Source organism: Drosophila albomicans, chromosome X (assembly GCF_009650485.2).
Source record: "Drosophila albomicans strain 15112-1751.03 chromosome X, ASM965048v2, whole genome shotgun sequence".
In the NCBI taxonomy this organism is placed as follows: Eukaryota; Metazoa; Arthropoda; class Insecta; order Diptera; family Drosophilidae; genus Drosophila; species Drosophila albomicans.
This window is the reverse complement of record NC_047627.2, coordinates 9,703,977-9,848,155: the sequence shown is the minus strand read 5'-3', so window position 1 is coordinate 9,848,155 and position 144,179 is coordinate 9,703,977. Positions and strand designations below refer to the sequence as shown.

General features: G+C 35.0%; 10 protein-coding genes and 1 non-coding gene across 44 annotated transcripts; 6 read left to right on the top strand and 5 right to left on the bottom strand.

Annotated features, from left to right (window-relative positions):
* Positions 1-6,007: 6,007 nt before the first annotated feature.
* On the top strand, positions 6,008-62,978 carry LOC117577852 (carbonic anhydrase-related protein 10). Of its 5 annotated transcripts, none has more exons than XM_052006347.1 (11): positions 6,008-6,089; positions 6,284-6,386; positions 18,366-18,442; positions 38,468-38,518; positions 44,981-45,117; positions 46,565-46,777; positions 57,724-57,819; positions 57,891-58,112; positions 61,667-61,850; positions 62,693-62,752; positions 62,835-62,978. In XM_052006347.1, exons 3-10 carry the CDS (start codon positions 18,385-18,387, stop codon positions 62,713-62,715), a joined length of 984 nt encoding a protein of 327 aa, XP_051862307.1. In that variant the 5' UTR covers positions 6,008-6,089; positions 6,284-6,386; positions 18,366-18,384; the 3' UTR covers positions 62,716-62,752; positions 62,835-62,978. The 5 variants fall into 5 exon arrangements, with proteins under 5 accessions (XP_051862307.1, XP_034118687.1, XP_034118686.1 ...); XM_034262796.2 differs by having other exon boundaries at positions 62,805-62,978; XM_034262795.2 differs by having other exon boundaries at positions 62,693-62,978.
* Positions 62,979-74,152: 11,174 nt separating this feature from the next.
* Positions 74,153-83,895, top strand: LOC127565534 (translation initiation factor IF-2-like). Of its 29 annotated transcripts, none has more exons than XM_052004422.1 (6): positions 74,153-74,253; positions 74,315-74,480; positions 74,562-74,675; positions 74,728-74,878; positions 83,080-83,131; positions 83,275-83,886. In XM_052004422.1, exons 1-6 carry the CDS (start codon positions 74,155-74,157, stop codon positions 83,572-83,574), a joined length of 882 nt encoding a protein of 293 aa, XP_051860382.1. In that variant the 5' UTR covers positions 74,153-74,154; the 3' UTR covers positions 83,575-83,886. The 29 variants fall into 29 exon arrangements, with proteins under 29 accessions (XP_051860382.1, XP_051860412.1, XP_051860424.1 ...); XM_052004452.1 differs by lacking the exon at positions 83,080-83,131 and having other exon boundaries at positions 83,214-83,355; positions 83,417-83,537; XM_052004464.1 differs by lacking the exon at positions 83,080-83,131 and adding an exon at positions 83,214-83,274 and having other exon boundaries at positions 74,728-74,817; positions 83,327-83,528.
* Positions 83,896-100,451: 16,556 nt separating this feature from the next.
* Positions 100,452-103,625, top strand: LOC117573764 (serine protease easter). Its single transcript, XM_034257160.2, has 3 exons — positions 100,452-100,721; positions 100,789-100,934; positions 101,692-103,625. The coding sequence occupies exons 1-3, from the start codon at positions 100,628-100,630 to the stop codon at positions 102,691-102,693; spliced, it is 1,242 nt and encodes a 413-aa protein (XP_034113051.1). The 5' UTR covers positions 100,452-100,627; the 3' UTR covers positions 102,694-103,625.
* Positions 103,626-103,659: 34 nt separating this feature from the next.
* LOC117567735 (uncharacterized) lies at positions 103,660-104,221 on the bottom strand. The gene has a single exon (XM_034247905.2). The coding sequence runs from the start codon at positions 103,959-103,961 to the stop codon at positions 103,731-103,733; it is 231 nt and encodes a 76-aa protein (XP_034103796.1). The 5' UTR covers positions 103,962-104,221; the 3' UTR covers positions 103,660-103,730.
* A 3,816-nt stretch (positions 104,222-108,037) lies between these two features.
* On the bottom strand, positions 108,038-109,573 carry LOC117573777 (uncharacterized). Its single transcript, XM_034257181.2, has 2 exons — positions 108,822-109,573; positions 108,038-108,739 (listed from the first exon to the last, which is right to left on the bottom strand). The coding sequence occupies exons 1-2, from the start codon at positions 109,051-109,053 to the stop codon at positions 108,723-108,725; spliced, it is 249 nt and encodes an 82-aa protein (XP_034113072.1). The 5' UTR covers positions 109,054-109,573; the 3' UTR covers positions 108,038-108,722.
* A 1,979-nt stretch (positions 109,574-111,552) lies between these two features.
* Positions 111,553-111,897, bottom strand: LOC117569445 (uncharacterized). The gene is made up of 2 exons (XR_007954462.1): positions 111,805-111,897; positions 111,553-111,725 (listed from the first exon to the last, which is right to left on the bottom strand). It is a non-coding gene; the product is annotated as an uncharacterized LOC117569445 (transcript).
* Positions 111,898-113,996: 2,099 nt separating this feature from the next.
* LOC117577868 (uncharacterized) lies at positions 113,997-117,220 on the bottom strand. The gene is made up of 2 exons (XM_034262824.2): positions 115,260-117,220; positions 113,997-114,257 (listed from the first exon to the last, which is right to left on the bottom strand). The coding sequence occupies exons 1-2, from the start codon at positions 116,401-116,403 to the stop codon at positions 114,193-114,195; spliced, it is 1,209 nt and encodes a 402-aa protein (XP_034118715.1). The 5' UTR covers positions 116,404-117,220; the 3' UTR covers positions 113,997-114,192.
* A 1,701-nt stretch (positions 117,221-118,921) lies between these two features.
* Positions 118,922-134,486, top strand: LOC117577921 (DNA ligase 1). 2 transcript variants are annotated; one of them, XR_007954453.1, is made up of 3 exons: positions 118,922-119,282; positions 119,346-119,811; positions 134,477-134,486. XR_007954453.1 is itself a non-coding variant. In XM_034262917.2 (2 exons), the coding sequence occupies exons 1-2, from the start codon at positions 118,985-118,987 to the stop codon at positions 119,750-119,752; spliced, it is 705 nt and encodes a 234-aa protein (XP_034118808.1). In that variant the 5' UTR covers positions 118,922-118,984; the 3' UTR covers positions 119,753-119,841. The 2 variants fall into 2 exon arrangements, 1 of the variants encoding a protein (XP_034118808.1); XM_034262917.2 differs by lacking the exon at positions 134,477-134,486 and having other exon boundaries at positions 119,346-119,841.
* LOC117577956 (uncharacterized) lies at positions 121,357-122,133 on the top strand. The gene has a single exon (XM_034263001.2). The coding sequence runs from the start codon at positions 121,475-121,477 to the stop codon at positions 121,967-121,969; it is 495 nt and encodes a 164-aa protein (XP_034118892.1). The 5' UTR covers positions 121,357-121,474; the 3' UTR covers positions 121,970-122,133.
* On the top strand, positions 124,174-124,886 carry LOC117577582 (uncharacterized). Its single transcript, XM_034262425.2, has 2 exons — positions 124,174-124,696; positions 124,765-124,886. Exons 1-2 carry the CDS (start codon positions 124,315-124,317, stop codon positions 124,770-124,772), a joined length of 390 nt encoding a protein of 129 aa, XP_034118316.1. The 5' UTR covers positions 124,174-124,314; the 3' UTR covers positions 124,773-124,886.
* LOC117577580 (uncharacterized) lies at positions 129,097-140,704 on the bottom strand. The gene is made up of 5 exons (XM_034262424.2): positions 140,651-140,704; positions 130,157-130,365; positions 129,975-130,091; positions 129,485-129,631; positions 129,097-129,419 (listed from the first exon to the last, which is right to left on the bottom strand). Exons 2-5 carry the CDS (start codon positions 130,349-130,351, stop codon positions 129,315-129,317), a joined length of 564 nt encoding a protein of 187 aa, XP_034118315.2. The 5' UTR covers positions 130,352-130,365; positions 140,651-140,704; the 3' UTR covers positions 129,097-129,314.
* Positions 140,705-144,179: the final 3,475 nt, after the last annotated feature.

The window sequence follows — 144,179 nt, the reverse complement described above, 5'->3', positions numbered from 1 at the left end:
ACGCTTTCCAATGCAGGTGTTTAATGTCTTATGTTAAATTTTCGATCTTACATATACATACATATATATATATATATACCTTTATGTATATTTAACAATGAATCGGTAAACTTCGAACAACTGTTGAAAAACTTCAGCTACTTAGGACGGGACGTTGATAGTTGAATCAGAAGAAAACAAGAAAGTTATAGTCAAGTGAGATTGACTAGCAATAAAACACTTATGGATATATCTTCGTGTTATTAAAATTCATTAATAAATAATAGTTGTCAGTTCACCGCAACTAATTTTCAACTGGGAATCGGTTAAGCTACGAATCATAAATATATTAGCTGTGTTTGTGGCTTGTGTGACAATTAACACTGGAATAGTTGTTCTTTAAAAAACCAAATGATTGGGAATAGAAACAATTATATTTTTCAACTAAAATGTATAATTTTGCATAAACTTTGTTCATTTAAAAGTACCACATAAAACTCAGATGACTTTTAAAAAAATAACACGAGGAACCATACAAATGTTTTTCAATTATTATCAAATTAAAATCGAGTTTATTTTTTAGGCCTCTTAACAGCTGACTGTTGCTTATTTAAATTTCTTTCAATAAGGTAAAAGTAATGAATATTATATATTGCCAAACAAAGCTGAACATTTTCTGATCGTGTCATAGCAGAGTAAATGTTTGTCTGTTTTTGAGATTTTGCTGGTATGCAAAAAGTCTGTTCGCCTCTGTCTGACTTGCTGCTGGGCTTCTGCTGTTCTAAAAATTTTATAGTATTATGGCTTCGATTTGAAATGTAGATGTGTCGCAGCTGCCGTTTGAATAAAGTAATCAACAAAGTTTTACTTTGTTACCAGCAGCCATCGTCACCAGTCAAGCTGAAGCTCAATTAATGTTTAGCAACATGGCCACATGACCAGTTAACCAAATGCCAGTAACTTGTTTACAGAGTTTAATAAATCTAGTAAAAAAAATACGTTTTTTAATTTTAGTTTCTTATATTGCCAAACTATTAAATTTTTGGTAAATTTAAGTAAACACTAACACTTTTAAGTAGTTTAGTGAAGGGTTTTATATCTTTGTAGCGGACAAACTATAGTTAAGTAGCTCTTACCATTAACAACTTAAAAATGTTTTTATTCCCGTTATAGGGTATATAACTAAAAATAAACTTCGGTATATTTTAGTATTTTTGTGGTATATTTGTTTGGAGTCATTTGAGAAATTTAGCTCTCAATAATAATGGATCGCAGGTATCTCACAGTTGAGCATACTTGAGTGTAGCTTTCCAACTTAGTTTTTTCTACTTCTATGGCTCAAACTAAATATTAGGTTATATTACATAAACCTTGTAAATGGAGCGTTTTTAATTGTTTATATAAATATTATATAATTCGAATTAAATGTTTGATTTGAGTGCTAGGGATACTGAATTAAATTGTCTGTTGATGCGGTTGAACAATATAGATATGCACTTTATTTGATCAAAAACGCCATCAAATACCCGTCTCTGTCTTTTTTTGTCGTTGCATTTATTTAATATGTAAAAATGCACCGCTGTAATAACGTATAATGAACAGGAAATTGTGTGAGGGCGATGGTTTGTATGTTGGAGTTTGTGTCACAAAGAGAGACAAAACAGTCGCAAATTTTACGCGTTTTGTTTATTCCCTTTTGCACATTCATTCTGCTCACAATTGTTTACTCTGTTCGTATCTTCACCCAGTATGTTTGACCAAAAAAAAAAAAAGAAAACGGACAAACAACTTTAGCGACAAATTAAAAAAATATTTGTTGCCCCCTCAGGAGTCTGCTTGGACGCCATATCATACCGCGTGCCACCTCTGATACCTATGCACGTAGAATATACATACATATATACAAACTGAAAAACTGAAAAAACTATTACCGCAGTGGCAACACTAAAATTTTGGGCAGTATTTTCAAGCTTGGTTTCCCAAGCTAATGTTTGGTGAAATTCGCAAAATGAAGAATCAAACAAATCGCTCTCTGTCTAGAAAATGTAGATTGTGTATCAACAAGAATCAATCTTGCTTTTGGCACATCAAAAACAATACCTTGCAGGAACACAAATAAACATGTAAACGGCTAACCACTTAATAATAAGTTATTTATTTTAGTTAGCTTAACCGTCCGAAGAAGAATTAAAGTACGATTATTATTAATCTGTTATTTAACTATTTTTAACTACTGTTGTTTAATTGAATTCGATAAAATTATATATTTTGTCTTTTGTTTTTTTTTAAGTCCATATGTATGTAAATATTGCAACTGTCTCGTCACTAGTCCATTTGCGAGCAGTTCAACTCTGAGTGTCATAATTTCGCAATTAAACTACTTTGCCTTTTTTTTCTGCTACTCAATGAATATTTTCAATAAATACTTTCTAAATTTTACAAAACTTTCAACTGATTTCTCTTTACCAGTTAAATTAATAATTATTTCTTTTTGTTCTTTCATCGATAACTTCTCGTTAAAGTGATTAAAAGAGTGATGTATTATGTATATGTGTGTAAAGAATTCATAAATTTGTTGCTCAATTCACACAAATTTTATATTCATTGGATCTAGTCGCCAGTTTTCCCATTCGGGTTCGATTTCCTGCAGGATATTTTTTGTTTTTCTCTTTCGTCATTTGTATTTTTAATTGCGTTTGCCCATTAGAGCTATCAATTTAGCTATTTTCCCTCTATATCTATCGTTTACATAAAAGTTGTTTGCTAAGTTAATTAATAATAGAATATCTTATTAATTTCTATGAAATTCGTAATGAAAAACATATTCTTAAATATCCTTTTTTGAATCATCAGCAAAAAACTGCAAAATTTGAATACTAATTAAAAATGAATAAGACACTTTTTATATTTTGTTGTTCATAAAACAACTAATGCTCATGGTGGAAAATGTATCAAAACTTATTCTTTTATATGCTTGCTTGTTTCCTAATGTATAACTTTTTAAATTTTTTTTTAGCGGGATTCACCTGTACGTTTCAAAATAAATCAGAATCTTGTTTGATCACCAATTTCAGTCTGTTTTGACTATAAAATAGCGAAATAGGCATCACTGACTATATTATTTACAAGTTTAGAATAAGTTAAGAGCTACGTAATGATGAAGACGTGTCTGTTTATATGCTCTTTGTTTTTATATTTCTGTGAGTCTTCACCACAGATGGCAAATATAAATTTTTTTATATATTTTTATATTACTTTTTATTACTGTATCCCTATTATAATTTTGTACAAAGAGCGAATTTTATATAGTTAAATCCATAAATTAGTTTTAAATATTTCCCGCAATTTGGAAAATTCTAATTTATCAATAACATAAAACTTCAAATCTATATATACACGATGTTACCCACTTTTGTTTGTTAAATAAATATTTGGTTTGCACTAAGTTATAATGCTTTTTCAGTTCATAAGTGGCTGGTATAAAAACTTTAGTTCCACACTCAACAGTATTAATCTTATTGCATTAAACTATAGCCCAAGTAAAACTGCAGACAGAGTTAGAGTCTATATTAGTAGGGTACTACTTTTTAATATTATTCGCACGTAATTCGATGAAATTTTAATAATCTAGGTTCGTAAGTAATAAAGAACTTTTGGGCATATGTCTGAATGCTGAGAATATCATGTGTTCACGTGTGTCTCTCTCTGTGTGTGTGTGTCCGGAATAGCATAGTATATGTGTGTGTGTGTGTGTGTGAATGTGTGTGGATGATTGTTGACTGTTGGATATGAGCCTGACACCTCAATGCCGGAGGATTCAGTTCTTTGTACAAGTTGATTGTTTTCCACATTTTCGTTTTATTTTTTTTTTGTTTGTTGAGTTTGTTGTTGTTGTTTTTTTTGTGCATTGTAGTTTTAATTTGTGAATTGATTTCGATTTGATTACAAATGCACTTTTAGTCGCACCCATCAGCAAATTAATTAAAATTACTTACTGCCTGTCTGTGGTACAAAACGTGCAACGAGCCATAGACATTCTCTATACCCCTAATGATTTTTGCAGTTTGTATGCAGTTGATTTGCATTTAATGGCACCCCACATGAAGTAAGAAATGCTAAAAATTTAATTAAAATTGCGTCGAGGAAATGGCCAACAAACAACCAAAACTAACATGCTCAGACCATGGGCTAGTCAAATCATTAAAATAAAGAAGGAAAACTCGTTGCATGTATATCATTCCAAATATTTGATTCGCTTTTTGCAATTGCTAGCTAATTGGCATCAACACGAGTGCTTTGCAAACATATGACCCAGGTACTACATATTATATTCATTGCAAATGTCCAAAATGAATTTCGTTTGGCAATTGAAACTGCGTTGAAAGGTCAAGATGCAGCACGCAGCATATATAATATGTAGGTGGGAAATGATAGTTCCTAACATTTTTTTTTTGCTCAAATTTGTACAATATTTTATTTAACTCACAAGTGATTTTTATACTCGCTACCCATAGGGTAGAAGGGTATTATAATTTTGTGCCGGCAGGAAATGTATGTAACAGGTAGAAGGAGGCATCTCCGACCCTATAAAGTATATATATTCTTGATCAGCGTCAACAGTCGAGACGATTTAGCCTGTCCGATCCGTCTGTCTGTCTGTCTGTCCGTCTGTCCGTATGAACACCTAGATCTCAGAGACTATAAGAGATAGAGCTATAATTTTTTTCGAAAGCATTGGTTATGTGTGCACGCAAATAAAGTTTGTTTCAAAATTTTGCCACGTCCACTTACGCTCCCGCAAATCAACAAAAATCGAATAGAGCTAGAGCTGCGAATTTTGGTATATACAATAACAGCTATAGTATTTGTAAATTATGTTGCCGAAGTTATTAAAGAAATACTTTTGTATGGGCAAAAGCGCCTGCTATGCTTTCGTTGAGATGTATGCGTCTATGTATCTACATGCTCGCCTATATTGGTATGCGTATGCATGTGTAGTTTTGCAACGAAGATGAACACAGATAAATGCTTGAGATCAGAGTAAATATCAACACACAATAAATAAAAGGAATTCATTGACGAATTTTTTTTTACTTATTTATTTGCTCTACATAAAGTTGCCATATGCCTTTCATTGTCATTTAATTATTTGACTGGGATATAAGACATGCTGGCAGCAACGAAGACGAGAAATCATTTCTCACAGTGTAGAGGTGTCGACAACCCAACAACAAATGGCATGTAGATTAGCGAAGTTACGGCAAAGCCTCTCCAAGTGTTGTTGTTGCTCGACGAATAGGCAGAGAAAAACTAAACATATTTGCATTGAAGTGAGCAGCATACATATATACAAATACATGTATATGACGTTTGCTCTTCGAATAGCAAAGAGCAATTAATTAAACAAAACATTTCAATTACAAATCATTCCTATTTACAAGATATGCAAAAATTTTCTTTTGACATTGAATACAAATAAAAATAACAGAATAATTTGTATGCATGTGTTAGACTGTAATAGCTGAGAGTACACTTTTTTCATATACTGCACTTGTTGCGTCTGCTTCCAGCCCGGACTGGAATGTAAACAGAAATTGTAAACAAATCAAGGGACAGGCTGAATAGCCGGCAAACAAAAACAAAACTCTCCACGTGGTGAAGAGCAAGTCATGCCGAAGGAGAGCAGCGCGGGGGCAGAAGCACACACAACAACAACAGCAACAGCAGAAGCTAAAGCAGGAGTTTCACAGTTAAACTTCGGCAGATTTGTTAGCACATCCGAATGGCAGAAACTGTTACGTACAACTGGATGCCGACAGCAATGTTTTGAAGCCGAACGCTTGCAAGTGAGGCTCTCAAAATTGGAGCACAGCCAACGGCAGTCCATCGTGTGTTAACGAACGTGCTTCGTGCGCACACGAAGGATCGGCACGAAGTGCTTGAACTCACACTCGGCAATGGAGTCGTGTCGTTTCGAATTGCCCGTCTCGATGTGTTTGGTAGACTTACCAAGCAACAGTTTTGTTTAAAACGTTAACATATGCGGTCGTCATGACTCTGTGCGTTGTAATCTTTTTGTGGCAAAATTTACGTCGCGGGTGAATTTCTACGTGAGTTTCGTTTGATGCTAAACGACAATTGTTGTTGGACGACGTGTGATATTCCATTCTAATATTAGACGAATTCTAAGCACTTTGTGCTAATTATATGGTTTCTATTAATACAATGTCTGTCTGTTTTTTTTTTTTTTTTTTTTTTTTTTTTTTTTTTTGTGATCTACAATCCAATTGCAATCGACCAACAGCGGCATAAATACTTGTAAACAACTTACAATATAAACAAAATCCCGCAAAAGTAAAACTGCAGGCGCACAAATAACGCAGCATATCAATTAGTCTAATTAAAAGGTAAATTCAATGCAATTTTAAACTGGGGCGAAATCAAGAAACGAAATACTTGTATAGTATGTGTTGGCAATCCTAATTCGTTGTTATGGCGTTCCGTTACTGCAGTTGAAATGAAATTCGCGTCTTCTTTAATCGGAATGTCTGGAAATCAAAGAAAACTCAATAGCCTAAATTAGCGTAATTTGCGCTCATTACAATCAAAAAGGCAAAACTCAAACACACACACACACCCACGCACATACACACACACACACCCATGATCGAGACGTGACACACAAAAGAAATAACAATACATTTACACACTCACCGCTTGTAGAGCTCAGTCATTTTCATTCAGAGCCTTTAACGATTCTCTCAACAAGTTCAACAAAATACAGTAACAGTAACAATAACAATAACAACAGAAGCAACAACAACAACAGCGACAACAGCAAAAACAAGAGACGTCAGCCTCGCCGTCAACGTCAACATCAACATCAACATCAACGAAAACGACAACAAATGAGAGGCGACGAGTTGAATTTTTGACTAATCGTTTCTCGATTGCATTTTAAATGCCAACGTCAAACGCCGGAAACGGAAGTGCATTCAACGTGTTGCTATCCATTAAAAAAAAAAAACAAAAAAGGAAAATACAACAAAAAATGGAGGAAGACAAACAGACTGATGCATGTTCAAATTAAATAATAGTTAAACATTTTGAACTCAAAGTGCTTTCAATTTTACGATTGTGATATTCCAAAAACAAGCACGACACGAATTTAACTTTGCAACCTAACTTTTGTGCAACTCGTTTGCTTACTTTAGTTGCTGTTAAAAATAAAACTCGCAGAAATATGATAACAAGTACTCCACGAAATCTGCTAGCTACTTTTAAATTTTAAGTGTGACCAAATCAATGCAACTAGAGTGCTGTAATTTTCTACTTCTCAGAACTGATCATGAAAAAGTCCTTCAAAAAACCTTCTTTATGAACTCTAACAGTGTTTATCATTGTGTTTGAGAACTATTTTTGCCCCAAAGTATGCTACATTTTTTACAATACATTTAACAAGTATTCTAAAGCTGCTAACTTCTTTTAGAATTTAATTGTGTCCAAATCAATGCAACTAGAGTGCTGTAATTTTCTACTTCTCTAAGCTGATCAAAAAAAAGTCCTTCGAAAAACGCTATGACTTGTTTGTTCTTTATAAACTCTAAAAGTGTTTCTTATTATGTTTTGAGAACTATTTTTTTTTGCTCCAAAGCATGCTAGATTTTTTACAAAAATAATGATGTCATTTTCGAATTTACTGAGCTGATTTGCCACCAATCAAGAAAAAGTCAACCAATATGAACTTTTTAAGAACTTTCGAATTAATCTCTCACTTCTCTTAGTTTCCATCATTGCAATGCATTGTGTTGTGAGAATTTTTTTTGTTTGCTCCAAAGTATGCTACAATTTTTACATTTGTAAATGTTGTGACTATTATCTTCATTTGGACTGAGAGTAATTCGTGAAATATTGATCTTTGCTATATGATTTCACTATAAGACCGAATATAATTCCATCTGACTTCGCCAATTTTTATTTTTCTTTTATGTATTTATTTTTTTGATTTATTAAGCAATTGAACCAGAATATTTATTATTCTCTTATTTAGAGAAAGCCTGAGGTCATAATATTTATTTTTTAATTGCAATAGTGGAAAATTTTAATACCATTTTATGTAATGGATAACAGATATGATAAAAATCACAGATCTTTGATCTATACTTATTTGCTTGTCTCGGTTCAGAAATCTAAAACCCAAATCAAGTTTATTAAAACGCATATTAAAAATTAAAATTTTTGGTCTGAAGACCTTAGTCACTTTGGCTCAATACATTGCAATGAGGAATTGTATTCGTTTTTTCAATAAAATAATAATAATTAAAATTAAAAAAAAAAAACAAGAAAGTAGCCATACAAGTGTTATGTGGTTGTTGTTAGATTATTTCAGCTGCTAACTGTTAATGCTGTCAAAGAATATGTATAATTAAAATGTTTAATGACACTAAAACAAGTATATAGAGAAGATTTCATAGAAATGATTAGACTGATAGTTGTACTTGAAAAATGTCCCTTTATAGGATAAACTACATCTGCATGGTTTCTAAATTTTATGAATGGTCCCAGCTTTGCGTGTTCATGACGCAACATTTGCGGCTGTTTTTCTGATTATGAGGTCTCATATCGTGGTTAGCCAATTGTTATGCGCATTTTGTTTTATTGCATACCCGCACATTTCATTTTCAAGGGTTGCTCCTGCTGCTGTCGTTGTTGTTGTTCTTGTTGTTGCTAGTTGCGGTGACATTTTACGTTTATTTAGCCGTCGTCATAGCCATAGCCAAACGCCATCTCTAACGCCATCGCCATCGCCATCGTCATTGCCTTTCACCATCGCCATCGCCATCGCCCATAGGTGTTAATATTTCAATTAGCAGTCGTTTATGTTTACGTAGTAAAAAATTCGTATGTAATGCTTCACGCAACTGTTACGTTAATGCCAAACCAAGCGATAATGGCTCCGTCTGTGCGTGTGTGTTGCCGAGTGTTACCATATGTGTTGTGCCTGAGTGTGTGTGTGTTTAATGTTTGTCCCGGGTTGTTAAGAAATAAGTCTGATTGCGTCCCAACATGCTCAGATTTTAACGCGCTTTATGACCGATTTTACCATCAGACTAGGTTTAACTTTAAAGCGCATTGCGCACAAAAAAAAACAAAAAAAAAAATACTAAATCAAAACTTACTTAAGCTCTTTGGCCAACTAATGCTTTTTGCTGAGAGTCAAGTTCAGTAACTTTTTTACTTGACCTTTTTAACACGTATTTATTTTGTGTGTCCAAAATAATTACGTTTCAATTATGTGCAGTCAAAAAGCAATGTGGACACTGTATTTCATTGCAAGTATCAAAAGGCAGTTTTAAAGTTTCTCGGTATTAAAATAGTATTCAAATTGGGAATGTATTTAAATATGAAACGCAAATTACAAAAGACATCAAATATAGATATTCATATTAATTGACTGATTAGAATTATTATTCAATTTCATAAAGGAATGGTATTTAATAAAATTTTTGAATTCATATTTAGTATCAGTCATTTATATATTTTATATGTATATACCATATGTGCAATTTTCTGTCCCCACTTAGATTTTGCGTAGATTAGATGAATATCTCTAAAATTGTCTTTGTAAACTTACAATTGAACTTTATTATGCGTGAGATGACTTGAAGATAACACTTATATGAAATTATATGTTACGTACTGAAAGCGTTTTTATTGTAAATATTTTTAAAATTAATTTTCAAGTTCCAAATTATTCAAGGTCTTATTCAAATTGAGATGTATTTTCTTGTAATCAATTATTATGTTTTAATTTGAACATCCATGTTAATGCAAAATTATGTAATATATTATTTAATGTTAAGCATAAGTGATAAGATTCATTGCTCATATCTTGGCTGGCTGATAGCATATCGGTAATTACTTTTTGAAAATATATTTTATCTATGGCTATTTTTTAATTTTAAAATTATGGCTTTTAATCTATATGTGAACGGCACCTGTTGGCAACAGTTAGCAAATTTATTAAGAAGCTTTTTGGCAAGCTCAAAAAGAAAACCCTTTTTTTTTTTAATGTCTGAAGGAGTTGTGGAATTCTTTACTGTTGGATGTTCTTGTTGTATATTCTATATTTTAGCTAGCTCTTGGTGCCTTTTAGAATTATGTGATATTTTAAATTTCTAAAGATTTTTTAGTTTGCTAAAAGAGTAAAAATATTAATATGAATTTCCAGGAATTTGCGGAATTTAAAAATGTTTAAAGCTTCTTTTATTTTGGTGCTGCCAATCACTACACCAAAAGATTAAACATATCTATATATTATATAAGTATACCGCAATCGATTAGGCATATAATATTTTATGCTTATTTTCATAAAAAAATATTCGAGTTTGACTTATATGAGTGTGTGTCTTCGCATAGTCACGGAAAATAGAAAAGTGTCTACGGCATGAACTGAAAGGCATTGCACACAAATTTGTTCTTGGCACGCGCCATCAGGTGCCAGAATTATTAAGTTACGGTAATAACTCTTGAGCAGAGGCCACATAAAATTTGTCCATAAAAGAATCAATACTCATTCAGGCCTATTTGAGCCATCCTTAATGTCAGCTCGCACGATTCATATTTATTTTGCTATTACAAAGCTATCAACTAAGGAAACTTAAACTTTTCCCTATTCGTCTATCTTTATTATAAAAATAATAAATACCTAAAATATTTAATTAAAAGACGACGCTTTCAGAGTTTCTTTATGCTAGATATGCTATATATATCCAATAAAGTTAAAATAAAAACTCTTCTTTTATATGCTTAGAAAGTAAATTTACATTTTTAAGCTGGTTATTTAAATATATACTAAATATTCTATATGAACTGTATTTTGGTACTCTTATAAAGTAAATGCATTACGTTGTGTATTCAATTAATTTTTAATTTTTTTAAATGATACTGAAAGCGAGCTTATTGACACAGATAAATTAATTGAATTGTAATTGTGATGCCAAGATGTTTTTTACAAAAGCTAGAAATGTAACTTACTTAATTTTTTATAGGCTGTCAACTTTTGTGGTTCTTTCGACATTTTATTGTGTACTTTGTCAATTATAGTTTACTGCTGTTAACACTTAGTAAAAGCATTGCAGTAGCTTGCTTTACTTATAGTTTGGTGTGGCATATTTAATTTGAATTTTGTATATTAATGGAATTGAAAGTGGAGACGAATTGACAATTAATTTAAGGCAAATGCGTATGTAATAATATAAAATGATTAAATAAAAACTGCAATGTAAAAAACATTTTTTTAAATGCAAAGACAATGACATGATAGAAGATACAATATAGTGCAATATCACCTGTTAATTCGGACGTTTTTTATAAATATAAATATACAATTATTCTTTATATTGAAATTTGTCAATACAATCTTTTCGTTAATGACCTTCTTTATACACAATATTTAATAAAATATATACGATAATTTATAGGCAAAAAGGATGAAAGTTATCTTCGCATTTAAAGTGGTAAATGAATCAGTCACTCTGATAAGGCAGACCTAGCTTAGATCAGATATTGTGAAGAAAAGATTGATAGCTTTTTTTTTTATATTTGATTAAAAATTAATAAAGATTCAAGACGTTTCACTTTTATTATTGAAACAGATACTTATAATACATTTAACATACATAAGTAGTAAGCAGATAAGCAAAAGTAACTCTTTGGTACTTGAGTCTTATAGATTTTCTCAATTGCTGCTATTCACTGTCAGATCAGAACACTAACTAACTTCAGAAGAATGCGTATGGAACCGAATCTCTTAACTTTAAAGTCGATATCAAATGCGATATACTTTTAATCGATATTTATATGTTGAATTGTGAATTTTGCTATGCAATTTCCAACACTTATCTTAACGGTATTCGACTATTAGGCCAGAAAGCTGGAAAATATTTCTAGCAAGCAAAGGAATTTCAATTAAATAATATTTCTGTTAATATGTATCCATTTATGACAAAATAAATATTTCATTTGTTATTTTATTTACTTATTTATTTCTAACATTATTTGACAAAATGTGACTGTTATTCACTCAAGTAAAATCATATTACATGTTATTTGTTTGCTTGAAACACCGTATCAAGATATGGTCAATGGGCAGGGAAAAATATTCATACCTCGATGGAATGCATGCAAAAGGGCAAATAGCTGCAATTGGCCATCGTTTTCTTAATTTGTTTTAAATAAATACTGTTGGCTTGCTGCATCTGCAGCATCTTTTACAAGGTTTTGTCGACCATTGCCCAACTGAGTGACCAACCCAAACCAACCCAACTCAATCCGAACCAAACCGAATCGAGCAGCCGGTCAGCCCTTCGCTTTCTCCTACATCTCGAAACTAAATGACAATTATTGTCAGTTTTTGGATCAGAACAATGCGGATGCAGCTGCAAAAATCTGTCGGTGGCAAAATGCCTTTCCATATTTTTCATGCGCAATTTCTGGATGTGGATGCGAATGTGGATTGGGGTGAATGGTGAAAGAGGGGAATGGTGAATGGAGAATGGAGAATGGATTGAGGGTCAGAGAGAACGAATGGGCAATGGAAATGGAAGCTCGTTTCCATCCATTGCATTGGTCTCGCGGTCTCTGTTCGCTTCATATACATTTTACTTGTGTGTATTTATTTATTTACGTGGCCAGGGCTAGTCGATAGGCCAGGTCCAGTTCGTTGAAGTTGGCCGGCCGCCTGGGAAAAGAAGAATATTGCAATGGCTGACAAATTTATTTCGTTGCCGTTGGCGGTTTTTTCTTTTTGGCTGCCGCATTTTTTTTTTGCTACTTTTTGCATTATTTTTATTTTTTTTTTGCCATGTGACAGTCCTGCCATGCATATTAAAATGTTAAAAATGCACATTTACTTTTGCATATTCATTATTGAAAACTTTTTCGGTGCAATTTATAAATGTTGTAAGCACAAAAAATAAATAAAATTTAAATTTGTGCAGCTAGTTTAATCAGCAAATAGTATTAAGTCATTCATTTCACACCCAAACGTTACGTTACATTTTATTAAACAAACTGACGAAATGCAATGTGCAAAAAAGAACTTTAGACGAAAACAATTGCTTGATGATGGCATCCAAAAAGAGCATTATAGATTTTAGTGAATACATAAAAAGACTTTCGACACGAACTAATTCTTTTTATGTGTTAAAATTGTATCACAATTTGTTTTTCGGAAATACTGGAACACTTTTAATATGAATTGTTTTGCTCTTCACAATTTACATTTTATTTTTTTTAGCAAGTGATTGAATTTATGTGAATGATTCAAAAATTGTATAATGTTAAATATATTTAATGAAGAATTTGTTTGGCTCAACTCCAAACATTATATAAAAAAGTTACAATTTTTAAATTAAAATTTTTTTTTTATTTTTAGTTGCATTAAAAGTAAATTACTTTAAATTTTTATGTATATTTGTTGTATTAATCAGAGAAGAACTTTAATTGATTTTAAACTCAATTTATGTCAATATATTATATTATATTATAATAAAAACTTAATTTATATTAATCTGAGAAGGAATTTTATTGATTGCAGAATAAATTATATATAACAAAAGTTAAAATTTGTAAACACAATATTTGTCTATGATTTATTTAAATTTAAAAGGTCCAAACGATGTGTGCATTAATCTGAAAAGGACTTACTACTAACTGTAGTATTAAATTTATATTACAAAACTTTAAAATTTTATTTTCCAAATTATTTTTTTAATTTTTTAAAGTTTGAATAACATAAAAACATTAGAACAAATAACTTAAAAAAAACGATATTTATATTATAAATCTGACAGAGACTTAAATTTCGTGGGGTTCTGATTTTTTTAAGTAATTGTTTATTGTTGAAATGTCAATGGGAATTTGAAGCTAACCAGCGCCCATTTGTCCGCAAATTTACTCTTCTATAACGATAACTCACAAGTGCAGTCATCCGCAATTGCAGTTGCCAAATTGTATGAGCTATTATTTGAGAGACGACTTTTATTTCCTCTCGGCTTCTTCTCAAGATTAAACAAGCGCACTCTAGGCAGTAGGGTTAGAGGGCAAAACACTCATGCTCTCAACAATCATGTACAAACATTACAGAATTATTCTATGCATGTAAATTAAACTGCAATTTTAATTTACTTTTATGCAAAGATTAGATTTTAAAAAGCCTAATCTAAATATGACAACAAAATTATAATTAAAAAAGAATATATAAAGAAATATTGTGCAAATTAAGTAATGGAATTATTTAATAAACAACAGCCAATGATTACAAATTAATCATTTCGAGCACTTCTCGCCATGTCCTTGCTCGTGTTTGGCTTTTGCATATTTGCCTTTCTTCGGACTATGAATGCAACACACAAGTTAGCAGCAGTTTGAAGTCGATAGAATGGAAAGGAGAAAGGCAGCTCATCACCAAAGTGGCAGCGAGGACATGTGCCTGTGCCGTTGCCTGCGCACATGTCCTTTGACAACTGTATGGCCACACATACACATATATACAGGATAATAAGGCACTTAACATGCACTCTTCACCATCGCCACCATCGTAACTGCTGCTGGCTGCTTGCTGTTGCTGTCCAGCACAATAATAATATCTAATAGGCCAGGACGACGACAACAATCTACAAATAGTAGAATCCTTGGCCGTTGGACTGCACGGGAGGGGGAAAGTCAAAGGGGGCGACAACATCGACGTCGACGTCGATGAGAATGTGGATGAGAATGACGAAGAAGACGTAACAAGGACAAAAGCCGCACAGGAGTTGAGCAAAGTTACATAAAGTCGCTACCACAGAGGCATGCCACAGTCACACTTGACGGAGACTCGATTTGTGGTTCACAAATTTGTTGCTGCTCTCCGGCTCGACTCGACTTAGCTTGTGAATGCTGCTTCTGCCTTTGCCTTGGAGCGTTATGTCACCTACCACACACCTACCTTGAATAACGTTAAATGTCCTGCTATCAGCTTAAGGCCAAGCAACATTGCAATAATACATCATTGTTATGAAATGTACTTGAATCGAATAGCAGCAATGTAACAAGTCAATATGAGTTACAAACAAACTATATTCTATTTACCTCTAATAATAGTTAGGTTACAATTTGTCGAGTTGTCGAAGTTTCAAATGAAATACTAAGCAAGTAAGAAAGTAAACTATATTTATATAGTACTATATTCAAAATATACCAAAGAGTACAAAATATACCAGATTGTCAACAAAGATAATTAAGACACGATAGCATTCGTCATTTTTTGCCATACAAAAGGTTTTTTAAAATGACTTCTTCAATTTTTATGTGATCGCATCAGGAATCACAAATACGAGGGTTGCTATTTATATTTCTGGCCTAATAATGAAAATGCGAATATTTATAAAAAAAAAATGGATTTATTGTTTGTCACAGTATTCTCCAGCAAGATTTATATACTTTTGAATGCCCTCAAATCAATTGTCGAAGCACTTTTTCCACTCTGATTGAGGCACCTCCAAAACATGGTTTTTGAACGCTTTAACAGCATCTTCAGACATCGAAAATCGATGACCACGCCTTTTTTCGATGATGTGCGGGTATAAAAAGAAGTCATTGGGTGCCAAGTCAGGGCTGTACGGCGGATGACCCATGAATTCCACGTTTTGACCACAAAAAAAGGCGCGGGTTTGAGATGGTGTGTGAGAGTTCGCGTTGTCATGGTGCGGAATGATCCATCTTTTCTTGTTCGTTTTTCGAATTTCTACAAGGACTTCAGGCTTACAAATTATGGTGTAACACTCAGAATTGACCGTCCTACATTGCTCAAGCGAAACAGTCGCCACATGACCAGTTTTACCGAAGAAACAGGCGACCTTTTGCTGAATAGTGCTTCCTCCACGAACAAGGCTCGTTGGATTTGGCTCGTCTTCAAAGATCCACACGGTCGATTGCTGTTTTGTTTTGGGCTCATAACCATAGATCCATGATTCATCACCTGTGACTATCTTATAAATGTCTTTTGAAGCACAGGGAATGTATTTTTCCAAAATTTCTTTGAACCAATCCACATAAGCCTTTTTTGAGCAATTGTCAAATTGTGCGGGATCCAACGAGAACAATTATTTTTTACGACCAGGTGTTTATGCAATATCGAATGTATTCTGGTGGAAGAAATGTCAAAGGATGCCTCTATCTAACGATATGTCACATGACGATCTAGCATTATCAGTTCACGCACGGCATCAATGTTTTCTGGCACAACGTCTGTTTTTTGACGACCTTCACAACCTTCGTCTTCCAGCGAGCATCGGCCACGATAGAATCCATTAAACCAGTATTTCACAGGGCTATAGGATGGCACTTCATCGCCTTATAAAGATTTAAGTTCATCGGTGCACTCTTGTCGTAATAATCCAAGTCGAAAGTTGTGAAAAATTATTGCTCGAAAGTGTTCACGAGTTAATTCGATTTTTCTGCCGAGGTAAGTTTTTGATTAATCGTTTATCGATATCAAACGTGGTCGCACATGAAAAAGTTGTATGGAGCTTTTATCGGTAAAAGTCCAAACTTTTTTTGGGAAATAGCCAATTGGTCCTAATATGGCTAAAAGTGACCTAGGCCAGAAACTTAAATAGCAACCCTCGTATTGGATTTGCATGTATAATCATGTAAAATAATAACTCTATCTTCAAAATGTCACCAGGTATTCGATTTTTTCGATTATTTGGGCGGCAAAATAATTATATCTCATTCTCTTATACCCTCTGAGATCTTGGCGTTCATACTAACAGACGGACATGATAGTATCGTCTCGCCTGTTGACGCTGATCAAGAATAAATTATTGAGTCGAAGATGCCTTCTTCTGCCTGTTACATACATTTCCTGCATGTATATAGTTATAATATATATGTATATATTTATAATATGTATATAGTTATAATACCATTCTACACTATGGACAGCGAATATAAATAGGGATTTGTTTAAGTTATTTATTGACGCATTTTTGATAATAATTCTATTTTTCCATGATCCGATTTCAATTCGAACTTTTGAAAACGACAAAAGTGGGATTGTTACTCCGTAAAAGTAGCTACGAGCGCTCTCATTGCTATGTGTTGATAGTAGTTAATCAGTCAGTTAAGATAATTTACTAATTTCGAATGATATGTAAAAGATTCCTTACACTCTAGGTTATAAACATGTGTAAAAGATTCCTTATACTCTAGGTTATAAATATAATTCATCAGAAGCTGGACGAAAAATAAATAGAGATCGAAAAATACAAATATTTATAAATGTGAATCCTATCTATATCTTTGTAGGGCTTAGGTAAGACAAATATAAACAGAGCTGCAAGAAATTGACATAGTAAGCTATTGGCAATCATTTGGTAATTGATTGGCTTAAAAAATGCATGCCAAAAATTTGTCTGAAGGTGAAAAACTTGCATGTCAAGGTGTGAGACTAGGCGGCGGACCGAGATATTTGTGAAGGCGGGTGTGGTAAGTGGGCGTGGTCAAGCAGGAGAGCTTCAGAAAGATTGCCAAGCGTACATCAGATACTTATGATCAACTGTTGCTCAACAGTTGTGACTATTATTAAATAGTTTCAAAGAACCTCAATGCATTCAAAGTAATCGCTTGGTAAACGATCGTGTTCAAAAATGGCTTGCCAAAAATTTGAGTGTATGTGTGCCAAATGTGTGTGTGTGTGTTTGACTAGGCGGCGGACCGAGATATTTGTGAAGGCGGATCCGCACAGTGGGCGTGGTCAGCCAGGATAGCTTCATAATGATTTCCCAACTCTCACATATACATATGTATGTGTGCATGTGTTTAAGAAATACTTACTAATATGCGTAAGTATTTTCTATAGTGCAATCGCAAAAGTTTATTAGAAACACACACACACACATTCAGACATACATGTATATGTATTCAGCTTGCATACATATACTTACGCATATTAGTAAGTATTTCTTAAAGTGCAATCTTAATGCAGCTCTTCTGCTTGGCCACGCCCATTAAGCGGATCCGCCTTTACAAATGAATGATGATGATGTTTTCTTCTGGTGAAATACATACTTTCAAATAGAGAATTTTCTTTGGAAAAGTTTTATTAAAAGTCAGTTATTTTATGTTCCTATTAACTTCGTTGTATAACATAAAATTTTACAATGAATTATTGATATATTTATGGCACAAATGTACTTCATGTTGAGATTCAAGTATTGCTGAGTTGGGGCTCTTTTAACTTAATCCTCTGACGTTTTGTTAAAACTACTTAAAGTGCTAATATAATTGATAATTTGGTTAACATTAACGAACAAATATTCAAATTCTTTCATTTACAGCTCCCTAACATATCGAATTATGGAGCTGTTACAATTAATCTGCTACACTTTTATTTTTCTGCTTTCAAGGATGCTAGGTAAGTTATAATAAGTTAGATACATATTATTCGGAATGCTGTGCTTAAAAAATAATTTTAAATTGAAGTACACATACTTATTTACTTTATTGATTTCCTTGTTTTGTTATTTAAAGATTAGCAACTATTTTTGTCCCATTTTAGATATGTACATATTTGTATATACATATCACTAGAAAACATATTTATAAAATAGAAAAATGTAAGGGTAAGTAAAATGAAAAAAAAATGCTTAAAATAAAATGCGTGCTTACCAATTTGCATTCAAAACACATTCAAAAATACACACAGTCAAACATTTATTTGTTAAATTCAAATCGAACTAATCCCTTCGCATGGACACATAATATATAGAGTACTGGAAATCTGCTCCGGCAGATGAAAATATGAGTGCCGACCAGAACTAAGAGCACACTAACAGTTGATATGGTGATTTTTAGCTATTTAGCTGAACTATTGCAAGTGAGCCCGATTTAAATGACGGATTATACAACATTGTGGCTATGCTGCTACCATATCAATGCTATATCCTTGTTATGATGAGCTGTACACGAGCTAATGATGGACAATACGCGTGACCATGCTTAAATCCTCTCGATTAAATAGGTTGCAAAGTTTCGAGTGTACTCTATTAAATAAAAAGTAGTGAAATTTATAAGATGAAAGAAGACTATTTTTTTTTGCTAAATAAATTAAAAACGCACTATTTCCGTCCATGCAAATGATGCAAGATAACAAACAGCTGAGCGTGCTCGACTGTAAGATACGGGGTAAGAATAAAACCTTAAGGACTTCTTTGTGTACCTATTTACATTTTTTATTTCTATTTATTTCTATCATGTTGGAAGTTATTAAGATTTATTTTTAGTTTAATTTTTTATTATTGAAATTTATATAAAATGGAGTTCATATTTTTGCTTTTTATTTATTATACAATTTATATATAGTTATACTTTTATTTTTAGCAATTTCTAAGTTTTTAGTTTTATTTTCCATTTCTTTAGTTAGATTAGATATACCATTATTTAATATATTTATAATATTTAGTTATACCTTTTTTTAAGTAGATTCGAAGATTTTAGTTTTGTTTTTTTAAATTTCCTCCTTGACATTTATTGAAATTTTGGCGTTTTTTTCAATTTCTTTTGCTTAAGAAATAATTTACATAATTTTATGTGATGTATGTATTTTTTTTATCTTGACGATTATGACTTTCTATTTCAGCAAGACGTATATACATACATATGTTGATTTTTGACTATGCCACATCGGTCATATTCACAACACTCTTTAGTATCTTATAAAGTCGGAGATGCCTGCTTATTCCGCTCATATACCTTTGCACAAAGCTATAATGCCTTCATTTCTACTTCTATGTTTTTTTTTCTGTGCTCATTTTGAATGTGCAGAGGGTATAAAAACTGCAATAAATTCACGTCAAAAATTGTGCAATAGTTGCGTCTCTGTCTGGATGTACGATTTGCCGTCTCGTAGAAGCGCCTGGATATAAAGCAAGCAACAACGACGAGGTCGGCAAGGTGCAAGCTATATATGTATATATGTATGTATATATATATATATTAGTTGTGCAGTTGTAGTGCACACTCATCACTCCACGCCCTCTGCACAATTCTGCATCTTTAATTCTACATTGGCTCTGGAAAAAGTTAACTTGGCGCCAAGGCGCCTCTTGAGGATAGTGACTTCTCTGTCTCTCTCTCTCTCTCTCTCTTTCTGCTTCTCTTGGTCTGTCTTTCGTCTCGTTGGTTCTTGTGAGAGACCCTTTATTCTTGCTGATAAGCATTGCCTCGCCCTTGCCTTGTTTGTGGCCCACTTAAAGTGCGCCTTTCGATTAAACTAAACATAAATTTTATGGACGATAAATCAGTCGAAAGTGTCGAGAGCTGCCCAACAGCAGGTGCGAGTGCAAACTCCAGCAGCCGAATCTCTCCAAATGCAGCAGCCGCAGCAGAAGCTGAGCTAAAACAGAAGCTGGAGAAACTGAGCTGGGCGCCTAAAATTTTGCAGTCATGTGAGCAAATCAAGCTGCCCCAAAATCTTCCATCCCGTCTTTAAAGTCATATATGTATGTTAGTTTGTATCTAAATATAGTAAATAAAAATACTATTTAACAAAAATATTGTATACAAAATACTATTTAACAAAAATAGTATATACAAAATACTATTTATAACTAAACTACTATGTGCATTCGCATTCAGTAATATATTTTTGAACTGTTTTTATTTTTGGACACACGCTTAGTTGAATTTTTGGAATGAATTTTATTGTGACCGAAAGTGCTTGTTATTGTTGTACTTGTTACTTCCACTCTTGACTTTGTTGCTTGGCCTGCAGGTCATCATCATCATCGTCATCATTGGCCATTTGCCTTTAATTTGCGCTGAGCATTGACAAACAAGCCGATAAGTACTTCATCAACTGACTCTTAGATACTCTTACAGATATCATGAAAAGTGTGTGGAGAGTAATATTTTATACAACAATATTATCACATAGTTTAAGATAACAACTGATTGCTCTTTTTTTTTAAATAATTTAATTTCTTAGCAGATCTTTCAATATTTATGTAACTTTTTTGGTCTATTAATTTTCTAATAGTTCACCAGGCTAAATCAATTTTGGTATGCTATTTATTTATTATAATCAATATCAGTCTGTTGGTGCTTGTCACAAACCTTAACACAAACCTTAAATGCTCCTTTGCCCAGTCTCAATGGGAGCAGTGTATACAAAACCAACAACGCTTAAGTTGCTCGACTCGCGCGCTAATTAAAAACGGCCGTAGAAATATTTCGCTATCGTCGCGACAGAATATGAGGGGTATATCAGGTATGGCAAAGGTGAATAAAAAGTCAAAGTGCATTTGTAAATATTAATATTTATTTATTTGCACAAGAAATTTAATAAAATTAAAATAAATGCGCAGCATTGCCGAGCGAGAAAAAACCGTCACTTTTATGCATTTTATTGAGTAAATTTTTAACCGAAAATGCAACTTTAATTAGAGATTGTTACAGCTTTTTTTTTGTTTCCCTGTTTGCCTATCTTGGAGTCGCTGTAACACAAATATTCTCTAAATAAAAAGAAACCCTAGTTAACTCTTTTGTATTTATTTAATTATAATTTTAATTTTTTATTGTGTTTTTTGTTTAGTACATTTTTAAGCAAAAATTACATTTTAGTAGAAGATTTTAATAGCTTCATTTTTTGTTTATTTCTTGCAACATTTACATTGCTATGTTTTTAGTTTTAATATAAGTATCATTGCTATTTAATGAGTTAATTTTTACAGCGTCGTTTTTATTACTTTGTTCTATTACAATGCTGTAATATCAGTACTTAGTTCGCAGTTATCAAAAATTCTCTAAGTAATGGAATATATTGAAAAATTAGAAAACATAAATAAACATAGATTTTTTGCCGAAATTCAAATTTTAGGGGCAGATTGTTACAGCTTAATTTCCACATCATTTGAAATATTGCAATACTGAAATATTATTTCCAAAATGTTGAATTATTATTCTTTCTATTAAAATACTACAATATCATCGCATAGTTTGTAGTTGACTAAAGCCAATAAATTTCTAATTAAATAAATATATTAAAACATTAGAAAACATAGTTATAGGCCTGTTATCTTCATTTATTTATAATTGAAATTAAAATTGTGTGAATTTTGTAAATTTGGTATCGAAATACGAATTTTAGATTCTTACAGCTTAATTTCGGCAGTGTTTGAATTTGAAATATTGCAATATTATTTTCAAAATCTATAATCATGCAGACCATATTTATCAATTCGTTATTTAAATTGAAATGTTTAAAGCTGTGTAAGTTTTTCTCCATTTTTAGAATTATCGGTTAAAATTGATTAGAAAATTCGATACCGAAGTTGTCTTGTAGCACATTAAACGCTAGGTTTAGAGCTAGTTATAGGGTATATTACAGAAGCGCAGCGTCATTAGTTGTTTTTTGTATTTTTGGGTTCACTGGCACAATGAAAATTAGCCGCTCAAATCAGGAAGTGCAGTTTTCATTTGCACAATGCTTCCAGCACTAACGGAAAACAAAAGATAGCACAAACAAAGACTTGCCGAGGGATCGGAGGACCGAGGAGCGAGGAGTGAGGAGTGAGGAGGGGGCGTCGTCATTGCCTGGTCCAAGTTTATCTTATTTGGACCTTTTCTTTTTTTTATTTTGGGTGAGGAGAGGAGGAGGGGAACAGTGCTTCGATGTGGTCACAAATAATTGGCCAGGCGTTTGACGCTTACATTTTATTGAATGCCAGCTGCAATTGGCAGTTGAGTTCAATTCAGTTCTAAGCTGGCTCAATTGTTGGCTCCACACTGGAAAATAATGGCCAAAACGTCGGTCAACTGGCAGATGAATGAAAGAGGCGGCGGCTTCATGATGACGACGGGGTGGAAGAGTAATGCTGGGGAGGGGGAATGCGAGCGTAATGGTTATACTGTGACTTGGCTTTTTTTTTTTTTTTTTTTTTTTTTTGTGCTCTGCGCAATGCATTTTGCCATTTGGAAACTTTGCTAATAAATGGCACTGGTCGGTCATAATATTTTATTTTCAACTCATATTTTACGCGCGGTGCCCTTTCTCGCTACGTTCTCCACTTAGTTACGCTAACGACATACGAACAAACAAACACATATACATAGAGATGTACTATAAACCATATTTAAAGTTCAGATTCAAATGCGACTCATAGTTCAAGAGTTTTGCACTAATTTTTGTCGAATTTCACTATCCAGCTATCAGACATATACATATGTATGTGTGTGCTTGTGTTTGGCGAATGCAAAGCATTACTTACAGATCATTTGTGGCAAGCAGTGGGCGTGCCGAAATTTGCTTTCTAAGTGTGGCAGCATTTTACGCTTAATTAAGCATTGATGATATTACGCATACGCCACCGATTCGCCATCGATAACGATGGGCTATATCAACGAGCAACGCACACACATACACACACACACGCACGCACAAAGTGCCCAGTGTAAAGGAATGAGGGAGGTCGAACATGAAAACCAATAGCAACACCTGTTGTGTGTTTTCTCTGTTACGAGTAATGGTCGTCCCTAAAAGCGGGCACCACATTTTTTAGCTCACAATACAGCAATAAGCACTTCAGACGCACCCAACAAAAACAACGATAACAACAACAACGACAGCAACAGCGACAACAACAGCGACAACAACGGCGACAGCGACAACAGCAACAGAGGAGCGACAACAATAACACGAACGTCAATAATCATAACGAAATGTGAACGTCAAAAGGTGAGGCAGCACCCAAAATGGCTCAAGAAGTCATAGTGGTTGGGAATGTGTGCAAGCAGCAAAGGCCACAGTGGAGCGGCTGCGTGAAATCAACCACAAAATTAATTTGAAATACTAAAATTGTCTACTAATGTTGTTCAAAGGCAATAAGAGAAAGTATAGTATTTTTCGCTTAAAATACTATATTTCACTAAATAATAAGCAACAACAAAAAAGTGGTGACTTTTGAGCTTTGCATTGGATTTGAAATATTTTCGTGACACAACAATAAGGAAGAATACAAAAAAAAATAATGGTCAACGCAATTAAAAATAGCAACACATTCAAATATGATTCCGCTAAGAAGTCTGCATTAGAAACATTAAAAACAGCCAAATATAATATCCAAACTTATCATTTATTACCTTAAAGTATAAATACATTATGTTTAAGAAATGAACGTTATAATTGAATTGATTTTATATAATTTTGTGACACAACAGCAAGGAAAAAAATTCTATTAAAATTCTTCCATATATCTTGCGATAATAATTAGATTATTTCATAAGATAATCAACAAATACATTCATATGTATATACTTGAACACATTTGTACATTTGTTATAGCTAAGCTCCACTGTTTGTGGCGTATAGACAAAATCCAAAACTGTGTGTGCTACTAAAATTTTATGGTCATGGGCTCCAGAATCCATTTCCTTGCATCACTTGCTGAATGTGCCACACAGGTGACGGCAAATTGATGCTTTTATTGTCAGACGTCTCCATCTCCCCTCCTTAACCATCAGCATCACCATCTCGCAACTCCCAGTTCCCAGCTCCCAGCTCCCATCACCAATACCATTCGCATCTCTATCGCCTTCGCTCTGGTTCGCAGTCAGTGACCTGCTCTCTTCTCCCTCCCCGTCAGATGCCTTTAGTTGGTGTTGCTGATGTCGCTGTTGTTGTTGTTGTTGTTGTTGCTTGGGTGCCAAAATGCCAAACGCTGTCAACTGTCATCACTTCAATTCTGTCGCCTTATACCTCGGCGCCTTATATCCCGAGCTTGCTTGCTTCTCCTGTGCTGTGCTGTGCTGTGCTGTGCCATGCTTGCATTGAGTGGCTGCTGTCATGTCAGGCGGCTATAGACATTGCCGTTCATACATAATGGACTCATTGATATTCGCAGCAAGGCAACAAACAGCAACAAAAGCCAAGTGGCTTTGACTTTTTCGGTTGGCTGACGGCTGCTTGGCTCTTGCTCTTGCCTCTTGGTTCTTACCTCTTGGCTCGGCTCTTGTCCAACCAACCGACTCGACTCGACGCGACGCGACGCGACGCAACGACTCACATTTGACCCGGAGTCGAGCAGAGCTTCAACTGTTTGCTGCCAGCTTATTGTCCTCGCCCTTATTTTGGGGTTATATCAGTAATTGGCAACAAAACGAGTGATTAACCTGACAACACACACACACACACACGCGCATACACGCACACACAAACACAACAATTTACACTCACTGCAACAGTGACCACGATGGCGGGCAACGCCCACATTCCATTGCCACATTTGACCTTGTCCATTGCAGTAGTCATGAGTGTGGGTCGCGACTCAATGATGGGTATGGGTATGGGTGGGTGTAGGTGGATAGGTGGGTCTTCGGTCTGGTCGGCATGGTGTTGCCATTGTTCAATTTGTCGGACATTAAGTGTATGGGCTCGGCTCCCTGCCGGGGTAATTGGCCAATATTCAGTGTCCATTTTCTCCAGCTAAATATAACTAAACCAAGTCAAATTGTATTATTTATTCGCTCAATTTCATTTCACATCCCACACCTAATCGTGCACAGCATTAAATCACAAGAAAACTGTCAAATATGATTTTTGAAGCATATGTCGACAGTCTGTAAGTGGAAGTTGTGTTATTGGTATATTTTATATACTATAAAGTTTTGAAGTTAACATAGAGATAGCCATTCATTTTAATCTAATAGCAAGTATAATTTTGAAGCTAGAGACACGAGTACTTACATATAATCATAAGATCATAATTGTGAAATAACTATAAATGGCAAAAACGGCTTCAGCAGTCGGGTTTTAGTTGCTTTGGTTGACAATCTAGTATATTTTGTGTGCTTCGTTATATTTTGAAAGTAATAGTATACTGATATACCAAATATAGCATTCGATGTATTTAAGTTTTCTTTCGGGTTTTTAAATTTTGTATATTTTAGCTACTTTGGTTGACAATCAGGTATATTTTTAATGTAATAATTTATTGGTATACCAAATATTGCAATCGGTATATTTTAGTATTATTCAGTTTATTAATTTTGTATATTTCCTGATTAATAGTCGAATTCTAGCTGTTTTCGTTGACAATCTGGTATATATATCATATCGGAATATTTTCATTTTTTTTTGTCGGCTTAGTAAAATCGTAAATTTTAAACTGTTTTGCTTGTATTGAAATGGGTAGAATGAGTAGAGCAAATTCGCTTTTTTACTTGTTTAAAGTCAATTAGTATTCGAAATGTAATTTAATTAATTCGTTAGCATATTTGCTTGTTCAACACAAAGAATTTCTAGCTAAAGCAAACCACATTTAAGAATTTGAAACTCCATGAATATAAGCCACATTTTTGTTTGACAAATTTACAAGAAACATTAAATATATTGCATTTAATTTGATTGTGCGAGTTTTGCGTAATATTCATTTCATACATCAGTTTTTATGTTTTATACACCTTTGGCTATCAAATTCGTTTGCTTTTAAGAGGCGAAATATTGCCGCAGACAAGAACACAGACACAGTATATATGGCAGAGTACATAGTGTAACTTGTGTTAAAACTTGCTCGTATAATTTAATTTTGAGGGTGCGGCATAAATTTGTGTTGTCTCACGTCTTCTTTGCCTTCTAACATGCCCACCGACACATTATCGGGGCGCAAAAACCTTCCCACCTTATTTATTTCCGGTACCCAAAGGATACATGGGTGTAATAACTTAGTGTAAATGTGTGTGTGAGTATGTGTGTGTGTGTGTGGAACAAGCGAAAGGAGTTGCCGCCAAAACCTCATAAAGTTTTCTTGATCAACGTCAGCGGCAGAAAAAATACAACTGCTTTTTCCATGTATTTCTTTTAAAGCGCTAATTTGTTTTGGTCAGATTATAAACAGGAGAAATCTCGAATAAACAGCAATTTTCTATTCGAAAAGGAAAATGAGATACAACATGCTCAATCACTTCAATCACTACCTTTAAAAAAAAATTTGAGCAGAAAAGATTCTGTCAATGATGTTTTGAAATGTGCTTATGCTCAAATCTAAAGGATTATTTTATTCAAAAAGTAAAATTATTTGGATTTTTTGTATTTAGCATTTGCATATATAATTATCAAATGGGGCCAAGCCTAATCTCAAATCAAAAGCAGTTTTAAATTAAAGTAGAATGTCATATAAGTTTTTTGATCAAAATATCTAGATACCTTTAATACTTTTTAAACAGGAAAGAGTTGTAAAACACATTTTTGATTGTTTTAATCACTTGAATTTTATTTATGATTAAAAGAAAGAGCAGTGTACACTTTAGAACATATTTCAGACTTTTTAGTAAATTACTAATTAATTTTAAATTTATGCAAAACACATAATTTCAGCATGTACTCATGTCTGTATCTTTAAAATACGTTTTTGTCTTCTTCTTTGCTTGCGACCAATTTTCATAAAAGCAAAACAAATCCAATGAAGTAAATTTCATTTTTGAGTTACAACAACGAAGCAGCCAACAGGCCATCTTGATGCTATCTTACTTTTTGCATTTAACTGTTCCTCAACTCGTGTCTTCAGGACGTGCAACAGTTACCAAAAAAAAAAGAACAAAAAAAAGGGGTTTCCTTTTTGGTTTGGACAAGTTTTGCGGCTTTTCAACAGTCGCAATATCTTTACCTTAGAATGCTGCTGGATGCTAAATTAAAACTGTGCAACTTTGGACTGTGCACATTGACTTTGTTACGATGTTGCAGTTCTTGTTTTCGACTTGATTTCGACGTGCGTCCCCAAAACGCAGACACTTGAGAAAAACAAATTGTAATAATGTTATTTAAGCTGCAATTAATAAATTATTGTTGAATGTCTTGGCTGCTTCAAATCTGTTTGCTTGATTAAGTAAATGGTTAAATTTTTACAGAGTGTGTAATAAGTTGTGTAAAAGAAAATGACTGGAAGAAAATACTCAACTTCCGACACGAACAAGTCGCAACAACGTGCAACATGTTTTTTTTTCTTTGTACCCTTTGAAAAACAAGTATGAAGTATTTCATACCTCTCAAATTATATCTGTTGCTATTTTAGGGTATTAAAGAATCTAGCATACCCTTCGATGTCAGAAGTTGACTTTATTTAAACTTGGCAAACAGTAAGTTTCGCATGCAAAACATGTGTAGACTTGAAGAAACGACATTAGCTGGCCAAAAGCTTTGCTAAAGTGTTTGATTATAGTATTTTCTTATTCTGCCTTAACTCTGGCTAAACGTGCCGATGCAACTGGCCAAATGCTCAGCTCAGCTCAGCTCATGTCTACCACCCAACTATAAACCAGTCTAGGTCCACAGTTCAGTTCGGTTAGATTTTGTTTGGTGCAGTTCAGTTCAGTCATCGGCAACCTGGTTGGTCAGATATGCTTGGTTGCTCAATTTTAATAGCAATGCGACCTTAGTTTGAAATTTGTTTGGCTTTTTCGAGTGTATCGTCAGATTTGCGCACGCAAATTATTTGCAAATATTTGTTTTTATTTTATTTTTCCTTTTTTGTTGTTGTTAATATTGACACGTGTGTGAAAATAACATAAATGCGGCTTAAAGTGCTAACAGATTGATTTTTATTGAAAACAAATTTATAGTCTTTAAAATATATTCATGACAGGGATTTTCGATTTATTTAAAGTCTAAAACCTTGCTAAGTTTCATAAGCGAATATATTATTTGGCTATAAGTTTGACATTTAAGGAAAGTATTTAATCTTTAAAGCCTTTGTATGACTTATAAACATTTTTCTGCGAAATAGTAGAATCACCAAAGGCTTTCCGCAACATCCTCAACGCTTTCGATACCGAAATTTCAATCCGCAAACAAAATTTGATGGCACTTATCTGTTCAATTAAATCCCAAATTGGTCGTTTGGTAAGACAAGCATAAATATATTACTGATAATAATATTGCCATGAAATTTCGCTCCGTTGTCATTAATAGTCCTGCCAACTTATGAAAATAAGAACTACCCAAAATGCTAAGCCCGCGATGTTTAAATTGAACTTTGAAGGGTCTTCTCTTTATGTATTCTTTGCAAATGTTATTTATTTTATTATATTTTCATTTTATTTTTTTTTTATCACGATGAATGATACTTGAAATAAACTGTTCACCTAACTTAAATGAACATATACATTAAAATATTATAATATCTGTTTGAAGTCATAAAATTGTCATGCGAATGGCTCGCTTTTAAATACTTGTTTATGATTTTAGATTTAATACCCATAATTTACGGTCGTATTTAAAAAAAATCAGCTAGAATCGATTTCTTATTTGTCAATGAAACAAAATGAAAATAAATGGTGAAAGCTCATTTATCAAAGCTTCAAACACACACACGCACATACTTGCTTTCTTATTTGCGCGTTTTTATATATATAATATATATATATAAATATATATGTATTCATGTGTGTATGTGTGTTTGTGTTGATACCGATACTCGATACTCGACGCGTAAACCTTTGAATGTTCTGGGCTGTTGCGCCATTATTGTGCTCAACGACAATGTGTGCACACGTTTGCCCTCAATTTATTGGATGGTAGTGAAATTCAAGAGCCTCCTTTGAATTTATTGAGTACGGCCCATTATTTTGCAAATGCATTTTGCATGTTTTCTTCCATTTATAAATCGCTGCGAAATTCCGCACACAAAATTCAAAGCACTATTTCAATTAAATTTCAATTAAGAAGCTATTTCTAGTAAATGAATTCGAAATGAAAAATCCAGCAACTTGTTGACCCTAATGATGCCTTATTAAGTTTTCGTAATAAATGTTGCGTTGCATTGTATAATTTTGTAACTGAAAATATATATACTAAATATGTTTATGGTAAATATATGTGGCTGTGTTAATTCACAACTTCAACATGGTCAATGCGCCAGCAAAATGGCAAACAGCATTTCTAAAGAAAGCGAAAGTAACCATAGCAATAGCAATCGCAATAGCAATGGCAATCGCAATGGCGACAGCAGCGGAGAAGGTAATAATACTTAAGGTTTGTGCACTATTTCCACTTAGACTAATTAACTGCCCCATCACTTGATGTTGTTATCCATGCCGTGGACAGCGCAGCCACTGTCAAATGGCCACCAACTGCACAACTGCACAACTGCAGAGTGCCTTCCAACTGCAGCAAACTGTAAAGCCATTGTTGGCATTTTTCCTGCTGTGCTGTGCTGCTGCTGAGCTGAGCTGTGTAGTGGCTCTTGTTGTTGCGGCCAAGCGATCAGCCGGTCAACCAGTCAACCAGTCTCTTGGCTTGGCAGCAACAACAACAGTGGCAACAACCGACCGCAGACAAACTGGCAGACAGACCCGTAGGTAACGTAACTAAATCTCTAAGCTATCCCCAAAAGGAGGGAAAAATATAAAGCAATGCCATCCCCCAAAATGTGCTCGCTTAACTTTTCACTGTTTGTGATGTTGGTCATTTGACATCAACACACAGCTGCAACACAGTGAGTGCAACAATCACATCAAGCAGCACACCAAGTAGTTGATGTTGGTGTTGGACATTCTAGTGATATAGCAAATGAATAGCGATGTGACTCTCTCTCTCTCCTCTCACTTTCTGACTAAGGCAATTGTCAAATGTGTCCCAGCATCTAACATTAAGTGCTCCCACAATGAACATACCTTCAACATGCAAACACATGCGTGAGAGGTGTTTGTACCTCAACCACAGAGAAATAAGCTTCATTGCTCTTGGTTTTGCTGAAATCTCGCAAACTGTCTAGAGCTGTTAAGCAAGCATCTTTGTAATAACTTAATGTAGAAACAAATTAGTCGATCCCAGATTCGCTTCTAACTTTAAAAGTCTTCTCAGAGAATAGAATATCTAGTATAACTAAAAGTGTTAAATGTATTATCAGAATGCCAGGCTTGATTTCGAGTGAAACTGTCGAAAATAGCAACTCATAGATGATTTCCTGTTGTTGATCAAAATTAAATAACAATACTTTACTTAGTAGATGATTATTTCATCTTTCCAAACATTGATTAGAGTATGATATATTTTAAAATCGAGGAACCGATTATTTTATTTTAAACTTATAATTATTAACAACAAATATTTATCGATTCAATTCTTCTATTTATTGATTCATGCTCATCTGTTCTCTTTTGTGGTTTCTACGCTTTTTTACCCTCTTTAAATTATCGATATCCCATACACTATGGATCTGTCGTACCGTTATCGATATTTTGATAAGAATTGTTGTGGGTATTTTACGAGTAAATCTGCTTTTTCTTATAGTACAACTAAGCGAAATTTTAGATTATAGTTCGGCTCTTTGGTTGAAATTACATCAATCGAAATAAATATTGAAATATTATATATATAATCTTAGATTGTTAGTAGCTTTAAATATTTTAAATTTATAGTTTCTACTATTTTTAAGGGAAAATAGAAAATAAGTGAAATTCGAATAAATCGAAATATTGAAATAATAATATATCGAAGATTTTAAACAGCTAAAAGTTTATGCTCTGCTGGTTCCGATTTGCATTTTGACAATTGTTTTCTTCTACTTGATTGACGCTCAACTTCAATGTTTGCACTTCTGTTGTTTTTTATTCATCGTTACATCTCGATTTTGCAGTATTGCGAGCATCGTCGACGTTTTCTGCACTTTTTTTAAGCTTGCTCGACGTGGCAAACTATTTATTTAGTAATATAATATATTCATATGACAAGTTGCGCTACTTCAATATGCTTGTAAAATATGTTTCAAGCCAGTATTCAATGTTGAACTTCTTAATATTCACATGCACTATTTCACGCTTTCATTTTGTTATTAATTTTAATTAAAAGTAAATTGAATTTTAAAACTTTATTATTATTATTTTAAAATTAAAAGTAAATTAAACTTTCATCTTTGCATAAACTAAAATATTAAAAAATTTAATAAAAGTTTTACGATTTAATATATTTTTATTACATAAATTAAAAAGGCTAAAAAGAGCTAAAAAAATAAATTAACTGATAATAGAAATAATAATTTTAAATGAAGATACGAAAAATCAATTAAATACAAAAATAATTAAACAAAATTAAGATGGAATATTAAAAATTATAAATGAAATGACTAAAATAAGTATAAGATAAAAGGAATTATATAGAAAAATTTAAATTGATCAACTACATCCAACATTTGTTGCAAGAATTGTGGAAAACCTAGTAAAACCCAATATGAAACTTATATAAAATGAATTTGGTTTAGTAAAATATAAGTTTTAATTACTAAATTGAAGACAGGTTGATTAAAAGCAAGTCGTATAGAGTGAGCAAAGTGAATCGATTGCAGCGACTAATTAAAAGAAATTAAAAGTTTTGTTCTGCAGTTAAAATTTCATTTGGATGTGCATTGTAATGTGTCTAGTGTCAACTTTGAAATGCTCATAAAATGTATATATTCTTGATTATCAGTAATAGTACGAGTAGTGGAGCCTAGTTTTGTTGTTGTTGTTGTTTCAATTACTGTCGTCTGCTTGCGTGATTTTCGTTATTGTTGTGCAAATGGAAATCGAAAAGTGAAAACAAAAAGGAAAAACTGCGACGTGCCGTATAAAATTTTAGCTCTTTGAGCGTAATTGAAATGACATTTACCATTAGCTAGTCATGGCTCAGACAGCCACACAGCAACACAGCTGATACTGTGACTCTTAACTCTCTGTCTCTCCCTCTCTCTCTCTTTTGTCGGAGCTGTAAGTGTGACTGTGAATTGAACGCGGTCATTTAAGGTACGGTACTGTAAAGTAAGGTAAGGTAGTTGAGGGTCGAATAGCTTGGTGGACAATTGGTAGGTAGGAAGGTTGGTTTGGTTTGGTTTGGTTTGGTTTTGGTAGTACGAGTAGCTAAACAAAGGCGTGGCCCCGGTATGCAGCCACACGAAACCGAAACTGAATAAAATCAAAGAACAAGGTGTGGCAACGTCCTGGAGCGAGAAAATGGCTGCTGGTCACTTGAAAAAGAGTAGCACCAACAACAACAATAAAAACAACTACAATAAAAAAAGCGAAAAATAAAAAAAAAAGAAAAAGTTAAAAACCAAGTCAGAACGACGAAGGGAATTACAATTGCCAGCCTGATGGGTGGGGAGGGGAGGGTAAAAAGAGCTTGCCTGGTAACCAAGCGACATGATTGAAAGCTTTCACTTGTTTGTGTTTTAAGGCATGACACACTCACTTCGCGCGTATGTCTGTGTGTGTGTGTGTGTATGTGTATGTGTGTGAGTGTATTTGTATTTGTTGAGGCGCGCGCGTCGGTGTGTATGTGTGTGTGTATGAGTGTTAAATAGTCGACATCCCTGGATACCCCTCGTTAATTTGCATATAGTAGCCTCCGATCCAGATTGAAGGTAAACTCGCGTTATGAAAACTATTACTCAGTTTATTATTGGATAAACGAATGGCAAAATGTATTGTTGACCGATGTGTAATATGGAGCGTACCTTCCACATGCTATGATAAGAGTTCAACGCAAAATGCTCGATTTTAAAATACAAATTTACACTATCCAAAGTAGGGAAGGTGGAAATAATCATTTATAAAATAGGGTACTCTTCATTAATATTAATGAACAACATAACAACAGTAGTAGCTTTAGAATATACGGTCTTAAAGGTTGCCAAATCAGTCCACTTACAAATTATTATATTGTAGTCGTTATGGTTTCTCTGTTTCTTTCTTGTTTTATAATGTTAAAGTCTAAAATTGATTTGAGTTTTTAATGTATTGCAATAAAACAAATAATATTTAAAATTAGCCTTAAGGCCCTATTCGCTTAGGCTCATCTCACTACAATAAGAACTTGTATTCTTTACTTTAAAAAAATAATAATAAAATAATATTATAGAAAATAATAATATTTAAAATTATTTTGATATTTTGTAGATCTTAAAAATCATTGATTAACTATTTTATTTTTATTATAGTCCTGTAACTTTCTATATTATAGTATTAAAACCGATTCATCATTATAATAAGTTGTGTAAGCTTTTCTGCATGTTCTTTCATATACTGTAAAGAAAGCGTTGGGCACAGAAAAAGTATCATTCGATGTACCAGCTGATACAAATCATACTTTATTTGTTATTAATGCTTAACGCAGTGAAGAGCTATTAACTAAAGGAACATTCGATTCGTATGATAATCAATTTTGAAAATAATTCTAGCTAAGACTGACTTCGATAAGCAATTTGCATAAGCCAAGCCGAAGATCTTTGCATCGAGTGGTTTAGAAATGCGTTAGTGTTAATTTGATGATTAAAAAAAATATAAATTTGCATAGAGTATCTCGAAGTCGATCATTTTCGTGTAAAGTGTTATTTTGCTGGTCCTCTTATTTGGTATTCTACTATCGACATCGTCATCGCATTTAAAAACACGTAAACATAGCGAAGTCGCATCCAGTGTTCGCTTCGTGTGTTCTGCTCTTAGTCTGAACGCCCTGACGCGCCCTTGTCTGCCACAACTACGACTACAACAGCAACACCAACAACAACAACAACTTGAACAGACAACATACAACACACAGCACACAACAACAAGAACAAGATGAAAAGCATTGACGTGCGCATTCTAGACACGCTGTCGTAAGTTTAGCCTTTTGCCATTTTAGCTGATTGTTTTTTCTGTCGTGGATAAGAATACACATCATGTCACCAACGCCTTTTTGTGTGGGTAATATAATATTTTGTTTATGTTTACCCAATTTGATTATATCTATCACTATCACTAACTAAACCAGCTCAAGTTTTTATAGCACGGCTCGCAGTTTACTTTGGCGGAATATGCAAATTTTTACTCTTCCCTTCTGCTGTCCTTCTGCTGGCCCACAGAACGTCGTAATACCTTTCTTATATGGTATGCTTGCTGTATATTGTGACATACCCAATGCGTTCCTTTATATACTTACACACACTCCTAAGTTTATATATGTTACAACTTGAAGTGTATGTTTGAAGGTGCGAATAAAATATAAAAGTTAATAGTTCATTAATTTTGACTCAGTAGTCAATACATTTCATTCTTAGATTCTGATCATTTTAATTACAATTTAGAGAATATTAGATATGGCTCCCTTTTTGTTTAATATTATCTTATTTGTATTTAAAATGGAAATGACCACTTTGTATATATAAAGACATTTTGTTGAAAGAGAAATCATTACTAAAGGTATTGTCATAGCAATCGCACATTTACTTTTAGTGAAAACATATATTCAGAGGTGGGGTTGCCTAATATTAATAGCAGATTTGCTTATGCTCACTCCTATGAAGTATTTGTACGTGAATAAAATAATTAGCAATGAAATACAAATTTTTAATATATGTACATATAATTTATACGATTACCTTATATTTATTTTCTTATGTGGAATTAGATTTTTAAATTCAAACATAATAGAGAAACATAAAGTATGAAAAATTAAAATCAAACCACTCAAAATGCTTTATACTTAAAGCATCTGCTGAAGTTAATTGATACTCGGAGCATTATATGGAAGCATAACTACACCAAAATACTCACGATCTAATTAAAATTAATAAGAAGATTTTTTAAAATTGTGTAAAACCTAAATTTCAAATTGTGTTAGACCGAATTCGTATTAAATCATTGTACTAAGCATTGTATACGTTGTAACAAACACACATAAAACACATAAAACACAAAACACACATAAAACACACATATTATAGAAATTTCGGGCATTTAGTATATCTCGCTTATGAAATATACGCATTACTTGTTGCTTATAAAGTATACGTAGTATATGTGAAATATGAAGTGTACATAATATATGGAATACGTGAAGTATACGTATTATAAATATAAATGTAGTATCGGAGTATGAAGTATACGTAATTAATGTGACATATGAAGTATACGTATTATTTGCAGTGTATTTAGTATGTATATGAAGAACACGCAGTACATACAGTATTTTATATATGAAGTATGCGTTATAAATTAAGCTTTTAAAGTATACGTATTATTGGCAGGGCATTTAGTGTATCACGTATATGAAGTAGACGCAGTAATTAGTGTACCTAACGTATGTATACCTGTATATGTGGAATATGAGGTATACGTAATATATGTTACATATGAAGTATACGAGTTATATTTAGTATATTCTATATATGAAGTATACACACTAGTTACGCAGTAATTGGTGTATATGAAGTATACGTAACACGTATATAAAACATGTGAAGTATACGTATTATGTGTGGAACATTTGGTATAAGAGATATACTTATTATATGTATGTAGTATATTTTGAATATGAAGTATACGCACTTTATGAAGTATACGAAATAAATGAACCATATTGAGTATACGTATTATTTGCAGTGTAATTAGTATATTACGTTAACATAACACATATATGAAACATGTGAAGTATACGCATTATGCGTGGAACATTTGGTATATGAAGTATACGTATTATATTTAGTATATTTTTAATATGAAGCACTGTATGAAGCTTGGGTATATGTATTATTTACAGTGTAATTAGTATATTACGTATACACAGTAATTGATGTATATGAAGAATACATAATACATTCGGAATATGAAGTATACGTAATATACATATGTAGTATATTTTACATATGAAGCATACGCATTATACCAAACCAGTATATGAAGTATACGAAATGAATGAAGTTTATGAAGTATACGTATTATTTGTGTTGTATTTGTTATATTGCGTGTATGAAGTATACGCAGTTCATATTTCTAAGAAGTATACGTGATGCATATAGTATATAAAGTATACGTAATAAAAAGAGTATATCTTTTGCTTCTTTCATTCGCATTGTGTTTGCTAGAAAAAAATTCTTCCGTTGCCTCAGTATAAGTGCGAGGTGGTATAAATTAGTGTTAAATTCCGTATTTTTTGCTGAATCAAATAAGAAGGACTGCATTGCACTTAGCATTGCACTTTGTGCAACGTTGAACTTACGAAATGAGCAGAGCTTTTTAATGACTCGACATTTCTTGACTTTGATTTGAATACCAGGCAGCAAGGGCTTGCTGGAAGCCAAAGGCGCTGGTTTTGACCCACTTTTTGTCGGTTACCAAAATAACAAAGTGCTTTGGAGACCTCGGGCAACTGAGGCGGTGATTTTAGCAGTGCCAGCGACAACGCCAAAGTCAAAAACTGTCGATGAATGTTAAAGTTAACAAGTGACGGAAGTATAGCGCAGGCGGCACAAGAACACAAAAAAAAACTTAAGAAAAAAAATTATAAAAGCAGTAAGCAAAAATCATTTCAGCATTTAAGTGTACGCTCTCTGTGTGTGCGGGTGTGTGTGCATCAAAATGGAATGGAAAGCACAAAAAGGAAGGACCATACCTTAGAATAAAAGAAATACTTAAGGGTTGTCTTTACATTTTGCCGCAAAACACTTTACAAAGAGCAAAAAGTAAAAGAAAGGAAAAAACAGAATGATTTGAACTTAAACGTATTGCTTCTATGGGTTGTTTTCTATTCGCGTTGCACCGATGGATAAGCATGGCTGAGAAGTTGCTAATCATCATTTTAGCCTTTACTCAAAAGGTTTTTCTAATGCAGTATTAACCAAACTCTTGTATATCGCAAATTTTAAATTTCTTGATTATTTCTCAAGTTGAAATTGCATGTTTCGGCATTCATTCATATTTATAATTTATTTCATTACCGACTCCCACATTCCCCACATTTTTCGCTCTCTCTTTCTCTCTCTCTTTCTGACGTATTCCATGAATACGCCTTGGGCCAAGCGCTTAATCTTATTTTTGCTTCGAGTGCAAAATTGGCACCACTTCCATTCGTGACAATTTCGCCCTGCATTACAACTTGAACAGATTCCTCTGCGAGCTTCAATTGTTGAGATGTCTCTGGCATTTATGTTCTATCGATTTCCAGCTGATTTAACGCATTATCCATTAAAATATTTTCAGAGTCTCCAGTTTTAATATTTAATAATATTTGCTGCTTATTCAATGTAGTAATTAGTTAACACAAACTATATATAGTTAACACATTTACACTTCTACCACTGAAATTGAAATAACTTTCGATGCTATTATTTAATGTTAGATTGTGGTTTATTTTGCTAGTCTTTAATTACTATTGTGATTAGTTTTTCCCACCATTTACAGTCATTTCAATAATAATTAACACATTTTTTAATTACCTTAAAATAGTTTCTATCCATTATGCAGCCATTATACATTTTACAGGGTTAAAATTTAAAGTCAGCTAATGATGATTTGCAACAAATTTGACTTTTAGAGTTTTTGCGTTAAGTGACTAATGATGCAGCGTCTTTTGTTCATTTCTCTCTCTAAATTTTTCATTTGAAAGCATTTCGTCTTACATTTACTTTCACTTCCTCCGTCCTTTTTTTATTTACAGTTCTGCATGCAGTGAGCTGGGAAGAGTGGTGGACCTATGATGGCATATCAGGTAAGCTATCACACATACCATAAACTTTCTAAAGAGTACTCTAAATTGCAACACAAAAAATAGTTGTGAATCTTACGTTTGTTGGCTTTGATGAATTTCGGTAAAAACGTTATCTACTGTAATTATAAACAAGGACCAAAGAGCTCAAGGTATCAAAGCGTTCGAAAGGAAGCAAACATTTTCAATTCTTAGCTTTAGATATTTGTATTGCTATAATTAGCAAATAAACTGTTAAATTGATACAATTTCTGAAGAGTTCTGACACTTTATAGATATCGTTTGTATCACATTTTAATATTAGAGAGTGTTAGATATGCATCTGACAACGTCTTCTGAGTAGTTAGTCATTTTTAAGTAACATGAAAAAATGATTTTAACTTCTTTTAAGTACTTTGTGTTACATCAATAAAAATGTTTGTTAAACATATTACAAGTATTCAGTTGATTGTGGTCAATAAAAACAAAATTATAAAAACAAATATGGAGTTAAATATTAAAAAAAAAATTGAAAAAGGAAAATATACAAATTACAACTATTTGAATGAGATTTATTTAAAGAGAACTAAAATTTGTAACACAATAATTTTGTTCTTCAACACAAAAATAGAAAAATGGATTCTTGAAATATTTGAAGGCGTTTCAAATTGGGTTCATGTTTGTAATGAAAAAATATTGTTTTTGAAATTTAAGAATGTAAATTACATTTTCAATTCGGCAGAATTATTAAACTTGCCGCAGTTAGGAGTTTATAAATAACACTATACTTTTTTGTTTTTGATTATGAAATAATTAGTGTTTAAAATGGAAAATGTTTTAATACCTATTTTTCTTATATACTTTAGTTTTTTCTTTATGTATTGAATCTAAAATTTGGGTGATTAAGATTAACCTTTTTTTTTAATTTGTTTAGCGGGAAAATTGATAGAGGTGTCTGACAGTCGAGCAAATTTGAGTGCTGTTGCCCTTCTTGACTTTAACTGCACTCCCCGACGAACTGCGAGTTCATAAATGCTAACAACAAAGTAAATTTTAATTAAAACTCACGGCGACAACAAAAAGTGCAACAATAGCAACAAAAAGCAAAAACAGAAGCAAAAACATGAACACTGAACACTGAAAACCCGCTCGCGCTTCTCGTTTCTCGATTTTCGCCTCATTCAGCACCCCTACATATTACAAACATACATAAGTATGCATGTATGTATGTACATACATATACATATATGTATGTATGTATGTATGTATATGGATACCCTTTTTATATCGCTCCGTGTATAAGGTATGCGCAACAATGTTCGCATGAAATAACGTAGCATACTTTTAGGCATTAAAAGTGCCGGAACCTGCCGCAGCCGTTTTTATCGTGCCACCAGCTATTGCTGTATATGTTGTCACTGTTCTTGTTGTTCTTCTTGTTTTTGTTGTTCTTTTTGCTGTTGGTGGCAGTGTAAAATACAGAATTAACCAGCAAGTGAAACTGCACCCGGTGAATTGTTCACTCAATTTGAAGGTGCGGGAAACCAGACACTGTGCAGAGGTGTGTGAAATAAAGGCGAAACCGATTTGCAGCTGTCAAGTAGAAGAACAAACAAAGTATGCCGCGTCGCGGTCGCCGCAAGAAACTTTATTTCTTGTCCCTCCTCTCGCTCTGTCTTTCTCTTTCTCTTTCTATGGTTCTTTGTCTTGACTGTGTGACGTTTGCAATCAAACGTAGTGCAGACCTGATGCACCTTTCAGATCTCTCTGGCAACCAACCATCATTTGAAAAGGTTCACAAATAATTTCTATGAATCACAACCGGGACAGAGACCGGGCAATGTGAATGTGTTCTCTGCAGATTATGGCTACATAATGGCAAAAGGATGTCCGACCATCTTCCAGACAAAACTCAAGGATTTTGTCGTTTACTTTAATCGCATTAAACGCTATTTGCACAAAACAAATGCATTAAAAAATTCAAGTGCATTGAATTTGGAATTGAATGCGGAAGCACAAGACGTTAGCTTGCAGCTAAAATCATCTGTATGAAGACTTCGATCTTAAAGACATAACTTTGGACATCAACATTTTATAATAATATTCCTTATCTTCTTGCCAAGATTTGTCTTATACTTTGCTTATTTCAATTCAAATTTTGGCTAACTATTATGAACTTTTAAGCTCGTTCCAAATCATTTATATTATAAAGTGTTTATATTATTAATATCATTTAATAACATATAAATCAGGGAGCAACACAAGTTGCGATATTACTATAAAAGTACGTGTAAATAATGGCTATAAAAAACAACTAGATCGTGACATCTGCTTATTTTTATTAGAGCTCTTGACACGCTAAGCCATGAGATTTTATGTACTTTGTAATAGAAATTTGTTAAATTTACGAGCGTCGCTATAAAATTGAGTCAAGTTAAGTGCTATCAAGTCAAGAGAAGTCAAGCTGTAATCACTGATGAGAGAATGTCGTGAAACTTCACAAGACACGCCTTTGGTCAATCTCTGTTCTCAATACTTGCAAATAAAGTTCCGTGTAATTATGTATATGCACATATTTCGCATTTTTATACTCGCTACCTTTGGGGTAATAAAACGTAGAAAAGAATTTAAACACGCAAAAAATATCTTTGATATCATAAACTATTTATATTCTTCGAGAAAGAAGAAGGCGCACTTCAGATTTATGTTAAATTAAAATTTCATTTTCAACTTATTTTAATATTCATTACATAAAATGTAAATCATCTAAATTTTTCTGAAAAGTGATTTGTCAAACTGAATTTTTAAAAGGAATTGAAAGTTGAATGTAGAAAATATGGATGTGCGAAAATGAAATAATTCGATTCACCGTTTTTAATTTTTACTTTGCTTATATTGCATTAAAATATACTTTGTGGCTAATTAGTTTTGATGACTTTATGTATAATAGTACACATAAACAAGAAATAATTTTGAAGAATTTATGAATTGAACACCACAGCAAAAGCAAAAAAAAAAAAAATTGGAGCTATTTAACTATAAAAATTCATAAATCGTGTCAAATAAAATGAAATTCTATTTTCAGAACAATCGAATAACTCTCGTGAAAAGTTCATTAAAATTGTACAAAATCTTGAAATAAAACTAAATAGATATAAGGTAAACTGATTACGTTTTAGTGTTCCCGATTTGCCCATTCGCCGCTTGATTGCCAACAGCAAGTGCTAAATACAGTCTCTGGAAGCAGCAGAGGCAGCATTAAAATTCTCATTTCCTTTTCGTTGTTAGTTTTGCAATTTGGAGAATTCTGAGCGGACGGAACTATTAGCGGCGTCGTTAAATTTGTGCTTAATGCGCCGCTGAATAAATATGTATATTATGAAACACAAACATGCCAACATAGACCAAAAGAAGCGCAGGGAATTAGATATCCATGCAAAGCGTTCACGTTCTCAAATTTTAGTTTTTCCCCACTATGAAATGTTAGAAGTAAAATCAGAATTCCAGCTTTTTTTCCAGGCAGTTTGTTACAAATATGAAAAGTTTGTTCGCACAGATTTTTCTTTTTACCAAATATTTGCATTCATCAGCTGATTAAATTTACGCCTGTATATTTGTGAGTGGCGGTGGCAACACCGAACGTAGTGGATGCAAAATAGACGAATAAAAATGTGAACTAACAAAAATAAAAACAACAAAAAAAAGCTACCATACAGTTGAGTGTGCTGGACGGTGAGCTACCAGCAGTGAGGTATTATTTATTAAAATATACTAATTTAAATTTATATCATAAGTACTAAAATATACTGAAGGCCATCTTTGGCATATTATCTTGATTTTGAGATACCTGGTGTGAGGCATTATTTTTAATTATAACAAATTAATATACCACAAAAATACTAAAATATACCGAAAGCTATGTTTGAAATAATAATATAGGACTACATTAAAAATATACCATAAAGTACTAAATATACTAAATTGTTAGAGAAAGGCAAATAGGTCCTGATTGTAGAATTGCTTAAACAACTTCGACAACTTTTGTCCGATAGTATCTAAATTTCCAGAACTCATAAATACAGTAGTTATTATTGCATGTACCGAAAATCGCGCTCGATTTTTGTTTTCGTTTTTTTCGGGGGGCAGACGTAGGCATGGCAAAAATTTGAAGCAATCTTGATCTGCGTGCAAAAGGTAACAAGTGCTGTCAAAAATTATAGCTCTTTCTCTTATAATCTCTGAGATCTAGGTGTTCATACAAACAGATATACAGACGAAAAGCCGGTGTTTACGCTGATCGGGAATGTATATACTTTATGGGGTCGAAGATTCCGCCTTCCGTCTGTTACATACATTTCCTGCCGGCACAAAGTTATAATACTCTTTTACACTATGCGTAGCGGGTATAAAAAAAGAAGAGAAAAAGCAGACAAGAAATATTTGAGCATAGTCGAAAAACGATATAGACGGCGTGGCGGCGGCAACTGTAACATGTGTTGTCGACAAATTGCAACCAAATCCGGCCAAACTTAGTGTGTCTTTGGCTTAAATAAATTTGCATAAGAATTGCATACATATGTAAGTGCTGTCGGGGCCAGCAAGCCAGCCAGCTACAAACTCGTACACAGCTAGCTAGCTATCTAGCACTCAGTCACTCACTACTCAAAGTATCTACGGGATGCCGATATTCGAGTGCGTTTTTGCCATTGCATGACTATTTGCATTAGCTTCAAAATTTTGGTGCTTGGCTGAGAGATGCGAGCATGAATTTAAGAAGCTGACTTGGCGCACGATTAAAGCTCAGCAAATGCGACTGAAAGTCCGGTTAATCCCCTGAGTATGGGAACGACTTGTTGGTTGGTGTTTTAACATGAGCAACCAGCCAAATAAAAACAAGTTGAAGCGTGGAAGCAACCAATGATTGACTATAAGATAGCCTTGGCTTGATATACATTTAATATTACATCTATTTATTGTGAATATTTGAAGCCAAAAGTTTATTTTTATTTCCCAATCTCTTGACATAATCATTTACATTAAATCGATTAAGCATTTGTTACGCATTAAATAGCCACTAAGTAGACATTGGCTCGAAAGTTTCCAATCGCAATCCTTTCTGCTTGCGAGGGTATAACGAGTCGAAGTAAACGTGGCGAACGACGAAACGAAAACGAGCCAAGCGTGCTGCATACCTCAAGGCGCACAGACGTTGCCCTCAACCCCCTTGCCTCTGCCCCCTCTACCGATTCCCCCATCCACTAATGTTGTTAATGGCTGCTAAAATTGTTTTTGCAATTGCCTCATTGACTAGACTGTTGCCTGCAGTTTAATGGACTCACGTTGCAGTCTCGCCTTCCGTTTGCCACCCTGCGCTATGTGCTACGCTGCGCTGTGCTGCGCTTGCCTCTCCTCTGTGGTGCTCCATGCTTTAGGTCAACAATCGCTTAAAAGCGCGTACGTGGCATATTTATGATTGAAGATTTTGATTGTGGCTACGATATGCCGGCTAAAACGTGTTGATTTTATCCTTGCCGTCTACCAATAAACCATTCTTCCTTCCTATGATGTTAAGCGACAGATAGAAATCGAAGGATACAACACAACACAACATTATAACACATTTTTTGCTTTGCTTTAATTTAGCGTTTATTTTGAACTCAACTAACTCATTTAATGACATTCGAGATGTTGTGCAAAATAAAATCTCATAATCATAACATTAAAATTCTAGGCACACAGTTCATATTGAGATATGTTATTTATATTAAACATTACTTATTTAATAACATTGAGATAGTGTTGTTTGATGAGATTCTCATCAAATATGTAGACGCTTTTGTTGTTTTCCATCTGAAACATCGATGTTTACTTTAATTCGTATTATGTTCTAACTGGCACAAAATCATCGTTAATTAAAAACAAATCAGGCAGTGTGAAGGACATGAGTAAACTGCGACTGTCGTTGACCTCATCCTGATCGTCGCGTGTCCTTGATGGGCACATTCACTGAATCCAATATATATTATTGTCATCAGTGAGCAGCAAGTCATCGTCGGTGTTGTTTTTTTTTTTTTTTTTTTGTTTGCTCGACGACGACGTCGACGACACATGCAGGTGTCAAAATGCTAAAAATAATGGCGTGCGCTTAGCGAGTCATTGTGTGTGCCCGCCCTTGATTTAGGAGACGAGTATTTATATTGTCTTTCTTTGCGAACTCTCTCCCTCTCTTTGTCTGCAACTCATGTTCGCTTGTGTGTGTGTGTGAGCGGATATAACACATGTGAAATCGGGTGACATCAAGTGGGAGTTAATTCAATTCCAGCGAATACACATTTTTAATAATAATTGTATTTCCATGTCAATTTGAATTGCATTATGTACTCGTATCATAATATACACAAATATGTATAGCAGGTGTATCACATTCATTCTTGTTTACTCTCCCTCACTCTCTGTCTCTCTCTCTCTCTCTCGCGATTCGAACAGGTCCAGCATTTTGGGGCCTCATTAATCCAGAGTGGTCGCTCTGCAACAAAGGACGTCGCCAGTCACCGGTGAATCTGGAGCCGCAACGGTTGCTCTTCGATCCGAACCTGCGTCCCATGCACATTGACAAACACAGGGTAAGCGCAAATGTTAAATAATTAATATAAATTACTCAGCTATACAAATAAGTGCAAATGTTAAATATATAAATTTAAATTACGAAATGATAATAACACTTAATATGGATGGCTACAAATTATTATTTCAAAAAATACATTTTATTTAAAATGTTCCCAAAATTTCAATTAAATCTAGAATCTATCTTGTTTTAATTGCAATAATTATTTATAATTGCTGCAAACGCTGCGAAATCCATGTCTTAATTATTTATTATATATGGATATTTCTTTGGCGAAAAATGTTGCGTGCGATAGTATATAAATTATTTATGACAAAACAAATACCATTATTTTTATTTTGAATAAAGATGAATGTAATATTTCTTAATTAGAAGTTTATTTACAGCTAGACAAGATTTTGATTTTATTTTTGTGCTTCAAAATAATTGGAAAAATGAACGAATTCATATAAAAAAAAAAACAAAAAATGAAAAAAGATTTCAAATTTATGTAACAGTAAAAGTTCGTCAAATCAATCTGAGCTCTAAATATAGTAATAATCCAGAGCTATAAGAATACCTTTAACTGATTTAAAATTGTTTCAGTAATTTTTGTCAGACAATAAACCATATATATGAATTTTCATATTATATAGAATACAACCTCAATAATTTTTTTAAGTTCTCAAATATAGTACGGTTTCCAAAAGATTAAAACAATTAAATTGTACTGAATAAAAAATCATTGCCAGAAATCGTAATTTTGTAAAGTTTTTTTTAAGTCCAACTGACTTAAGATATTCAGTTGATAATTATTAAACTGCTATGCGTCGTTTGTCCTGATTTTAATTGGAATTTTAACTAAACGTCAACTAACTTTATCTTCGTGTGATCAGATTTTAGTTGTTTTTTTTTTTGTAATTTTGACAAAAAGTTGATAGTTTGATAGTTCAGTCAGTTGATTTAAGATAAACAATTTAAAATACTGGACAATAGCTACAAATGTTAGAAGTGCACGAGTAATAAGTAAGTTATTAGCCTCTGTAAAATACTTTCTATGTGCAGTGCAATATGTTTGTTATTCAAAGCTATTCAATGCTAAAAAGTATCGCTAGTGCAACCCACAGAGACAAGTTTCGGCAACAAGAGCAACGCGTCAGTTAAGCCTGAATAAATTCGAGCATCAACAAATTACGTTCAGAGTGCATCGTCTGGGTTCGCGACCTTTTTTCGGTCGCATGTCACGAGTCGCAGCATTTTTAATTTCGTTTGTTGTTTGCTTGAATTTTGAATAGCGAAACTTGATACCCATCAACGTATAGTACTTCTCACTCTCGCATATTGTAGGAGAGATTATTTGTGATTAACATACAATGTTTTAACAACAAATTTATGCAGACTAATTACAAAGGAATATATCAGTATTTGTAGTTCGATTAATGTGTTCTCTCTTCCGTCGTTGACAGATAAGCGGCATCATCAGCAATACGGGGCACAGTGTTATCTTCACGGCTGGCAATGATACGGTGGCCAATTACGATGGCATGCAGACACCTGTGAATATATCGGGTGGCCCTTTGTCGTACCGTTATCGATTCCGTGAGATACACATCCACTATGGACTCAATGATCAATTTGGCTCAGAGCACAGCGTCGAGGGCTACACATTCCCAGCTGAGGTAAGTGACAGACACACGAGACATAGACATGCTGATTGCCCCCACGCCAAATGCCAAATGCTGTCTATTTAACTTAATAGTGGCATTTTCGGTTTGAATTGCGAGTGGGGACCAACTCAACCCGACCCTTTGACGTCTTCCCAATTGCACGTTGACGAATTTTTTGCGACTATTTCAAATATGTCTTTAGGTCTGTGTATACCTTTTATTCTATACTCTTCTTCTATGAAATATAAAAAGTGTTTTACGCTATTGTGTATAGGTAAGTAACAGCTGCAAAACGAAATCTACGAAAGAACTTTAGTCTTGGTTGTGTAATGTTATAGATAAAATTGATAATGACGAAAGTAAGACATGTGATGACTAAGAAATTTATTTATGTACTTGATAAATATTCGATATGTATAGAAATATAGTTGTATGAAATTAAACGAACTGATAAAATTTTGTAGTAATCTATTTTGTGTCTCAATTTCAATCATAAATCGAGATGTATTTTAATGTTTTCGTAAGGCACTCTATACTTTTGCACTCTATACTTTTTTCTTTATTTGCTTATAATATTTATTAAAATTATATTTTATTTTGTATACAAAATAGATTTAATATCGTTTATTGTCATACAATTGAGTGGTTCCGTAAGTCACGAGCAGAGTCACGGCTTTTGGTTTTGATGGCGAGTAACGAGTTCCTTACGCTATCTCTCTCTTCTTCCCCTCTCTCTCTTGCTTTCTCTGTCACCTTCACCTTCAGCAGTCTTCTGTGTGTGTGTGTGTGTGTGTTGTGTTGCGTTTGCTTCTGCTTGATTTCTTTTCGTTTCGTTTCGTTTGGTTACGTTCTACTATGTTGTATTACGCTTGAGTCATATCCATTGTTGTACTTGTCGTAACTTGTTAGCTCCCCTGCTTAAATACTTACACAGACAAACGAGCAGAGAAGTGTATTTGATCAGCAGCGTATCAAATGTTGATTTGTCGCTGCCAGCACATGCCAAGTGGGGGAGAGGAAGGTTGAGAAATAAGTTGCGCATTTGCTTACTCCAGAGGCTGTTAAAGAGCACAGCTCCTGTCTGTCTCTCCGTCCTTCCGTCCTTCCGTTCATCCGTCTGTCTGTCTGTCTGTTCGCCTCCTCGGGACCCCTGTGAGTTTAAGCAGTTTAAGTTTGCCCTTTGTGCTCTCAGTTCTCTTTTTTTGTCTTCACTTTTATTTTATTTTTATTATATCAAATATTATTCACACTGAGTGCGTTTCCAAAAGTTGTTGAATAGAGACATCAGTATGCTCTCTGTTGCTGCTTACAGTGGTAAAGAGTTTCACAAATAAAATATAATTGCTTAAATTGCAAAGTGTTAATACTTCTGATTGCAATTAAGATTACTATAAAAATAAAGGACATACAATTTGTAATAAATAACGAATAGTATTTGCAAACAACGACAAGCAAAATCATTGTGTTTTATTGCATTTCTCGGTTATCGCTCAATCAAATACATTCATCGCCCCAAAAAAAATATATTTTAATGCAATATTTTTACATTGTTTCAGCATCAAGGCGAGAGCAAACATTTCTGTGTCAGAATTTTTGCCATTCCCATACTGATTCCCATTCCCATTCCCATTTCCATTCTCATTGTCATTGCCATCTACTTGCACATATTCAGACAGGGACTCGAATGCGAGTGGGTTGGAAGAGAGCCAATTCAGTCAGCTTCTTCTGCTTCTGCTCTCTGTTTCTGTCTTGTATCTCTGGCTGCCTGATTTATTTAGTCTGGCACAATGTACACATGTGAGATTTTTCTGCCTGCTTGACTGTCTGTTTGACTGCCTGGAGGGAGTCGCTGCTGCTTGTTGCTTGTTGCTCATTGCTTCTTGTTTGGCACAAAATATGATTTTGGCCCCCTTTTTCATTTTGATGTCAAGTTCAGAGGCTTACAAACAAACATATGTACACACACACACACACGCACGCATGTGTGTATGCGCGCTCAATTGCTTTGCTTCGCTCAGTTGATTTGCGAGCAGTTTATTAAAAACAAAAAAAAAAAGAAGAAATGTGTGTAAACAAACGAGACACATTGCGGCGAAAAGGGCAATGTCAAGAGCGAAGAGCAAACACAGAAGCAAAAGCAGACGCGGAGTGGAGGTTGAAGATTAAAATGTCCTGCCACTTGAGACGCGCTCTTCGTGGCCTGCTAATTTGTTGAAGCGTATGCCAAAAGCGTGGGGGGAGAGTGGGGGAGAAACACCCACGTGCTTCCGCCGACTCTGACATAAGACCATCAGTTGTGGCGATTTGTTCAAACAGATGCCACTGATTGCCACTCCCCACCGCTCCGCTCCGCTCAGCTCAGTTGTGTTAAATGATAATCATTGATTTTACTTTCCAGCCCATAACTGGCAATAGCTGTCAGCTGATTGCCTAACAACTCCAAAAAGCGGACATCGCCTCCCCCGCAATAAATGACAGCAAATTTCTCTCAGTCACACTCTGTTTATTTTTCACTCAGTGTGCTGCTGTCTGCCGTTTGCCGGCTGCTTTAGACAGCCACAGCACAGAAGACGAGTGTCTTTAACCGAGTAAACCGAGCTGAGAGAGCTCAGAATTCCGGTCAAGTCTTTTGCGGACATAATGTGCAGGTGTTGCCAATTTCTAAGTCGATGCATTCGCTTCAGTGTCTGCTTCTGGTTCAGCATCAGCATCAGCATCAGCTTATGGGCATAATTGATAAATGCCAATGGTAATCAAGTCATGCAAAGCAACAGCAGCCATCGAAGCTGGCCAACTAACAACTCAAGTCACATCCACAAAATAGCAAATCCTTAAGAATTCATCATGAAATGTGTAATTCCAAAACTGGAACAGAATATATTATTTTGCTATATGCATTGACATCTGCAAATACAAGATAACAGTTGAAGGATACAACTGAAGTTTTTGGCAACCAAGTAAAAAGCCACAGAAATTTATGTTTCATACAACTCTTACGTTTTTTTTAACAATCCTAACACCTATCCGAAACATTGTTTTTGTAGGAAAAACATTCACCTTGAGGTTCATTCTACTTACTTGTTAAAACTCAGAAAAGTATGCTATTAATTTTCGCAAATTATTTTAATGAGAGACAATTTTACTTTTAACATTAAGTTTGAGTCTTAATTTTGATTTTATTTTCCCATCATGTCTTTTTTTATTTGAAATTTTGCTTAGTATAATTCGTTTCGTGACACAACAATAAATATTTGAATATACAGAAATACCAAAGATATAATTAAAACTTAAAATATTGACGTATGACTTCGGGCCATAAATATTAAAATGTTATATTACAAAACTATGCGGTATGTTTGTAAAAATATATATAAAAGTAATATACCGCAAAAATACTTCAATATACAAAAGACTGCATAAACAGTAAAAAATATACCTGATTGACAGTAATAAAATATGCCGAAATATGTTATATTATTAAAAATATCAAACTGCAAATACAAAGCAACTAAGACTCGATTGCAGCAGACGTGTTTATTAATTTTTAATCTGGCAGAAAAAGAAATGAGTTGTATAAAGTATGCTTTGAGATATATTAGGCTTAAATTCGAGTGGAAAAATAAAAACTAACATACTTCGTTTTTTTTTGTTTGTTTCCTAAAAAGAGTTAAAGTATTAAAATGTACGAAAAACAGAACTTTAATTCTTAAAGTCACCACTTTATAGAAAATTTGAAATGATGTCGGGTATGAATGATGTACACAAGACAACAAAAGCTCATTTGAGATGCGCTAATTGTTAGTCAAATGCAAACAAGGAAGAGCACAAAATAATATCACAACAACAGCAGCGAACACACAGCGAACGCTGGTGAATTGGAGAAAAACGAGAAGTCGACTATTCAGCTTCTTATAAGACTAATTCCGTATGTATGTATGTATATATGAGTATTTAAGTATGTGTGTGTTTGTGTGAGTGTCTAGTATCTGTGTTAGATCATATGAGAAACAAAGCCGCGCGAGAATACAATAGAACAACAATGAGAATAGACTGAGTGAGGCACAGAAGAAGGCAAATTAGAACAGAAAAGGAGTCAAAAAAAAAAAAAAAAAAAAACAATCGCTGCTGTGGAGTGTGTTAGACGGCGAGATACTCGTCAACAATTAGAGTTCAACCTTGATAGATTTTTGCACTGAATTAATGGAGAAATGGATCATAGAGAATTTTAAATTAATATTATAATTAATATTAATATTATAATTAATTATAAAATCAAGAATATATACATATTTCTGTTCTGGGTCTGGTTCTGAACAAAGGACATGTCTGTCTTGTCTGTCTTGTCTGTCTGTCTGTCTGTCCGTGTATGTCGTGTTTGTGGGCTTGTAACCTAAATCTATAATTTTTATGTTATTTTAAGAATTTGGCATTTTTCCCAAATCTTATTAATATTAAAAAATGAATCTTAAAATGTTCTTTAGGAACAATTGTTCTTGATGTTAGAAAATGGTCTCTTTTCAGTGTAGGTCTTAATCAAGATGTTTTTACAGACGAACAGAGAGACTGAACATGGGTTTATCTTCTGGGTTGATGAATATAAATATACTTTAAGGGAGTGTAAAAGATGTCTTATTCGGCAGGTCAGAAAGATGTAAGAATCAAATAATAATTGTTAGAGCTTTAGAACTTAAAACTTTTGTATATATATATATAATATATTTATTTATTTATATATCTATATATTTATTTTGCAGTTTCTTGAATACTTAAAACAACCAAAGCTTTGTAACTTTTAATAAGCAAATTTACTAGTCAAGCTGTGTGTTTTCGAATGAGACACTCAAATTAGTTATATTATATTATTATTATTATAGTAAGTTTATAATTACGATTGAACATACATATGCATTTTATTCTTGAAAGTTAATCGAAAATTTGTCTTACTTGACTTGCAAGCTGGTCTGGTCTGGGTCTGTTTTGGGTCTGTTCTGTGTCTGGTCTGTCCGGTCTTGGTCTGGTCTGGTCTTGTAATTCAAGATTATAATCTTGTTTCAAGAATAAAGAAATCTCAAAATTGAACAAAGAAGCTAATATCTTTAATAAATCAGGCTCTAACGAGCGTTCTAAGATTTAGATAGTTTAAAAGAAAACAGCAAAATTTGTGTTGTTTTGTTTCTGCTTATATATATATATATTTATAGACATATTTATCTAAATTTTCATTTTAAAACCCATAAATTAATGTTAAAAATGAAAACATATTAAATTATTTAGCAATATCATAAAATGTTTCAAACAAAGAAATACTCGTACACGAGAAAACACTTAGACCAAAAATGTTGCCTGAACACTGTTTAAATATTCAATTGGCGTCTGTTAATTTTAGTAAAATTATTTTACTTGTTCAATTGTAATAGCCAATTCTGGGGTAAATGATGTGTAAAACATTCCATCTATTACATAATGCATGCGCATTTTGTGGTTTAAATACTGAAATGTGTTTTATATACTGAAATAAATTTTGTAATATTCAATTTTTGGTTGAATGATTAGACTCTAATCAACAGTTAGAGCCAAACGCATAAGCTAATAATTAACCTTTTCAAAAACGCATTAAATTGTAAAAATATTACGCTATCTAAGCAAATAACTAAAGTATAGTTTTGCAGCATGCATCGAAAATAAATTTGAAGCTCGAACAAGGAGAATTACTATCTAATTAATCATGTGCCGGTTGAACCAATTGGACAATTGGCTTCCTTCCTTATATGTATGTGCTCCTTAATGAATTCCTAATTGGCAATTTTAATTAATCTCAAGAAAATCCCGCACAAGATTGTTGGCGGACATGTCCAAGATTAGCCAAATGTTATTGAATGCGCTCCTGCTGTGAGCACGACGACATTATTTCAATGTTTACTGGACAACTTTTGTTTGCTTGAATTATTTGATTAGTCTTTGTTGTGGCAATTTAGTATTTGTATTTAATCAGTTGACACGCTCAAATCGAGGCCAACAGCAGCAGCCTTTGCTCAATTGACTTTACGCACATTTGCATCTCCTCGACTCTGCCTCATCGCGTGGCAACAAGGCCAAACCCAAAGCTACCAACGTGACCGTCGACGCGTCGGTCTAACCATTAATTTACGCGCTAATCATGAGATACTTACATGTTTTTCGGCTTTTCAATTGTATCCGCATCCCTGTGAGTTGCATACACAAACACAAACACATTTGCACATAAACACAAAAACCAACAAGAGCGTGTGCGAGTGCCAACAACAACGACAACAACATTTTGATGGTAATGAGAACGTTTGTAAATTTTTGGCCGGATTATAGGGTAAATGCAAAGCGGGTCACCATAAAAGTCAATGTTGCCGTTGGATTAAAAATTTGTTTGCCAACACTTTGCTTTTGGCTTTTCCATTGCATCATTTTATGAATAACCGCAATATTTAGAAGCTGCTATTTCTGTCGTTATTTTCAACTCACCTTCGATTATGGTCCAAATACTTTTGTATTTCGGGCAACCCCACTGAGTAAAACTTTCTAATGCTTGACTTGGAATTACCCTAAGCTAAGAATGTTGCATACACATTTACTTATTAGTTTATTTAACACAACATTTTATTCGTGTAATACAATATAAATTTATGAACTTTCCGTTGTGCTCTCCGGAAGTTTCTAGTGATTAGTATTCGAATTAAAAAATATAATATAGCCTTCGGTATGTTTGACTACTTTTCAAGTAAATTTTTGGAATACTTCTACAATATGGGTTCATTTAAAAGGGGTGGCGGGTATCTCATAGTCGAGCACTCTCGACTGTACCTTTCTTACGTGTTTTGTAGTACTTTTTGCAAAGATGTTTATATTCACTATTCCACTAATTTACGAACCATACAAAAAGTTTAATTCAAACCACATTTCATTTTTTAAGAGATCTGCCAAAAATAGCAAGTCCAAAAATAATCTAAAAAATGGAAAATAGTTATATTGACAACTGAATGCTAAATTGTACATTGTTTTTCATAAAAGTTATATATTTCTTAAACTTGCAATACGAAAAGTACTGGAGCATATAGCAAAGATTGTTCTCAAGTAATTTGCAATTCACATCAAAATTTTAATAGTCTGCGATGTCAGGAAATTCTACTCCATGCTAGTATAAAGTCGATAGCAATATATAGTATTTATGTGCACACTTTGTGAAATCCACTTTACTCATATCTGTTCGTTCTAATTTACTAACACAATGTGCAAACGATCAAAAAACAATAATAAATATGCAAAATAACCGTCATATAATTTCGTTTCTGTAATACTGCTATTTTAAAGTTCACAGCTGCATATGTTTTAATGAATCATTGCAGCTTCGTGCTTTTGTCTGTGTTGTCGACTCTCGTTAGAATCTATAACACCTAGCTCAAGTTGCTCATGCCGTTGTCTATTTGTTGACTTCTGCCAAGTGCTCGGGGTTTTAGAAAGGCAACAAAACTGATCATTTAGCGTTGGGGGTCTTTAATGTTGTTGCTTCAGTTGAAGTGGCTGTTTGTCGAAGGCATAATTAGTAGCAACTGCTAGTGCTACAAGTACATATCGTAGGCATAAGCACACACACTCACACACACGCAGGCAAAAGGACACAGGACACAGGACACGCTGGGCTGCGAGAACGAAGGATAAAGGATAGAGGAGAAGGCAGCTGCGTTGACTAAAGTGCTGCAATCTAATGTATGCTGTTGTATCTGTGTCTGTGTGAGACTGTGTTCGTATATATGTGTGTGTTTGCTTGTGTGTATGTGTGTGTGTGTTGGTTTGTGGGCCTACTAGTTACATAGGCCGTGTGTGTTTGTGCTGGCATTAGACAATGTCCCTTGTGCGTTGTTAAACTAATTTGCTTCATTTGTCTAGAAAACTGACTGACAAATTTCTTATACACACCCATGGACAAACACGTCAACAGGACTCGGCAAAGGAGTATCGGAACAGCAGGCGGAACAGCGTTAAATTGAAGCCGTGTTCTGAGTGTTTCGTGTCTAGTCATTGGAATTGACCGAGGCCAGCTCGAACGAACTCGTTGCATGGATTAGCTTTGGGTAAACACAGTGGCGATTCAACACAATGGGTTTTCATAATATTTTATTTACTAAGCAAATATGTCTACGTCCCTGTGTGAGTGTGTGTGTGTGTGTAGGTTTTTGGTTTTTGTTTTTGTTTGCTAATATCTCTGTTGAATTTTAAAATAATTAAACTATTATCAGGGACAAACAAAAGGGAATTTCTACACTCAGCACATGTGAATGTCAATATTCAATGATCGCGCGCAGCATACAAAAACTATATCTAGAGTGCGATGATTTTATCTGGATTGTCTTTTGGCTTTCACTGTTGGATTATTCTGGTCAACGCAGCGGTTGTGTCTGCGCCACAGCAAAGTTTGTGCAATGTGCAACGCTTTGGTTTTTGGTTGCTCTCTTGTTGGTCGACTACTTGCTCCACTCACCGTGCTGTCTCGATTCACACCCGCACACTCTCCCCCAACTCTTGTTCTCTTGGCAGTGGAATCCATGCTCTGAAAACATGTGTAATTGATCTGATTAAGTTGCCTTTTCACTGCGCCTCTTTGTCTACCATATACTCGTCTGTATGTTTAGATTGTATTAGTGTCTGAGCGGGTAAGAGATATATGGCGAGGTATGTCCCTTTGCCTTTTCCTTCCCCTCACTCTTCCACTACCATTCTGCTGGCCATTCTCCTCAAACAAACAAGCAAACAAACTGCTGTTTTCTGGCTTGTGCTACTGCTACTGTTGCTGCTGGTGGCATGTGGTCTGAGGAGCTTGTGGCTGGTCGGAGGACCTTCTCCTCCTCGCCCTCCTCCACACTTGTCCTGGCCGTCGTTGTAGCTGTTGCTATGTATTGTTGTGACTGACCATGTTTATTTGCCACGGCCGCAGGTTTTGCTGTTTAATGAAACGGAAATCTAACATTTTAGTTTGTGGTAAATATTGTACAACTTTTCACGCACATATTGCCATCAGCGCAGACGGCAAATCGGTGTCTCGTGACTTTTTCTTTATTTTCATTCGTCGTCAATTAAAATACATGTTCATTTATATAGCATGTTGTAAATCGATGAGCAACGCATATTACAGTCGAGGTTGTTTGCTAGTTAAACAACCTTTAAGTTTATCTTTTTTCTTCACTTGCTTGAAGTTTTTACTAATATTCTTAACAATTAGTCTAGAAACTTTTGAACTGTTGGTTTTATTATCCAATTGTTGTATAACTTGTAGAACTTTTCGCAGTAATCCGCATTTACTGTGTCGCCAGGTCTTTAATGTCAATACTTACATTTTAAATATAATTTTTTTGAAAAGAAAATTTTTGAGTGTAAAAATAATTGAATAGTTTCATGACACAAGCAAGTGCATTTTCCGTTACATGTTAACATACCATTTTGTAGCTATTGAGTTTGAGATATTTCAATATTTAATCGCACAATTGACAAACAACAAAGATGATAGCTACAGTGTAAAATAAATATTTTTAATTCAAAAATACAGTTTCAAACTTGGTAAAGCACTTTATAAATGCAAATTTATGTTTAAGCTAAAAACTACACATTTTACATTGCTTTAGAGTATCAAAACCTCCCACACAAAATTAAATTATTATCGCAAGAAAGATTAGTATAAATAAAGTATACATAAAAAAGAATAAAAAAGTAATTATTATATTGCCATTATTGTCAGCAAACATAAATTTAAACGATATTTCCTATTATCTAAGCTTTTCCATAAAAATAAATACTTGCCTTGAAAAACAAAAAAAAATAAATAAATAAATAAAATTTGAGAGCCTTTCGGTCTTACAACAAGATTTTCTAATTTCAAAAACGATGATGGAAGATTGGAATCTAGTTTCAAGAAATTTTAAGTCTGCAACTCTAGTTTTGAAGATGTTTTTTTTTTAAATCAACAAGTTTTTAAGTAAAGTTCTTCCTCTGTGTATATATTTTCTTATGTTTTTCAGTTTCAAGAATTTTGTAATCATGATTTCAATCAATAATTCTTTTAATTAATATTTCGAACAAAACTCTTTACTTTCCATATTTTATAATATTAAATTGGAATGACTTCCACCTATATATTTATAGCTTTTTTGCCATCAGTTGTGTTTTGTTTCAGTAATGCTTGCGTAGTCTGCTTTTGTTTTCGTAAAACCAAAGTGTAAATGCATATTTATTGCGAGTCAGTCTGTGATAAGGTGAAACACCTTTTCGATCAGTTTTAAGCTTTTAGGCACCTGCTGCTTTAACCTTTTGCTAGTGTTGGTCAGAGCATCCGTCTGCAGTGTATAGAATATACACAGATATACACATAACATATGTTGGTTTAAGTAAAAATATCTGACACCTACTTCTACTTCTACTTCTACTGCTCTATGTATCTGCCAGAGTTCGTCTGGTCTTATGGAGATATTCGTGTAAACATGCTTATGTACAAAACGTATCTATGCGTGTGTGTATGTGCTGCCTTGTCTGTGTTCTGTTGATAGTCGGGATTATATTGTGGCAATTTATGCGAAACAATATATGCTTTAGCCACGAACAGCATCAGCTTCGCCAACCCCAACCCCAACCCCAACCCCAACCTCAGGCCAAAGAGTGTCGCCAAAGCTCGGTCGAAGACCAAGCACAATTCTCTCCCCTTGACACCTAGCAGTTGTGCAAACAAAACAAATACAAGTACGTTGACTACGTTCTAAATATATACGATAGACATATATACATATGTATATATTTTTGGGCTTGAATTGAGCAAGCATAAAGTTGACCATGAGAACAAATAGAATTCTGGAGAGGATATTATATGCCCAAACTCTACCTATGAATATCTTTATCAGCTCCATCTCTTTAATTTCTGTTTACTGCCATCTCGTATTTTGCAGATACAAATATTCGGATATAATTCACAGTTATATGCAAACTTCTCCGATGCCTTGAATCGTGCCCAGGGCATCGTTGGCATCTCCATATTGTTGCAGGTAATAAATATTTATAATAATTACATATGATTATATTTCCTATCATATCGTATTCGTATTCAAATTCCCAGTTGGGCGATCTTTCCAATCCGGAGCTGCGTATGCTTACCGATCAATTGGATCGCATACGTTATGGCGGCGATGAGGCATTCGTCAAACGTCTCTCGATTCGCGGACTTCTCCCCGATACGGACCATTACATGACCTACGATGGCTCAACAACGGCGCCGGCTTGCCACGAAACTGTCACCTGGGTGGTCCTCAACAAACCAATCTACATAACAAAGCAACAGGTAAGAGATACATCTTTCTTATCAAACTGCTTTTAATAATATAATCATAATCGGCGCACATGTTTGTTGTAAAATCTTTATTAATTGCTACTATATACACCTTAAAGGAACAAATATTTCAATAACCAGATATTTTTAGTTTTTATTATTTTTTATTTAAAAATAAAATATGGGTAATTTTCTGGTAAATGTCGCTTGCGAACAGTTTTACAGTGACAAAAAAGAACATAAACTAAAACAATTTTAAAATTAATCAGAGAATTACCCATATATAATTATGTTTATTGAAAATATTAAAAAAAAATAAGCTATTCTAAAGGAGTTATTCATATTAAATAATTTGATTATACAAGTAGATATGACTAGGCCTCTCAGCACATTAAATGCTGACATATATTATATATTTGCTTGCACTATGGTACTGTTCAAGTATTTTTCTTTTATATTAAAAATGTTAGATGAAATATAGTAGTTTCTTACATTTCATGTAGCCTTATAGTACTATGCTTAGAAAGCTCTTCTAGAGGTAATTTATTTATATACTTATGCTGAATGTTACACGAATAAAGGGAGATGAAGATATGTAACAGAGGTGGAGGCTAGGCGATAGACCATATCGGTATCGATTGACATTTGCAAGCCAATAGGCACGAAATTATTAGTACCGTCCTTAATTTGCTGTTTCTGAAGTCTTCATTCATATAAGTATTCACAAAAGATATATGTAAATATACAAGTAAATAAGCGAGTTTATCCTCAGGAACTGATGCACATAGGCGTATGTATATGAACCAAATTGCAAACTATTTTTAAAAGTAGTAATTCTTAACAAATTTTATTGAGAAATAAAATTGACATTTTGTTTATATATTATATGCCTATTTTTTTTTACAATTTTATTAACAAGTTTGTTAAACTGAAGTGCAGCATGTCAATTTAAAATGACAGATGTTAACGATTAGATAAAACGCATTTGCTATAAACAAATTTAATTGGCTTGTAAAACAGTGCCCACAATATTGCTTTTTAGTACACTTTTGAAACACGTAACTACTTTAGAAAAACATTTACTAAATATCTTTGTTGCTACTAACAAGAAAGCTCGAAATATTAAAAATGTATTCAGTTGCTGATTACCGTTACCTCAATTTAATATGTCTAGCGTAAGCCGATTAACTGCATTTTAAATTTGAAGTAGTAAACCGCCTTCGTTGACAAAAATTAAGCGCATAATAAGCCAAAGTAATAAGAACGAGTAAAGAGTATCCATTAAATTTGTATTATTTTTTTGGATAAAATGAGCATGTTTCATATAACATAAATTTGAGGGTATTTAACTGTCGACTACTTTAAGAGTGTTCTCTTATTACTTACTTATTACTGTTTTTTTGCAAAACAAAATAAGGTTCGTACTTTAGGCCGTTACTAGATTATTACTATGATGAAAAATAAGTGCATTAAATTTGTTCAAGCTAAGTGCTTTTGTAGTTTAACAGAGCCGCGAATTGGTATAATAACATTTGATATAATAATATTTGATAATTTAATATGTGGGGTAATCTAAACTTAAACTTAAATTTGCATCCTGCTGACAAATTACTTCGTTAGGACTGATTACTGTTGTTGCTATTGTTCTACTTTTGAGGACTGATGATCTACTTCTTACGACTGCTGCTTCACTTTTTCTTATTGATGAATTACTTCTCACAACTGATGTTCTTCTTATTTTCACTGATGATATTTTCACGACTGATTATACCCATAGCTATAGTGCCTATCCAACCGATACCGATAGAGTCTATCAACTAGCCTTCATCTCCGTTACATATATTTAATAAAATACGCTTGTGCACACAGTTAAATGTTTGATGACATTGTTCCTATAGGATTAAGATATGCAGCCATCTGAATTGGCTGTTTCTTCGAGAAGTGATTACTGCTCAACGGCGACAAATTTAATGAGTTAATTGCCATTTCTGATTAGACCACACACACACACAATCGCACAGAAAGTTGCTGGCTGACTCCGTCGATAGACTAGAAAAACGTTTCGCACTTTTCCTTCCGGTGTTACTTTAATTTGGTAAATTATGTTTGGCTCGCAAGGTGCAGCGCAGTGTACGGAGCCAAACGAGTTCCGAGTTGAAGCCTTCGCCGATGCCATGCAGCTCCTAAATTACATCGTCGTTGCAATGTCTGTCTAATCCTCGTGCTCATCCCCATCGCCCCATCGCAATCCTCTCTGCTATCGCCGTCGCTTTGCTCTCAGCTTCTGGGGCTGCCGCAAGTTACAGCCATGTACTCATGGGTGCCATTGCGCTCTCGTTGCCGTTTTTATGAGTCTGACTGGACTGGCGTCCTTCTGCTTTTTGCTCCTCTGGAGTTTGCCTCGCTTATTGGAGTAACCATGTGCATGTGCATGTCCCTGTCCAACTCGGTGTCTGTGTGTGTGTGTCTGTGTGGCAACGCCTCGCTCACTTTATCTCCGCAGTTTACATTGTTTACATGTATGCCGACGGCCTCCATCTTTATTCCTTGTTCAACCCTTCGTTCCATCCCGGAGGCAGCCAGCCAGCAGTCAGCCAAGCCCTTCTCCCAGCAAGACGTGCATGTTGGCGTCTTTATTACGGCTTTGTACTTAATAAACATTTGTATTACATTCGTGTTTTTAGCTCGCTCTCCAAAATAAAAGAACACAGAACAAAAAAAGCGGCCATAGCTTATACTAGTAGCCACCACTTTGTTATTATTTCTCTTGTCGTTTACGTTTTCGTTGTTTTTTTTTGTGCTTCTGCAGCTCGAGAAAAAACTTAATTTAAAACTTTAATGAAATTAGTTAATAAAACAAGCGACACACAAAAGCAAGCAATGTGCAAACATTGTATGGCCGGTCATCTAATTTTTTTTTGGTTTTTGCTGGCCTCAAATTATGCGGTTTGAGTGTTTCCCTTGAAGATAATTGCGAAAATCTAATTATTAGAACGTAGATAGGTGGACAAGGCAAAGGTATAATCTGACAGGGCTCGAATTGCGGTAACATTACGCTCTATAATGTATACCAAAATGGATACTTTGTTGGCCATTTTGATTTTAGCTTTACTTATATTTAACATGATTTCTTGTTCTTTAATTGAGGACATGATTTCTAAAATTCATAATTAGATTTTAGTTATCTTAACATTGATTAACATCTTCATCTGTGTTTCGCATTTAGTATTCCATAGCATTAGTATAGTATTGCTTTTATCTTTAATTTATAAGTAAAAATACTTATTGTATACATCGTTACAATACTTTAAATAATACAGTTGTAAGATGCATCCGAATATAAGAAAAAAATATATAATAATTAAAATAACAAAAAATAATAAGATACATTTAAAATTTAGTTTTTTTTTTTTTAATTTAATTACTTATACAAAGAATATTGATTTTATTCATAATTAAAAATCAGTTGCTTCCAAACATTTCTTGTCATTAACAGGTCTTTATATCGAAACATAATAAGATAATAATAAAATGTTTTGCCCTTTGCTTTCTTCATTCGTTTGCAGTTGCATGCTCTGCGTCGATTAATGCAGGGAAGTCCCGACCATCCAAAAGCACCATTAGGGAACAACTATCGACCACCACAGCCGCTTCTGCATCGACCGATTCGAACAAACATTGACTTCAAAGCGACGAAAACAAATGGCAAAACTGCCTGTCCCACCATGTACCGTGAGGTCTATTATAAAGGTAAGTAGGCGATCCAAATCGCAAAGAACATAATATTTTATACACTTGCGACATTAAGAATAGCAATACCATCAAAAATTCAGCTTAAAAAATTATTAAAAAAAAAAACATCATCTTCAAATAATATTCCAGACTGTTGACGCAAAAATTATTTTATAATTTTCAAAATACTTAATCAAAGTTTGGAATATTAAAAGAAGAATAACATGGTTAGCGTTTGTAATCTAATAGAATCATTTCTTTATTTTATCTTCACTATAAAAAAAACTTTATCGAAATATCGATTGAATATCAAGCATCATTGCAAAAGAAAAATGCATCGTCAGAAAACAAAGTTTTTTATCTCTCTCGTTTATATATAATTTTAATGAAGAACAATTCATGAACTTATTATAAAAATATAGGATAAACGTGGAATAAAACTAAAAATTGTGATGCCTTCTTGCATCAACACATCAAAATTTGTTGTTAAAAAGAAATATTAGTTATATGATTTATAAAAAGGGTACAAATATAAATTGATACTATTTTAAATTTCGCAAATATATATTCATAAATATTTTGCTCAGATAACTAACACGAACCACACACAATTTATTTAAAAGCATATTTCTCAGCTCCGAAAATAAAACCAATTTAATTAGCATTTACCCCTTAACTGTGTACAAATTATTTCTTACTTGATAGACTACGTGCATTAAGAAATATGTTAGGGTATTAAATAGTCCAATAACTTGGGTGAAAGACAGCACTCTCGAAGTGCAAACACACACACAATTTAATTACGACTTTCATCTAATTAATTGTTCTTGGTCTTCATCTCTCCTTTCGATTTTCTGCAGCGACCAGTTGGAAACAAAACTAGAGATCAATGACAAACCGTGCAATAAATAATACGAGACGTGAGTAGAGCGTGTGGCGTGCAACAGGAGCTTCCACTAACCTTATATACAGTTATATTGACAATGATCGAAATTGTTGCAGAAATAGCAAAACGAAAAAAGACCCAGAAATGGCGAAAAGTGGCGCAGCATAGCAAAAATGGAAAATGAAATAAGAAAATATAGCTATACCCAGGCATATGGAAAACAAATACTCTACTAATAAACTAGCATTAAATGTGAATAATTTTTTTGTCAATCAAGTCTATGTGGCTTGTGGAAGTGTTGTTATTACCAATTTTTTTTTTGTTTAATTTTTTTTTTACTTATAATTCGATACAATTATATGGAATTTGCATATTGTAAATGGAAGGTACTGTATAAAAACAAAAAATGAAAAAAGGAAAAACAAAACAGAGATCATACGTTGCCGAGTTTTTTTTTTCGTTTTTTGTGTGTAGTCATAACAATAAATTTGGCGTTAATCTAATGAAAGTCACAATTTTGAACCCCTTTCCCACCACCAATCCAGGGGCGGATTAGGAGATATCGATAAAGGATACATTTAACAATCACTTTCAGGAGTTGTCAAAATTAGTGTGTGATCAAGCGAATAGACTCAAAGTTCTTGTTTAGAATAATGAGGTTTGAAATCAAAATATATTGAAATATGTAATAAATAACAAAATCTCCCAAAAACAAAAACACCTAGTCTTAATATATTCTATTGCTTTCTGTTCTTACATATAGCTCGGCAAATTTGTAGCATTCTTAATTTTCGATGATCATAGCCATAATATATACATATATATATATTATACATAGAAGCAATGGAATTAAACTTTCCAGAAAACAAAAATTACAAAAGATGGTGAATTAATAATTAAAATATAAGTATTGAATGAAAACCCAGGTATTTTTATTAGAGCACAGATTCTTGCGTAAGTATATTATGTTTAACTGGCAAAAAGATTTTGTCCTTATATTATTGTGCTTTTCAGCTATCCATTTTTTAAGAAATCTTTACAGCAAAATGTGCATAATTCAACAAAAACATCTTGAGTCTTGATTATGTAATGTCAAAATTGAACCAAGATGGCAAATTTTTAAGTCAGCGTCAAAATTCTGCATAAATTTTAGATTGGTCTTCATGAAATTAAAGATTATATTTTTATTTAATGAATGGAAAAATGATAATATTTTACTGTTGCTTCCTCTCACTATAGTGCTTGATATAAATTTTCGTATAATATATAGTTATTGTGTGCAATTACATATATTATATAATATATAACAAGTAAGAAAGATAGCAAGCCATTTTGAATAAAAGCAAAACAGTGCCGTATTATTCTTATAGTAGTAATATACCAAATATACTGAATATTATTCCAAATTAATAAATTGCATAAAAACAAAAATATACTGAAGGTAATATTTGATATTTTGGTATATCACAGCATTTAAAATATACCATAGAGTACAAAATATACTAGCTTGTCAGCCAAAGCATCTAAGACCCGTAATGAGTAGACCTGGTGCATACATTTCCTGCAGGCACAAAGTTAAAATACCCCTTTCCTTTAAATAGCGGGTATAAAAACGAAGAGCTGGTAATAATTCTGAGAATAACAGAAATCTGTTTGAGCTTTAATGCCTTTCCACTTAATTAATGCAAAGCACTTGAAGTGCAGTGTGAAAATCTTCTTAATTTTAAAGTGCAGTCAAAATGAAGTAGAAGATTTGGAACAAAGTTTAAAACAATATAAATTATACAATTAATTTTTTTCAAAATTGTGAGTGTAATTTTTTATTTTCATTTCGGCATTAGCGTATCCTGCAGCTTAAAATATGTGTGTATGACTTTTTCAAAAATCATTTTCAATATTTAACGTTGAAAATTACTTTTTTCTTTAGTGAACGCTATGGCAAACACGAAAATTGATTTCAATGTCCCCCAAGCACCTCTGACAAGATGCCAAAGCAAACGTTAAGAACTGCACGTTATTACGCTTTAAATCTAAATTACACTTAACTTCAAAAATTGACTTTAAAAACAAAAATAAATATAATTAACTTAAGGGGGCGTCCGTCCAAGTGTGTGTGGGTGTGTGGGTGTGTTAACACCCGCTTCCATGAATCTTTATTGGGTTTTATTGAATTCGCTACTATGAACGCCTCCACTAACGGCTTCCAAGAACGAGGAAACGACAACACACAAGACACACACACACACACACACAGACTATCCGACAACGGAGACAGCCAGACAACGTCAGTCCCATTCTACTCTACGTGCCTTGCCGTCAATTTAAGTGTCAGACTTGGCTGTGTCCTCCTCGCCAGTTGCGACCATCAACGGCACACAACTCTCAGACGATGGCGCTTGACGCTTGTCTCATGCTCGAAAATCCAAATACATACACTTATGACTATCGATGGCGATAATGTCGATGCAATGATGTGGCATCTCTAACCATAGCTATGCTTAGCCAATGCTTAGGATTAGGCCTAGGTGAAGATTGGTTTTTTTCTTATCCAATGACGACAGAGATATGAGATTAAACTGACTCTGTTATCGTACGGTTGAAGCTATGCTCATGCTCATCACTTACTCAAAGTCAACACTTTTCTTACACACTAAAAATTGGTAGCTGAAAGTTCGCATCGCAAGTTGTTAGAACTTTAAATTCAAGCAACATTTTTAAATGTTAAGTTTAGCCTTAAAATATGAAACATTATTTTTATTCTTTCAATCCTCATTTTTAATTCAACACAATAATTTTCTCGTCTCTTTATCGGTAGCAGCGAAATAATTTAATATAATTTTAAATATTAAAATATTAAAAACCAGTTATTCCTATTTTAATTCACGTTTTAATAGTATCGTTATCGCTTGTATTATGTTATATTATTGCCAAAAATTGAAGTTTTGCGTTTTAGCGCTAAAAGTTGCCGAAAAGTATTCCCCAAATAAAAACCTCAAATTACGTTTTGAATACCCGGCACCTGAAATGTAGAAGAATATGATTACTTTGCGATAACCGAGCATAGGCAATTATTATTTAATAATTCCAGCAATCTGAGCAAGCTATAAAAATTGGTTTTAGAATTTTAATAAAGTAAAAAGCCACAAATTAACATAAAAGAGCTGCAATAAGTGGATTTTGAATTTTAATAAAATGAAAAATAAAATAAAATAAAATAATTGTAATTAAAATTATATAATTTTAAATTTTACTAAGAAAAAATTTGATTTTGAGCTTTGGCATTCAAAAATATGGTTAAGGAATTTTAATCAAATGAAAAGTTAAAAATTTAAAGAGCTATACAAATGGGTTTTAGATTTTTAATAAAATTAAAAGCTCTTCAATAAGTTGAATATCAGATGCTAAATTACTATCATAGGGGAGTTAAAGAATAAAGTTCTTGAGAGGATTTGTCACTTCTTAAATTTAAGGAGCATTATATTTTCGTCTAACTACCGTGTACATTGCAGTCGGACACACTCTGTGTCTGTTTTTGACTCGTGTGTTGTGTTGTGTGTTTTTTATTCAATTGGCCGTGAGTTGGGCGTGAGTTGTTGTTCGGTTGCACTCATGAAATCATAAAATAATTTGTGTAAATATATGCATTATTTATGTTTTATGTTTTTCATACACATACATATATATTTATATATTTTGTGCATGTGTGTAGAGAACAAAAATTTTAACACACCAAGGGATTTGCCAATAAAAATGCTGACTCAAATTAATACATTTGAAATGGAATTTATTTATGTGCCCGCCGCGTAAATTGGTTTTAATTCCGTTATATGCATGAATTAAATTTTACAACAAAGCGAGTGCAAAAAACTCTCCCTGCTGCAGTCCAGATAATGCTCTAATACGTATGCCTGAACACATTCACCAAATAAGTATCTTGCGCAATTTTAAATAGCCACAAAGCTGCTGAAACCCTTCTTTATGATATGTCAATAATTATGTTGTATCAAACAGGAAAAACTATGCATATTTAGTTATTGTTATTGAGTAAAAAAAAATCGAGTGTTTACTGCAGATTTTCGAATACATATCTAAGCATCTGCAGTAAAACAAATTCGTTAAACATTTGTATGAAATTCAAATTAAATGCTTCTTGCTGAAAAAAAGAACATTTAACGTTTATCTGGCAACCAAGTTGAGTAATCTTGAAATTACAATTTTCGCAATGTACAAATGTCACATCGAATTGCAATGCTGCGGGGTAATCGAGGGCGGCTATTGATTTGCGGTAAACTGTACGCCCTGACCGCCGGATGAAGTAACCTGATGAATTGGCAGGTTGGTTGTTATGGCTGCCGTCCGAATAGCACTCGATTGACCTGACCATACACCGTCTGTTGGGAGTTTGAGGGAGTATGAGGGGAGGGGAGACGCGCTATTCATGTCAGACCTGACATTTTATATTTTTATGTGTACAATGTGTTTAACATGCCTTTAATTTATTTGCTAGCATTTATGGGCACAGCTGAAGCTTTGTGCAACTCTAACATATATTTCGCTTTCAAATCCTCGCAACTGAAAACTTTGTAATAAAAAATGTAATCTCAATATATTTAATATAAATATAAAATATACGAGCTGCAGAATTGTTACACTAAGTACTAAGAACAAAATCTAAAAGTGCATCAACAGAAAAAAAAAACATTTCTTATAAGAAGAAGATCTTATTAAGAAAACAATTTGATTATTTTAGGAACACAAATCTTAAAATTTTATAAAATTAAAAAATATTGAATTATATTTTTCTGTTTTTTTGTCTTTACTGCGATTAACTACATTACTCACATGATTTTATGTTCTAAGTTATTGTAATTTCATCGTGAAGTCGTCTTATTTTCGAATCACAATTTTTAGATGAATTTTCTTGATTTTAGAAAGTCGTATTTTGCAGTGTAGCCTTAAGAGATAAATGTCAATTGAAGTTTTGCAAAAAACAATTTGCAAAATTACTTTAAAGTAATACAATTTATTTGTGCAAATTAAAAGACAATGTATTATTAAAAAGTGTGTTTGATTTAAGAAAATTAGAGAAATCAAAAAACTTGCATTAACATATATCAGAGCCCCCCTTCTAGGTAAAATCATTGTTGCATCATTCCAGCACAAAAAAAAAAAAAAAAAAAAAAAAAAAAAAACATATTTTACTACCAAGTACATATTTCTTGCCTCATCTTACTGACGTGTGCTTTTTGTACATAATGTAAATATTAATTATGTGTGAAATAAATTGAATTAAACATATTTTGCGAAGTTCAGTTAATATAAATTGCATGGCTAAAGTGTCCGAATGCTTTTGATGAGTTTATGGGCGTGACATGTCCTAACCGTTGTTGTCGTGGTCAGCTGTAAATCATATTACAATAAAATGCAAAGCACAGCACAGCATAGCAGACAGAAACAAGCACAACGGCATCAGCAACATATTTAATAATGACAATTTTGTGACAATAAATCATTTAAATAATACAAGTGCGCGTGTTGCGCACAGACAGACAGACAGACAGAAGGCAGACAGAAATATTTGAGGGGTTATATAAAACACCTCAGCTGGCTGAGTGTTCACAGATGTGTCTCTCTATTTGCATATATCGAAGTCACTGCGAATGCACAGAACAGAACACAAAGGGTAACCATATGGCTAAAAATATAGTAGCTTCGTAATATAAGCAAAGGTAGAGATAGAAATTTAGAAAAGTTAAGCTACAACCAATAAATCTAAATGTCAACTTAGTTTAAAGTTAACATTGTTAGCCTAAAACTGCATACGAGGAGTGAATATTTCTTTTAAAAATCTATATCCAATCATTTGATTATTTGAATATGTGTTATATATTAAAGTTTATTGTAACTTACAAACAAATAGAACTTGTTGAAAGCAGGTTTCTCTTAAATTCGAATGCGATTATTTTACTCATGAGAAAACTAATATTTCATTATATATGATTTGTTTTATTATTTATTGTTTTATTTGAAGTGGTGAAGATTACTAAAATACCAAATATTATTACTTAACTAAGATTTTATTTAACCTGCTTGGTTTTTCTCGGTTTTCCCCAAATCCCGTAGAGTGCTTGGATCGATTAATATAGCTCAAATACCTTCAGAATTCTCCTTTCTTAATTTATATACCCGTTACCCATACGGTGGAAGGGTACTATAACTTTGTGTCGACAGGAAATGTTTGTAACAGGCAGCGTCAACAGCCGAGACGATATTGCCATGTCCATCTGTCCCTCTGCATATCTGACGGTATAAAAAACTATATCTAGGAAACTATTAGAGATAGATGTTTGCAGATAGATAGATGTTTGTTTCATATTTCAGACACTCCCATTTCGCCCCCAAATATTGAAAATAATGGATCAACAAGCGTAATTTTGAAGCTAGATTTTATTTTAGAACATACAATATTAACAAAAGGTTTTCTGAATCCTAAAAGTTTGGTTGCGATCAGATAAAAGTTGTCGAAGTTGCTTTGGCTGATGATCTGGTATATTTTGCCCTTTAGCGTAAATTTTAAATGTAGTGCTATATCAATATGCCAAATGTAACCAAATGTAGTTTTAGCTGTATATAACATTGGTATATTTTTGCTTTTATTTAAAATGGGTAGCGTGTATCTCACAGTCGAGCACACTCTACTGTAGCTTTATTACTAGGATTTATTGTTCATATGTCCAGCATATTTTTAAATTATTATGTATATGGGTAATTCTCTGGTAAATGTCGCGTGCGAACAGCTTTTCAGTGACAAAAAAAAAACATAAACTAAAACAATTTTAAAATTAAGTGAAGGTTTTTCTTAAAGCTTTGGATTAGCACTATTTTTAGAGCTAAGATTGATTTTAGTAACTTATTCTGTTTTACGATAAAATATATAAATTCGTTCATTTTTTGGTTTTGCGTACGAATTTGTTAATTTTTGCAATTATCAGAACAGAAAACAAAACAGAAAAAAAATTCCAAAACCATTCTTAGCTCTAATTAAAGTACTAATCTAGAGCTATAAAAATAACCTTTACTTATTTTTAAAATTGTTTCAGAATATGTTTTTTTTGTAACTGAAAAGCTGGTCGCACGCGACATCCCTCAGAGAATTACCCATATCTATGCAAAAAATAGGACCTATGTTTAACTTTCGCATCTTAGGCGTAAAATCTGCTTGTTGCAGCTGCAGTTGACTTTAGGATCTGATAAATAAACTGCCAACACGATCCGCAGCTTACAGCAGTGAACTTTGTGATGCGCGCAGCTGAGCCTGCTCAATAGATCTAATTGAGTAGTGTGTGTGTAGTTTGTGTGTGTGTGTGTGTCAAAGCCCTTCTGTTGGTTGGTTGGTTGTTGATGAGCGAGTGCATAGATGAATTTATTATTCTGGCTACCGTCAGTTGCACACAATTGCAATTAAGTTGCAACACTCACATAATTACAGGCGACCTCATGTTCCGCTACTTAGCAGCGTCAACATTGGCCAGTTGATAGAGCCAACAGCAACAGCAACAGCAACAGCAATAGCAATGCGACAGGCTTTCCACTGACAGCATTTAGAATAAGTCATGATGTGTATGTGTGTGCGTGTGCGTTGGGCGTGGTGCATGAGTGTGTGAGTGTGTTAGTTGCGGCTGGCTCATCGGTCATTTCGTTGCTACTCGGTTGGTGTCAGCGGTTGACGGCCACCGCAGTCGTCGTTGTTTTCAGTGTTGTTGTCCTTTCAGTGTTATGCTACATTGGCCCGGCGACTAATTACAAATTTTGCCTATACTGCGGCAGCAAAATAGACATCAGCTTAGCCCAGTTTGCGATTATCACAATATAATGCGTAACATGCGATAGCTTATAATCATTTACATAATATGCTCTGCCCAAGCTTTCATTTTTAATAATATTGATATTCTGAAAATACCCAGTTGTCAATGAAAACTAACAAACAAAGCAAGAAGATAATTAGCTTGACAAAATTATTGTCAGTATTAACTACGAGCAAGTAAATTTTTAAGCGATCGGTTCCTATTTTTCACTATAATTAATGAAATAACGATATAACTAAAAGAATAGAAAATAAACTATAAATAACTACACATAAATAATTAACTATATCAATAAAATGTATTTAAATGGTCAGAAATATTTAAGAAAAGTGACTTGCTTATTTACTTACATATTATAATTCTAATTGTACATAACATTGGAGGCTATTTTAGAAATTGAAATAATAGAAAATAAATTATATTATTCACTTATTTTGTAAATATTTAAATAGAGCATAAATTAAATTGGAATTTAGAAACTGAAATAATATTCAAATAGATTATATAGCATATATTTATTTTCTTATTGCAATTTTCATTGAGTAATACTCAAATAGAAAATTCAATTTATTTATTTATAATAACATTAATTTAGAATTAAATTTTGAGGTACAATAAAAGAGCTGAAACTTCTTCCATATAATAAGTAAAGACTATTGATTGCTTGTTATAATTTTACATGGTATAGCATAGCTTATCATTGGAATTAGCCGATTGTATTAATTTCCGCACATTACAAAGCTCCGCCTTGTGGTTAAGCCACCTTGTATAGCCTCCACCTTCGCCCCCGCCTCTGCATCCAAATCCGCCAACGCCAACGCTAACGCCACCGCCAACCATCGCTGTCTCTGTTGGCATTACCACCGAGGTTGCCGCGATGCTTCTGCAAATTTACATATTGTAGCGCGTTTCGGTTTCCGCTCTGTTTTCATTTCACACTTTGACGCCAATGTGTTGGTTGTCGTATTGGCATAGCCCTTCTCTGCCTCAGCCTCAGCCTGTGCCTCGACCTCTGCCTCAGCCTCAGCCTCAGCCTCAATTTCAGCCACAGAGCCAGTGGCTATGGCGATAGCAGACGGTATCTGTTGGCGTGTTACTGACATGCATTTCAAATCAGCAGAAGGGAAGCATCAGCCCATATGCTACTATATATATATTGCTGTATTTGCGATTGATTGCCAAATCAATTATATGTCCATGCACTAGGGCATGGACAAAGGTCTCGGCAAGAGTGCGGGCGCTGGTCCAGTGGTTAAAGGCTACGTCTGAGGCCTACATACAACAAAAACAAAAACAAAAAAAAGGAAAAATAAATAAATAAAATACAAAAATCAGCGCCACGATTGACATTGACAGTCGCTCATTTGGTTTACAATTTTACATGCGAGTTTTACCTCGTAAATAAATACTCATAATAAAACGGTGCGGCGTTGGGCATTTGCCATTTGGGGATACGAGTATTTACTTAAATTGTTTCAAAATAGGCACATCAAATTGTTGCAAAAATAATATTTTAAATGAGTTGATGACATTTACGTTTGCTGCCAAATGAATAGTGGTGATTTGCTGATGTGTAAAAACCGATATTTAAATAAATGATTGAGTGATTACACGAATTGCCACGTATTTTGTAACGTACTCGTTACCATCAAAAAGAATGTATACTCCAATGTATACCAGTATGCGATCGTTTGCTGTATAAATTAATAGCCATATACGAGTTTATTATATGTGAATGCAATGATTCCATTGCATTTAAATGAGAGAAAGAATATCTGTGAAACAGTTTTAAAATGACAAAAATAAGCTAAAAAAATTACAATTTCAGCAGCAACAAACACACGTAAGTTTAAGTTTTTCAGGAATCTTTTCATATCTTGTCGAGCTATACTCAGTGAAAAATAAAGTTTCGAATTAAATAAGATCAGCCTCAAAGTATGCTACAAAAAATTATGAGTCGCATATTAATAACAAAGTAGAAAATTGTGCAGAGCTCCTCCAAATCTTTACGTGTTTCGATAAAACTTTATACAAGCTCATCATTTTATTCATGAAATACTTGGTATCATCGGAAGTTGATCCTCCCATTAACCCACTTCTCAATTTCAAGCACATTTGAATGACGATATGGAGTGTCAAACAACTAAAACAAACTCGAGAGAGCCACTGCAATACCAGGCGAGCATAATCAAGTAGCAGGTGAATTGATCTAGAAGAGTAGATAAACACACAATGGTGTAACCTTCTAAGCACTTTTGTTAGGCTAGTAGAAAATAAGAAAACTTTATTCATTCTGAGTGACTAAATATCAGGCGAACATTATCGAGTGGCAGGTGAACTGATCTAGAAGAGCAGCCAAAAACGTTTGTATTGATGCAACCTTTTAATTACTTCTGTTAGCCTAGTCAATTACAAGAAAATTGCATGTATTCTGAACAAATTCAATACTAATGCAACAAACGAATTGATCAAGAAAAGCAACCAAATAGTAGTAGAATATAACAATATTACATTGATTCAGAGCGACTGAAATACCAGGCGAGCACCAAATCGAACATAGTATGTTAGCATGATCGGCGTGACGCAAATATCTTTCTGCACTGTTCCACAGGCAAAGCATGTAAACAAAGTGACAATCAGCCAAATTCATATTTTGTTACATTTTTTTATTACTAGGATTGAGTGGGCCAATTTTATCGATTTACACAATTAAACTACAAGGTCAGTTTCACGACTATGCAAAATTGTACATTTTGTTGTAGAAGTCAAAAATGAGAATTCTATAATCATGTCGAATAATTGTGTTGCCTCCTGTTGAAACTGAAGAACTAAAGAGACTACTGTGTCTCTTAAGAGTATCATTTTATGGCTACTGCAGTCGTCCAACTCGGAAATGTATGCAAAGACAAAACCAAAAATCGCGCCAAAAGTCAAAACACGCGGTTTTGTGTCTGCATATTTTAATTTCCTCTTTTGTGCCATTGTCTGGTCGCATCCTGCGACTACTGCTGCTAACATCCGGCTGGCAAGTGACCAGCAGATTCAGATTCACTCGTCTATGTATTGCCTATTGACCAACACCTGCGTATCGAGCAAATTGAATTTCTCTATTTCTCTTGGTCATTTGAAATATTGATTGATTTAAATAGTGTAGGTAAGTCGGGAATGATAAGTTATTGACTTAAATTCCTTCAAATCGAAGTCTTATTGTAATCAAATATATTTTAATTACTTTTATATTAAACTATGTTTTGGAATTGTAACGGCGCCTACAGCAACATGTATTGAATTCGGCCTAAAAGTCTGCTGAGTTTAAGCCAAGGTTCATGTTGTTGCAAGTAGCTCCTAAAAGTATGCATTTGTTAGTCTGTCGAGTTAGCTTAAGCTGCTGTTAAGCTGAGCTTAAAGCAGCGCTGTAAGCAGCTGATAAGCTGAGCAGTGTTGTAAAACTGCTGATAAGCGTAAAGTGCATCGGTTGCACTGGAAAGCTCAGCTTTGACATCTGCGCCAGCTGCATCGGCTTGAGCGCGGCCAACTTAGCGAAGGCCGGTTCCGTTTGGTCATTTTTCTAATGACCGGCTGCGTACATAGACGCGTAATTACCGAAGATTTAAATCGGAAGGCATCGAGCGCTATTGGCGATTTTTTTTATTGTTATAGCAAATATTTGGTAAGAGAAAAGTTTTATCATGTCATAGGAGGACTCCTTTTGACTAAAATTTTATTCGCAGGGTTGGTTTTGTTGCCTTCAAGGCCTTGTTCTTTGCTTCGAAGCAGACAGCCAGTTTGCTTCGACCAAGTGCCTTCGCAAGCCGCAGCTGGTCCAGCGGAGCACCCCTGCAGGCCCTCTCGGCCAGCGGAGCGCCCCTGAGTCGGCCCTCTCGGCCAGCGGAGCACCTCTCCGGCCCTCACGGCCAGCGGAGCACCCCTGCAACGGCCAGCGGAGCACCTCTCCGGCCCTCACGGCCAGCGGAGCACCCTCTCCGGCCCTCACGGCCAGCGGAGCACCCCTGCAACGGCCAGCGGAGCACCTCTCCGGCCCTCACGGCCAGCGGAGCACCCCTGCACCGGCTCTCTCGGCCAGCGGAGCACCTCTCCGGCCCTCACGGCCAGCGGAGCACCCCTGCAACGGCCAGCGGAGCACCTCTCCGGCCCTCTCGGCCAGCGGAGCACCTCTCCGGCCCTCACGGCCAGCGGAGCACCCCTGCACCGGCCCTCTCGGCCAGCGGAGCACCTCTCCGGCCCTCACGGCCAGCGGAGCACCCCTGCACCGGCCCTCTCGGCCAGCGGAGCGCCTCTACAGGCCACTGCCTGGCCAGCGAAGCGCCTTTAGGTGCCAACTTTAACTCTCTGCCATCATCATCAAATTGTTTTTGTGAAATCATTCTCTAATCGTCGATTAAAAGTGTTGTGAAAACCAAAAAAGATGATTTAAATTAAATCATGCCACTCTTGCAATTTGAAACAAACAAAATCTAATTTACCTGTTATAAAAAAAAAAAAAAATGATCGAAAAGTGTAGCGCTTGAAAAGAAAGCTAGATTTTAAATAAAACAAAGCAAATAAAATGCAAATTGCAAGTTTTAAAAATGTTTGAAAAAGTGTAGCGCTTTCGACCGAAACAAATTAAAATTTTACACATTCAAGTCAAAATTTAAATAAAAAAAAAATAGAAAATGGAAGTGCAGTTTTGTTAAAACACAGACGAGTTAAGAAATGTAAAAGGTGCACCACAAAACAAAAAAATTAAAATCACTTATGTCTGAATACTAATTGAAACAATTGCGAAGCGCCACACATATTAAAAATCAAAAATTTATTAATGCAATCGCAGTTATAATAGATTAAAACAGAGTTAAAAGTGCGATTAAGATAAAAAGAATGAAATTGTAAAAGGAAATTATTAAAACAAGAGTGCTGTAAAATTGTAAAGATTAGAAATGAAAAGCAAGTCGAAAATTAAAAACAGTATGAAAGTCATGTCAAGAAAGAACATGAATTATAAGTAAAATTCTTGTCTAAATTAATTAATAATTTGTTGTACTAAAAATTGATAGTGTATAATTCAAATGTGCGGATGTGCTTATTGTGCAAAAATTTATTTTTTTTATGCAACACTTCGTCGTTTAGCCCGTTCCAGCACTTCGCCGGAGATCGATCACCGCCGCAGGAGTTCTGGGGGTAAGTTCGATAACGAAAACTGAAAGATGTACATCTTGTACAAATATTTTAATTATTGCACATTACGCACACGAAAAATTCACGCAACAAAAAAATGAGTTTGTATAAAAGATAGATGAGAATAATAAAATCGATAATAGTTGGGAAAAAAAAAAGAAGAAAATTAATTCTCAATAAATATAAATAAAATTAAATGAAACACAGCCGATGAAAACAAAACAAACTAAAAAAAAAAAAAAATAGACAAATTATATGATTATTGTTAAGCTAATAAATATTAAACAATTAGGAAAAAAAAAACAAATACGGCACAAAATTGAAACATTCTGAAATACGATTTAAAAATTATTAGATTTAAATATTATATTCTTTTGTCATATTATATCATTTTTAAAATTTATTTATATTTGTTTATAATGTATTATTTCTTATATACTTACACCCTTAATTAAAACAAATTTGAACATGGAGTAATTTCTCTTTTAATTAGCCGAACCGGGCCTTAGGCTCCACCGTCGTAGGGCCCAAAAGGGATCACCAGAGCCAAGCTCTGTTGCTTGTGATCGTAGGATGGGTGGGGATCCTTGTCACGTAACACCAGTGACGAGCTGGTAACTTAAATCTCGTGCTCTCTCTCTTCTTCTCTCTCTCTCTTCTCTCTCTCTCTCTTCTTTTCTCTCTTTCTCTGCAGGGTTATGGAAACTTTAAATTTTTTTTTTTTTATCACTTCTCTTCCGGTTAGTGTTCTAGCTATTCATTTTGTCGCAGCACGCTTAATTCTAGACTTATTAATGATAGTACGCAGCGAATATAGGGTAGATTTGTGGAAGCAAGACCACCACCCCCAAAGCCGACGAGCTAGAGCCGGATACTATAGCGTGCCCCGCACCCACAGATCGTCCGTTCACCCTTGCGGTATATATCGTTGCACGTTACAGATATAATTCATTATTATTAATAAGAAAAGTGGCGCCCAACGTGGGGCCTTATTGGGTACAGTAATAACTCAGTAAGACTCTCGAAAAGAAAATTCTAAAGTTTGCCTTTTATTTCACAGTTTTTGGTTTTTTTTCCTTTCTTAATATTAAAAACTCTTTAAAAGAATTCGTCGTCAATTTTCTAATAGCTTTGGAAAACAAAACAGAAAATCTTATTTTTCGGTTTTGGCCACTATTTAAAGTTGACGTCAGAATTCTATCTCCTCTTCTATCAAATGGGTCAATAATGGGGTATCTGTTAATAAGAGGAACTACAGAAGAATTCAACTCCGGTGGATATTCTGGCCCTTATTATAAGATACACACGTTATCGACACATGATAATCTGCACAAAGTTCAAACGGTGGATAATGTGGACATTTTAATTAAAAAGTGTCACAACCCCGTATGACTTTGGCAGACTTCACTTCAAAACTTTGGAAGCTTTAGTTCTTAGAAGATTTAATTGGAAAACAATAAGAAGATTTCTGATCGTTCTGTTGTCCGTAAATCAGCTAAGATTCTAAACGCATCCCTTTGTCTAATTATCCTTTGTACGAGAATTTTTAGTTATTAAAAGTTAAAATACCCTACGACAGGTGTGATGTCTGGTTTCGAGTTCGGCTAAAAATATTTATGAATTATTTCTTTATATCTCTACGTTATTTTTGGTTCCTTTGAATAGTACCATTTTTGTATTTTTTTTTAATTTTTATTATTTATTTATTTATTATTTTTTTTTTTTTTGTTTATATACATTGTTCGTTGGTTAGTAAATTATTGGTTTTTTCTTCTGTTGATAATTTTCGATTAAGATCGACTCTGGAAACATTTATTAGCTCTATAGTTTGTTTCGTTCCCTTTGAAAAATGAGTGTTGCTCGATCGCCGAACAAGGGAGCAATGGGCTTGCCTATCGCTTCATGTCCTTTATGCAAAAAGGAAATTAAGTCCGTTGCAGAGGCGTATAGAACCGCATGCAACCACGAGTTTCACAAAAAGTGCATAGAATTGCATTTTAAAACGAAGGACAAATGCCCAGTTTGTCAAGTGCAATCCAGACCAGTTGAGCCATCGAATACTCAAGGGTTGCAAACTCGCTCACAGTCTAAAAGCCGTCAGGCAGAAGAGCGGAGTAGCGAATCAGTGACGGATGACGTTGCTAGCACATCGCAAATGAGATCGAACATACGCGTAAGTGATTCAGAGAATCCTGAATCCGTGAATGCTCTTTCCTTGCTCGCTATGGAGAGAAGATTGCTCACTACTCTCTCCGAGAGGATGGCCGAACTAATTCAGAGTTCGGTCGTAGATAGTGTGCAAAGGTTGATCGCGACTCCAGCAAATAGCGATGCTAGAACCAGCACACCTCCAACAGGGCAGAGAATGGAAAGTAGGCCTGAGTATGTCAGAGAGCAAAACTTCAATGCTGACTCTGCAAGGATCAATTCTGGCACTCCAATGTCGCATGTATCCGACCTATTAAATAGGCCAGACAAGGTAGTGCAAGTATTAAATGGTTGGAAAATGAAATTCTCTGGAACAGGAGTATCCGTTGACAATTTTATATATAGAGCAGAGGCACTCACACATCAGACCTTAGGCGGGAATTTTGTTGTTCTATGTAAGCATGCTAGCGTACTATTCGAAGGCAAGGCCCTCGAATTCTATTGGCGTTACCACAAAAGCGTCTATGATGTGAAATGGGAAGAATTGTGCGCAGCCTTGCGATCACAGTTCAAAATCGCACGAGACGATTGTGACATAGAGGAGCTTATTAGGAACAGAAAGCAGAAACCGAATGAATCGTTTGACAGTTTTTACGAAGGCTTATCTGTGTTAATAGATCAGTTAGAAGTGCCGTGGTCTACTCTGAAGGTCGTTCGCGTCCTTAAAAACAATTTAAGGCCTGAAATACGGCATGAGCTGTTAAATGTAGACGTAAAAACTGTGTCAGATTTGAGGGAGATATGCCGTCGACGCGAAACCTTTTTGGACGATGTCCAAAAGTCTCACGGCTACGTAAAAAGGACACCATTTAGACGTGAAGTCGCAGAGTTTGTAGATTGTCAAACTCAGAGTATTGAGTCAGAATGCGAAAGCGAGTTAGACATAGAAGCTCTATCGTTAGTATGCTGGAATTGCCGTAAGGAAGGACACCGATACCAGGATTGCGTATCAGAGCGAAGAGTCTTCTGTTATGGCTGTGGAGCAGCTAACACGTACAAACCGAGTTGTGGCAAGTGCTCAAAAAACTCCAAGCCCGGCACGTCGAAGTCAGCGTACAAACCGAAGACTCCGAGTGCCTCACGAAGCCAAGCGACAATGACAGACGAGTGACGGAAGTCTCACAACTTCCACCATACACTTTACCAAATGTGAAAATTTTACCGGACTTACAAAACGATGGCAGCTTATTGCTACATCAAAAAATACCAATATTGAAAGAGAAAACCGTTCTTACAAATGATTTTTCACCTGATTTTACGAAATCCAAAACTCGAAGCACCAAGCGCATTAAATCGTTTTGGCAGCAGGTCAAAAAGTGTGTGCTAGGGTTAGAACACATAGGCACACTCTCACCTGGATCTAGTGATCCTCGACCATTTTTGTCCGTTCGAATTCTCAATCGCACTGTGTACGGTCTGCTGGATTCAGGGGCTTCAATAAGTTGTTGCGGAGGAGCGCTAGCAAAAGAAATTATTGAGAATAAAATCGCATTTAAAGAAATTAAGAAAAGCGCAACCACTGCCGATGGAAGACTTCAGCAAGTTGTAGGGCGGATGAAAGTTAAGATAGAGTACGCTAATCTTGAAAAACTCTTAGAAGTTTATATTGTTCCATCCCTGAAACAAGACCTGTATTTGGGTATTGATTTCTGGAAGCTTTACGATCTTCTTCCGAAAAATCTAGAAGTAGCCAGTGTCGAAGATTTTAACACCAAAGTTGAAGATGAGGACCAACATGAGTTATCGAGCAGTGACAGGGCCAAGCTAGCTCTTGTGATAGAGTGTTTTCCTTCATTTGCTCGAAAGGGATTAGGGAAGACGAATTTAATTTCGCATTCTATAGATGTGGGCGGCGCTAAGCCTATTAAGCAGCGACATTTCCCAGTTTCGCCTGCTGTAGAAAAGGCGATGTATGCTGAAATAGACAGGATGCTGGAACTGGGAGTGATAGAAGAGTCAGAAAGCGCCTGGTCTTCTCCAATCGTTATGGTAACAAAACCAGGCAAAGTGCGAATCTGTTTAGACTGCCGTAAAGTTAACAGCTTCACGGAGAAAGATGCGTATCCACTTCCTCAAATTAACGGCATTTTGAGTAGACTACCTAAAGCTGAGTTCATCACCAGCTTAGATTTAAAGGATGCGTATTGGCAAGTGCCTCTCGAGGTTCAAGCCCGAGATAAAACGGCTTTCACTGTCCCTGGTAGACCGTTATATCAATTTAAGGTTATGCCTTTTGGATTGTGTAACGCGACTAGCACTATGTCGCGATTGATGGACAAGGTAGTACCGGCCCATCTTAGAAATGAAGTATTTGTATATTTAGACGATTTGCTTATAGTCTCATCTAGCTTCAATGGCCATTTGGAGGTGTTGAGAGAGATAGCTCTCCACATTGAGCGTGCAGGTCTGACAATCAACATTGGCAAAAGTCATTTCTGCATGCGCCGTGTGCGCTATTTGGGCCACATAATCGGAGACGGTGGATTAAAACTGACCCAGAGAAAGTCAGAGCCATAAAAGATTTTCCACTTCCGAAAACATTACGAGGTTTGCGAAGCTTCATGGGTTTGTGCGGTTGGTATCGCAAGTTCGTTCCGAATTTTGCCTCGTTAGCTTCACCTTTAACTGATTTAATGACCACTAAACGAAGATTTAGTATGACACCGGAAGCATGCACAGCATTCGACGTGTTGAAATCACGCCTTAGTGAAGCTCCCGTGTTATGCAGCCCTGATTTTACTAAGCCATTCGCAATACATTGCGATGCTAGTAAATCTGGCGTTGGGGCAGTGTTAGTTCAATTGAATGAGAACGGAGATGAACGTCCAGTGGCTTTCATTTCGAAAAAAACTCAACAAAGCTCAACGCAATTACACTGTCACCGAGCAAGAGTGTTTAGCAGCGATTGTAGCACTGAAGAATTTTCGTGCTTACGTGGAAGGACACGAGTTCACCATTGTGACTGATCATGCTTCATTAAAATGGCTGATGTCCAACCATGATTTAAATTCACGTCTAGCTCGTTGGGCATTATCGTTACAAAGGTATCGTTTTAAAATAGAACATCGGAAAGGCTCGATGAATGTGGTACCAGATTCTCTGTCGAGAGTGAATGAAGATGGCGTGGCTGCCATAGACTTACGACAGGGTTTAATTGTGGATTTAGACTCGCCACATTTCAAGTCTCAAGAGTACTTGGAGTTGCTCGATAGCGTAAAAGCTAATAGTACAAATTTTCCGGATTTAAAAGTTGATAGTGGCTACGTGTATCGTAAGGCTGAGCATTTGACAGGAGAGCAGATACACGACGAGTATGCCTGGAAACTCTGGATACCAAAAGAATTGGTCCCTGAAATTCTTTTCCAGTCGCATGACAGTCCTTTGTGCTCACATGGTGGTATCCACAAAACCATCGAAAGAGTGAGGAGATATTATTTCTGGCCTGGTCTCGTTTCTGACGTTAAAGCTTACATCAACGCTTGTGAAGTTTGTAAAACTACGAAAGCACCAAATCATGCTCTGAGACCTCCTTTGGGTAAAGCTCCTGAAAGTCAGCGGTTTTTCCAACGCCTTTTCATTGACTTTCTTGGACCGTATCCCCGATCAAGGAGTGGAAATATTGGAATATTTATAGTACTCGACCATTTCTCAAAATATGTTTTCCTCAAGCCAGTAAAAAAAATAAACGCGGCTCTCGTAATTAAATATCTGGAAGGAGAACTATTCATGACTTTCGGCGTTCCAGAAACTATTGTCTCTGACAATGGATCGCAGTTTCGCTCTGAGGCGTTTGAAAAGCTCTTGAAACAGTATGGAGTAAAACAAATGTTCACCGCTGTTCATTCCCCTCAAGCGAATGCATCCGAACGAGTTAATCGCTCGGTAATTTCGGGAATAAGAGCTTACTTGCGTCCAGATCAGAAGGATTGGGACGAAAGCTTAAGCAAAATATGCTGTGCTTTGAGATCGTCCGTGCATTCGAGCATCGGTACTTCTCCATATTACATGGCTTTCGGTCAGCACATGATTACATCTGGGTCGACATATGCATTACTTAGTAAGCTAAACATGTTGGATGATCGATCATTAGTATTTAATCGACAGGACTCTTTTGATTTGATCCGTAAGAATGCATGTAAGCTGATGCAACTGAAGCATGATGTGAACGAGAAGCGTTACAATTTGCGGTCAAGAATAATAACTTTCGCGCCTGGACAAGAAGTGTTCCGTCGAAATTTCAAGCAAAGTTGCTTCCAGACTGGCTATAATGCAAAGTTTGGTCCTGCATTTGTAAAGTCGCGAGTTCGTAGAAAACTCGGCAACTCGAATTACGAGCTCGAGGATTTGCAAGGCCGTTTGCTAGGCAATTATCATGTCAAGGACATTCGACGATGATGTTGCTTCCGGCGGTATCAGTCTAGGGTATCTATTGAAAAGGAATACCCTAGTCTGATTGTAGCGGGGGGGTTTTGTAACGGCGCCTACAGCAACATGTATTGAATTCGGCCTAAAAGTCTGCTGAGTTTAAGCCAAGGTTCATGTTGTTGCAAGTAGCTCCTAAAAGTATGCATTTGTTAGTCTGTCGAGTTAGCTTAAGCTGCTGTTAAGCTGAGCTTAAAGCAGCGCTGTAAGCAGCTGATAAGCTGAGCAGTGTTGTAAAACTGCTGATAAGCGTAAAGTGCATCGGTTGCACTGGAAAGCTCAGCTTTGACATCTGCGCCAGCTGCATCGGCTTGAGCGCGGCCAACTTAGCGAAGGCCGGTTCCGGTTTGGTCATTTTTCTAATGACCGGCTGCGTACATAGACGCGTAATTACCGAAGATTTAAATCGGAAGGCATCGAGCGCTATTGGCGATTTTTTTTATTGTTATAGCAAATATTTGGTAAGAGAAAAGTTTTATCATGTCATAGGAGGACTCCTTTTGACTAAAATTTTATTCGCAGGGTTGGTTTTGTTGCCTTCAAGGCCTTGTTCTTTGCTTCGAAGCAGACAGCCAGTTTGCTTCGACCAAGTGCCTTCGCAAGCCGCAGCTGGTCCAGCGGAGCACCCCTGCAGGCCCTCTCGGCCAGCGGAGCGCCCCTGAGTCGGCCCTCTCGGCCAGCGGAGCACCTCTCCGGCCCTCACGGCCAGCGGAGCACCCCTGCAACGGCCAGCGGAGCACCTCTCCGGCCCTCACGGCCAGCGGAGCACCCTCTCCGGCCCTCACGGCCAGCGGAGCACCCCTGCAACGGCCAGCGGAGCACCTCTCCGGCCCTCACGGCCAGCGGAGCACCCCTGCACCGGCTCTCTCGGCCAGCGGAGCACCTCTCCGGCCCTCACGGCCAGCGGAGCACCCCTGCAACGGCCAGCGGAGCACCTCTCCGGCCCTCTCGGCCAGCGGAGCACCTCTCCGGCCCTCACGGCCAGCGGAGCACCCCTGCACCGGCCCTCTCGGCCAGCGGAGCACCTCTCCGGCCCTCACGGCCAGCGGAGCACCCCTGCACCGGCCCTCTCGGCCAGCGGAGCGCCTCTACAGGCCACTGCCTGGCCAGCGAAGCGCCTTTAGGTGCCAACTTTAACTCTCTGCCATCATCATCAAATTGTTTTTGTGAAATCATTCTCTAATCGTCGATTAAAAGTGTTGTGAAAACCAAAAAGATGATTTAAATTAAATCATGCCACTCTTGCAATTTGAAACAAACAAAATCTAATTTACCTGTTATAAAAAAAAAAAAAAATGATCGAAAAGTGTAGCGCTTGAAAAGAAAGCTAGATTTTAAATAAAACAAAGCAAATAAAATGCAAATTGCAAGTTTTAAAAATGTTTGAAAAAGTGTAGCGCTTTCGACCGAAACAAATTAAAATTTTACACATTCAAGTCAAAATTTAAATAAAAAAAAAATAGAAAATGGAAGTGCAGTTTTGTTAAAACACAGACGAGTTAAGAAATGTAAAAGGTGCACCACAAAACAAAAAAATTAAAATCACTTATGTCTGAATACTAATTGAAACAATTGCGAAGCGCCACACATATTAAAAATCAAAAATTATTAAATGCAATCGCAGTTATAATAGATTAAAACAGAGTTAAAAGTGCGATTAAGATAAAAAGAATGAAATTGTAAAAGGAAATTATTAAAACAAGAGTGCTGTAAAATTGTAAAGATTAGAAATGAAAAGCAAGTCGAAAATTAAAAACAGTATGAAAGTCATGTCAAGAAAGAACATGAATTATAAGTAAAATTCTTGTCTAAATTAATTAATAATTTGTTGTACTAAAAATTGATAGTGTATAATTCAAATGTGCGGATGTGCTTATTGTGCAAAAATTTATTTTTTTTATGCAACACTTCGTCGTTTAGCCCGTTCCAGCACTTCGCCGGAGATCGATCACCGCCGCAGGAGTTCTGGGGTAAGTTCGATAACGAAAACTGAAAGATGTACATCTTGTACAAATATTTTAATTATTGCACATTACGCACACGAAAAATTCACGCAACAAAAAAATGAGTTTGTATAAAAGATAGATGAGAATAATAAAATCGATAATAGTTGGGAAAAAAAAAGAAGAAAATTAATTCTCAATAAATATAAATAAAATTAAATGAAACACAGCCGATGAAAACAAAACAAACTAAAAAAAAAAAAAAATAGACAAATTATATGATTATTGTTAAGCTAATAAATATTAAACAATTAGGAAAAAAAAAACAAATACGGCACAAAATTGAAACATTCTGAAATACGATTTAAAAATTATTAGATTTAAATATTATATTCTTTTGTCATATTATATCATTTTTAAAATTTATTTATATTTGTTTATAATGTATTATTTCTTATATACTTACACCCTTAATTAAAACAAATTTGAACATGGAGTAATTTCTCTTTTAATTAGCCGAACCGGGCCTTAGGCTCCACCGTCGTAGGGCCCAAAAGGGATCACCAGAGCCAAGCTCTGTTGCTTGTGATCGTAGGATGGGTGGGGATCCTTGTCACGTAACACCAGTGACGAGCTGGTAACTTAAATCTCGTGCTCTCTCTCTTCTTCTCTCTCTCTCTTCTCTCTCTCTCTTTCTTTCTCTCTTTCTCTGCAGGGTTATGGAAACTTTAAATTTTTTTTTTTATCACTTCTCTTCCGGTTAGTGTTCTAGCTATTCATTTTGTCGCAGCACGCTTAATTCTAGACTTATTAATGATAGTACGCAGCGAATATAGGGTAGATTTGTGGAAGCAAGACCACCACCCCCAAAGCCGACGAGCTAGAGCCGGATACTATAGCGTGCCCCGCACCCACAGATCGTCCGTTCACCCTTGCGGTATATATCGTTGCACGTTACAGAATCTATAGAATGTTTAATAACTCTTAAACTATCACAGAGAAAATTATTTTCAATTAGATTCAAAAATATATTAGAACGATTTAAACGATTTATACTGTAAAATACATCTATCTTTTATTATATTTGATGTACAAGCTTTATATTCCTGATGGGCCTAACTCCTCGATAATACATCGATGCTCTTTATATAAAAATAATTTTGTGCAGCATTCGTTAATAACTTCATTTTTGATTTAATCTATTTTTGCCATGTGGATATTTACATATTTTTTTTTTAGAATTTCTATCTGAATTGAAGAATTGAAAATCTCTTTAAACTTTAAATTTTTGATAAGCTTCGGTTTTTATTCACAATTTAATCTTGGATATCTTCTCTCCATAAAAGATGACAAAATTTGAAAGTATTTTATATAATTGGCAACGTAAAAGGTCAATTAAAAATTATACTCATAACTGTCAAATGCTTTGGGTGTCATGTTGCATGGAACACTGCAGGGCAAATGTGGCATTGGGTGGCCAATTGTTACATCTTGCATATGAGCTGCAACTGCAACGACAATGTTCCCTCTAATGTGACACGTTCTTGGCCCGGCATGGCCAGCCCCGGGGGGCAGAGGTGTAGTGTATTGTTATGGCGAGGTCTCTTGTTCATTGTCATAAGTGCAGTTAACATTCAATCTAAACATGAGGTTGGCGGGGCGGTTCGGGGCGGTCAAAGTTGAAGCAGAGCTCAGAATATTGCGCTGCACGAATGAACGGATGCGGCGACTGAAGTTCAATCGATTTCTATCTGGCAGCGCATAAATCGCTTTTGCCGCATGCACAGAAGCGATCCGCTTGCCGTTGTTGTTGCTGTTGCTGTTGCTGCTGTTGTTGTTTCCCTCTCCCGATTACATACTTACAAGCTAACATATACTACTATATAATACCCTCTCGTTAATGCTAGTAGCAACCTCTGGCGTTTTGGATATGAATATATATGTATATGTATGTTCGAGTAGAAGAAGCGCAACAGCCGAATCTCGATAGCTTCTCTTATGGGAACTGGGGAGAGCATGGCATGGGCATAAGTATAAATTCCAGCAGCCAGCAGCCGGCGGCAATGACTTCGGACTCGTGCTCGGACTCTCGGAGCCACGACCAACGCGCGCTGTTCCCAGGACCGTGTTTGTATTGCGCCCACCAGCGACTGACAGCGTTATTTACTGCTACTAATTTCATGGTATGAGCGACCCCCTCACCATCCCAACCCCAGCTGGACCCACCACACGAGCTGAGTATGAAGCATCGAGCATGAAGCTTGCAGCATGGAGCATGGAGCATGGAGCACAGAGCGTGAGTTAACGTGGCCCGGTCAAAATTTGCATATTTTGATGATTCATGGTTTGGCTTGAGAGTGAGAGAGGGCAGAGGAGAGAGGATAACAGGGCAACGGGGCAGCTGTGTGTGTGTAGGCATGGGTCATTGTTGCCCCTTGGCACTCGGAAATGTATGCAAAGACGTAACCAAAAATCGCGCCAAAATTCAAAACGCGCGGTTTTGTGTCTGCATATTTTAATTTCCTCTTTTGTGCCACTGTCTGGTCGCATCCTGCAACTGCTGTCGTTAACATCCGGCTGCCGAGTGACCTGCAGGTATTGCCATTGCCACCGCCACCGCCACCTCTCCTATCTCCTCTCGTCCACCACTCTTCTCCCCTGTCTCTCGCTTTCCACCTTCAATAATCATTGCCAGATTCAGTAACGCCATATAACGCCGTACAGAGTTTTTGGCTATTGACCGGCTGCTGCTTGCACACTAACCAGAAACACCTGGCCATCGAGTGTGCTTTGCCAGCTCATCCCCTTCTCATCACTGACGATTTTTTTTGTTTGTTTTGTTGGTTTCTTATTTCGTTATTTTAGTGTGCAATTTTCATATCTGCAATTTGCTTGTCTCATTTTTGACCAACAATCAATGGCGGTTGATCTGCATTTACTGCAACTGGACAATCCGCTTTCATTACTGCGAAAACTTTGAGCAATTTGTATAAACAATATTCTATACTGTTACCATACATTAAAGTTGTCTTGTTATTTTATTATTATTTTACATATTTCTGAAAATAGATCAGACCATCAATATTAACGAAGATGTAAAAAGAGATTGCATGCAATAACAATTTTAAACATTATTTAAACATAAAAATTACTGTGAATATAAAATACAAATTTTAGAATTAAGAAAACTCTTCAAACTTCTTTTAGTTTTAAATCTTCTATATCTAGTAGAAAATTAAAAAATATGCCATGAATAAAACAAGAAGTAGATACAAAGCAATTATATATTTTAAATTTTAATCATGCAATTTGAGAAGAGATGTCTTCTTGAGTAAATAGAAGTGAATTCAAAATTCGTTCAATGTTGACTTACACTTTTGTCTATTTCATTTTTTCCGTTGGTTTTTATACCAATTACTAATTGAGTAAAGGGGTATAATTTAAATCAGATAGCTTAAGATCATACATCGTCAGCAAAAACTGATGAGATCTCGATCTTTTCATCAATTTTTCTTCAACCAAAGTTGTTGCATATAATTTAAAAGTGGTTAAAGGTTTCTTCAACTTTATCAAAGACAAATCTGGTATATAACAGTCAGGTATTATCAACGGTCGATGTTTTTTTGGTCTGTAGCAAAATTGAACTGTAGTAGGTTATCCCTTTTCCGGTGATTTCTGCTCTGTTTTTGCTTTGGTTTTTCTCTGTTTTCTTTTTTTTGGCTGCGCGACATTTGCACAGCGATTGTAATCCGATTGGAGTTGGGCAAAAGGTTTGAGGTAAGCTAAAAAGCAAACGAGTCGTATGCATGGTACCAGAACGTCATCATCATCATCGAGGGCATCTGATGAAACCAAATCATTTGAGTGCCACACTGCTGCAATATAGAGAGTCTGTTTGACCATGAAATTAAAAACGTCAGCCATTCGCGCTCGACAGCTGTCACAAATTAAGAGATAGTTTCAAAATCAATAAGCAAGTCCTATTACATGACAGCAGCACAACTGATAGATAAGAGAAACCTCAATTGAAAACTAGTGAATACAAAAATCTAGTTTGTGTTAAAGTAGCCTCAGAGTCAGCTGGAAGATAGGTAATAATAGGTGACCCCAGCAAAATGCCGCACAAGATATTTGCCAAACAATATTGTTGCTTTTCCTCTGCTGCTGCTCTTATTGCTGTTGTTGTCGACGTTGTTGTTGTCGTGCGCCTCTTAATACCGACACGTTCTTGCGGTCTGCGGCAGGCTGAGAAGGCGGCAGGATATCCGGCATTCATTTCGCAACAGCAGCATGCTTTTTATGTGTGTTTGGTTGGTGATAAGATGCATCCAGCTGGCGGTGAGGACAGTCGACAGCCGACAGTCGGCAGTAGGCAGCAGTGGCATACGGTGGCCAATTCAAATGGGAAATGAAAGAGATTTTTATCGCCTAACGACGCCGAGGATAACGGAAAAACATAAAGAATGCTCTCACGGAAATCCACTTTATCAACTTATTATAAGAACATCTGTCTGCGCTCGTCTTTGTATGTTGTGCCTGTATTTTCTTCTAGCCGTAGGGCAAAATAAAAAAAAAATGAAGAAAAAAACAAAATTAAATCTCCAAAGATTACAATTATTATCAAGGGAGATCCGGTTTTTCACTTTACTTTCCTAATCGCATAAGTAGGTGCTAGCATTTTATTTTTGTCATCCGGATTAATAAAAAGCATAAAAAAGTATATTGGCTGACGCTAAAAAAGAAAACTGCCGGTGGATATGTGAACCAGAAATTGTTTTTCTTTTTCAGTGCAAGTTGCGGGTCTATTTCTAGTCGTAAGGAATTGCATTAATAAAGTTCTAGTTATTTAAAGCTGTCGTGGGTTGCGGAATATTAATTTAATCAAGAAGAAATTGTATAAATCGAAAATAAATTAAAGGAATAAAAATAAGCAATAAAGATGCAGTCGAGTGTGCTTGATACCCGCTACGTATTTTTAATAAAAGCATAACTGTCTGATACTATTTTAAAAATATACTAAATTAGTGTACCCAAATTGCAAAAATATACCTAAAGTTATATTGGTATATCGATATAATACTTATCGCTTTTATTCTCAAAATATATCAAATTAGTCTGCCCACAAAATGTCATAAAATATACAATACTACGTAGTCTGCAATTGTATTAAGAGTATACCACAAAATGTTAAAATATACCAAAAGCTACAAGTAGTATATTGATACAATAGTACACAGTCTGGTATTATAATCAAAACATACCAAATGAGTGTAGCCACAAAATGTCGAAATATACTGAAAGCTACCACATTAAAAATATACCATAGAATATAAATCCAATAGTTGAACACCTGAAAGTATGCTACAATTTGCAGTCAGTGTCAGTGACAGACAATTGCAAAGCCAGGCCAATTACTTTTAGCGCCCATCATCACTCGCGGCTCAAGTGTTTACCATAAAATTTAATTTTAGCCTCTGGCAAAGACTGCGCACACAATAATAGCCCCACACAATCATACTAATCATCAAGCAAGGCAGCGACAACTTGGCACATAAACAGTTTGCTTTATATTTTGCTGGTTGGTTGGTTGCTGCGTCGTGGGGGGAGCAGGGTAACAAATCGACGAAGGTGTGACAGTTTCAGTTGCATGTCAATTGTCATTGACGCTGGCGCAGTTTTTTTATGGCAACCAAAAAAGAAAAAAAAAAGCTTGAACTGAAGAAGAAAAAAGATAAATAATAATAATAATAATGCGAAAGCGGAAAACATGCAAGTGTCGTATTCACATTCGTATTCGTATTACCCGACCTGAACCGAGATGATATTGAAAAAAGTGTGGTACTAATGGCGTTACTTTTTTTTGTTGTCACACCCCAAAAATACGACAATAACAGCGACGTTAATCGCTCATATGTGACATAGCCAAGGAGCGAAGAGGGAGAAATGTGGAGCGTAAAGAAAACAAAACAAAAGCAAGGAAAAGAAACGAAATAAAACTGGCATGACAACCGTGTGTGCTGCTGCTTCTTCTTTCATTTCTTCTTATTCTTGAATGAAGGAAGAAGCAGAAGACACCCAAGCCAAGTTTTCTTTCATGTGTGCATGCTAAGCACTAAGCACTTGATGAGTTTATTTGCCAAAAAGTATAAGCCGAAATCGTCAACATTGTCGAGTTGCTTGCTCACAGTGGGCGTGACAGCAATCAAGAACAACAACAGCAACAACTCGACAGAGATAATCAATGTGTGTGCCAATTAGCGAAACTTTAAAAAAAAAAGTTGTCAACTCCTGATTTTTTTGTGTCGTCATGTGACAGCAGCATATTGGCAAATTGGTTTCATTGAGCAATCGAGCATGCTATTAAAACGCTTCTCCCTCTCACTATGAAATGCATCGCGAATTAAGTGTCACTTAAACCGATTAATGATTATCTTCGATTGCACTTCATTATTAATGTCAAGTTTAACCCTTTCTTACCCATGTTTTCGCGGCCTTAACAGAGCTGCGCGAATTTTTATATCTATCGTTTATTTTAATATTAACAACCTATTTTTTATATTCAACCCAGAAATTCAACTGCTATTTTCAATAAAATATTTTAAATAGGTACTTTGCATTTTAGAACGCTGACCCTTAAAATATAGAAAATATAAAAAACAAATTTATTGAAGTTTAATTGGCATTGCGAAGTTCTTAACCAATTAAATATTCAAAGTTGTACCACATTCTAAAATAGATTATTGCAATTTATTTTATTCGAAATGGGTATCAGATATTTCATTGTTAGGCACACTCGTCTGTAGCTTACATATTTGTTTATTAGAGCAATTTATTATCTTAAAGATGTATGCAAATATATGTCTGAATTAGTTGGGTAATTTTTGGTTGCCAAAGGGTGTAAAGAGTAAATGATTTTTCGAATTTTAAAGGAAGAATGACCAGAATTTAAAATGGTTTCTCATAATTTGATGACAAAACAAAATATTTGAAAAAAATTGAATTTTTGAACATGGGTGGAACAATATATTTTAATAACCAAATTCGAGGCAAGTTTTTTACAATAACCTTCGCCAATTTTTTAAGCTAAATATGATTTAAAAGCAAATTATGTAAATATTAAATTTTGTTTATAGAATCTGATTCTATTAGCATTTTCACTTGTTTATTTCTTGGTGCTACGAAATAGCGTATTATGATTTATTATGCTGATATGAAGGGATTCTTTTGAAGCTTTACGACTGTCCATGGATTCGTCCACATAAAAGTATCACATGCTGGGACAATTTGGCCATTTTCCGGTCGCTAATATACGAGTAATCAAATTTTAGCCTAGGCACAGTTGATGAAATGAAATTTAATTTTATGACTCATTATTTTTCACGCGCACACACAACAATATCAACACGGTAGTAGTATTCTGTGTGCGAGTGTGTGTGAGAGGGGAACCTCGGTAAAATACTCGTTGAAGGCACGTTAAATAAGCTTTGTCACACTCTTCGGGGTGCGTTTGTTTGACTTTTTTTTTTTTTTTGGTTTTTTTGGACGATGTCAATATGCCGGCGTGGCAGCAACATCCTCAAAGGCTCAAATGCCTTCTGCGCCTTCCAAGGTTGCAGCTACTAGAGGTTCGTAGCTCTAAACGCAAAAGAACACTTGAAACACTCTCATTCCACTGTTTATTTGGCTTATTTATTTCCCGTCGTTGCCGACGTCGTTTTTACGTTTACTTTCAATACAATTGCCGTTTGGCGTTTGCCGTTTGTCGTTCCCATTGCCATTGCCGTGTGCCAAAGACACCCATGCGGCTTTTGACGCCACACACACACACACACACCCAACACACACACTATATGGCAACAACAATAGAATGCTAAGAGGAACATTGGGACCGCGGCTGTGGCTGGGGTAAGGGCACATGACCCAGGGAACTGGCATGTCTATTTAAATCGAAGAGAAATCAATTTTGGCATTCGAGTTTTATGCAGACAGAAAACATAAAATGTGCGCATGAAATGCGTTATCCTATTTAAAAAGCCGATTGGAGCAAAGGAATAAACACAACGAAACGCAACCAGAGAAAAAAAAAAAAAAAAAAAACAGAAAAAATCAGCTACTGGCTTCATGCTGATGCATACACATTAAGCACTGAACTCATATGGCGAAACATATTGTAGGGAATTGAACAGCGAGTTGTGTGTGCGCTCGTGTGTATTTCTCCCCCTAAGCAAAGGCGTATCTCGAGAGGGATTTAATGAACGTGACGAACCCTCTCTCGCTGTTACTAAGAACAATAATGTGAATGCTCGACAATTGACAAGTTTTCACTCAATACCTTATCTACCCAACAGTTTTAAGCAAATCTTTACCAGAAGTATTTCAATTGAATTAGATAAGTACAGAAAACGAATCGCTTTTTTGCAAATACTTACAAATATGTGAATTCTGCTTCAAAATTAAATGTAGATGTTAAATAAAATATAAGTATGTAGAAAGTTTATTTTGAATTAGTTTATCTTTAATTATTTTTATCAATGTAATGTTCTATTGAAAAGCGTTGTGAATCGGTTGCCTATTTTTCCGTTTAGTTCTTGACCTCATTCACATATTATCCTATTATCATATTTAAATCGATGCTAATCGGTTAAAGTTACCATCTTCAGATATGACAGCGAAGTCAGTTTCAACTGAGCCTCTGACAATTTCAAAAGTAACTGATGACACTCTGCGTGAGTGTGCATGTTTGCGTGAGTGTGTGAGTGTGTGTGCGAATGTGCATGTGTGTGTGTGTGTCTGTGCATGTGTAAACAAAAATAATCACATTTCCGATATGTGATTAGCGTGCGATAAAATTGTTGCAGGTTGCTTAGTGGAGATTCTGTGATTCCTTTTGGTTCGCCCCCGATGTCGTTATTGTATGGGACTTCGCTTCTCCCTCTATGAAACAGACATAACACACTTGTTAGAGTATGTGTGTATTGTTCATGTGAGTGGGTGCTTGAGTGGTGGATTATCCAAAGAGTTTCTTGCCGCTGTGTACTCATGTATGAATACAGCAATTTTCATTCAACTGAATTGGAAACTTCTATATACAGTTATTTATTTAGCTTGAGCATTTTTCTCACCTTCAATGCACACGCGATAAAAAAATGATTTCACTTCTCTTTTGTTCAGTAAATAGTACTTATGGCACTTTTGAATTTTGATGTTCACATCCCCAGATTTCTATGCAGTAAATGTATTTCATTCGTTTCAATTAAAAAGTTTTACTGCAGCCACTTCTGTGGCAGCAATGACTGGGCCCCTGCGTTCCTGAATTATTATTCAAAAGCCTGAATAAATGCTAAGATTGCAAAGTCCAAGACCGATGACATACCCATTGTGCAAGAAATTGTACAATTGTCACGGTACATTTTATCAATGCTCGTTGTTGGCTTTTTCCATTCCTATTTTACTATATATATTTCCTCCTTCTTCCGCCTCTCTTTTTCTGTATGTGTGTTGGGAAGTCAAGAAAGGACTGTGCAGCTGGTCTGTTAAAGGCATTGGTCAGAGTCTGATGCTACTACTGACAGTGTCCCGGAGCCAAACAGGCGACAACATTATCGCCAGTAACATTATTCATTATCGCTGCCAACGCCTCTTTCACCCGCCCCACAAGTTGCAAGTTGGTGACATTGCAACAGATACTTCTGCTTGGACTCGAATGCTGCCGTTTCTGCTGTTTCTGTTGCTGCTACTGCTGCTGTTACTGCTGCTGGTGCTGCTTCAAGTTCTGCATTATCTTTTGCTAGGTGCCCCAAGAAATCAATGAATCTACACGGTGGCCAACGCAGCCTGCTCACCCCATTTCTCTACCCTTTTTTGTTGGCCCCCTTGCATCTCTGCCCACTGTGCACTGCAAACGCCTTTGAGCCATATGAAAGTTAAACTCTGGACAAAGTTTTGCGGTGTAAAATAAAAAGGAAAGGCAACAGGAAAAGCAATGCCCACATCGCACAGTGACTCGTTTAGCTAAAAACTTGAATGCACTTGATTTAATTTGTGAACGAAACAATTTCCTTTAAGATTTGATTGCATTTGGAACTTTGACACATAGTTTCTTTGCATTGATGATTAAATTACCGAATAAATTGTTAAAGTTAATAAACCAACTTGGACATATTTCTTAAAATTCAATTTGACATTATTACAATAGAAGTCTAGTTTTGATATTATGCTAAATATGAATATTTTAGATTTAATGAATTTAAAAACGTTCTCCACTGTAAGATATCCACAACTTATTAAAATATAAAAATATACTACATTCTTTATTTGGAACTACGATATACAAGCAAGTTAAAAATATACCATACTTTTAAACAAAGCGTCTAAGACTCGGATGTCGTTTTCTGTTATATTGAATTATTTCTTAAAAACCTTCAAAGATTTTTCTGTGATCGCAACTAATATAAATTATCCTATCTCACCCTTTTCTTTTCAAGTGCCTGGCATAACAAATTAAGAAATTAACGCTTCATGTTGACATTGTGAGTGCAAATTGAAAATCGATATCAATGTTTAGTAGAAGAGCAATTTCGAACTGCACTGAGACACTGTGCGACGTGAAGCAGCAACGTCTAGTCGGCTGCCGGCTCAGAAACTTCCGCTTCAACTTGTGCGCCAGCAATTGCCACCTCCTGTTGTTATATCCTGCCAGCTGAGAAGCTAAGAGACAACCAAAATGGTCATTAGGCTGGCACTGCCGCGCCCAATTTACGCCCAGTCTAATGGGAAATGCACGCATTTTCCCACAAATGTGATAAACTAAAGTTCACGTATTTTGTTGAGAACTTATCAAAATTCTATCACATCATCCATCTTATCGAATTATTGCAAACATTTCTCACTCTTCAACTTTACTCACTTTTAAGAGTTCATTGCAAGTCAAATATTAAAATTAATTGTATTGCATCGGGAAATAAATTGTAATTACAATTATTTTCGATAACTTCCCTGCAGTTCTGAGCGCTAGTTCGTTGCTGGTGAAATAAGCGCTTACCAGGAGCCACTCACTACTTACAAAGTGGCGTCTAGCCATGCGTTTCTTAATTTCCGTTTTTGTATGAAATGTCCGCAAATAGGGTCAATCGCCACCGCCTCGATTACCACGAACTAGTGAAATAGTGCAACATATTAGGGTCAGTAAAATAAGTGCTTACATAAGACCCCATGGAACGGCCGGTAAAATAAGTGCTTACATGGGACCCCATGGAACGGCCGGTAAAATAAGTGCTTACATGGGACCCCATTGAAGGGTCAGTAAAATAAGTGCTTACATCGGACCCCATAGAGGGGTCGGCCATTATAAATTAAAAAAAAATTTACAATTACAATTACAGTTTTTGTTTAATTTTATTTTTTCTTTATTTTAATAATAATACTTTTATTACTTTAATGCACCTTGAGTTTTAAAATATCGTTTTTTTTTTTTTCATAATTTCCACTTCCTCTTCTTTAGGCATATTGTCGCTTTCCACTGTAGAACTATGCATTATATTAACTGCTTGATATTCTTTTATTATCTGCTTATTTAATATTTTACACATTAAACATATAATGCATACATAAATTATTTTTTAAGTAACTCACCTAATAATTGATCGCGGATCCGCTTTGCACTTCTCAACTCAAATGCTTGCAATAATTTCATCATCTAGGAAACACAGCTGTGTTTGAGTAAAAGAGTAGCACAAAATAAAACAAAGACGCGTAAACAAACAGCGATGTAAAGCATAATCGAAGTTTTCTCTTTAAACTTGTGTATACTTTTTCCACAAAATAACAAAAACAAAAGCGATGCTTGCCGTTATTTTGTGCTTATGCTTTAATGCGCATATATTTATTAACTAGGTGGTTCGACGTTCGATTACTATAGGGTTAATCTAGTAAGTACCCATGTAGTGATCGACGAGGTAAGCACTTATCTAGGGCCAATCGCAAACTCGAGTCGACTCGGTGGTTCGACGTTCGATTATTATAGGGTTAATCTAGTAAGTACCCATGTAGTGATCGACGAGGTAAGCGCTTATCCAGCGCCAATCGCAAACTCGAGTCGACTCGGTGGTTCGACGTTCGATTACTATAGGGTCACTTTAGTAAGTACCCATGTAGTGATCGGCGAGGTAAGCACTTACCCAGGGCAATCGACACCTCCAGAACTGCAGGGTTATATTTAAGAGTAAAGAGAAGCAACAATAAGCGATCGATTTTTCTTTATAAGCTGTTAAAATAATTCTTCAAACTGTCGGTCAAAGAAATAATAATTTCACAAAAATTTGTCTTGAACATTATTATTATAAACTTTAAAAAATGTTATATATATTATTTTTATTATTAAAAGAAAATCTGAGTGAGTAAATAATTAGGAACACAGCAATAAAAATGATATATACAAAATTATATTTAAAAATGCGTTTAATTTTACATTTAAAATTTAATGTCTGCACTTAACAATTAACAATTTTAAAATATTTATTAAAATCTATGATGAAAACAAATTAAGTTAAAAATGACTAATAAACATCTACATTCCTTTAAACCAAGTGAAGGAATTAATAATTTTTCGGTGATCAAAGAAATAAACTTCAAGTTGAAGATGGAAACTGTTTAGAGAAAGTAAGACATTAAAGTCAGAAGTCATCATAAACTTAATTTTCCCTGTGTGAAAGAGTCTTACACTCAATCACAATATGTAAGCATAATATATCTTATGTTATGCTCGTGCATGAGCTTAACTTTTGTGTATCGCTTGACCACATACGTAACATATAGTATACGAAGTGTAGTACATATGTTCGCATATATATTTTTGATCAGTATCAAGAGTGGAGAGTCGATTAATCTCTGTCTGCCCGTCATAGTCATAGTCCCAACACTCACCTCAACATTGTATTCAGTAGCAAGCACTACTTTGATGTTCATCTCGGCAACAGCGCAACGCAAAGTGATGTAAGAGCGGACCAACGTTTTCATCCGGTACGGAAATTGAGTAAAGGGAGACAGAAGGACTCAACGCTGAAGATGTCCATCCACAATACGACGTATGCAAGCAAGCAGCAAGCAACAATGCAAGCAAGCGCTGCCCTTGGCCATTGACCCAAATGCACTTTTCAACTGGCAGCAACACGTTGCGACGTTGGTAAACATGCGTGTGTATGTGATTGTGTATTGGTATGTGTGTGTGTGTGTGCAAATTTCATGGGATCATGTTGCTACGAACGAGCAGAGTAAAAAAGATTTTTGACAATGGCGGGCGGGCGTTCCACAACTGGGAAATTTCGAAGCATGTACTTACGAGTACACTGCACATACTATGGCACAACTTTATGTCCGTTAAGTATGTACATATATACATACTTACCATATATGTATATCGATGGAAGGCATATTGCGAGCGACCTGATTACATTTGGGCGAATGAAATGAGTTGCCGTTCAATCTGTCTATACTATCTGACAATTCCAAATAAAGTGTCATTTAATATAATATATATATACGCTGACTTTCTATAGTTCGACAAGTCAATGGAAAAGGACACGATTTAAAGAAACCATTGCTTGGGATCGACTTCAATATACTCATTAATTATGTGGCAAAAGCAGATGAAAAATGAATTAAATTTTTCGAAGAATTGAAAGTTGAAAGATCTCAATCGTGTACAATTTACGCTCTGAATAAATGTTGTTGATTGATCCAAGACAACTTTTTAAATAAGTGGCAATTTCAGATCGAGAAAGAGTGCTACAAAAGGTATATATATTATATCATATAAAGAATTTATATACACACGCTGTTGATGAATCATAAGAATTAGGAAAATACTTTACAATTTTATTATTATATTATATTTATGCAAATTTTAAATGCTTTATTTTTTTCTTTCTTTTTTTACCTTTTTTCCACTCTTTTTATAAAAAACTACGTTAATAATGATGATTCATTTTTGTAAATTAGAAATTTCGTAATATTACAGAAAAAATTGTCGCAAAATATTGTTGTCAGCTTAATTAAATCTGTTTGCTGGCAATTTCTAATTATACTAAAGCTTTGCACAAAAGTAAATAAGCTCGTTGTATAATATTAATTTCATTCAAAAGAATATCCTAAAGTGCAATAAAAACTTTATTCTTGATGTCTTGTTGCCAATTGTTGGCCATTGCCTTTGTTGCGACCTTAGTTGTTGTTCTTGTTGCCATGGGAAGTAAGCAAAATTTAAAATCTCGAATCCTGCATATGGACATATGCCGGCACACGCCCACCGCCCACTGTCCACTGGACTGTGTCCAGCATATTCATTTCCCCTTTTGTTCCCCGTCGTTCATTTCTCTCTCTCTCTTTCTCACTCTCTTTCACTTTCGCTCCTCGCTCTTCTCTTCACTTCTCTTCTCGCCGCTGACAGCTCTAACAGACAGTTGCTTTCGGTTGGCTTCAGATTTTCATGGCTCGCATAGTTTGAGCCTTGCATATATTTTGCATTTATGCAAAGGCGCTGGCCTCTGCGTCCTGTTCCCTGTTGTCATACTCTCCATACAAAAAGCTAAATGGAGCGCAGCTTGCAGCACATACACATACACACACACACAGACAAAACGACGAAAAGAAAAAAAAGGGGGCGCAACTACCACACCCACTGAAAAAGTTTAAACTTTTGTGTTGAGTGCGGTTTTTTTGTGACATTTTCGTAGATTTTGCTTTGGGCCAATATCCCCCTTCGACCCGCCTTGCCGACCGAATGCCCAATCTCCTTCCTCTGCGCCCTCTTTTCAGTCCCCACCAGCAAGCGCAACAACTTCTCCAACAGCATCCAGCTGGTCTCGTGTGTTCTTTGCCTGGCTTTATGAAATTCTTGGATGTCTGTCGCCTTTTTTGAGGTCGCCGCCGCTCGCCGAGCATTTGTGGTTAATGAATATTTCTTGAAAGCCAAACGAAACTTGTATTTTTAATAGTCCAATTTATAAAGGCAGTCGACTCGAGTCGACGGCATGGAAACCAACGAACTTGTCCCTCAAAAAAACTGAAAAAAAAAGAAGATGTCTCTCTTCTCTATGTGCAATCTTGTGAGATTCAATATATCAAATGCTTTGACTGAGGACAAAAATAAAGTAAGGATTATACCAAGTCCCAAAGCAACTAACAAGTAAGTGAAAATTACGTAAAGACCATGTACTTAAAGCTTACAAAGTATCTGCTAAGAGGAAGAGATTACTGCACCTTCAACTCTACAACTTAATTGAAATACGAAATATTAATTTTTTTTTTAATTGTTAAAGATCTTGTTAGCTTAATAAGTACAAAACTAATTTGATTTTTAATTTAACATTATTTCATTAATTTGAATATTCCTTGTTTGTTCAGAATTAGGGCATGATAAAGTCACAGAAGAGTCGCGGGAGAGTTTTCTGAAAGAGTTTCAGAAGAATGTTGTGGAAGAGTTGCGGAAGAGTTTTCTGAAAGAGTCACAAGTCTTCTGTGTAAATCGCGGAAGAGTCTTCTGAAAAAGTCATTGGTCGTTTCTTCTTGTATTTTGCGATGTAAATATTCATTAAATTTATTCTCTAATTTGACAAATCCGGTGATCCTAAATTATGGAAAATTTAAATTTATCTTTTAGCAAGGAGATCCCATGAATTCTGATTAAGAATATATACACATATATGCGCTGTACTTACAATTGTTATTTTACTTAACATACTTGATGCTATGCTGAGAGCGTTTCGTTATTTTATTCTTATAAAATATTTAATACTTTCTGATAAATTCAATTGAAATCAAACCTGAGGCGAAGAAGATAAGACTATCAAATTATACATTGATGATCTTCCTCAATTGCAGCTTTTGTTTTTTGTTATTATAAATAATATAATATAAATTTGCTTGGTCCGCAATCGTCTTCCGCATTATGAACGCTTCGACTGGAACTGTGCAGTGGCAATGGGAAAAAGCTTTAATTTGTGATTGCGAGTGCAATAGCAGCGGGTTTTTCCTGTAATGCTGTGTGGAATCGAGCTATTGCAAATGCTAATCACTATGTATGAGAGTCAGCCCACCTTTAGGTCGAATTTATAGAGATCGATTGAGCAGTCGAGAGCAAGTTTTAGTTCGAATCGGATGTGTAGTTGCATTGTCAATTAGTACGAGTTGAATACTATTGGCAATTCAAGCGGCTGGCTGTGCAAACGAGTTTCATTGTTTCATAGCAAAGCTTTTAAACTAACGCCAGCAAAATCGTAATACTATAATTAGTTACTGAAGATGACACCCATCTCGTTGTTGTTCGTTGTCGTTGTTTTTTCGCTGGCAACTCTGTGGCAATTACTCCTTGCTGCACCCAATCCAGATAGTCGAGGTAAGTGCGTTACGATTGCTCATTCATACATAGTTTTGCTCTAGTCTTTGCCAATTTTCTTTCATAGCACCACAGACACACTATGGCAACTGTTACACCGCAGACTTTGGGCATGGTCGCTGTCTCTTGCGCAGCAACTGTGATTTCTACGATACGAATGTTCTGGATACAACGAGCAAGCGGCACTGCAACTCACAACAGAGACCCAATTTGGTAAGTAGACTTCTTTATTGACCTAGCAGAAATTGTTTAAATTTAGTCAGAATATGTGATTGGTGGATAAACAGATGCAATACTTACTTGACTATTTGAATACTGAGTGTACTATATGTATATGTTGTGTACGAGATGACTACAAACATTTAGCACAAAAATTAATCAAGACAATTAAGAATGTCGACAGAACAATCAATATAAAATGTCTCAAATATTATATTGTATAGAAAAGTATGTTGTGCTGTATGTTGGAGTCTATAATATATTTGATAATATGAATGTTTATGTAATGTGAGAGTTTGCTTATAAATTTTGTAGACCTGTTTAAGAAATAATTAAAATTTGTAGAAACAGTATAAAATATTTTAGAAAGTATAATATATGCTTAGTATAGTATTTACAAAATACACAATTTATTCATAATTCTTAAAGTTTCCAAAATTGTGACTAAAAGTATTCGTTCTTTGGTTACAATTATAGAGACTATTAAAATTTAAAATAAAAAAGAATATATATAGTTACGAAGATTCATATATTGATTAAAACTGAGGGAAACACAGATATATATATATTAGCTTGACTGACGCTGATTAAACATTAAAGTTTTTTGAGGTTTCTGTTCGACTTTAGACTTTCTTCTTAGAAATAAATAAACTCGAATAATCATTGCTACGAAATTGTCACACAATTCCGTGTAAATGTAAGGCAGGCATAAGCGTATTGAAAATGGAAATTAGTAATGCTTTAATTATAGGTCTGCTGTCCACGCGAAAAGAATGCGTTGCCTCTGGTCGCACCGCGTATCGATAACAACACAAAGCTAAGCACAAGTGAAGTAACTGCTGCTGCCTCCCATGTGGCAGGCAATTTCAACGGCGATCAGCTGCCCAAGCATCCGAACTGCGGCACATCGTTTGCCTTTAAGGTGTACGGCGGCAACAACACCGGCCTTAATGAATTCCCCTGGACAACGCTGCTAGAGTACACGGTGCAGGCAACGGGTCAAACGCAGCGTATTTGTGGCGCCTCCTTTATTGCCGGACGCTGGCTGCTCACAGCGGCCCATTGTGTGCATCAAAGTTTTCTGGGCAGTGGCCGCAAGTTAAGCGGCGCTAGGCTCGGTGAATGGAATCAGACAAGCAATCCGGATTGCATCACGAATTGGAATGGCAGACGGGAATGTGCACCACCGTTTATTCAGGCCAGCTTTGATCGCACAATTATCCATCCACAATTCGAGCTCGAGAACTGGACCAATGACATTGCTCTGCTGCGGCTCACCAGCGCCGTCGATTGGAGTCAGCATCACCCCTTGGAGCCTGTCTGCCTGCCACCGTCGTCAGGAGCTGGCGGAGCAGCTGGCAGTGATCAACTTGAGGGCAGTGCCGTTGATGTCTCGGGCTGGGGTCTCACTGAGAAAAACAACGAGCCGAGCGCGGTTAAACGTAAAGCGGTGCTCCTCGTGCAATCGCAAAGTCAATGCCAGGCCACATATAGGAATGAGGGTTATTCTATCATTGATAGTCAGATTTGCGCTAGTGGCGGTCGTAATGTCGACTCGTGTTCCGGTGATTCCGGTGGTCCGCTCACTCTCGAGACTTATACGGCCGATAGGAATCTTTATGTGTATCAGGCTGGCATCGTGTCGTATGGCAAAAAGCGTTGCGGCCAAGCGAATTTTCCGGGTGTTTACACCAGAGTCAGCAGCTTTATGGACTGGATTGAGCAGACCATACGCAACAACAGTGATGGGTAGTGACGTCTGAGCGGTGACATTTAGTGACGGCATTGTGTCAGTCTCTGTCTGGGACTTCACCGAGAGTTGTGTGTGTCCATAGTTCAGCGTAATCGTTGTGAGGTTTTTTCTTTTTCTTCTGTTGTTATATTCCCCCGCTGTCCATTGACGTCACTGTCACTGTATGTGTGTTGTCTTGTCTTGTCTTGTCTTGGTCATGATATCCGTACAATTAGGTAACCATGTTGTGCAGCTTAGGAATCTAAGACACAATCAAATATGATTAAATGTAAATTCGAATTTATAGCTAGCACTTGTTATCGTACCTTCATTTACACAGTAGTAGTAGGCAGCTAGATAGAGAAAATGATCGTCAAATAAGTACTAAATTAAGTAAAGTACATTTTTATGTTTACTTATTATTGAGTGCAAAGAGTGCGAAAAGTTCCATGTTCTATATTTGTCGCTTGCATAATTTAATCGCATCTATACGGTTTTACGACCAGTGTAAAGAGCAGAGGAAAACATTTTCTATACTTGTTGATTACGCAGAGAGCACAGAGCATTGTATAGTCGAGTACTTTTGTTTTCAATATGTAATTTTAATTTTTACTATGTGCAGCTTGTTTACGACAATATTTCTTTTCTATTTATGTATTTACTATATTTTTTTTTGTTTTTTTTTTTTTTCTATTGTAAAGATTAGACGTCATAAATTTGCATACTAGCAATAATTTAGCATTGACTTTCTTGCTTGTCGAGATTGTAGATTGCAGTTGCTAACATACTTTGTTCAGAGGGCAACACCGACTGCATTTGCACACTTATTTAATAAACATAAATGAGAAACAAATATATGAGGTAGTATAAAGTATAGAAGTGTTTTTCTATTTAATGTGTATCCAATTATATAAATTACAAATATTAATAAATAATAACTTTACATGACTACAGCCACAATTGGCAATAAATTATCGCTTAGATCTAGGAAAATCCCACCTCGCAGAAAAAGCGAAGTGGCGGTTTTTTTGTTTTTTCTCTTGCTTTTTGGTTCGTCATCACTTGGGACGTGCAAAGATGACCGCACGACGACAACGATCACGATGATCGCGCATCCTGCCGGCTGGACAGGGACGCTTAACACGATGAGAGATGAGCAGTTGGCCAGTTAAAGTTTTGCTCTGCGGATTGTAGAAGATGAGTCGACGCGCCTCTATCGTTTGGCTGCATTGCGCCAACAGCACTGTTAGAATGCAGCCCACCAATAGAATTATTCGTTGCAGTTGCATCTTGATGTGTGTTTTGTGTCTTTGCGGTTTTTTGCGTTTTACGTTTAACGTTTGAGTTGTTATTCGATCGATCTTTTATTCGCGTTGCGTTGACACGCGTGCTTCTTCGATGGCCGATGGATTCGGTTTGCGCTCGCTTTTATGACTGTGACCGCTTGGCAATGTTGTTGCCATAGTCGTTGTCTCGATGTCGTCGCAGTCATCGCCGCCGCTGGGCTGGAGGTGCCGTTGGCAAATATCGCGGCGTGTTTCGATTAGATAACGTCTACAGGCCTATGCATTCCATAGCAAGCGAGCCATCGTAAGATAAGATAGCCGTCGTTTCATACCCGGCATCCGAAACAGTTACGCGGGTTGACTACAGAATAACCATGTTGCTCCGTCCGTCCGTCTATCCATCCATCCGTCTGTCTGTCTGGTTGTCCGTTCAAATGAGTAACTAGAACTCAGTAAGTGCACAACAGCTTGATCAAGCAAATTTTGGTGGTCATAAACTTCTATTGCCAACAAATTGATTTGCCATACTTGCCACACCCATTTTCATTTACAAAAAGCAATCAAAGTCGCACACACAGAGTTGAAATTTGCTTTTGACACGCGTCGTGTCAATGCTGTCGCGACTGCTGGTAATTGGCAATAAAAATTCATATTTATATTCACTTTATTTATTTATTAGTCAATTTTTAGTGCTGTTCAGGTTTAAGTTTTAAAAATAGTACACTATTGATAAAGTGTTATTAAACAAGTTGCATGACATATTAGAATATTTAATGGAATACAAATATTATTATTGTTCAAAAAGTTTTAGAATTACTCACTTCAAATATATTAACCATTATTAAATTATGTTAACAAATTTAATTTTTATTATATTTAATTCAATTATATATTTAGTTCATATTATAAATATTTATATTATTAAAATTAAATGTGTGATTGGTGTATGTTATTTGAAATATTTATGTATTGTCTTTGAACTTATTTAAATTATTTTGATATTTTGTATTCTAATATTTTCATATTTTTAAAGGTAGCTTAGGATTTACTTCTCCCAAATAATTGTGTAGAGATATCAGGTATTTTTTAGTGTGCCATCTTGATAGAACTTTTTTCTGCTTGGCGATAGGGAGAGGCGGACTGGGCATGGAAAACCTAGATTATTGGCATTACGTTGGAGGGGGTTAGGGATTAAATTTTGGTTCTTTACCATTGGTAGGTGAGCGATCGAGGTCGAACCGGGTTCGTGACGAAAGCGAGCTGGAATTTAACGAAAATTCCGCGGCAATGCGTTACCGACGCGAGTCGACGACGCGACGGTGCCAATGACATCGTCATAAATAATAGATCACTCACCAACCAGTCCAGTCGCTAATCGGAGACGCCACTTCCGGACTCACTTCCTCTTTGGCATGCAGAATTTTTCGAAGTGCGCCGCAAATTATACTTTAAAACCGAAAAGTACGCTGGCTATAGTAAATAGTCAATTTTATTACCTTTTAGCATTCCATGAGCGAGTGCTCAACACTGGAATGAGTTTACGATATAAATAAAGTCTACGCAGTGTGTAGCTTCATTAATCTTATCGTGTGGCATTATCAATTGAGGAGACTTACAAATCGAATTTAATTGGAATATAGGAAATGTTCTAGCTGGTGGTAGTTGCATTTAGAGTCATGGATAATAATACATTATCAGAAATGCAAATCCAAATACATACAATTATAAAAAAGTGATCGTAGCATTAAATTACGTTGGGATCATTTTCAAAATACATAATAGTAGAAAGCTATATAATTTAGTGTCTACTACGAATTTATAAAAGCCTCTAATCCGTGAAAATTTATTTAAAGATCGGAATTAAAATTTAATTGAAAATATACCATCTGATACCATCTGCGACAGGCTACAAATTCAAAATACCAGGGTAACATAAGTAGGCAACAAGCTGAATCACCTGAAATTCAGTTACTCTAAGTAGATGAAATTGTTGCTGTTGTTACTTCAATTTGCCATGAACGGTTAAACACTGTCATATCGGCAAATAAAATACCAGGGGAACATAAATCAGCATCAAGCAAAACTAGAAAACGTCAATTGCTCACTGAATCGCGTCATCTATCGCTTGTTTTTCTGTCGGTTGCTTTCAAATTTTAAATTTTAAATTGCCACGTGTCATGGCGCGTCAGCTAAAAAATGATCTATTTTTGTTGCATAATTTTAGGTTGAGCTAATTTAAATCGTCATTCGCAGTAAACACGATAGATGGCGCCACCCATGAAGTGATTTGATGTAATTTTGCTTGCTGCTAATTTATGATCGCCTGGTATTTTATCTACCCACATTTTCCTATTTAGAAATTCATCAAAAATTTAAGTGACCAACAATAACAATAACTGCATCCGTTTCAAGTTAGCGAATAATAGATGATTCTATATGCTACTCACTTATGTTCGCCTGGTATTTCACTAGCCAAATCATAATTTGAAATACCGTTCAAACATAAATCAACAGTAAGCAGAAATGCAGTATTTTAGTTCCTTATTGAGTGGCGAGTGCTATTATTTGTTCAATATCAATAAAATGTATTGTCACAAAAAATATATATTTTTTAAATGTTGACGGATTTGTTTTTTGATCGATTGTCTTCAAATTTAAAATTGGCGCAAGTTCAAAAATTTGACATTTTTGTGGCATACTTTGACGCTGTACTAATTTAATTCGTCATTTGCAGTAAACCCGATAGGTAGCGCCACTGTTCAGCAAGTGACTTTTAGCATTTCTGCTTGCTGCTGAGTTACGTTCGCCTGGTATTTCATCAACCGACATTGCCATTTTTTGCCTTGGCGATGCCACAAGAAGATTATTCTGCTTGCAGTTCTTACTTATGCCTGCTATTTCATTTTATAAATTGACACTTTTTGCATTTCATCGCATCAGTAGCACACAGAAGTATTGTAATTTAGAAACCTCTTGAGTATTGCCTTATGCCCAATATTTATTATTGGCACAAAGTTATAAAACCCTTCTTGTTTATAGGTAGCGGGTATAAGAAACAAAACTAATCTTTGACAACTTCGAAAAACGAAATCATATGACATAGCAACAGCATTTCCGATAATCTCAAATTGGACTTTGACATAAAACATTTTCTGTTGAAATTCAATGGAATCCAATTATGCGGACAATTTAACACCTACATAAATCATCTTAGCAACGAATATTTCTTCATGCAGAGTTTTTTTGCGTGTCATTTTCATAACAATGCTTTGAACAATTAAGCAAATTAGTTAAATGACACTTCTCGCTCAACAATGTATAAAATATTTCATTTGAAACATTTACTTTGCAATGTGTATAAATATTTCTAAAAATTGGGATCTACTTGGAATAAGATAGTTTTTAAAAACACTTATATTAGTTTGATAATAATATAATAAATATAATATATCATGCAATATTTTATATTAAAAATAATCATAAATTATACACAACTAAGTAGTGCATAGTATTTATTTGTTATTAAATGACTCAGGCGCAACATGTGACTCAGTTTGATTTGATGTCACTTTACCTTTGAACTAAGTTCTAATGACACATCAGCGAGCTTGACGAATGGCAATTTCTCCTTAAATTTTATAAAAGGACAGACAGTCAAATAAATAACTTACGCAATTGGAAATCATTTTTCGGACTGGCCACCAAATTTTTAGAAGTGCAGAATTGCTTTGCGAAAGTACCAAAACTTTGTTCATAATATTAATGTAGCCTACTTTTAGGGGTATCTAAATATGTATGTTTCTATGTGTGTAAGTCTGATACGAGCTATTTAAATGCAACAAATTGGATAGCAATAGTCGCAGAGCTTGTTCAGTAGAAACTATTTGAACTTCACTACAAATTGTGTGAGAAGAGATGCCTGATAATAACTTATGCTATGGGCATTTTTGGGGCGGAAGATCGTGCAAATATGTTTTCGAAAAATGCTGTTATAATTCGAATGAAACTACATGAAATACCAAATCAAATTAATGGATTAAATCTTGATTGATTAATTGCCAGGCATTTATATTAAAAATACATTTCAACATTTATTTCAATTTAAGTATAAGGTCAAGTATATAACAAATGATTCATTAAAATAGCACATGATTCTGAATTTTGCTCTAGTCCATGACTGAGCTAAAAGTTCATTTAATTGTTCATAACACAAATAATAAATTAATAAAAAAAAAATTGACCATAAACTATTAAATAAGTAGTGTCTCTTGAATGTCCGAATCTTGTGTCTTATTTATATTTTTAATAGCATTAAGTTATTAAGTAATTTATATTCTTTTATATTTGAATCTCTGGCACTTTTACACGTTTAATGCGTTTAATACCAATTTCTGCCGAGTGTTATGGCAACAGAGATAAATCAGTATGTCTGTTAACTCAATTTGGTATTGAGCCGGATATATGAGCACTTCTAATTGTCAGGCACAATCACTTTCACAATCTTAACTTGGCAAGATAATAAATACACTTTTGTAGTAATTTCTGGAGACCGTTAAACAAAAAAAACGAAGCAAATTTAGGAAGCAAAGCAATTTAAAATGCTTGCAAAATGTCATAATTTAATTACGAGACACATAAAAATTGGTGTGAAACTAAAATGTAATAAATAATTTATCGAAAGCGAATAAATAGTCGATTAATGATGCGCTTTTGTTGTGGTAGGTTTCTGATAGAGATTCGGGTTGATAGTCTCCGACCTTCATGTCAACACTTTGCGCCATCTACAAAAATAAAAAAAGAAAGAAAGCAAAATATAAACTTAGTAGGAGAAAATAAAAAATATCAGCATGATTTGAAACTTACCGGAACTATATGAAATGATGCGCCGACAATTGCCACGATGATCTCGCATATGGCATTTCTGGCAGGGCTTCTCCAGGCCATGTGTGGCCAGTATTTGTCCCCGATGAATGCCCGGGGGTGCCATGAAGATCACGCGTCGTGATTCACTCGGTGCCGGAGCACAGAACACAACGAGGGCCAGCAGACAGAAGGCGTATAAGAGTAACTGATGGATACGTTGCAGCATCAACATTTCTCCCTCTCTCACTCTCGCACTGTGTGATTTGTGGAATGCGCAAATTTCGTGGCTACTTGAAATTGTGTAATCGAAATTGTGACTGCTCAACAACTTGATTCTCCTGCTAACTGGCGTGCTCAAAATCTGGCGTTTAACTGATTATATATGATTTGGACAAACAGTTCTAGTCGAGCATTGGCAACCTCTTTAAAATTGATAAACTATACAGGATGCACCAGCGATTTGAGTGTCGAAATCACTCCGCGCCCTATTAAATGGCCTAAAGGGCACCCTGTATTCACGAATCTTATCTAGGCCCCGCCACTATGTCACCCGCAATCTGTGTAATTGAATGTCTTGCTTTGGTTTTTGCCGCCCGCTCTCTCTTTCTTACCTCTTACCTCGCTGGATCCCATTGAAAAACAAACCCCATACGGGCGCAATCAGCGGACAAACCCGAAAACATTTTAGATATTAATATAATTGATATTTAGGTAGTCGAGGGCTACTGTAGAGATCTGTTTTATAGCGTGGACGATTGCAAGTGAACAGTGAAATTAAAAATAATAAATATATTATTTACACACTTCAAGTGTGTAATATACTATATTAAGTAAAAAACATATAATTATCATATAGCCTATATTCGATTGATATAAAAGTGACGCATATTTTATTATTTTGTTATATTGTAATTCATTTTTGATTAGCTTTGGACATTGATAGGCTAGAGTCGGGGGTCCAAAGGTTGGTGGCACACACCTCTTGAAAAATGTAATAGACTCGTTTTTCGAAATGTGCTAACTCTAAAAATACCTTCACACTTGTCATAAATGCTAATGTGCCTGACTGCAACGTGGGACAACTCACATCTGACGTGTTTCGTGTGTTGTGCTGTCTCGAACGCAATGTCATTAGCATTAGCAAAGCTTAAGGAACGATTAAAAAATGAATTGATATACATGTTTTTTTGTGCTAGTTCTTAGAACTGTGAATCCAAAGCGTGTGAGCGAGACAATCTTTGGAATTTCCACAATTATTAAAGAAGATCCCCTTAAATATTCGAATTACCTAAGGTCATCAGTTTTACAGAAAATTAATATCAAAGCAAGGGACTTTTGTATAAAGAACGCGTGCTTATATGCTTAACAAATTTTCTTATTGAACAATGGTTTAAATGAGAAATAGAAGCTTGGAAATTGCTAAGTAAAATTTCATCTCAAAGGTGAAAGTAGAATTATATTAAAGTTGAATTTAAATAAAAATAAATAAGAAAGCTACATTACTCATTTAAATCAAAACAAAAGATTGCGGTATAAATTTTTAAATACACCAAATAAATATACCACAAAAATACTACAAATATACCGAAGGCTATATTTGGCGCGATATTAATTTTAAAATATAACAAATTAATATACCGCAAAAATACTAAAAAATTACCTAAAATTACTATTTTGGTATATACTTCATGCAAAATATACCATAGAGTGCAAAATATGCTACATTGTCTGCTAAAGCTACTAAGACTCATAGTAAGAGTTATTTCCCATATAAAAGAATTTCTTGAATTACTTCTAAAATTTTTATCTGATCGCAACAAAATTTTTAAGAATCATAAAGACTATAGTTGTTATTGTATGTACCAAAAATCTCAAGCATGAAAGTAGAATTATATTTGATTAACATTTCCTGTTTTGAAATAAATGTACTTTAATGAACTCATAAACAAATAAATTCTTTAATGAGCATTTAAGTATCTATTATAGAAATTTGTTGCAGTTGAGCAGCTTTTAATGATCACACCTAATTAAATAAATTCTTTAATGGGCATTTAAATATCTATCATACAAATTTGTTGTTAAGCAGCTTATAATGATCATTTAGTTGTCAGTGGTCAGGTGCTCGGTATCTTGGCATCATATATTCTGAGTTGTTGACAAATTAAAGCTCTTTCAAGTGTCAGAGCAGAGCAATAAATATAGAATTTTTAAAAATAACTAGTTACTTTGGCAATTCGTGTGGTGGAGCTACCAATCTTAACAATCTTAAGCATCATATGTTCAGTTATTTCCCAAGCAAAGAGAGGGAAATTATAATGTGATAGTCGAGGGGATGTCCATTGACAGTTATAGGCTATTTATAATGTTTACCGTTTCCCATTAAAAAGACAATCGTACCGTGAGTCGATGATCCAAATTCCCGAAAGCAAGCGACAACGAAAAAAAAAAAAAAAAAACATAATAATAATCAGCTGGTTTGTGCCATCTCATGGCTTTCCCATGAAACCTTTGGCTACGTCACATGTTGGCCACGAGCGCGACGGTGGCTCCGCACACAATACCGAGTATTACTAAATACGATGATATCGAGGCGAAAATATAGGGGTTGAGTCAGCACACCCCGATGACGTCTTTATCTTAGAAATTGGTGTAGTGTTGTCATGTACAAATATTGAGTTGCGGCACATCTTGTGTAGTATCTGAAACATTCTCGCAGTTGCTATTTGTTCACTTCGCTCTTGTTGTATATTTTTTTATCTACTAATGTCATTTAATGTTCAGAAAGTTTCAAAATAATTTCATCATGACACATAATTAGAGTTCAGTAGTCGATTCTACATATACTATAACATACAATAAAGCCTTAATGAATTTATGAGCCCGACAACCGGAGTGTCACACAACCTGCAATGCAAATCAATTGAATTTAATTTCAGTTTATCAGTTTATCAGTTTTATAATTTGTTGAAAATGAACTACTTACTCGACGGCACCGATTGCGATGGTCGTACATATAACCGTGTTTGCAATGGGCACGATTAACAGCTAAAAGCATGCTCTTCTCCACTGATGTTTGGCTGGCCTCATTGGCAGCCACGCTTTGAGTATTGTTTTGATCTTTGTAGTATATCACACGCCCACAATTTGTTTGCATTACAAGTGCGAAAAAAACGCATAGTAATATTAGCAGTTTTAAGCCGCATCCACTGCACGCTTGCATCTTTGCATCCGGCACTCGATGTTAACACGCTGCTGTTCGACTACCGATTGTCAATCGCAATCACGACCGAATTTATAATTAATCTAACACATAAATGGCGTCGCAGTCGTTAGCCTAATCCGTCGTCTGTTCCGCTACGTGTTATGCCCCTCATTCGGACAACATCAACAGTTCGCCAGTCGCTTATCAGTGTGTTTACACACAAGACTCGATTTAATACTCTACTCTTCGCAGAGTCATTAGCGCAAAAGTTGGATTTAAAGCACGAAATATTATTTAGAGGAAATTTAATTTTATTTTAGAGGAGAAATCTACAATCTAAACACCTATCAAATTAAAAAATGTAATAATTATCACAAGACAGTTTGTAGATCTTCATTTACATTTCATACATTAAAGAATGAACTTTGCGCATTTTATTACTCTATATAGATCGGTGATGTGCTACAACATTCTGGAATTTCAGTTAAAAATTATTACTCTTCATATATCAAGTATGTTCTACAACATTCGAGAATTTTAGATTCATATGATTATTTTTCTTTTTAAATGTAGAGCATAAAAATTACCATTTTTATTTAGCTTCTTCATTGCTTGTTTTGCTGAGTGCTCTGTCGTCAGCATCTTGTGAGTTCCTCCATTCTAGATTAGTGATTTCAGTTTATTCATTCGCATCTAAAGCTAATGAATTTTATTTCTCAAAATTGTAGCATAATTTTTGGCTGCATTGGAAAAAGCGGCAGACAAATATATTTTATACCCGCTGATTTGACTGGTATATTTTGCATATTATCAATATACCTTAAATAGCATTTAGTATATTTTTAGTTTTTTTGTGGTTTATTAATTTGGTATATTTTAAAATTTATATCGCACTTTTTAATTTTTATTCAAAATGGTTAACGAGTATCTCACAGTTGAGCAAACTCGACTTATTTGTTCAAATCGAGCTATGAAAAGTTAGCATTTATTTCTGCAATTTGCGGGTCAAGGGCTTTTGATATTAGCTCAAAAATCTATCTCATTGGAGAGCCATTTTATTTATATTTTGTTTACTTTTTAGAATCAATATGCATATATTTTAAGCACTTTCGCTTTTTGTCTAATGCCATACATATATCTCTCGATAAATGTATTCCAAAATACTAAAGTTTTATATAGGTCAAATAAATTTGATGTTTTCCAAAGAATTAGAGATTTCTGATTTTATGGATGAAAACAATTAAATCGAAACAACAACAATAAACAAATATAATGTAAGGTGTCGCAGATTAACCCCAAATACATTTTTCGCACATCATCATGAAAGTCATTGTATGTGCTTTGTAAAAAAAAAAACCTAAATTAATATCAATTATTCACTAATTACACTGAAAGCACAGAGAGATGAACAACAAATAGCTAATGTGTGTAATTTAATGTTATATAATACAATTGGCTACTTCCATCTATTGTTGACACTCTGTTTATTTGCAAATAATAAACTAGTGTTAATTGACAAATAATTTATCTTTTGATACATCGCACTAGGTGTATGCTTTTCATTAATATTATTCTGAAAATGGCATAAAACGAATTGTATTGTTTGAAAATAAACAATAAGAGAACGACTTGAATAAATATCTTTGAGCTTTGTGCTTCTAAATGAATATACTAAATAAGTGAAATAAACACCTTAATTAGAAATTGTTTGGTTTTGCTTGGGTTCTCAAAGATAATGAAATGTAAAGAATGCAATAAAAAGAACAACCTAATTAATAAATTGATGCATTGAATAAACTCTTACAGTTAAATCAATTACTATTAATTATATAATGTGAATTAAAGCCTAAATAATTTTAATATATCCAAAGTGCCGATGTCATTGCACAGCAAAACAATATAAATATTTTTTAATTGCGGGTAGATCTTTTTGTATGGAAAGTAGTTCAATTCAAATCCCGTTTGCAGCACTGATTTAAATTAAAAATCGCGTTTTAGTCATAATAGTACATTTAATGGTTTATTCAGAAGTGGCATTTTGATGCCGCAAGCACTGTCAACAATAAATCATTGTAGTACGCGCAGATATATCTTTCAAATGTATTCACAGATATCCATATATACACACACTTGTAGTGACGTCATCATTAACTATGAGGTTCACATTCTCTAGCGCGCTGTTGCGCCAGACGATGCTCGATATACACAATTGCCGGGATCCACAGTGATAAGTTCTAAACATTGAAGAAAATATATTAAAATGAGTGAAATCATTTTTGAAGTTAGCTAGACGTATCGATCGCTTATAGCAAACAAATTATCGAGCAGCTTTTTCGGATGAATTTTTTTCGAACTTTAAAAGAGCTTAATACAATTTTCATCTAATTTTTGATAAATATTACATACAAAAGGCAATAACACTATTTAGCATGAAATTTCAAATACAATCACATTCATTTTTATGAAGAGATTAAATAATTTTTAAAAGATGTTCATCTAAAATTTTAAATACAATCACCTTCATTTTTATTAACAGATTAAATGATTTTCAAATACATATAATCCTATAAAAATATCAGCTACCTGTTAATCTCTAAATGCATGGTTTCGAAAGCATAATAAAAAACATACTCACTAAAATTGAACATCTTATTCAATTCACATTTGGTGAATATAGTTTTATTATGGATTTAAAAACATCCATTCAGATATTAAAATTTATTATTTTGAATACTCCATTGAGTGACTAGTAATGTCTTAATAATTTGTATAATTTTTTCAATGTAATTATATGTTTTGGATACCAATCGATTGAATGCACTTAATTTCAATACTGAATAAATAATTTTTTCCAAATACATGTATTATACTATAGCCTTAAGGCCTTAAACGATCTGGCTCATCTCATTGTAATAAGGAATTGTGCTCGTAATTTCAATAAAATAAAAGATTTAATGAATATTATATTGACTCTGAAAAGGAAAAAATACGAATGAGTTTATATCTTTACAGCCATATGAAATTTAAAGTTATAATTTGTCTACTATTAGAGGTAAGTTTTCATCCATAACTAGATTTCTTAAAAACTCTGGCTACGATATAAGTGACTGCTTTGCATCCATAACTAAAAAATGTTACACACGCTAATTTCTGGAAAGTAATTAATATGTAAATAAGATTACACACGATAGTTGGCTCTCGATAGTAATCGATATATAATCCGATAGTATAGTTACCTGACGCTGCCACGTCCTTGCAGCCATTGCGCTGATTGCGTCGACTGCGCGCTTGCCTCGCCGTTGCTCGCATCCTCGACGACTGCGCCTCATCCTCGGAGGTGGAGAGCAGCGGCTCGCGACCGCGCTGCGGCTGAAGACGCTGCTGCTGGTGCATCGACGACGTGACCGGCACGGCGACAACGCTCTCCGCGGGACTCTGCCCCGTAACGATGGCGGTGGCGGTGGCGGTGGCCTGTGGCTGCAACAGATTGTCGCTGGACGAGTGCGGTTTGTGCCGGCGACGGCGCTGCCGCACACGGCTGAAGCTCTCGTCCTTGATGACCAGCGTGCCCGCTTTGCTGGTGCGCAGAAAGTAGCGCGGCACCTTCTCCAGCGTCTGCTCCTGCACGTACTCGGGCGACGAGTGGCGACCGCGCGACATGCTGAAACGCTCCAGTATCGAACGCTGGCCGGAGCTGTGCGATCGGCGATAGCGACGCTTTTCACGTGAGGCGCCCGAGCAGGATTCCCCAGGCGTTGTCAATGTGGAGGTGGACGGCGGCGTTGGATACGCCAGCTCAGGTCTGCTATCCACCTCCGTCGCCTCCAGCTGATCCTCGAAGCGTATCCCACGCACTGAGCCGGAACTGCTCGTTGTGGCTTGTGGCCGCCAATCAGGCAGCTCGTGTGTGCTAAAGTCAATGCAATGCTTGTTCGACATACTGCTCGCCTTGCTCGAGCGGCAACTGGGCGTCGCCTCGCCAATGCGCAGACCGTGCAACTCATGCGGCAGCTGTGCCTGTTGCAAGCTCTGCGCCAAGTTTGCGGTCGCCGCACGTTTCCGCCTCCGATGTGGATCGGGCACACTGCTGGGCCGGGGGCGGTATGTCTGCTCGCGGCTGCCGTCGGCATCGAGAAGCAGCGATCCCTGGTGATCGTAGAGCAGTATGCGTGGCAGTGCAATGTTGCTGCAGCTGCGCGACGTGCTCAGCTCCCAGTTCCAGTGTGCGGGCTTGTGCAGCTGCAGACTAAGCAGATTGGCCAGCGGATCGAAGGGTTCTTCCGGCTCGCCACTGCTCCTCCCATTGTGATGATCTTCGGTTGTGGTTGTGCTTGTGGCTGTGGCTGTGGAATTCTTTGGCTGCCAATGATGCTTTGACATTGCTCTTGGCTGAGTCGTTGCGCTGCTTCCACCTGTTTGCTATATGTTGTGTGGATGCTTGGATGGATGGTTCCCAGTTGCCTGCCTTCGTTATCTGCTCTGCTCTGCTCTGCTCCTCTGTGCTCCTGGCCTCTTGCCAATTTATTGTTTATATCAATTATGTATGTATAGATGTGTCTATGTATAGCATTAATCTATGTGTATTTGTAACATCTATATATTTGCTATATACATATGTAGTATTTATGTACACACACTTTCTTTCCGGTGCTTTTGTGTTTTCTTTCAGTCTTTGCGTCTATTTATAGTTGTCTCTTCGTTGCTCTGCAGCTCCTCCCGTCTCGCGCTCTCTCTCACTCACTCTCGCTCTCTCTCTCTCTCTCTCAGTCTCCTGTTCTAGTATTTAAGTACGCCACTGTGCCAGTTTTACAATTTATCAATAACACAATTACAGCAATGCGAATGCCAGCGCAAAAGCAAGAGCAAAAGCAAAAGAAAAAACAAAAACAAAGCAAAGCAGCAGCAACTGTTGCATTTGCCTTTCAAACAGTTCGATATCGCAGCGCGCACCACACACAGTTGTCATACAGAGTAGAGCAGTGCGAACAGCTCTCTCACCTCTCACTCACTCACTCACTCTCGCTCACGGAGTAATCGCGTATACTACGTATTGCTTTGCCGCTCACACACACGCTGCAGCTGCTGCTGCTGCTGTCTCGTTTGTTTCTATGCAATCGATGATCAGCTGCTCTGGCATTTACCATTTGGCTTTCTCTTACGCGTCCGCCCGCCACCGAGCACCGTGGCCAACTGTTTTTTCGCCAGCGACTTTTGGGACTTAAGAATTGTGTTGTGTGAGGCACTTGCGTCGTCGGCCCGATGTTTTATGTCTACCTTGCCACACACACACACACACACACCGACACACATACATACATAGACACAAAATGTGGGCGCAGATACATCTCAAATGGGGTCTGGGGCTTTCAAATTCAATAATGCCCCACGACTTTGCATAATTTACGCTCTCGCGCAATGCCAAAAAGCAAAAAGCTGCTGCAACACCAACAGCAACATTATCGACAACAAAAGAGTCCGTTCTCAACAAACAGATTTTCTGATTATTTATGTTTTGCTTTTGTTTATTTTGTGTCTATCACAATGCGAAGCGAAGAAAATCTTGAAATCTATTTTGTGGTCGAAACATTCGCATGACAATTTCTTTCTTATTGCTGAAATAACGAGAATGCAATTTCGATATCTTTTATTTTGAATCGTAATAATTATGTTTGTGGTCTATTGAGTGTGTAATTAAATTATAATAGATATTTTTCAGCAAAATCTTGAAACTAATTGCATTCAAGAAATAAAGGAAAACAGAATTACGAGTGAAATACTCCCGTCTGAATGAATAATTGAATAATTAAGGTATTCTACATTATTTCATAGAAAAGTTGATGTCTGTCTATTAAGTAATACATTAAAATAATATTGATTGATATATCAATAATTTATGTATTTATTTCATTTAATAACAAAGGTAACTGCAGTCTTTTCATAGAATATGTTGAGCTTTTCATTCAGCATCTCATAAAAAAGTGAGCCGAAGGCCTGCCAATCTAATCAAAATGGTTAAGTTGCCTGTTTGCTTTTTATCCGCAAGTTGGCATTTCCTATATTTGATTACTAGAGTAGCCAATAAGCTTTGCAATTGTATATTAAAATGATATAGGCAGCTAAGGATACCTAAATAAATTCTAAACAATTTACAGGATCCTTGTTAGTTATTGAATTTTCCAAAATCTTTTTAAAATAAGTACAGCAGCTGCACAATTTAGTAGCATTAACATAAGGTTAATTAATACAATAAAAATTTCAAAACATAATTTTAAGTATTCGAAAGAAAAACGTAATATTGATATTATTATTATTTCTTTAATTTTCCAAAATCGTTAAGTGCAGCAGCATAAGATTAATTAATTAAAAGGATTTTCCAAACATAGTTTTTAATATTTGTAAAAGGAAAAAAACATATTACTGAAATTCATTAATTATTGTTGATCTTGGCACTTGGTTGTTACATCTCCGAGAATAGGTTCGATGCTATCCAACAATGGGATACCCGATGCAAATATATATTATCTGATAAAATTGCCAAAACAACATAAAATAATTAACACTTTCGACTGCAGAAAATGTGACACTAATTTTTAAATTTTATTTTATTATTTTTGTATTTTGGATTATTACTATTCACAATTTGTATTTGTAAAAACTTAGAAAACATTCAAAAGTATTTTATATTAAAAAAAGATAAATGTATAAAAGAGATCGTCAACTTGATCAGCATCGCATTAATATCGTCCTCCTAAAAGTATGCAATGCTTGCGATGAAGCTTCTAATCAATCGATTGGTTGGGGTCACATTGGGTTATCGAATTTCGGGCATGAGCCATGAGCGCCATTGAATGAGCAGGGAAATGAATGCCGACGACAACCAATACTAGAGACCATTCGGCATGCGGGTTTCGCTAAACCGAAACTAAATATCAGTCTCGCAAACACACCACAAACGACAGTGATGCAAAAACTAACAACAGCTTTCAGCCTTGCCGCACTTGCCGTGCTGGTTTGTTGCATTGAATTGCTGCAAGCGGCACCAGCATCTGCGCCACCAGCCGATGTCCCCAGTAATCCTGTGTACTTCAAACGCTATCATCGCATTCGCCCCTCAAAGCGTTATCCCCACCTCGATGTGTTCGAGGTCAGAGAGCTTTACTATGTGCGACGTGCGACGCCAAAGCCAAAGCCTCCGCCGCTGACCAGCGAGCAGCTGGATCAACTCATTCGCTGTGACTTTGATCCAACATTGCCTGAATGTAAGTGAGCTGATAGACTACTTCTGAGTACGATTAACTTATCTGAATATCTCTTCTGTGTAGGTGCACACTTATCGACATCGACCAGCAAGCCATTAACCACATCAACTACAACAACGACAAGCACAACGACGACAACAACAACACCAGCTCCAACAACAAGCACAACAACAACAGAGAGAGAAATCATTGAGGATATACCAATGCTGCCAGTTCTGCCAGTGGAACCGGAAGAAGAGAACACGGAGACTGAGACAATCATACCCGAGGAGGAAGAAGAGATTCCAATGGAGCCCGATGATGAGACCGATGATGAGACCGATGATGATCCGGATTACGATATCGAAAACATTGATAATGCCAACGACGATGATACTGCGTCAGCTGAGAAATTGTTTACAAATAACGGTAGCATTGGCGGAAACGATGTGACCGAATTTAATTCTAATGAACTTAAGAAATCACTCTAAAGCTTTTGAAATGTCAATTCAAATTATTTCAAATAATAATGAAACCTGTGTGTCGTTTCGTATCTTACAACAAAGTTCAATTTCATCTTTATTTTCACCGATATCTTATTATTAACATTCTTCACAATATCTACATTTTTACTGAGCCGCAATGTGATCAAAATGCACTCGACTCAACGCAATTTGACACAAAGTGCGTAAATTGAATAGTTTTCTTTATGCGTCTAGGCGTCTCTCTGATCAAATTGCCTTATCAGGTATTGTGAACAGCCTTGACCAGCACACAGACGACAACTGACACTTTGCTAAGCAGTCTACGCAGTATTCGAGTATGCTCTATAAACTTGTGCAGTGAGAAAAAATTACAGACCAATAGAGAATCTTGAAGAATGTAGAGAATGAAAAAATGCTAGAATGAAAATACAAATAAGATTGCAAAAATTACTTGTAAAGATGAGTTATGCATCCAATTTGGTATTTTTTTTAAAGAATATGTCAAAGGAAATAAAATTTACATGATCCGCTAAATAAAAGCAATGAGAACATAACAAAATAAAATAAAATTTCGAAGTGAAAAACAATTATTTCAGGACTATTTTCTTTTTAAATAAAATTGTTATTTTAACAAATTTTTCAATTTATTTAGATTACTTTAATTATATAGTAAATAATTATGTATATATAAGTGTACATCACACATTGAACTTAGAGATAATTTTGATTCTACTGATTCAATTTTTTTAGACGCCTTTTACTCTTGTATCTCATGAGACGTTGAGCAAGCACCTTCATAAATAGAATAAATCAATTCCATTAAAAATAAAAAATTATGAATAGAACATAAAATAATTACAGATTGGAATAAGAATCTTATAAAGGCTTTCTTCATTAAAATATAGTATTCACTGAAGGCAACTCACTCAAAAATAATTTTATATATTGAAAGCTTTCTTTATTCAAATAAAGTATTCCATGTAAGCGTCTCACTTAAAACAATATTTTAATGTTAATGAAAGAAACACTTAATTTTGAATGTTGCAAAAACTTAATTGTAATTATTATTTCAAGCAATAAAATTTATTCAATTCTATTGAGCTCCATTCCATACGAAGGGATTATTTTTCACGGTGTAAAGTATTTGTATCTGTATCTGTATGTATTTAGAGAATTGAGATTAGCGCACAGCACGGAATCAATTGGCATTTGTTCTTTGTTGATGTGGCTTTTGTTGCCGTTGTTGTTCTTATGATGATCGTAAATTGAATTTGTACTTACGAATAAAGAAAAGCAGGAAAAAACAAGTGCGTCACCACTGTCGTTGCCGTTGTCGTTGACTTCGTCGACTTGAGGAGGCAGCCGACAAATTGAATTAAGCGAAAAGCCAAAAGGCATTGAAGCACAGCAAAGCAACAACAAACAAACAAAACGCCAAATGACGACAATTTTTCACAAATAACGAAACGAGGCTGGCTTTTTTTTTTGTGTTTGTTTGTTTGTGATCGCATTGCAATGTTGTTGTTGTTATTGTTGTTAGTGTTTCCCGTTATTGTTGCTGTTGTGCCTTGGCTGCCCAGGGAGAGTGTAAAACTCTTGCGACATTTCTCGCCCAAAGTCAGTTAAGCGAAGACAACGTGCAGGTGCAGTTTGGAAGTCAGTCAGCTAAAGGATTTAAGTTCAACTCGCACTCGTATCCTTCACTTTGGAATATATCATTCATTCAACATGCGACACTTGTGCAGCACTTTGATGTTTGTGGCCGTGATGATGCTGCATGCATCCTGCTCTCAGGCAGATCTCTTGGACTGTGAGGAGACGGTCCCATCTGTCATCTCAGATATTGGCGATAAGATGTCCGAGATAACCGGCAGCAGCAGCAGCTCGGAGCATGAGGTGCGTGATTTCTTCAAGAGTGTCGGCTGTCAGATCAAGAACGGTGCCAAGAAGCTAAAAGAGAAGGCCAAAGATCTTGGCACCGAGATCAAGGAGGGCGCCAAGAAGCTAGGCGAACGTGCCAAGGACTTGGGCAGCGACATCAAAGATCGTTTCGATGATTTTCGCGATAAGCTCGCTAAGGAATCGGCAGAGGAAATGAGCAAGGATCGAGGATTCTTGGCCAACGTTGAGATCATCAATCCGGACATTCTAAAGGGTGAGCACCAGTGCGGACATGGTCACATCCTCGATGCCTTGGGCAATTGCAGCCGATTGAGGAAATGAGATGGCTTCTGAAAGTGTGTCTGTGCTTTGTTTATTATTTTTTTTTTATTTGTTAACTTTACTTTATGCTTGTTTACTCTAATGTCTCGATTTCGTTTTGCTATGTAACATAATTCTGCTGAAAAAAATAATGAAATAAAGTAGTCTTTGTATTATATCCAGCACTCTGATAAAGCGTTAGAAATTTGATAAACTCGACAAACCGAATTAAAGTTTCATTAAATGACAAGTTTGAAAATTCAAATAAAACCATTAAGAAAAGTCTTGACTAAATATTAGAAATGCAGATAGCCGTATTCCATTGCTGCAGCCAAATATTCTTTTAAAATTATAAATCAATAATTGAAAAAATGCAATTTCATCTCTTTTATCAAAAACTGAAAATTTTGTAAAATTTGTTTGTCCAAAGTTATTGAATTTTCTTTCTTATGTGTTATATGAAATATTTTGAATCACAACTACTTAAAATTATTTTAAGCGTGACCAAGCAATACAATGCATAAGTTTAATCACAGATGAACATTTTGTTTCCACCCTTGTAGAAGAATCACATAGGATAATAGATAGAAAAGAGTGAGCCGAACATTGATAATAATATCAATATGAAATTACTTTTGTACTAAAACAATTTTCACGTAAAATAACATTACTTTCCAAGAATAACGCAACATTGCTTAATCCATGTGGCGTGCGTGTTTTGAATGTTTATTTTGTTTTCGATTTTTGGTTTTATGTTTTGTTTTTGCGTTAATCCGTTCGTCAGGTTTGCTTTGAGTTTTATTTTCTTAGGTCAGCTCGAGTGCAAAAACAGGTTATCATCTACCTGTCTAGTATTTGCTTTAATTAAAAAAGTTTCAATGATTGAATAGCTGATACAATTCGCACTTGAATACCGCAATAAAATTAGAGTATATTTTTTCGCAAGACTGATTAATTTCAAATATTGCGTAGATTAGGCAATATTGTATACAATTAAAAAGTTCAAAAGAATTTGCAACTTGACTCGATTCACTTCTTTTGTTGACACTCACTTTTAAGTTCATTGAACTTTTGATCTTTCCGAACTCAACAATCAGTCAATGACTTCACGATGCTAAAATTTATAATCAAAAAGTCAAAAACTATCCCTAATTTTTCGATACAATTGAGATGTGGTATTTATGCATACAAAGCTGCATTTTGTATGTATTAATCATCAATATTTAAAAATTAATTTTTGATTAAATTTGCAATACTTTTCAAATAAATTAAGTAAGAAAAATCGTGTGATCGACTGTAAGATAACCCCATTTCCAATAAGACGATATTCTACAAACATACCAAAAATGTATCGCAAAATATGGATATGGATATAGTACAAAATATACCAGATTTTCAACCAGCTTCAGTTACTGTTTTTTGGCATAACTTCTAAAATATTTATTGAATCGCAACCAAATGTTAAACCAAATTTTGAAAAGTGATGTCAAATATGTTCATCATATTTTTTATGTTTTATAGTCTCTGAGATACAGTGTTTTATAACGACAGATGGACAGACAGTCGAACAGACATACAAACGGATAGATGGACAGATGGACTTGACTATATGGTCTCGGCTGTTGACCCTTATTGAGAATATATTTACTTATTGGTCGGAGATGTCTCTTTCTGCCTGTTACATTCATTTCCTGCAGGCACAAAGTTATATTATTATAGTTTATATTATTTGTTTAATAAATATTCACAAATATTTAGCTTGATAGCATATATATTCAAAAGAAACGTTTATTCTATAAAGAATAATGCTTCAAAATGCTATCAAGTCTTCTATATATGTTACATTAATTAATTAGAAGTTTATTTTGTATAGATTGCGATTAAATCACATTTTACGTTTTCCTGGAAATTCGCTAGACAGAGCGACATTTAGAAACATGTATTAACACGTCTACAGTGCAACTGCAATCTACGTTTTACTATAAAAGTTTAAGTTTACAAATATAATGCAGTGTTTTCCGGGCTTTGCCCTCTGTCAAGTGAAATATACATAGAGCGAAGTGTGGAAGAAAGAGTGAGAGATAAAGAGAATTGAGACTATTTTCATTTGTAACTAACATCAATATCAACTCAATCAGAAATATCATACTCGTATTAAAGGGAATCACTGTTGCTCCGATTCACTTGAAAACCGGTTTCATTTTGTTGAGCATAGCTTCAGTTTCAGGTTCAGCTTCAGCTTCAGGGGCGCTCACGTTCTACGACTGGACGTAAATTGACTTTTGCTCAGTCGCATTTGCAATCTCGAAGTGAATAGTCGTTCATCAAAAAAACTCTCGTTCGCTCTCTTTTTCTCAACGCTCAATATGAAATCCATTGTGATTCTTTGCTCAATTGTGCTTGGCCTCATGCTGCTGAGCTGTGAGACACACGCCGCTGACTGTGATGCGTCCAGGGATCCCGAGGACAGTGACTTCAAGAACTTCTTCAAGAACATTGGCTGCAAGGTGTCCCAGGGCGCCGAGCAAGTCGTTGAGGCAGCCAAGCCCTATGCCGAGAAAATCGGTGAGGGCGCCAAAGACTTTGGCAGCACCGTTGCCCAGAAATACGATGAACTGAAGCATCGTCTCACCGATGATGCATCCACACCCAAGGCCACGGTGACCTACGATGCGCCCACCGAGCGTGTTCCTCTGGCTCCAATTGCTCCCGGCATTCCAGCAGAGCTGGCCAACCCTCAACCAACTGGTAAATATATGACTTCTTGTAAAGAGTTTATTCACAATCTGATTTTGATTCTTTGTTCTTTTTTGCAGCTGGCTAAATCGTCTTTAAATTCGTCGCTCCAAGACTTAAAACGAATTTTAGTTTTGTGCTTCGCATCTTTGTATTATTTGTTGCCCAATAAATTCGAGTGATCTTGAAAGTTGTAAATTGATGCGGCATGTTTTTTTGTTTTTTCTTTTCTATTTTTTTCTTGTGGTGACAAATGACAATCTTCAGAATATTGACAGAAGAATCAAATTATCTTATCGCCGAATTCAAACACAAAGCAATCAATGAGAGATTGATCATCATGATTCATCGATTCTATGGAAATGTAGCAGGAAACAAGCCTACTAAAAATGTAATTCTATTCAGAGTGAGAAGTGTCAATGGGCACTTGCTTTTTGTTTTTTGTTTTTAAATAGTGAAAAAGTCAGTTTTATGTGTTAAAGTCACCGCAATTAAATCAATTAAATAACTTATTTATGTCAACACATTAGTCACATCCTCCTAATTAAGAGTAGCAGTTTACGTTTTTCGAAGCGGGTTATATTCCAATTCATTCTGCAAATTTGCTAACGTGTTGGGATCATTAAAACGTATTTAGAAGTTTTATAAAACTGGTAGCTAAAATGAAATTTATTGACTCATTAGCAAATGGTATTTTGAAATATTCCGAATGAATGCAATTAAAATATACCTTAATTAATTTAGAGTTCTGTGTTCTACTGTTAAAGATGAGAAGGAGTATTCTTCTAGTCTACTCCTAGTCTACTTCAAATAAGCTTGGTACATGTAATATCATATCGAGCTCAAAGGATGCAAAAGCTAGAACTATAAAAACTACAAAAGCTAGAATTACCAAACTGGGTAATAAAATCAAGAATGTATTTAAAAAGATTGTACATTAAGTGACACTACTTCAGTTCTATATTTTTGAGCTGAGTTGAGTTGGGATGATGTCAATATAAACAATTATGCAAAGGGAGGGGAATCAGAGAAATTTAATTAACTTATGGCCCTTTCGATTATTATAATATATTCGTATATTTATACTTTTGAGTTTGAATGTCAAATATTATAATATTAATTATAATTTAAGTTGAGACTAAAGTATTTCCAAAGCACTGGCTGCAAATGTTTTCGGCTTGATTATAATTATTTTATTTGATTTAATTTTGTCTGTATATAATATTGTATTAATATTTTGCTACGATCGCAAATTCATGAATTTATTGAATACTCCATATAAACTTCGCAGTTTTGAATCGTGAAAAAAAGCAATAAAATGTTCCTGGAACATCTTGTGAGAAGCTCTCAAAATACTGAAATATACCGAATACCATATTTAAGATATTTATAAAGTACAACATTCAAGTTATAATACTCTTCTATACTATAGGTAGCGGGTATGATTATTCCATACCTATTGCACATTGGGTATCTCGGGGGTCGAGCACTCGTAGTTCGATCGTGTTTATTTGTTCTAGTTAGCCATCAGATAGCATGACAAATGTGCGGTATTTTGCGAGAGACTTGTATGAGTGTGCGAGTGTGTGTGAGAGTGTTTGTGTGTAGTATTTATAATTGCTATAATCATTTCAAATATATGTGTGTACGTGTGCGAGTTTGTATGATGTCGAATAATACTAATTGAAGGCTGACAGCATCAAATGCTGAAGCTAGACAATAACAACAATGAGAAAGTTCACAAAAACAATTAATGCAATCAAAAAAGCCTCAATCAGAGTTTTAAACAAAATAGTAGCAACAAAAGCCTGAGCATCAGCATCACCATCAGAATCAGAATCATCATCAGCATCAGCATCAACACATTTATGCAATCAACCTTTCAAATTAAAAGCACAAAATACACTAAATCCAATTTTCACAATTGCTTTCTGAATTTTAAATAGAATTGTGTGTGTTTTTTTTTTGTCTTTATTCCCCATTTTGGATTCTATTATTATTGTTATATTTTGTTTCTTTTTTTTTTTGCCAGCTAAGCTGCTCAGAGTTTTGGAATTGTTTGGCCTCTAGCTCTAAGTTCAGGGGTTATCATGCATAGATTAAATATAAATATAAAAACACTATAGTCCAAAGTGTCTGTGTGTCAGCTACTTACTACATTCTTCTACGCATAGCATAGACACAAATTGTAAATAAATTATTAGCACACAGCTCAAGCAAATACATGTGCTCTTAGGCTGCATTTATTACAACATGTTTCCCGCGCTCTTAAAATGTGTCGTGTGGATGGGAGGAGTGTTAACGTAAACGACAATCTGAAGTCATCTTCGTGACCTTTATGTGTTTATTCTATATTCGTAATACAGTTTGGAACATGCGATCTTGGGGGTCAGCTTATTGCATTGTAATTGTTTTATATAGAAACATGATTTAGATACACAAAAAATACAGTAATCAGGAGTAATGACAGTGATATTTATATTAATTGCTTTGCTGCTGCTTCCGTTTCGAGTGAATAAATAAAGTTGAATAAAGTCTGAGCGACAAAGGTTGCGCACTTCAACTCTAATAATATGTAATAAAAACAAAAGCAGCTAGCTTTCATTTTTAGAACTAAAGATACCCTGCAGAAATCGATAAAAAAAAATAAAGTATTAATTGAAAAATATATTTATAATAAAAAAGACATATGTTTCCTAAATATTGTAAAGGAAATTGTTTGCCTTTTAATTGGTAGATCGATATAAAAATAAAGTTCACATTTGGAAATCAATATATTTAAAAATTTAAAAGTTTTTTTACGTATTATGTTGTAAATGTTGAATAAGAAATTTAGATTTTAATGCTGTCTGCAAGATACCCACTTCATATGGGAAGATCGATACCAAATCTAAGAACTAACCATGAAATAAATATATTTAAGATATTTAAAAGTGTACAAATTGTGCTTAAGACAAGTATAAAAAATTTACAAACATGCCTTTTAAGGCTGAATACAAAATACCCAGATCACATTAAAAGATCAGTATCAAAATTAAAGGTTGCATAAAAAGCATAAAATAAATGTTTTGTTATAGACTTTATTATCTATTGTATAGGTAATATACGGATCCACCTTTCGATGCTGAATTTTGATGTACATTAGCTTCAGTTTTTGTTTGGCACAGCTAATAAAATTTTCCGCATGAATATTTATATTTATTTATCACTTTATTTTAACTATAGTACGTAAATGAAAAGACCAGCTACACAGTAAAATAAAATTGATTTATGGTAATAGTGTGAATATTTTTATTGTTTGGGAATTTAGAAAACATTGCTTGGGAATTAAGAAGATTGTGATTGGCATTGTTCAAACCAAATAAGCAAGCTGCAAAACGTAGTCTGCTTTAATTTTTGTGCTTATAGTATAACTGAGTTTTCATATCTCTAAAGCCAATTGATTTATCTAAGCCATGCGAAAGATGCTTTGACAAAGTCTAAATGAAGCTATGTGCTGACTCAAAACAAATAACATCAAACAATGTTTGACTCAATTTTGTGAAATTCTAATTGTAGTGAAGCAGCTAAACAGCACACCTTCAAAGAGAAAAGATTCGTTCGGCGGATGAAACAATTGTTGGTGGCAGTTGTTTGTGCAACTTTGGAGACCCTGCAACCTGCAACCTACAGACTGCAGACTGCAGACAGTAGACATTGGATAAAACCGGAAGGGAGATGACTGCGGTCTGGTACAATGTCATTCATATATATAGAGTATAGAGTATAGAGTATAGAGTATGGTAAGTATAAAAGTCGGAGTTGGGGTTTATTCTCATACGCGCTGGAAGTTGGAAGTTGGAAGAACAACAGCCACAGCCTGGCATTCATTACCGCCGCAAAAGTTTTTGGCCGACGTACTTTCGAGACAGGCATCTCATGGGCATCGAATTATGACACTTTTAGTGGTTTTTGCTATGTGTTTGTTGCATGCAGTTGCCACAAGGGCTGTCTTTGTGTTGTCACTTTGCTTTATGAATTTGTTTGCAACTTTACTTCGATTTCAGAAGTAACTTGCGAGTAGTGTGTGCGAGGTGTGTGTGCCGCTGTATGTGTGCGTTTATCGCTGTTGTGTTTGTTTGCGTCAAGATATTTTGAAAAACAATTTTTATATTTCTTTACAACTTTTCCCTAGGACACTTTTCCTATTGGCTGTCTTTTTTCTTTCTGTTTTCTGTTTTCTATTCTCCATTTTCTGCTTTCAGTTTTCATCTTTCTTGACATTTGGTTACTTTTTTTTTTTTTTGTTGTGTATTGTTGGCTTTGTTGCCCCGTGTTTTAAGACTTTTATTGTATTCCTGATGCTATTATATGTATTTATAAGTTTATCAATAAAATTAAGTATTACTGAAAACTTTTTAATTTGACGCAAAATAGTAGAGAGTAACGACAAGTGTCAAATGAAATGAAATCTTTACCACATCTAACTTTCAGCGTATTTTATTCGTCACCAAACAAAATGTATTATGTACACGTAAAAAAAACTATACAGACTAAGCTTAAATTACAAAAGTAATGCATTCATTTTCCAGCATATCACAATGATTATAAAATAGTTAAAGTGGTTGTAAAATCAAGAGTCAATCGCCCTTCAGCCCTTTAGACTTTTTAGAGTTTTTTTCTTTTCCACTGCCAAACTATTAGCAAACTGTTTATCGGCCTCTGCTTTGTATTCTTTTAAATTATAGTGTGTTGCCTGCAATTAAAAATAGAGTGTTGTAATTTTGATTGACAGCTCAAAAGTCGATCAGAGATAATTACATTGAGCGCCTCTTGAAATTCGGTCTGTGCCAAGCGTTGGATGCCACGGAAATTGCGACCCAGAATACGTCCGAGTTCATAGCGGGAAATGCTGAAGCCCTCAGTCGTAGATGAAGGCTGATCGTTGCCCTCTTCGTCGCTGGAAGACTGTGAAATAGAACGTAGTTAAACAGATGATTGTACTTGAAATCCGAAGCTTCAGAAATAGTTTAAGACTTCCTTAGACTTTTATCTGTCATCATAAACATATTTAGAGTGGATAAGTACAAGCTTAAAAAATTAGTTAGAGGTGTGTCTGTCTAATAAAAGTGTTTCAAGTTTATCAAAATATTTTATCAAAGTGCACAAGCATAAGGTAAAAAAAAAGTACAAAAGTTGGTTAACAGATTTTGGGGATATTTTTAAAGTGTTTTTGGGTCTATAACTGCCTTTAGTTCAATCTATATAATACTAATATAATAATATATAATAAATTTCATATAATACTTACCACTCTTTCTGTTGTTGATCTTGGTTGAGAAGTCGGTTTCATTGGCCCCGGATCGCTAAACTGTTCGTTCACCGTATTGTATATGTCATTTAAAGTATTCCGTGTGTCTGCATATTGCTAAAATGCATTAGAAATCGACACTAAAGAAAAAACAGGGAAGTAAATATGCTCAAAATACTCACATCGGTAATTAGGTTTTTGGTTATGGCTATCTTTTGAAAAAAGTCCCAAAAGAAGCCTCTCTTGTGTCGCACATGTGGCACATCTGATTCCTTTCGATCGCTGCCAGAATCCTTTGCCGTCGCAACATTCAGTTGCAATAACGAAATGCCGATTAAAAGCAGTCCCAACATTTGTTTCGATCTTAAAATTTGCATTCTTTTTGGTTGTACTGTAAGTAAATCGAAATGGAACAAAGCTATTATTAGCTTATATTGTAGAAAACTAAAAATTATAATATTTTATATTGAAATAATAATATTTTATTTTTGTATATTACATTCCAATTAGGAGAATTTCAACATCGAAATTTAAATACAAAAGATTTTGAATGGTAAGTCTTTATTTAGATATTTGACTAACTTATTCAAATCGATTTAAGTACACGAATTATGAACTCCAATTATATATTAATGTAGTAGGATTAAAGTATGCTTATTGCCCAATTAAATAATTTCAGTTTTCTAACAACAATTACTGAAATAATTTAAATTGTTAACAACAATTATGAATTTAAATTGAGATTTGATATTTATTTTTATTGTATATGATGTAATGTAATAAAAATAATTAAAAGCCAAATTATGGAGAATACAAAAAATTTGTTTTATGTTAACATTGGACTAACAAATAAATAAAAATGATATTACTCTTAAATGCTGCGTTAAATTAGCTGTTCAAAAAAACTTCAATGTTCTAGTGAAGCGATTTGTGTTCTTAGATTTTAAATTTATTAAGTAATCGAACCAGTACAGCATTATAGGAAAAACTCATTCAGGTCAAACCTCATACGCATATCATAAGGACGTAAGTGAAGCAAATTAAAACAAAATAGGGAAAAACTTGAGACTTTCTCGTCAATGCATCTGTTTTCATTCTTTAGCTGCAATTCACTTGGATGAATTGCTCTTTGAGTTGCGTATAAATATAGACTACGTAATTAGATAGACAATGTTGTATTTAAAGAAGTTTTGCTTATGGGCCAAATATGTAAACATGGCCAAGACTCTTCGAGTTGCCGAGTCTGCTGTGCAGTCAGTATCTCTCTCTCGCTCTCTCGCTCTATTGCTCTGTCTCTCTATACAAACAAAATCCAGGTGTTTTAGTTTCCACGACAATGTGGGCACTGTTGACAACCGCAAGCTAAAGACTAAACCAAGTTGGTCATCGCCCGTCTACCTCCCAGCTTCCCCCTTTCCCCTTTCCGCTTTCCGTTTTCTCCTTCGACCCCTTTTGGCTTGCAGTGTGCAATAGCAACTATGTTGTCGCTTTCGTATCTGTCGCACTTCTTCTTCACTGTAGTTGCTGCTGCTTCTGTTACCGTTGCTGCCGTTGCTGCTGTTGGCGCTGCCGCTGCTGTGCAACTTGAGCATTTTAATTATGCCCTAATGGCACATAATAGCTACCCCTGAATCAGCCTCCTTCTCTCCTTTCTCTCTCACCCTTCACTCTTCACTCTCTCGCTCGCCGTCCGTAGTCTATTCGAAGCAAATCCCTAGCTCGGACAGCGTCGAGGTCCTCATTACGACCCGGCGAACTTCATTTTCGGTATTGGATTCCGGATTCCGCTGGCTCTCTCACCAACTTTAGCTATTTTTCGATTATCTATCTGCTTGGCCATCTGTCCTGCTCATTGTCTTCAGGTAAATTTGCACTAGCGCACTGTTTGCCAAACACTTTTTCGACACTGCTTTCCGCTAGGGAACTTTCCTATAAGGTATGCCGAGAGATCGTGAATGGTGTTAAAGAGAGGAGCGCACAAATGATATTAAGAAACATTTTGAAACTCGATTCAGTGCAACTTTTTGTTATATTAAATCCTCGCATATTATATTATTTATATTTATAATAGATTTAATATAGACATAATAAAATAAACAGATAACAAAGGACATTAAAGACCAACATTTTTTATTTTTAAGTCATATTAATAATTGGGACTTAAAGAAACAGCGAGAGGCAAAATAGAGAACAAAAAAGAAACTTGAATTATTAATTGCGATTTATCAATAAAAGTTCACTTTATTTAGTAATCGAAATCCTACGATATCATCATCAATAAATATATTTTATTTTCCCCTAAAGTAAGTGTATCTGAGTGGCGAGCATTAAGCTGGCTTTTTTGCGTTGCTGACTTTTGCTTTTTCTTTTTCAGCAATTTTTTTGTTTTTTTTTTTTAGTTGCCAGTTTTTCGGCAATTCTCGTTGCACTTTTGTGCACGCTTTGACTATTTTATTGCCACCCCCATCTAGAGAAGCCTTCGCCGAGCATTGAAACAAACTTCATTTTGAAATTAAAACTTTTTGGCCAAACGGCAAACGGAAAAGCGGCCATGGCAATCGCATTCTTGATTTTGTTTTCCAACTGGCTCATCAACTGGCCAACAAAACTTTGTAATTATATCAATGAGTGGCTGCTCCTGCCGCTCTTCTGGTCCTCTGCTCTTCTGCTCTAACTACGAGCGAGAACTACTAGAGCTGCTCCTACTCTGCTGCTACTGCTGCTGCTGGTGTCCAGACACAGTCCTGATGCCTGCAGGACACGACTTCCTTTTTAGAACGGGTTGAGAGGGTGTATATGTGTGTGTGTGAGTGTGAGTGTGTGTGTCTTACTCGTATGCATTCCATGCCCGGCAATAGTCAAAAATCAATCAATTCTCCAATGGTGGCATAAATTTCTTCATGGCATTTCAATTAAATTTGATTTGATTGCGGCCAAGACAATGGCATACACACTCAAGTGAGACCGAAGCCGTCTGTGCCCAGTCAACCAAATGGCAACCCCCTCTTCAAAGTCTAATGCTGAGAATGAAATATTACGTATACGTAATGTGCATATAATTTTAGAGTAATTCATACCTCATTTTTTATGCAAGCGCATTTTAGAATAATTCGATGCTATTTGAAAACAAATATAAATACAAAATATAAAGTAATGCAGCGAATGAAATATTACGTATACGTAATGTGATCCATTTTATCATTTTAGAACAATTCACACATTTTTTAATGCAAGATAAGTTAGAATAATTCGAGGTTATTAAAAAAAAATACATAATCACAAAATCTATAAAATATTCGAAATTTAAACTTCAATCTTATTAATGTATATATCAAAAGTTCATGTTGCTGTTATCATTTATGAATCATGATTTTGTATGTAGTGCCATAAAAATATAATAAGAATAGATTTGACTACATGAATCTGGGTAAAAGACAGAAACGAGATGCATACAAATTATTTCATGATTACACAAATTGTTAATGATTATTTATAAGTGTTCCGATAATAAACTTGAAAAGAGTGGAAGAAATAATGTTCAAATTTTAAATTTCATTGAACAGTTTTAGATAGAAAATCTCTAATTTGAGTAGTGCAATTGTTAATTGACATCATATGGCAACCGGCAACATTGATTGTTAATTTTTTCAGCACCGCATCGAATGACTTCAAAAATGAATGAAGTCCTTTTAATAATAACATGAAATTAAATTTAATATTAACTACTATCTTTATTTTTATAATAGAGAAATGGCAAATATAATTGTTTTCAGGAGCATTAATCATCAATGCAGGATGAACTCATCCTAATGTGACTTCTATCCCCGCGCGGTTTTTACTTTTGACCAAAGCCCAAGTCAGCTGTGTCAACAATAAGAAATTAAACGTTTTGATAACAACACGATGACCAAAAAGTTGTGAATTCTGATGCACCGAAATCAAAGAATGAAACCCGGAGTACGCCTTTATACAATACTTTGATAAAATGCATAGCCAAAAATAATTGACTAAAGTAAATAGAAGAAAAGACAATTTTACATTTAATCAGCAGCACTCCCGAAGTAGTTAAACTTAACTGATTATAATAAGTATGCATTTTATAAAGTTTTAAAGTTGTCGCTTAAAAAACTGTGATAACTATCACACACAACACAGCGTTCAATCTTCACTATTCATTGTTTAGGAGCTGTCCAAAGATTTATTCATGCATTAAGCACACATACACACACACACACACACGGGCATACACACGCATACACGCCCATGTAATCACTTGTTACACAGAGAGACGCATCAAAAGCGTTAGAAGAAGATAGAGCACGTCGCGACAATTGCCGTCTCAGATCCTCGCCTCATTTGGAATTTGCATGTTAAGTACCAATTAAACGAGACTTAAGAGCGCTTTAAATGTTGACGATATGTGCCGACACCAACACCAAGAGAAGCAGCAGCAGCAGTAGCTTCTTTCAGTCTATTCTGTGGACCATATTCTTGTGTGCAAGTTATCTTACATTTAACAGGTAACTATGTAGTATAATACTCATATGTGGCAGATAGTTGACTGTGCTTAACAATGCCCAAAAAAAAGTATAGAAGTAGAGAAGAAAAGTAAAAGCAATTTCATAATCTGCAATAATGTAAATGATGTCTTGCAATTCCGTTTTTAAAACCCAGTGCATAAAAAGTACAATGGGACTAACAAGTTTGCGTCCATAGATAATATGAAATTGGCATAAAGCAGCATCTGTGAGAGCACACATAAAATATACAAAAGTGTAAGTCCTACACAGACGAGTATATACGAACATGTGTTTTATATGTTGGCCTAACCGTTTCTACAAAAAAAAATGAAGACTATAAAAGCTAGGAGCCCAAGCACAGCACACACATCGAGTTTGTGGTAAATTCGCATGCAAATCAATAAATATAAATATTTTGGAGCAATTTTGGAAGGTATTGCCTTGAGGCTTACCACAACATTTGCTTTAGGCTTCAACGTTGTTCAGCACTCTCCATTGCTTGTGCTTCCAAATTGGCTTCAAACTATACAATATGTTATACAATATATACAATTCATCCTGCTAGCTTAAATATAACATAAATTAAATTTTGTGTTAAAAACAAGTAAGAAAGCTAGAGTCGAGTGTGCTCGACTGTGAGATATCCGCTGCCCATATTGAACAAATGCAAAACAGTGCGGTATTAATTTTAAAGTACTCCAAAGTAAGACAAAGTAATAATAAATTCTGAAAATATACCAAAGACTATATGTGGTATATTCAATGCGTAAAAAATGAGCCAAATTTTTTGGTATTTAATACAAAATTTACCAAAGAATATTTTGTATAACAGATTGTCAACCAAAGCAGTCAAGACCTTGTTGCAGCAGTCGTAATTTGTTAAAGAAAGTTATTAAATTATTTTATCTAACGGCAAATAAATTTTTAGGAATCAAGCTTAAAAATTACGCTTGTTATTCGATCTTTTATCGATTTGCTGGTGCTTTATACAGTCAAAGATGCTTTCTTCTGCTTGTTAGATCAATTTTCTGCAGGGACAAAGATATAATACATTTGTACCCGATGGGTACAGTGTATAAAAAACATCGACAAAACGAATATTATTTTTAATATTTGTCTTTCACGCCCAACATTTCGGCTCGTCATCAAATTTTAGTACCTGTAGTTATTATTTTTTCATAATTTTTAATTGCATGTTGTAAACTAAAATTTTGTGTTCAAATAAACAAATGCATTACCAATATACATAATAATATATGCGCTTCTTACAAAATATGAGCATATTTTTTAGTACTCCATATATTTATGTATTTTAGTTTTTGGAGAATATAATTTTAGTCTACAGCAAGCTACAAAAAGGGAAGAAAAAAAGATATTCACTAGTGCCTTTAGGCAATTAAAGCTTTTAGTTTTTTTTTTTTTTTTGTTTGTTTCTTACTTTTGAATTGCTTGTTGCAAGCTAAAATTGTATTTGCAATAAATAAATACATGACCAATAATACAAGCACTTCTTTGCAGCACTTTCGCTCTTGGGCATTTAACATTTTTCACCACTGTTCTATAGGTTGACGCTTTTATCTTTTTATGCGACATATGAGGTATTGATACGGACCGAAATAATATATTACAGAGCGCCACATAACCAATTTAACCGCTTTTACACAATTCCCCATGAACACATGGAATTTATTCATCTATTTGTATGTTTTTTTTTTATCGTTTTTCGTATTTTACAAGTTGCGATAATAACAAAAGCGTTTGATGTGGCACTCGAACGCTGGAAGCCCTTTTGGTCAATTTCAATAAGAATAAATAGTAGGTGAAATTGGTATTTATTTCCCTTATTTTTTTGAGATTTTTTTTTTTGCTTTTTGTTTTGTCACTCGAAAACAATTGTTACACACTCGTCGTAATAGTTGTTGTAGCTGTGTATGTGCAATGATAGTGGCTCGAGGATAAATGCGACGATAAAGTACAAAATACAAACGCATGTATGTTATGTATGTGTGTGTGTGTTTGGTATTTGCGCTTTTGTTTGTTTAACGTAAGCGCTTAAAGGTGACCAGACTATTTGATATGTCATTTATTTTCAAGGCAACGCGCGCTTTCCAACCGGAAAATTGACTTTCTCAGCGCGCGCGCAGCGCAGCGAGCATTATTGCTGCCACAAGCATCCTCCATCGGCTCATCCCTTTTGTTTTTGACTTATGTTCACAGCTTTAATGGTCGACAAAAAGAGAGAGAGAGAGAGAGAGAGAGAGAGAGAGAGCAGACAGACAGCGGTAGCTAACTATTGTAGTATATCCTAAGCAACAATTGCTCTTTGCTTGAATTGTTTCTCTCTCTCTTCTTCTTTTTGGACAGTTAACTGCAATACACAAAATTGTTTGAGGGCGGTGTATACAATTTAATCGTTACGAGCAACATTAACATTATTTCATATTGACATAGCCATGGCCAAAGATGGCAACGGCACGTGATCAGCGTGTCGCGCTAATAACTCATACACACAACGTTGCTACGCTTACACCTACTCCAGCCTGTCCTACTCCCTCTGCTCTGCTCTGCTCCATATCCTGCTACCGCAAATGGCATTACGTATGGGTCGACTGACTTGCATTGGACGCAATTTTGTCCTTCACGTCGACCCAACCGTCTCAGCTACGTGCCAACTGTCAGAGGCAACGAAGAGAAGCCAACACAAAAAAGTAGAAAAAAAATATAGTATAAGAAATAGAACTCAAGTTGCAAACTTAACCGTCAGGCCAAGAGCAAAATCAACTCAATAAATAAAACATAGTATCTATGGGAGTATATTGATATGACTCTGCACAGAAGTAGGTAAGTGTGTGTGTGTGTGTGTGGTGAGTATGTGTGCGGTGTGCCTTTATGAATAGCTGAGGAATAGTAAATATAATTGTATCCTTCACAGACCGCTTGTCCGTGCCATTAATTCCGTTAAAGTTGATCAGTAAATGACTCGCCCGTTATTGATGTTGTGTCCGAGGACTGACTTTGCTTTCCTACGCTCATTTCGAATATTTTAATTAAATAACATGCGGCCAAACGAGCACGACTACCAAATACCCTGGGACCATCAAGAAGGAAAGCTGCAGGTGACTTAGAACTGAATTCATCTAATAGAAAATACAAAAAAAAAAAAGGCTTAAACTTAACAAGAATTTGTTTATCTATACACTGCTGGTTTTACAAGTTGTTTAATATTTATTACTTTAATGATAATTGAAAAGTAGTTGATAAGCATTTGATGTTTGATAATACTTTTATATGAAACTTATTATACAAGTATAGCTAAATTGTGTGATTCAAACAAAAATATTTTGCACTGGCTCTTTTGTTAGAAATATCTTCATTTATCTGGTCCTTCATAAAATTAAACAAGGAGTCTATGTAGTTCAAGGATTTCTAGCCCAAGTACGTTTATTAACTTCAATTAAAATTTTCTTATCTTCGTATTGCTTTCCCCTTCGTATTCCTTCCGTTTAAGCCAGCCACAAACATTTTCAGCATTTTCTAGAGAATATGCTTGCCATGTCATGATATATAAATATATTATATAATTATAAGTTGGCGTCAAAAGAATTCCCAACCTTTTCGATTTGGGCCTTGGCAAAAAAAAAACTGAATTTGCAAATTATTGTTGTTATATTTTTTGTGACAATACTTTAAAAAAATCTCTCTCTCTTGGTAAAAACCAAATTATAAACTCAATAAAAAGCGCAGTAGTTACCGCTTTTTTTGCACTCATGAAATAAACCCCGACGTTTTTTAGTAAAGTGGTTTACGTAACAATTAAATATATATAATAGAGTGCTTGCTTGAAACTATTAAAAATAATTATACAACTGCTCTAGTGAACTATGGTACAAACAACATTTTATTATCTTTATTTAGAATTAGAATTTTAATAGCCATTGGTTGGGCGGCTAAAGTTTCAATCCCAAATCGATTATCGAAAGCAACAACAACATGGAGTTCTGCGCTTAAATGAAAAACATTTTGATTGTCACTCTATTAGTTTTTGCGGAGTACGTATTAATTTGTGCACATTAAATTAATAAATACAAATAAAGTAAAGCATACATATTAAATGAAAAAATGCCGCTTGATTGAGAATTAATTATATACATTTTTTTTTTAATATTAATAAATCATTTGATATTCAATTTGTGACTTTGATATATAAATTTAAATAAATAATTAGATTTTCAACTTGCGAAGCTAATTTGGAAATTTAATGCATGTATTTATTTTAATAAAAAAAATTGTTGGTTAATTTGTGACGCTTCATTGAAAATGTAATGCATTTATTTGGATTTGAAAACATTTATATGCTTAATTTGCGGCGTTTAAATGCAAATTTATTATTATTATATATTTTATTTCTTTGTTTATTTTATGTATAAATTAAATAAATAATTTGATGTTCAATTTGTGGCATTAATGTAATAATTTCTGTACATAATTTTATGTTTAATATTTAAGTTGCACAGCTTGGAAGTTTGTTAAAAATATAAATTGAAAATTAAGTATTTTAAATTTGAATTCTTTGCATATTTAATATATTAATTCAATTTAATAATTTTTTGTTTAATTTGTGAAAAGTTCATGAAAAATATATGTATTTAATAAAATTGACAGTCGAAGTTTATTCGTATTTGATTATTCCTCCCATAAGAAAGTCTCAGTGTGTGATGTGATATCTGGTTAATAGGTTTATCACAGTCGGGCATTAAAATGGGATTCCCTAGGTTGTATGGTTTGTTGTCAAAATGTTCGAAGCAACGCCATAAACAAGCACAGCTAATGGCTATATCACAATCACAATCGCATGCCTGACCTTGACTTGAACGTGGCCAAAATGAAAACAACAACACAGACATTGGATAATGTATGAGTCGGACGGCGCTAAATATGTCAATGTCAATTGGATTTTTTTTTTTTTTTGGGGACCAGGCAATAAAAACAAAACAATAAAGAAAGCAACAAACAAGTGCGCTTAACTCGGAGATACTCAGTATTGAAACTGTTTAAAAGCCGGAACTAATATTAAAGTCAATAAATAACTTGCAAGTTGATTGGCTGATCAAAATATTGATATTATTATCGGTGTTTATTTATGCTTCGTGGTCAGTTGGCAATAGGTGATAATATTTGTTTGCCGGGTGAGTAAAATGACCACAATAGTTGTTAACTTTTAATCCATACTTGCACTTGATTGACACTCCACAGAAATTGATCAACTAGTAGACACTTGATTCACACACTCGCGGAGAGTCCCAAGACGTCATTGCAATTATGTAAATTTTCGTGTTCAGCATTGTTACTGGACTCGGTTATTGTTGATTATAGCTTTTTTTGTTGCTTTACCCAAGAGGCGGCTGTAGAAGCTGCAGCGGCAGACTCTGAAGGCAAACACGTCAATTAAAGCTTGTTAAAGTGGGTCAGCATTGTTTACACGCTGTTGCGCATGCTCTGAAGTCGCTGAAGTCGCTGCGTTGAAATAAGATTAAATGTTAAAGCAAACGAATTTCAAATTTCGATTTCAAATATCTATAACCAACGTTTTGAAGGCCATTTAAATATGAACGACGCACTCAACAACAAATAAACACACACTCGAAGCGATGTATTATAACTAACTTAGTCGACACTAAAGATTTCAAGATTATTTCTTGCCTATGACCAACAGTTTTTGTTTTGAGAGAGGGTATGAGGGCATGACTGCGCCCAACTCTCAAATATGTAAGGTCATTAAGATCCATTTAAAAACCCATGTGAAGTCATTAAAGCAATACACAACACAACGAAACTGTATACTCTAAAAAAAAAAGAAGTAATCTGTGATGTTTCAGCGAGCTTTTAAAATTAAATCAAATGTAATTGCATCTCGCGCATGGAATGCAAATATATCTGAGCACATTTGAATAGAACATTAACGTAACAGTTGACACAATTGACAATTATTATTAATTACAGCGATTAGTTTGTTGCACAATTCAATGCAATTCACATTAATCCACATTGTTGTGAGCATTTTGTATGCTTCACTTAATTCCTAAAACATGTGTTGCAATGTGCCAATACGATTTTAGCGAAAGTTTATTGCACAAAATACACAAATCAAAAACTCACTTTTTGCAATTGTTCACTTAAAAAAAAATACAATTAAATTGTAGCACAAAAATAAAAAAAAAACAAATAAAATAAATAAATAAAGTAAAAAAGTTCGAAGCTGCACTGAACAAAATATTTTTGGTTACTTGATTTAGGCGCACGCTAAAGAGAACTAAACGGCGACGGCGGACAAATTATTCAAGCCAAATAAATATAAGCCAAAAACTAGCCGACAAATGCGTCCGAACCGGCTGATACAGTGGTCTCAAGTCTATGAATACGCATTCAAAATATATGAGCATGAAATGGAGAAACATAGAAATAAAACGTTTTCATTAAAAACGTGTTAAAGTGTGGGAACCAACGATCAGAAGTGAAATTTATTGTTCGATATAAGAAGAATCTTTTCTTTCTTTGTTTTATTTTTATAAATTCCTGAGTTTATTAAACAGATTTTTTGATATTTTTTAAGTTATATTCTCTTTTTTATTCAGCTTAGTCAACCGTTTTTTGGTCTGCTTTTAAGTACTATCAAATTGTCGTATAGTATTAGTAATATAAATATTTCCATATAATTTTTAATATAGCCTCAACATTTTCTTAAGCTCCTAAAATCTTATTTGTTCAGCGAAAGTTGAAAGCAAAGAACTATAGAGTAAAAAACGTAAAAAATAAATTTATTAAAGTTAAATATATATTGTTTTATAGTAATTAAATAAATTTGTAATATACTAAAAAGTAAGTTTGTAGTTAATTTAATTTATAATATATAATATATATAGTACGTATGTATGTACATATATAATAATAATAATATCTATAATAACATATCATTAATCATTCATTATTCGGTTTTTAATTTCCGTGGATTGTAGTTCATATAAACGCTCTTTTGGAAGACCGAATGAAAAAATAGTAATACACATTTTCACAACTGTTCCACTGTGCCTACGATGACGACGTCGACGTCGACGCGTTGGCTGGCAGCAACGACGCGTCGCGTTGAGTCGCGTCGTATGAAGCTACCCAAAGTGCAGCTACGCAAACAGCTGACCAATCGGTCGACTGCGCAGTTAACATACAATATGTTACTCTATAGCGACGAAGCGAAGCACTTCGTCGTTCCACAGTGCCGTAAAGTATTCGCTTCAAGCGGCACTTGCTGCAAATGCTGCGACTGCGACTGCGACTGCGACTTTGACTGCGGCTGCGCGACGGCGTCTTAAAGCTGGTTTTTGTTTATTTTGTGCTCTTACACAAGAGCTGTCGGCGAGCATTACATTATTACTATGTATTACTGCAGCCCAGCCATACTATGGACACACATATTTATAAATATTTGTATGTAAATCATAAAGTACACACATGGATTGTGAGGCAATAATTTGCAATTGCCTACATCGGTAATTACTATACTATACTTACTTACAGAAGCAAATGTACTTATGGCTATTTCCTGGGCTTTAGATGTTGTTTCTTTGCTCACAGTTACCACACAAAATAATGAATTATTTGATGGGTAAATAGAATATACGAGGATAAAAAAAAAACGAATCACAAATAAACATTGGACTGCGGAATTAAATAAATTTTAAAAAGAGAAAATAAAAAATATAAAAATATATAATTCTTTATTTAATGCTAATCCTCTGTTAGTCAAATTTAAAATTTCAGAAATTATTTTGTATGACAGATTTTTATTTGTAAGGTTACCTTTCAAATACCAAAGTATATTCATTCTTAAAAGATGCAATTATTGATTTCGACTTTTAAAGAACTCTAGATTGAACCTAAGCTAAACACTGTGATCAATTAGTGTATCAATCTTTTCACACTGCCTTAGCTTAATTGCAACTACAGCTGTTTTATATAATCAAAAAAAACTAGCATTCTTCTCTGTTTAACGTTTGCGTTTCATTGTGTAGTAGTAACGACTTCTAATATACTAAAAAGAACTAGCAACTGCTTCCGTTAAACTAACAGCAACGTCTTCTGTTTCACTTGCTTCTTTAGGTCGTCTTGCATTCAAGCTATTTTCTTACAATGCATCCGAATGCGTTGTTGATGCGCTGATTTCTGCCAAAGCTTCTCTCTCGCTCTTTCACAGCAGCAAATAAAGCAAGCGAAAACCGTCACTAAAAATTCAGAAGCATGCTGAAAATCTACTAAAATATGGCTGTATGATAGAGACGATCAGCAAATGCTTTGACACTCAACTATCGCGCTCTCGCTTATACTCGTATCCTAACTTGGAACTGTTCGAGCTTAGTAACAACTTCTTCCGCTAGACATAATCAAACTGTTGCTGCTGCTTTTTGTTTTCAGCTTCGCTCTCACTTTATGGCAAGGTATGTGCAAAAAACCACCCCCAAAATTCTTCTAAGCATTCTCTCTTATACGTCCGTGTGATAGACACGATCAGCGAACTCTTGATAATCGCGCACTCACTCGCACTTTTATATAAACAGGGAGCTGCTTAAGCTTAGTAGCAACTTCTTCCATTAGACATACTCCGCAACTAGCATCCTTCTCCCTTTAACATTGCGCGTTCTTCTGTACTAGCAACGCCTTCCGTTAGACTTGTAGCGCACTAGCAACTGCAACAGTAATAGCAACGGTTTCTGCTATACTTTCAAGAAACTAGCAACTTCTTCCGTTTAACTAATAGCCACGGCTTCAGACTAACTTGCTCTACTTTGTCCTGTACTGAAGTAAATGCATACAAATGCGTGTTGTTATTTCTTCGCGCACTCGCCTTAAGACTTCAACTAGGCAAGTGCAAAAAAACCACCCCTAAAATTTGTTTGAAAATCTTCTCCAATGTGATAGACACGATCAGCGAACGTTTGCTTGGGCAATAGACTATCGCACTCTCGCTCGCTCTTGCATACAATTTTGCAGATGCTGACGCTTAGTAGCAACTTCTTCCGCTAGACGTACTCCGCAACTAGCATCCTTTTCCCTTTAACGTTTGCGTCCTCTTTTGTACTAGCAACGTCTTCCGTTAGAATTGTAGCTAACTATTAATTGCTTCTATTTAGATAATAGCAATCTCTTCTGCTAGATTTTGGAGAACTAGCAACTGCTTCCGCTAGAGTAATAGGTTGCTATTACGTCTTTCTTTATAAATTCTTCGCAACTAGCATCCTTTTCTGTTTAATGCTTGCTTTTTCTTGTATACTAGCAATGTCTTCTATTTTATTTGTGGCGAAGTAGCAACTTCTTCCGTTTTGCAATAGGAAGTTAACTAGCAACAGTTTTCGTTTAACTAAGCAACCTTTTCTGCTATACTTTGAAAGAATTCGCGACTACTTCTGCTTATTTAATAGCACCTTCTTCTGGTTAGCTTGATCTTTTGGCTTAATGTATGTATATATTTCGCATATTCGCAACATATTCTTTCGCTCAGGTGCAAACTGAGGTTCTTCGGTTTTACTATTAGCGATGAATACTACTTTAACTTAATAATTAACTAATTCTTTTGTTTTGAATATTTACAGTAGAAAAGTTCTTATCATACTTCGATAATAAATGAATTGTGTAGAAA

Excerpts from the sequence above, each read along its gene's own strand:
- LOC117577852 (XM_052006347.1), top strand. The coding sequence starts at position 18,385 with ATGGAGCTGTTACAATTAATCTGCTACACTTTTATTTTTCTGCTTTCA. Across the intron at positions 57,820-57,890 it reads GCATCTCCATATTGTTGCAG|TTGGGCGATCTTTCCAATCC; the intron begins GTAATAAATATT and ends TCAAATTCCCAG. Across the intron at positions 61,851-62,692 it reads CCGTGAGGTCTATTATAAAG|CGACCAGTTGGAAACAAAAC; the intron begins GTAAGTAGGCGA and ends GATTTTCTGCAG.
- LOC127565534 (XM_052004407.1), top strand. The coding sequence starts at position 74,155 with ATGACCGGCTGCGTACATAGACGCGTAATTACCGAAGATTTAAATCGG. Across the intron at positions 74,254-74,314 it reads ATTGTTATAGCAAATATTTG|GGTTGGTTTTGTTGCCTTCA; the intron begins GTAAGAGAAAAG and ends TTTTATTCGCAG. Across the intron at positions 74,879-83,213 it reads CCTCTCGGCCAGCGGAGCGC|CTCTCCGGCCCTCACGGCCA; the intron begins CTCTACAGGCCA and ends CCAGCGGAGCAC.
- LOC117573764 (XM_034257160.2), top strand. The coding sequence starts at position 100,628 with ATGACACCCATCTCGTTGTTGTTCGTTGTCGTTGTTTTTTCGCTGGCA. Across the intron at positions 100,722-100,788 it reads ACCCAATCCAGATAGTCGAG|CACCACAGACACACTATGGC; the intron begins GTAAGTGCGTTA and ends TTTCTTTCATAG. Across the intron at positions 100,935-101,691 it reads CACAACAGAGACCCAATTTG|GTCTGCTGTCCACGCGAAAA; the intron begins GTAAGTAGACTT and ends CTTTAATTATAG.
- LOC117567735 (XM_034247905.2), bottom strand. The coding sequence starts at position 103,961 with ATGCAACTGCAACGAATAATTCTATTGGTGGGCTGCATTCTAACAGTG.
- LOC117573777 (XM_034257181.2), bottom strand. The coding sequence starts at position 109,053 with ATGTTGATGCTGCAACGTATCCATCAGTTACTCTTATACGCCTTCTGT.
- LOC117577868 (XM_034262824.2), bottom strand. The coding sequence starts at position 116,403 with ATGTCAAAGCATCATTGGCAGCCAAAGAATTCCACAGCCACAGCCACA. Across the intron at positions 114,258-115,259 it reads CAAGGACGTGGCAGCGTCAG|AACTTATCACTGTGGATCCC; the intron begins GTAACTATACTA and ends TTCAATGTTTAG.
- LOC117577921 (XM_034262917.2), top strand. The coding sequence starts at position 118,985 with ATGCAAAAACTAACAACAGCTTTCAGCCTTGCCGCACTTGCCGTGCTG. Across the intron at positions 119,283-119,345 it reads TGATCCAACATTGCCTGAAT|GTGCACACTTATCGACATCG; the intron begins GTAAGTGAGCTG and ends TCTTCTGTGTAG.
- LOC117577956 (XM_034263001.2), top strand. The coding sequence starts at position 121,475 with ATGCGACACTTGTGCAGCACTTTGATGTTTGTGGCCGTGATGATGCTG.
- LOC117577582 (XM_034262425.2), top strand. The coding sequence starts at position 124,315 with ATGAAATCCATTGTGATTCTTTGCTCAATTGTGCTTGGCCTCATGCTG.
- LOC117577580 (XM_034262424.2), bottom strand. The coding sequence starts at position 130,351 with ATGCAAATTTTAAGATCGAAACAAATGTTGGGACTGCTTTTAATCGGC. Across the intron at positions 130,092-130,156 it reads CCAAAAACCTAATTACCGAT|CAATATGCAGACACACGGAA; the intron begins GTGAGTATTTTG and ends AATGCATTTTAG. Across the intron at positions 129,420-129,484 it reads AATTTCAAGAGGCGCTCAAT|GCAACACACTATAATTTAAA; the intron begins GTAATTATCTCT and ends TTTTAATTGCAG.